The following is a 144,179-nucleotide window of genomic DNA, read 5'->3' as shown; positions in this document are numbered from 1 at the left end:
TTTAAAAAAATCAAAATTAAGGCAAAAAAAATCCATGGTGAACAAAATTTCAGAATTTTCCACGGAGACAAGCTCTGAGAGTGTGGTGCCGAGCCATCCCGGAGCCAAGGCAACAGGAAAATGTGCATTCTGATGTGTGTGTTTTTATGTGTTCTTGTAAAGGGTTCATTTAAATATTGAAAAATAGAGAAGTAGGTGTATTAACACTGACAACATTGTTTTAAGTTTAAACATTTTATTTTTACTCAATCCAGAATTTATTATAGTTCCACTCTTCCGGCTTTAACAGAAGCAAATGCATCAGTAACATTTTCAAAATCTAGTTTTGTGGAAGAGAGTAGATTCTGCATCAGGCTCCGTTATGGTGCCACATGGCACTGGTGTGAGGATGTCCTCTTGGTCTGGTTGAGCCCAGTAAAAGAAGGCAGCAAAGAGGAAGCAGGGTCCTTGCAGTGGGCGCCGTGTAAAAGTAGGGCTGGAGAAGCCAAGAAAACACACCTAACAAGCTTGGGAACAGTTAACCCTTCCTTCAGGGGACCCGGCGCAGAAGTCTACCCACAGGCTTTATTTTATAACAAATAAAAAAATAGTTTGGTATTATTTTTTAAAGTCTGGTTAGGGACAAAGCCTGGAAATTGGACTGCCTCCATTCTAGGTTCTGGAACCACTACACACAGCCATGTGATTTGGGGCAAGTTATTTAGCTTCTCTGCATTTCAGTTTCTTAACCTCCAAAAAGATAATATAACAGTGGAAGCTCCCTAATCTTAGGGCTGTTGTAAGAATTAAATGAGATCGTCCCCTTTCATATGGGCATGAGTTCCAGTCGCAAAGCTTTCACCCAATCACTTCCTGAAGGGCCCACTTCCTAACACTATAACATTGGAGGGGGATAGGGTATCAACAAATGAATCATTTTTTAAAAATTTTATTTGCTTATTTATTTATGGCTGTGCTGGGTGTTTGTTGATCTAGCTGTGGAGGCTGGGCGCTGGCCGTGAGAGGGCTTCTCGTTGCTTCTCTTGTTGCAGAGCACCGGCTCTAGGTCATGTGGGCTCAGTAGTTGTGGCGCATGGGCTTAGTCGCTCTGTGGCATGTGGGATCTTCCCGGATCAGGGATCGAACCCCTGTCTCCTGCATGGGCAGGCAGATTCTTTACCACTGAACCACTCAGGGGAGTCCAACAAATGAATCTTGACGGGATACAACCTTCAGTGCACCGCAATGCAAGCTCCCAGATGAAGGCTCAGAGATCAGCCAACACAACCAGCGGACTGCGTGATACACCTCAACACAGATGTCCTGCTGGCTGGCACTTTAATGATGCCTTAAAACTGCATCCCTGGCCTGTTTGTCCAGGAGACCATGTTTTCCTTACAGGTCACAGAGCAAACATGGTGAGGACCAAACCAGTTACAAGAAGTGAAAGAAGGCAGCAAAGATGGAGCAGGGTCCTTGCAGTGGGTGCCAGGTAAAAGCAGGGCTGGAGAAGCCAAGAAAAGATCCTTAACAAGCTTGGGAACATTTAACCCTTCCTTCAGGGGACCCAGCACAGAAGTCTGCCCACAGGCTTTATTTTATAACAAATAAAAAATAATTTGTTATTATTTTTTAAAGTCTATATTGCATTTGTTACAATATTATTTCTGTTTTGTGTTCTGGTTTTTTGGTCACCAGGCATGTGGGATCTTAGCTCCCGACCAGTGACCAGCATCCGCTGGATTGGAAGGAGAAATATTAAACAGTGGACTGCCAGGGCAGTCCCCAGCATTCATTATTTTTTAAAAGACTTTTGACAAATGTAGGGAGCAGTGCCGACACTCCTTATAAAGAATAAATTGGGGCCAAATAGAGGCAGTAAGATAGTTGAGCACCAGAGAATTGATGCTTTTGAATTTTGGTGTTGGAGAAGACTCCTGAGTGTCCCTTGGACTGCAAGGAGATCCAACCGGTCAATCCTAAAGGAAATCAGCCCTGAATCTTCTTTGGAAGGACTGAGACTGAAGCTGAAGCTCCAATACTTTGGCCACCTGATGTGAAGAACTGACTCATTGGAAAAGACCCTGATGCTGGGAGGGATTGAAGGCAGGAGGAGAAGGGGATGACAGAGGATGAGATGGCTGGATGGCATCACCGACTTGACCCGGGAGTTGGTGATGGACAGGGAGGCCTGGCATGCTGCAGTCCATGGGGTCGTAAAGAGTCAGACACGACTGAGCGACTGAACTGAACTGAACTGAACTGAGAGACAGTAAAGAAGCTGTAATGGTCCTTTTAAAAAACTGGTTTTGTTTATTAAACTGAACTTTGTTCTTCCAGCATCCTCCTTCGGTGTTGTTGTTCAGTCAGTACGTTGTGTCTGTTTCTTTGCAACCTCATGGACTGCAGCATGCCGTGCTCCTGTGTTCCCCACTACCTCCTGGGGTTTGCTCAAATTCATATCCATTGAGTTGGTGACGCTATTGAACCATCTCATCTTTTGCCACCCCCTTCTTCTGCCTTCAATCTTTCCCAGTATCAGGGTCTTTTCCAATGAGTCAGCTCTTAGCATCAGGTGGCCAAAGTATTGCAGCTTTAGCTTCAGCGTCAGTCCTTCCAATCAATATTCAGGATTGATTTCCTTTAGAACTGAATGGTTTGAATTGTGTCCATCTTTTCCTTATCTCCAAATTGGTCTACACATCATATCCGGGTTTGCTTCCAAAACACAGCTCAGACCTGATGTCTCTTGGCTGGATGCAAATACTCTATGTCTCCCTATTGGCTGCAAGAACTACTGGTTGATTTCTTTCCTTCCTTGAAGCCATTTAGGGCTTCCCTGGTGTCTCGACAGTAAAGAATCTTCCTGCAATGTGGAGGGCCCAGATTTGATCCTTGGGTCAGGAAGATTCCCTGGAGAAGGAAATGGCAACGCACTGCAGTATTCTTGCCTGGGATATCCCAGGGACAGAAGAGCCTTTCGGGCTATAGTCCATAGCATTGCAGAGTTGGACATGACTGAGTGACTAACACTTTGATTTGAAGCCCTTTCCTGCCTGGGTTTCAGGATGCATGCTTTCTTAGGTTTCACCTCATTCACCAGCTGCCCTTTTAAACTTTCCTTAACTGGCTCCTCTCCATCTCCCAGACTTTGATATGTGGGAGTACCCCAGGGCTCAATCTTGGTATCTCTTCCCTTTCCTAGCTATTCTTGTGCCCTTGGTGATCTCATCCTTTCTTATGTCCTAAAACATCATTGTCTTGCTGAGGACTTCCAAATTTTATACTTCTAGCTCAGACCTCTTCTCTAATCATAAACTTAGAGATCCAACTTTTTTGGAGTGAGAAAAATGAGCCAGGTAAATCTAGTCTGTTGTAGTGATCTTTTCAAAAAGACAAATGTAGCAGATTATATTATTTAAAAGATTTACTTATTTATGTATCTATTTGGCCATGTCAGGTCTTAGTTGCGTACATGGGATCCTCCTTGCATTATGTGGGATCTTCTGTTGAGGCGCACAGACTCTCTATTTGTGGTTCCTGGGCTGAATTGCAGCATGTGGAATCTTAGCTCCCTGACCAGGGATCGAACCCAATTGCCCTGCATTGGAAATCAGATTCTTAACCACTGGGCCACCAGGGAAATGCCCCTGCCTCCTTTCTGATCATATCACCGCTCTCATTTCCTTCTGTAGGCTGCACTCCTCTGAAGCAAATTTCTACACTCTGAAAGCTCCCCTCCCTTCCCCTCCATACCCTCTCTCCACTCCTGTCTGGCATCTTGGAGCCTGAGATTGTCAAAAGCCCTTCAGGTTTCAATGCAAATCTACTCAGAGAGGGGGGCCTCTCCAAGCCTGTTGTCTTAGCGGAAGCGGGACACTTAGAACTGTTCACTGCATTACCGCGGTGCTGATGTACAGCCTGGATCCCCGAGTTAGACGGCACAACATGGAGAAAATTAGCACGTCAGAAGAACTTCTCTGCAGCATTATAGATGCTCCATAATCACCAATGTTTCAATATTCTCTCCAGAGCAGCTAATGATGCTGACAAAACACATTGAGCTGCTGTTCCCTTCCGCACATCCAGATAAAAGTCACTGCGTCTTGATGCAGGGCACATCATGAGTTGATGGCAAAACATTATCTTTTCTTTATGAATAATAGAAGACATTTGGCTTGCTCAGAATCTTTTAAAAACTGTAGCCATAGTAACATGTGTTTTGCCCGTTAATATGAGATTTTCCCCCCCTCTTAAAGACAATAGCCTGCTTTACAATGTGTTCTTATCCCCCCAGTAGTGCAATATCCATTAGATTTGTGACTCGACCAAAGTCAGAGATAGAAAAGAAGATTGTCTTTGCTACTGGTGAGATTCTTGGCTACTACCCCTGTGGGGTGGCATAAAAGCCAGGTTCTTTTTGGCCAACATTTTTAGTTTACAACAAAAGAGAAAAGTGTCTGGTGGAAAACTCCATATGTATCTAAGCTCAAGGGCGATTTGGCCTCTAGCATCAAGATGGCCCTGCTGTGTGGTTGTCGTGGGCGGGAAAGGGTGCTCCGTAGACATGGGGCAGAGTTTCTCTTTTTTGTAGTTTACACGCTTCCATGAGGGTATGGGGAATTTGTAAGAGCAGGCAGGAAGACGTGGGTGCTCAGTGTCAGAACGGTTGAAGGAAGAGGGGTCAGTGAGCCTGGAGAGGATAACTGGAGTGTTTCAGAAAATGATGGCCAATTTCTTTCATTTTATCAGTTTTACTGAGATGCAGCTGACAAATAAAATCATAAGATATTTAAAATGTACACTGTGATGATTTGATATATGTGCACATTGTGAAAGGATTGCTTCCATTGGTTCCAGCTAAGTGGTAATGATGTCCAGTTGCAAATACCTGAGAGGCTGGGTTGGGAAGAGAGTGATTTGACTTGTTTTGAGTGGCCCTGGGAGAAGGAACTAGTACCTAGGGGTGGGAAGACACCAAAGGGGACTATATTATAATTAATCTGAGGACGAATCAGTCTCTTTGCTGTTGCCCAGAGATCGCTTGGGATGTGTGAGCAGTTATGGTGCCTTGGGTTGGATTCCCCGGGACACGACTCTGAGATGTATTTACGAATGTTGAAAATTTATAAGGGAGTGTCTTTGTCATCTATGTCTTGGGGGATGGCAAAGGAATGGTAACAGAAGAGAAAGGAGTTGAGCTGTGATAAGCTCTGATGAGCCTTTTGGCTGACCCCATAGGGAGCCTTGGAGCAAGGGTGATCCTTAGCACTGTGTTGGATTGAGGCAAAGGCACTGGCCCTTGGGAACTTGACACTGACCAGTCATTGGATGCAGGGGAGGTGGGGCTTCCCTAGTGGCTCAGTGGTAAAGAATCCGCCTCCCCATGCAGGAGATGCGGGTTCGATCCCTGGACTGGGAAGATGTCCTGGAGAAGGAAATGGCAACCCACTCCAGTAGTTTTGTCTGGGAAATCCCATGGACAGAGGAGCCTGGCAGGCTACAGTCTGTGGGGTCGCAAAGAGTCAGACATGACTTGTTGACTAAATGACAACAGCGACAACGATCCCCTGGGGAGGAAGGGGTGACCTTGTATAAAACCGCTCTCTTCTGCTGAGGGAAATTCCAGAATAATTCATCTGAGAGTCATCAACCACCAACATTCCCAGAAGCTGAGGAAATGAGTGTTTGCCTTGGCCTGCTGGGGGGATCTGGGGAGTGTACCATGGTGTCCACTATGAGGATGTAGTGAGTTAACCACATCATGCACTAGAAACGGCCGCTTGATGGAGATGTTGTGATGTCTCCATCATGTTACTTCTCGTATCCTTCTGGGGTTCATATCCTAAAAAAAATATTATCAGATCTATAGACAATCCCTTTTAGCCCCCATGTGGCCTCCAACATGTGTCTTGGACGAAATCAAGAGAACTGTTTGCTTAGTTTCTCACTTAGAGCTCTTAACTCCTAGGCACCATCTGATCCATAGTCTTTGGTTCCAGGAAGAACAGTTCATTTATAATTTTCGTTAAAACAATACTGGGAGTTCCCTGGTGGCCTAGTGGTTACTATTTGGTGCTTTCACTGCAGAGCCTCGGGTTCAATCCCTGGGTGGAAAACTGAGATCCCACAAGCCACTTGTCATGGCCAGAAAAAAACAAAAAACAAAAAAACCCCACACACAACAGTATTAATTGGGTGCCTTCCTCTAGGAGCTAGAAACTCAAGTATGAATAGAGTCCCTCTCCTGATGTGGTTATATTCCAACGGGAAAGACAGAAAACAATAAACAAATAAGATTATCCTGGTGAGTGGGTACAGAATGATTGTGTGCAGATACTCAAAGAGTGAAGTAGTGATGCTGGAACTTTGAGAATCAAAAACTGCATGGCTTTCATGAGAAAAGATCCTAGTTCTATTAGAGTATTGACATGAGGGCGTCCTTGAATGCAGAATCCACTAGTTGGAGTGGTTTGTTTCCTCATCTGAAAAGTTAGGACAATTTCAATACTCACTGTGTAGTGTTGTTGTGAAGATCAAAGCCTGTCATGCCTGGAAGTGCTGACCTTAGTTTGTGCGCTTAACCTGGAACATAGGTTAAGTGCTCAATATACGCTAGCTCTTAATTGTGATGTTTTATCAAGAACTGGGACTTAAACCTAAGATTTAAAATTCTCTCCAAGTCCTTACTCAGTGTGACCTCCTTCTCACATCTCTATCCCCATCTCTAGCCCTCCACTCCCATCCCCACATGCACCCCCACCCCACTCACATCCCCACCTCCATCTCCATCTTCTCTGTCTCTTTTTCTCCCAGTCTTAATCTCTGTCTCTCTCAGTCTCTACCTCGGTCTCTCTTTCTCTGTGCATATCTCTTAGTCTATCCTTATGACTTGTACTCTATCTCTGCTTGTTTGTCTTCTCTGCCCCTCACTATCTTTTGTTTCTTCTTTAGCCCTCTCTCTGTTTCTTTGTCTTTCGCTCTGTTCTGGTTTTTTTCTTTCTATAACCCTTTCTCTCTGTCTCTTTCCTTCCTTCTGCCAGACTGAGAGCCCAGCTGCCCTTTATTGTTGCTATTCAGTCACTAAGTTGTGTTCTGTTCTTTGTGACTCATGGACTACAGCATGCCAGGTTCCCCTGTCCTTCACTCTCTCCAGGAGTTTGCTCAGATTCACATCCCTTGAATCTGTGGTGCTATCTAACCCTTCTATAGGCCCATGAGTAGGCAGCTCTCCATAGTACTGATGAGAACAGGAGGTCCAGGCCTCCGTTCCTCTTTGGGGAACAGAGATGGATAACAGCCACTTTTCCTTGAGCAGTCACTCAGCAGGCACTCTCCAGCTTCTGGTGCAGGGAGAAGAACTTCCCTTAGTGGCACTGGCTTCCCTAGAGCACACACAAGACCCCCATTTGATTGTGAGAGCAGCTGCCTTTCTGTCTCCTTCCCACAAACACACTTAATCCTGCCTAATACATGCTCATACAGCCTCCACGGCGGGGCTGGAGCAGCAGGTGCTTCCTGGTCTCTGGACTGGAGCAAAGCAGACTGGAAGCAGATTTATTTCTCTTGCTCTAGTGGTGCATGGCCGCTCCCCAGTGAGGGACCTGGGGGCTGGCCTTCCAGAAACATGGGAGCTTTCTCCGTGAAAACCCTTCTCAAGGAAAATGGTGGCAAAAAGCTGTGCCACTTTATCTCTCAATGGTGCTTTCTTTAATGTCACCTAAAGTGAATTCAATGATGAGAGCCTTGGGATTTCGTCTCTCTTGATCCCTTTTAGAAGGTGATGGTTGGAGGGAAGGCTCAGGGCTTGGGGGGAGGAGGAAGTGAAAATGTGATGACATAACTTAAAGCAGCCATGGGTAGATTTCAGTCTTGGCCCTGTCACTAACTCTATGTGATCTCAGGCACAGGATTGATCAGTTTTCCCATCTGAAACTGGGAACAAAAATGCATACTTCAGGAGGGCTTCCCTGGTAGCTCAGTGGTAAAGAATCCACCTGCCAATGCAGGAGACACGGGTTCGGTCCCTGGTCCAGGAAGATCCCACATGCTGCAGAGCAACGAAGCCCGTGGGCCACAACTATTGAGCCTGTGTTCTGGAGCCTGGGAGTCGCATCTACTGAGCCCATGTGTTGCAACTACTGAAACCCGAGTGCTCTAGGGCAACAAGAGAAGCCACTGCAATGAGAAGCCCATGCACCACTACTGGAGAGCAGCCCCTGCTCGCCGCAACTAGAGAAAGCCCGTGCAGCAGTGTTAACCCAGCACAGCCAAAAAGAAATAAAATAAAATTAATATATACTTCATCTTCCTCATAGGATCACTGTGAGGATCAAGCAGAAAATGGGGTGAGAGAATTTGAAAATGAAGTGTTGAGCACATTCCAATAGCTCACAGTTTTTGAGTGCCTTCTAAGGCCAGACTCTACAAGCTCATGCATTTTCATATGCAATCGTTAAGATGCTAATGAGGTAGTTACTAGTATTGTCCCATCTAAAGGATGAGGACACTGGGGCCCACTGAGGAGTTACGTGTCCTGCCTGAAGTCACACTGAGCTAGTGTGAAAGAGAGAGGAGGGAGTTAGGAAAGGGATTCAGGTCTGTTTGACTCCAAAGTTTTTGTCTCTTTCCTTGTGTCCTTCCCCTGACCCCATCTTGGAGGATAAGCTGTGGATGATGTCCCGGGAGCCCTGTGGTCCTGATGGATTAACTGAGACCCAGGCAGATGGCAGGGCTTGAGTTGGCAGATCCATCCTGGGATGTCCGAGAGGCTGACCTTGGACACACCAGAGGGCACTTGGAGGAAGAGGGTTTGGAGTTCCTTGCCTCAGGGAGCCCACCATCTGCTCTAAACTCTTTCAGACCAATTACCTTCAGAATCTGTGACTTTGGCCGACACTTCTGGGCAGGAATGGTTAAGGAGCTGCCTTGTTCATCCAGAGAGAGCAGGGTTGTGCCTGAAAAAGATGCTTCTGGAAGTCCAGGAGGCATCTCTCCATGGCAACAAGGACCCAGCCTGAGGATTCTGCCAACAGCTGGAGCCCTTCTTCTACCTTCTTCGATCTGCAGCCTCATCTTCCACCTCCAAGCCACAGGCATCAACTGATGGTGCTTATTTCTATTTTGAAGACACCAAGTATGCTTTCAAAGTCTTGGGTTCAAAACTGTAAGCCAGCCCTTCTGGGATAGATGAAGCAGTGGAGATTGATCAAGGAAGGATTCTGAAGAGAGTTGAGATGAGTTTCTACAACTGAGATGCTCAGCTTCCTAAGTGTGGGTGTGAATTTGGTCACATTTCATACTTTTAACTAAAAATGGGTTTTAGCCCACTGCTTGCCATATTCAAAAAAATCTTAGCAAATCTCTCAGGGTTTTGGGATTATAAAAGAAAACTCAGAGTACACTCTGTCCAAAATGGTCAGTCTGGCTTCTGGATGCTTGTGCTGATAGAACTAGGAACCACAACCAATCTGCCAACAGACAGGCTGGTATCAGCTGCCATTGTTGCTGTTGCAACACAAAATAGTCGTTGGAAACTGGTCCGGCACGAGGCAATGCTCTCTGGTCCTTGCTCGTACTGTTCCGCTTGCTGGTTCAGATCCCTCCACTGATCAAGTCATTCTCAGGAAAGATCCTCTTTCCTTTGTGCTACTCTGGATTCAAGGCACTCCACAGTGGGGCTCCTGAGCCAACAGGTCTCTGGTTCACCCTCGTGTTCTTAACCACATCCTTGTCACATGGTGGGCTGGCAGTGAGGGTTCTGTTAGCCTCAGCCAAACACAGTGACTAGACCAACACTCTCTTGCACTAGCTCGGGTCACCCCTCTAGGCTGCCCCATCCCCTCAGGGTGGCTCTCAGCCTCGCAATGTCATTTCTTTCTGATTGATCTTAGTCAGGATCATTAAAGATTCCAATAGGTTTGAATCTCACAGTGGAAGAGGGCAACATTGGCATATTTGCTGAGAAGCTACCCCAGGAGCCAATCTCCAAGACACCTTCTGCTTGCCAAGGAGTGTTGGCAGGAACAGTCAACATGTTAGCCAGAAATCTGTCCAGTTGCAGCCCTCCCTTGAAAGGCAATGGGTTTTATATTTTATACAGGGGCCAGGGGAGTTTTCCCAGAACAATTCACCTATGTGGAGAAGTAACTGCAATGTTTAAATTTCACCCCCCTAGAAATGTTTCAATTCTGCCTGATCAGGTATCCTGTTGCACTTACAAGAAACCAAGAAGAGGCCCTGACCCTTCAAGTCTCCATTTTCCTGCTCTGATTAGTTCCTGAGCCCAGAGCCTGAGTCTTTGTTCAAGTTTTGGGCTTGGTCTCTTCTTCAAGCTCTAGTGGATAACTCAGTCGTCCGCCCCCTTCCTGGAAGTGAAGCCTCGTCTTGCTCTGGCCTGTTTTCCATCTGATTGTTCCTGGCCTTGGTGGGTGGATAAAGGGGGAGTGTCTTTTTTTCCACATTTTAAAATAAAACCTATTTTGGAGTAATTCTGGGTTTACACAAAAATTGTAAAGATAGTACAGGCAGTCCCTGTACTTCACCCACTTCCTCTGATGCCAGCATGTTATGTAACTCAGTACGTCTGTCAAAACGAAGACAGTGACATTGATACAGTGCTATTAACTGAACTCGTGACTGTGCTCAGTCGCTCAGTCATATCTGACTCTTTGCAACCCCATGGACTGTATCCCGCCAGGCTCCTCTGTCCGTGGACTTTCCCAGGCAAGAATATTGGGATGGGTTGCCGTGCACTCCTCCAGGGGATCTTCCCAACCCACAGATCAAATCCACGTGTCCTGCGCTGGCAGACTAATTCAATACCACTGAGCCACCTGGGAAGCCCCATTAATTGAACTAGGGACTTTATATGGATTTTACCAGTTTTGCTACTAATGCTGTTTTTCTGTTCCAGAGTCCATTCCAGGGTACCATGATGTATTTGAGAAAAGCATATATTGAATAGATAGCCAGTGGGAATTTGCTGTTTGATGCAGGGAACTCAAAGCCAGAGCTCTGTGACAACCTACGGGGGTGGGGGCGGGGTGGGGGTAGAGGGGTGGGTGGGGGTGTTGGGGAGGGAGGTGGGAGGGAGATTTAAGAGGAAGGGGACATATATATACCTATGGCAGATTCGTGTTGACGCATGGCAGAAACCATCACTATACTTTTAAAGTAATTATCTTCCAATTAAAAATAAAATAAAATTTAAAAAGAAAAGCATCTATTTTTTGTTTTTATTTTATTTTTTAAATTAATTAATTTATTTATTTTACTTTACAATATTGTATTGGTTTTGCCATACATTGACTTGAATCCACCATGAGTGTACATGTGTTCCCCATCCTGAACCCCCCTTCCCACCTCCCTCCCTATATCATCCCTCTGGGTCATCCCAGTGTACCAGCCCTGAGCACCCTGTATCATACATCGAACCTGGACTGGTGATTCATTTCATGTATGATATTTTACATGTTTCAATGCCATTCTCCCAAACCATCCCACCCTCGCCCTCTCCCACAGAGTCCAAAAGGCTGTTCAATACATCTGTGTCTCTTTTAATCATCTATTTTTTGTCACTGTGCCCTCAGAGTCCAGTCTAAGGCTTGCTTGGCACCAAAAGGGATATGTGTGAATGAATGAATGAGTGACTGAATAAGTGCTATCCAAGGACAACCATTCCACCCTGATTAGTTGCTATAAGGCCTCTTGGCTGTGTTTCCCATACATCTTGGCATCTTGGGACACCCCAGAGGTTCACTGAGGCCCAACCACCTGAGGCCTAGTCAGTTTTGCTGCTGAGACAGCCTCTCAGGGCTTGTCTTAGATCACCCTGTCCCTATTGCCCTGGCTGTTCTGCCAGGCCGGGAATAATGGTCCAAGCCCTGATTCTGCATCTTTCCATCCCAGGCCTGTAGGGAGAGTGTGTGCTTTCTTGGGGATGTGTGGGGATGTCTGACATAGGAGCAGCTTCAAAGATGGGTGCACCCTCGAAATATTGAGAAATGGTCACAGATCCCTGGAGCTTCCTTCAGGGGTGGCCAGTATTTTCTGTGGCTTCACGAATTCCCCTTATTTCTATGTCAGTCAGGATTCAATCATAGAAGCTGACAAATGTTGAGTTTTCTAGAAATAGAGATATATTATAGGAAGTTGTTTTTATGCAATTGTGGGAACCAGTTAAGACCTCCGTGTAAGGTTGTTGCTTCTGTGTCTGCATTGGGTCTGAAGTCACTTGCAGCCGGCATAGCAGACTGGTGGAAAGGAGAATTGGAGGTGAACTTGGGGAAAGCAAAGACAAGTTGGAAACCATGAAGACAACTGGAACCAGTGACGTGCCAGAGCTTGTAAGACTGTCTTGTGAGAGCTGATTATTAAATTTTTAGGAATTCTATGATGCAGTTGTTAAACACAGTCATTATAAAAATTAAATTAGATGAACTTACAATTAAATAAATTGCATTAAAAATAAAGCTCATTGCTTCCTAATTATTCTGCTATGACCTATTACCTATGCCCCTGGAATAATTTATATCAACTTTATCTGTGTGGTGGAAATACTGTATACAGGTATGCTACTGGATCCGTCTTCCCAACTTCATGTTCAGTGGTGTCATGGTGGCAGCTTGCAATTAGCCCTGTGGGGATATTTATATTATTGAAATTGGCAAATACTCAAGTCAGGCCTTGATGAATTATTTTATAAGTTGCCTAGACCTAAGAAGTTGATGGACAGAACATGAATAAAACAAATTAAACTTAAAAATGTCTAATATTTGTAGCAGTTACACTGTGGGTAAAGGAAATACTCCTTTGGTATTCAAAACTACTTTCAACCTAGCAAAGACGTAGCTTACAACACAGAAGAGCAGCTTCGTTGTTTCACTTTTGTCTTGCTTGTTATCGTAAACAATGTCAACCAAGATTCACTCTGGAACTGCACCCGGAGAGCAGGTTGTCTGACACATACCAGCACACTGTTGATTGTGTCTGTTTCTTGTGGCCTCCAGTCTCGATGACACAGGTGATGTGGGGGAGAAGCTGGCAGCCTTTATTGCCAAGCTGAACACACACCTGGCCCAAGACAAAGAAAAATGGAAGGAAGAGAGCCAGGAGGAGCTAGAGGAGGTAAGCCAGGTGCTCCCCCACATCAGCCAATGAGAGATGGTTGTGTGTGAACGGCAGGACTGCCTAGAGTTCTTCTGCCTCCCAAATTTCATGCATCTCATGCCACCCTCAACTTGGAAGCCAGCTTCCCCTGGTGGCTCAGTGGTAAAGAATCTGCCTACAATGTAGGAGCCTCAGAAGACACAGGTTAGATCCCTGTGTTGGGAAGATCCCCTGGAGGAGGGCACAGCAACCCCCTCCAGTATTCTTGCCTGCAGAATCCCATGGACAGAGGAACTTTGTGGACTATAGTTCATAGGGTTGCAAAGAGTTGGACAGGACTGAAGTGACTTAGCACTGCACTGCACTGAACTTGGAAGCACTCAGGAAAGGGAAATCTGAGAACTGTGGTTCCAGCTGAGCCAAGCTGACTTGGCCCCACACATTTCCTGACTCCAAGATGTGATGTGAGGCTGGGTTGAAGACCTCACTGGGTGACACAGCTGGCCCAGGGCCTGAAGGGTTCCAGCTCTGGCTGTCGGCAGTGTGCTGGTGGGTACCTGACACACCCAGCACCAGGATCAGGGGTGTGTGGAGTGGGGCTGCTGTGCCAATGCTCTGCTTGTATCATCAATTCAGAAGGCAGGGCTGGGACATCCTGGGAGCCAGGATTCTAAAATAATACATTCTCTGCACCAGAATACTGGAGTGGGTAGCCATTCCTTTCTTCAGGGGATCATCCCAATGCAAGGATCGAAACCAGGTCTCCCACATTGCAGGAAGATTCTTTACCAGCTGAGTCACCAAGGAAGCCCCAAGGAATAAATGGGAGGACTCGTATTAAGAGGTGTCTAAATAAGTCTTTCAGGGAGCACTCTGGGTTAATGACCGTGGTAGGTATGACAAAGCATTGAGGGGCTGGGAAGGAGAATCCATGAAGAACTTCCTTCAGTGGAGAGCTCTGGGATGAGCGAGTGTTCCCCCCACCACCCGTGGGCCAGCTGAGTCCCACTCATCAGAGGAGAGGCGGGGCTCATGGAGGTACATCTACCGAGTGATCTTGTGATCAGGCAACCTGGATCCTCTCCATGGGCTGGCTTCTGGGCTGCCTGTCAGCACCTGCTAAGGCTTCGATTGACCCCGCCTGCTTTGACAACAGGAAGGCGTCCGATTCAGGGCTGCAAGGGCCAGGCTTTCATTTCCTTGGCTGTGAGCGTAGTCAGATGGGCCAATGTTGGCTCCAGTGTCTAAGTCAGGGACTGAGCTGGGAGGCTTCAGTGAAGCATGACCTTGGCCAGCTGGTCCCCTGGCAGGTGCCAAGTCACAGGTGGGTAAGATACTTCCTGGGGGAGGGGCCCTGGAAAGGGCTGAAAAGGGGACAGGAAGAGTTGGTTCAGCCAACTAACATGATTGTGTCACTTTCTTCTTCATTGAGTGTAAACTAGAATCCCATCCCTGAGACCCCCCACCCTTTGTCACACCTAGGGATGATGTGGGTAACATGGGCCCTTGCCGCCTACCCATGGTAGGTGCTTCTTCACAGGCATGGCCACATGAGCCACTCAAAGTGGGGCAGCTGGAGGGGTGGCAGGCAGAGGCATTGCCTGCAGCTTGCCAAGCCGACTCCTCTAGGACCCAGTGTTCCTGTGCCTGCCACTTGGCCATGACACATGTCTTTAGCTGGTTCAGCTTCCAACCTGTAGTAATCCTCTTGTCCTGATCATGTCCTGGGGCTCCAACAATCCTCTTCTTTCTCTAATGGACTCTGGGCTTAGTGAGTGATGCTTGCTCTGTGCACAGAACTCCAGCTGAACACTCTGGACCAGGCTGCCAGCACTCTTAGGCCCACTTGGCTTTGCCGCTGGAGGATGGTCATTGGAACACAAAGACCTTCCTGACAACCCCAGTACTGCTGTCTGACCAGGCTGACCTTGTCATTAGGGTAGGCAGAGACTCATTTGTCACACAAGAATGGGGTGAATACCCTTGAGGAAGGCAAAGAGCAGTCTCTTTTATCCACACTGCTTTGGGCTGCAATACTGCCTGCTCCCTCCCTCCTTCTCTTCCTTCCTTCTTTCCTTCCTCCTGTCACCTCTCCTCTTCCCCATGATGGAATGCCACGAGATGGTAATATGACGATCTGAGGACCCAGGGACTTGATCCTGTGTGAAGACTAAGATTCCCAAGGTCTTCCAAAGACTCATTCACTTACATGTCAGGTGGTGGCTGCTGACTGTTGGCTGGGGGCCTCAGTTTCTCTCCACATGGTCTCTCCCTGTGGGCTGGTTTGAGCTTTCTGACAGCATGATGGCTGACTTCTCCAGAGCGAACTTTCTCAAAACAGCACCAATGGGGTGGAAGCGCTATCCTTCCCATGACCCAGGCTCACACAGCATTACTTGCACTGAACTCTGGTTGGTGGTTGGAGCTGTCCCTAAACCCGATTAGTTTCAGGGGGTGGGAAGCATAGATCCTGCCTGTCAGAAGGATGCCTATTGAAGTCACCTTGCATGAGTAACATGGGAGTGAGAGATATTGCAGTGTTATTTAAGAAATACCTCTGCCACACAGGCAAACTAACTGTCCCCCCTTTTTAATATTTATTTAGAAGACTCGGGTTTGATCCCTGGGTCAGGAAGATCCCTGGAGAAGGAAATGACAACCCACTCCAGTATTCTTGACAGGAGAATTCTGTGGACAGAAGAGCCTGGTGGGCTACAGTCCATGGAGTTGCAAAGAGTCGGACATAGCTGAGCAACTAAACACTTTCACTTTCATTTATTCATTTGGCTGAGTTGGGTCTTCGTTGTGGTGCATAAGCCTCAGTAGTTGTAGCTCTTGGGCTTAGTAGCTCTGTGGCATGTGGGATCTTAGTTCCCTGACCAGGGATCGAACCCTTGTCCCCTGGATGGCAAGGCAGATTCTTAACCATTGGACCATGAGGGAAACCCCCAAGTAGTCGAGGTTTTGATACCCAAACCTTGATGTAGGTTTCAAATAAACTGGTTGCACCCTGTGGGTGGTTTTCTTTCTTCTAATCTTCTGAGGTCTGAACAGTCTCATATCTACAAGGGTCACACTGTTCGTTTCACCCCGTAGTTTTCAAACCCATGTTTTAAAATCTTACTGCTACAATGCAAGGAAAACCCAACACCAGGGAGGGTAGGTCTGGAGAGTAGGAGAAAGAGATGTCCTCTAAGTCCAAGGGCGTAAGTGTCCCAGGCTGTCATCCTGTGCCCTTCTAGCCTTGGGCAGTGGCCTTTGGCCTGACTGTTTATATTCATTAGGGTTCTCTAGTGACACTGAACCAGTAGCATGTATGCACACATACATACAATGTACACGCATGCTAAGTTGTGTGTCCAACTCTTTGTGACCCCATGGACTATAGCCCGCTAGGCTCCTCTGTCCATGGAATTCTCCAGGCAGGAATACTGGAGTGGGTTGCCGTGCCCTCCTCCAGGGGATCTTCCCCACCCAGGGATCGAACGCAAGTCTCCTGCATTGCAGGTAGATTCTTCACCATCTGAGCCACCAGGGAAACCCATATTCAGTATGTATATTTTACACACACACACACTCTCAGTGGTACATGTATACAGTATACACACGCACTTGCACACACTTCCAATATTCTTATAAGGGATTGGCTCATGTGATTGAGGGTGGAGGTTGACAAGTCCCACAGTCTGCAAAGTGAGTCAGCAAGCTGGGAACTCCAGAGAGCCTCCTAGTTTCAGTCTGGATCTGAGAGTTCGAGATCTGGAAAGAGCCAGTGTTTCAGTTGGAGTCTGAAGGCAGGAAAAATCCTGTCTGCAGTCAGTCAGCCAGGAGGAATTCTCTCTTTTTCGGGGGAGGGTCAGCCTTCTGCTTTATTCAGGCCCAACCGACTGGATGAGACCCACCCACCATGGGGAGGACAACATGCTTGACTCAGTCTGCTGACTAAAATGTTCATCTCATCCCAAGACACCCCCACGGAGACATGCAGAAGAATGTTTGACCAAATATCTAGGCACCCCTGGTCCAGCCAAGTTGCTCCATTACATTTACCATCACACTGTTGTGTGGGAGAGAGTCCTTAGAGAGCAGAAACACGTTGGCCAACAGGAAAGAGAAGCTTCTCCATCTGCTGAAAATCCTGCCTCAAGAAATGTCAGGCCAATTAGTGTTCTGAAATCCAGTGAACCAGACCAGGCCTCCTCCCTCTGAGTGAGTAAGCTTACCTCCTTCTTGCATTTCATTTGGATCCAGCCCTGCAGGGGATTTCCCTGGTAGCTCAGACAGTCAAGAATCTGCCTGCAATGTGGGAGATCTGGGTTCGACCCCTGAGTGGGGAAGATCTCCTGGAGAAGGGCATGGCACCCCACTCCAGTATTCTTGCCTGGAGAATTCCATGGACAGAGGAGTCTGGTGGGCTACCATCCATTGGTTCATAAAGAGTCGGACACGACTGAGTGCCTAACACACTATTCTGACATCATTCTTGCAGTGAGTGAGGGATCACGGAGCAGTACTTCAGGCCTTCTGAAAGCCCACCTCCATTCATTCACTGGGCACTGAATTGAGGCACATGCTGGCCAGTGGGGAACCATGAGAAGGATCTGACCAGTCCCTGCCTTGCAGGAGCCCACCATCTAAGGAGGAAGAGAGGTGTGGCTGGCAAGCAAGAGAGGCTCCCATCCAGACAGTCCTCCAAATGGCCACCAAGGCATCTCATGGCACTATACTCCTCCAGAACAGCATTGGCTGCCTACTGTTCATGCCATTCCTTGGCATGGCATCATAAGCCCCTCACTTGACCCTCAGCCTCTTGTCTAACCACCCACAGTGCCCCTCCACCTTCCTGTGCTCCCCCCACTCCACTCTGCCTCTTAGGTCCTAGGGGCTCACATGTTCCTTCAGCCAGAATGTTCTTTCTGCTCTCCTGCCTGCCAGGTCCTCTCATTTCCCTGAACCCACGTCCGGCACTGCCTCCTCCACAAAACCCTCCTGTCATAGCAACACGATGGCCCCTTTTCCTTCCCTCTCACATCATATGGCTTGTATCTTTATTCAGCACTGTTGATGACATGTTTGTTGATGGCAACAGCCACTGTTCACAGAGAACGGCATGTGGATGGCGCTGTGCCAAGCGCTTTATGGGTGTTATCTCCACGTAATCCTTTCATGAACCCTGGATGCAGGTGTTCGAATCTCTTTTACCCAGAGGAGGAAATAGAAGCTCAGAAACAATTCAGTAGTCCCAAGATCACATAGCTGGTCAGTGGCAAAGTTGGAATTTGAATGGAGGTTGCTCTTCGCCTAAGATCTACTGCCTGCCTCCTTAGCATCAGTGAGAAGTGCGTGAATGTCGGTTTTCAGGGCTAAGGTTGGAGAGGATGGAGGAGAGTTGGGGACTCTGGGGGTCTGTGTGAGTGTAGCTGTTTTTCGGAAGGTGGTGGAATGGTAGCCCTGTGGGCTGTGTCCCCTGGAGAGGGCTGGTGCTTCTGAGAAGGCTGCTCAGCTGAGCAGTCAAAAGCACCTGCCCCAGCTAGTGAAAGAAACCAGCCCCCCTTGCATTTGGTGTGAAATTGGCTCACGGGCACAACTCCGCCTCCCACCCCAGACTCAGACAGGAAGGCTGTCAGCCTTGTCTTGTCATGTCTGACTGACTGAACGACTGCAGTGACACATGTGTGGGAGGTGCTCAAGCAGGGGATCCCTTAATAGATCCGGCGCCTCTCAGCCCTGAGGCTTGATATCCACTGGTTGGGGGTTGGGAGGGCAGCGTCAGTGTACAAGGACCCGTCAGCCTCTGCGGGGACCAGGGTGAGGAGAGTGAGACACTCCCAGAATTTAAGAGGACATCAAACAACAACAAAAAAACACCTCAGAAACCAAGATAATGATATTTCCATACAATATTTGGAAACCAAAATTAATGCAAAATATCTGTGATTGAAAGTCTTTTTCCTGACTTTTGAGGGGCAGAGTTGTATGATCTGGGCTTCCCTGGTGGCTCAGCAGTAAAGAATCTGCCTGCAAAGCAGGAGACCTGGGTTCGGACCCTCGGTTGGGAAGATCTCCTGGAGGAAGGCATGGCAACCCACTTTAGGATTCGTGCCTGGAGAATCCCATGGACAGAGGAATCTGGTGGGCTACAGTCCATTGTGTCTCAAAGAGTCGAACACAACTGAAGTGACTTAGCACACATGCACGCACACTCGTTGTGTGATCTAATGAAAAGGGGAGCTGGCTTCCCACGGCTCTGAGTTTCCAGGGATCTAAAAGTCCTCTGTTTCTCTCTGATGCAGAGGAACTGAGTTGTGTTCACTCATTCCTGTACTCACCCCATGAGCATCTATGTAGTATTTTGCTATGCAGATAAGCATATCATTTGCAAATAATGATAAATTTGTTTATAGCTTCCTTTCTAGTTCTCTCTACACCTCTCTAGAGTTAGCTAGACTTCCAGTACAATTTTGAATAGTGCTGCCCATGAAAGTGAAAGTCTCACTTGTGTCTGACTCTTTGCGACCCCATGGACTGCAGCCCACCAGGCTCCTCTGTCCATGGGATTCTCCAGGTAAGAATATTGGAGTGAATTGCCATTCCCTTCTACAGGGGATCTTCCCAACCCAGGGATGGAACCTGGGTCTCCCATACTGCAAGCAGATTCTTTACCATCTGAACCATGAATCACTCTGATCTTTTTCCTGATTTCGTTGGGAAGGAGTGTAAAATTTCATCATGAATTATGTTTGCTGAAAGCTTTTGATATGTTTTTTATTAGGTTGTGGAAATTATATTCTATTTGAATTTTGCTAAGAGTTTTTAAAATCACAAATGGACGCTAAATGTTATTGAATGCTTTTGTGATTCTTTTGGTATGATTGTACAATATTTTCTTCTACATCTGCTAATATGTTGAATAATACCAACAGATTTCCTAATATTGAGTTTCTTTTTCTTTCTGGGATAGCAGGAAGTTATATTTTATATTCTGCTGGAATGGATTTGTCTCTGTTTTATTTAGGATTTCTAAAAATTCATATTAATAACTAAGTTTGAAGTGTGATTTTTTTGGGTCTATCTTTGGTAGTAAGATCACACCAGCCTTATGAACTGAGAAGATAGTCCCCCATCTCCCAGTTCTCTGAAATGTTTTGTGTAAAATAGGAATTACCTATATCTTGAAGGTTTTCCAAAACTTGCTCTGTAACTGGGCTTGGTATCTTTGGGAAGATGGAGAAGTTTTTGACTAATCTATTACATATATGTATATAATATTTTAGAGACTTTTTGGTTTATTCAATTTTTAAAGTTTTTCTTGTCAATTTTCTTAATTTCTGCTTTTTATAGAAAATTGTCCATGTCGTCATTGTCATGAAGTTGGTCATGTTTTTTTTTTATGATTTCAAATCTTTATTGTATCTTTTTTCCCCTTGTTTGAAATCTATCTATTTTGTTAATATTTTAGTTTTAAGTTTTGATTTAATCATCTCTAATACTTTCTCTGGGCCTTCCCAGGTGGCTCAGTGATAAAGAATCTGCCTGCCTAACCCAGTGTACGAGACAGCAAAAGAGACACTGATGTATAGAACAGTCTAATGGACTCTGTGGGAGAGGGAGAGGGTGGGAAGATTTGGGAGAATGACACTGAAACATGTAAAATATCATGTAAGAAATGAGTTGCCAGTCCAGGTTCGATACACGATACTGGATGCTTGGGGCTAGTGCACTGGGACGACCCAGAGGGATGGTATGGGGAGGGAGGAGGGAGGAGGGTTCAGGATGGGGAACACATGTATACCTGTGGCGGATTCATTTTGATATTTGGCAAAACTAATACAATTATGTAAAGTTTAAAAATAAAATAAAATTAAACAGAGTTATCTGGAAAAAAAAAAAAAAAAAAAGAATCCGCCTGCCAAGCAGGAGATGTGGGTTTGATCCCTGAGTTGGGAAGATCCCCTGGAAAGGAAATGACAATCCACTCCAGTATTCTTGCCGGGAAATCCCATGGGCAGAGAAGTCTGGCAGGCTACAGTCCATTGGGTCACAAAGAATTGGACACGATTTAGTGACTAAACAACACCAATAATACTTTATTTCACTAATTTTTCCCATCATCTTTACTACTTCCTTTATTCTACTTTCTGGCTTCCTGAGTTAGACAAGGAACTTATTTACTTAGTAAAATTTTAATTTTTAAATTTGAATAAAAACTTTTTTTTTTTGGCTACTCCATGTGGCTTGTGGGATCTTAGGTCACTGACCAAGGATGGAACCTGGGCCCCCTGCAGTGGAAGTGCAGAGTCCTAACCACTGGGCTGCTAGGGAATTAATTTACTTTTAATCTTTCTTGGTTTTTAATAAATACACTGAAAGCTAAATTTTTCCTCTAGATATGATTTTAATCATGTCCCACAAATTTAACATGAAGTATAGTCACTGTCATTTGCTTTTAAATATTTCATAAATTTCTATTGTCAATTTCTTTTTAATCCATTTTGTTCAGGAGTGTGTTTTTTCTCTTCTAAATGCATTTTAAAACTGCTTTCACTGTTGAATTCAAATATAATTGCACTGATTGAAGAACAGTCTGTGTGACATGGGTTCTTTCCAATTTGTCAATACTGTCTTTGTGACCTAGTGCATAGTCAATTTTTATAATGTGCTTGGTGTGCTTGAAAAGAATGAATATTCCATGCTTACTGGGAGCAGGTTTCTAGATTTATTTATCAGATCAATATTTTAATTATGTGGTTCAAATAATCAATATCCTTACTGTGTGACCTATTTTTTTCTGGGGAGGTACACTCAACTCTTCTGTGATTGAATATTTGTCATCGATACTGTCTAGTAACTCTTCCAGGTTTTACTTTATGTATTTTGAGACAAGATACTTAGATGCATAGAAGTTCATGATTATTCTATTTCTTTGGTGGAATGTGTTCTTTTTAAAATCATTATGCATTATGTATTGTCTGTCTTCATTTTTCTATTTTGCCTCAAATTTTGTCTCATTTTAGTATTGATGTATTAGCTTTCTTTTACTTTTTCCTTGGTATTTTTGTTGTTGTTGTTGTTGCTTTATTTTAGATTTTCCCTGTCACTTGTAAAAAGTGTGTAATTGGATTAAAAAATTCTTAATCTGATAGTCATTTTTTTAACAGATGAGTTGGAGCTACTAACTTTATTTTATGGTGATTACTAGTATACTATGTATATCATCTTATTTCATATTTTTTTTTACTTATATGTTTCTACTTTTCTATTTATTCCTTTGACTGTGCCAGGTCACTCATTTATTTATTTACTTGTCTGTCTGTTTATTTATTTGGCCATGCCAGGTCTTAGCTGTGGCATGTGGGATCTTTAGTTGTGGTATGTAGGATCTAGTGCCCTGCCCAGGGATCAAACCCAGGTTCTCTGCATTGAGAGCACAGAGTCTTAGCCACTGGACCATCAGGGAAGTTCCTATTTTTCTACTTTTTGGCTGTCATTAGACTGCTCAGAGGTTAAAGTATCTGCCTGCAATGCGCGAGACCTGGGTTCGATCCCTGGGTCGGGAAGATCCCCTGGAGAAGGAAATGTCAGCCCACTCTAGTATTCTTGTCTGGAGAATCCCATGGACGGAGGAGCCTGGTGGGCTACAGTCCACGGGGTTGCAAAGAGTAGGACACCACTGAGCGACTTCACTTAACTTGATAGTTTTCTTTTTCCATTTCTCCCTACTCCTGCTAGCCTGGAAACTGTAAATTGTATTACTATTCTTTTAGCAATGACCTTTATATTTCTAGAGTTTTTCTTGCTATTAATTTTTCTGATACAGTCAAAGTTATTCATTATTTCTACTTTTCTTCAGATAAGACCTTAGCATGCTTTACCCACAGAACCTCTAAAGCTGTTGATGATCCAGGGGATCTTCCTGACCCAGAGATTGAACCTGGGTCTTCTGAACTGCAAGAGGATTCTTTACTATCTGAGCCACCAGGGAAGCCCATAGATGTTAATATATAGTAATTATATTATACTTGAATAGCATTATTTAGCAATTAATTAAACGTCTGAGCATATTGTACCAATTTCACCTTTGTTTCTTGCATGACACTTTTCCCCTTTGATTTCTGTTTTCTTCTTGCTAAAGTACTGTTTTTATCACTTCTTTGAGTTAGTTTCCTTGTGCGGTAAACATTTAGTCTTTTATGTTTGAAAATGTCTTGATTTAACTTTTACTCTTTTATTAAAACCATTTTTTTTTTTTTACAGTATTGACTTATTTATTCATTCACTACTCTCCTTTCTCTTTTCCCTTGGCCATGGGCATGTGGGATGTTGGTTCTCTGACTAGGGATTGAGCCCAAGCCCACTGCATTGAAAATGCTGAGTCTTATCCACTGGACAACCAGGGAAGTCCCCCACTTTCAGTCTTGAATGATAGTTTAGCTTGGGATATAATTCTAGACTGCCTCTTATTTTTGCTCAGACCTTTGAAAATTTAGCTCCATCTCCTTCTGTCCTCTAGTGTGGTGATGAGAAACCTAAAGTCTTTCTTTTATTTTTACATCTGATAATTTTTTTAGGACAACTTTTTCTTTATCCGCAATGTTCTTTAGTTTCACTAGGTATATAATTAAATGTAGCCTAAACAACTTTATTCTATTTAGCCCTCAGTATACATGTTCCATTTGAGGACCCACATTTGTCTTCAATTCTGGAAAATCCTTACCCCTTGTCACTTTGAAAATTGCTTCCTTACAATGCCTTCTATTCTTTTATTTTGGAACTCTCATTAGACACATGTTTGAGCCAGTTTTTAATAGTTCTTTAATATTTTTATTTCTTTAATTCTCTGAGTTGTGGTCTGAGTTATTATAATAGCACCATCATTCAATGTATTCATTCTCTCTTTAACTTTATCCCCTAACATTGATCACTTCTACTGAAAAAAAGTTAAATGCCTATTTTGTGTACAGCATTTCTAACAGGTTCTTCTTTTAAATACCTCTGACATTGCTTCATTTCTGCTTGTTTTTGTTTCACAATTTCTTAATGTTGTGATTCATGTTATTTCTTCTTTTATCTGTCACAGGTCCAAATAATCAGAATAATGATTTTCTTATGGCTCTATTATTCTACTTTGCTCTGGGGTGAATTAGCCTCCTGCATATTGGCTTTACTGGCTTTCTTTCTTAGTGTTAGACTTCTCCACGTCTTTTGGAACTTAGCTTTTAAGAAATATCTTGAATGGGGTTCCCCTCCACCCGCCTCAGTGCCATATCCCTCTTTTGTAGTCATGTCCAACCCCTTCACTGAGGCCTCCATCCAAGGGTCTGCTCTCATTTGGGTGGTTGAGGCTCCTACTCTTTGTGGAGATAGAAGGGTTTGCAGATCCATGAGCCTGGATGGCTTGACCGGGTCCTGGCTGGAAGGTTGCTCCTTCCTACTCCCATCTTTCTAATCACAGACTTCATGCAAATCCTAACATAAACTAGAGTACATTGCAGTTTGTTTTCCAATTCTGTTCTGTGGTAGGAAAACCCCAGGCCAGTGATCTTGGATCAGAATCCATACCTCCTGCATTTTTAATCCCTTGTACCCAACAAGATAGAGTTCCCAGCCACCTCTGTCTACCTCTTGGCCCCAACCCCATCAGATCTGCAACTTTTCCAGCCTTTTCTCTTTGTTCTTGTCTACTGTATCTAGTCCAGAGGGATATCTATCTTGCTTTTGAAAGTGGCTATGACTTTTCAGTTCTCACTATTCATAGTTTATCTATGAGTGCCATGTGTTGGGATCAGAGGAAGAGCTCACAGTATGAACTTCGAGTGCCATCCTGACCGGCAGACTCTTTTAGTCTCGGAACCACTTTTTAGCTTCTTTTTTCCCAAACAAAATATTATTACTTGCAACCTAAAACATTCTAACTGATAGAAGCACCCTTCTCATAAGATTGTTTTGAAGATTACATGACATTTTTCCAATACAAACTCTCTGAGCAATGTCCAACATAGAGAAAAGCTTGATAAAAAGCAGCTATTACATTAAAAAAAATATTAATTTATTTACTTGGCTATGCCGGGTCTTAGTTGCCATGATCTTCATTACAGCATGTGGGTTCTTTAGCTGCTGCACATGAACTCTTAGTGGTGGCAGGTGGGATCTAGTTCTCTAACTAGGGATTGAACCTGGGCTCTCTGCATTGGGAGCCCAGAGTCTTAGTCCCTGGACCACCAGGGAAGTTTCCAAAGAAGCTATTACTTTTATGGTTTAATTGTCTGCCTTTCCCCACATGCTTCTGCTCACTCAGGGTTCGGCCCAATGAAACCTGTGTAAGGAGTATTTTATTGGGTTGTGTCTGCCCTCGATCATATGGATAGTCTTCTGTCAAACACACCGGTTTTCTTTCTCTCTCTTCTACTCTCTTTAATAAGATCTTTCATGTTTCCTCTTTTAGAAATAAAATTTCCTCCAACTTTTAAACGATAGCTTGGAAAAATCACTTGACTGAGTCCCAAGTCATTAAGTCCCACTCATGACAGGACAGGACCTTGGGGAAATCTCTCATCTCTAAGCCCCGGTTCCCTTACAGCCAAATGGGGTGATGACTGTTCAGTGCAAGATTTCCCTGAGATAATGGAGGTGAAGCTCTTGGCAAACTTTGAAATCTGTGCAAATTTGAGGAAAAATAATTGTGTTCACCTTTATTAAATATTACATCATATTGTTTAACTTTCACAACAATGTTCTCTAGAAGAACTCTTTTTATTCTTATTTTCACAAGAGGCTTAGAAAAGAATAGTGACTTGATAAGGAAACTATATAGTAATGTATATACAAATACATTATAAATTATATATATACATACATTATAAATCTTGGGCTTCCTGGTAAAGAATCCACTTGCAATGCTGGAGACCTGGGTTTGATCCCTGGGTTGGGAAGACTCCCTGGAGAAGGACATGGCAAGCCACTCCAGTGTTCTTGCCTGGAGAATCCCCATGGAGAGAGGAGCCTGGTGGGCTGCAGTCCATGGTGTCTCAAAGAGTTGGACACGAAAGAGTGACTAAGCATAACACACACAGATAGGTTGCAAATTATATAGTAATAGATGTATATATATGGGCTTCCCTGGTGGCTCAGTGGTAAAGAATCTGCCTGCCAATGCAGGAGACCTGGGTTCTATCCCTGGGTTGGGAAGATCCCCTGGAGAAGGAAATGGCTACACACTCCAGTATTCTTACCTGGGAAATCCCATGGACAGAGGAGCCTGATGGGCTGCAGTCCCCTGGGTTGCAAAAAGGGTTGGACATGGCTTAGCAACTAAACAACAACAAACTGTAAAATGTAGTGTCTGAAAAAGATTTTAGGGTAGTTCTTCTCCCAAATCATCACAGACCCTGGAGAGAGCGTGTGAGGGATTTTGAGTGGGATGTCTGTCTGCTTGGATCCAGGGTCTGAGGACTGGTGGCTTTGGAGAGGGAGCTGGCTCCCCAAGTGCTGGGGGCTGACAGCCCATGGGGGATTGAGGTGGTTGCCGTCTGCCATCTCTGAATTCTGCCCGCAAACACTCCTCCTGCTTCTCCCGGGATTGCTATGGAAACCTGGACAAAGCCTTTCTCTCCGTGCTCAGCTTTACTGGGTGTTTTCCCTCCTGGCCTCAAAGCTTACAAATCATTCCTTCCTGCGTGCAGATCAGGTGATTCTCCTGGGCCCTGTCTGAGCAGGGTGACTGACAAGTCAATTTGGTCAGACAGTTGCTTGTGCTGTTTTCCTATTGAAACAAGCTCCTTATTTGGGTTCCTGGTGAACTGGGTTTGAGCTGGGACTGGGACCAGGAAGGCTGGGGAGGGGAACCCCAGGGGGCCTTCTTTTTTCCGGAAGACACTGAGAGAAAGGTGGGAATTAAACCCACAGGTCTGAAACAGGGAGCTGGAGGTATGCTGAGATGGGGCCGGTGACATCATTCCCATTTTACAGATGAGTCCTGGGCATCAGGGAGCTGAGCTGCTTTACCCAAAACCACAAGACGAGTGGCAGAACCAGGACTCCACTTGAAGGCTTGCTGTTGAGCATGCCACTCTTTCTGCTGCTTAAGTCAAGGGAGAAATGAAACTGGCCTTTGTCCGATTTGGGTATTTCCCTCCTTGTGACGGGGAAGGAAAAGGCTAATGTTGCACATCTGAGGCTGATGTTACCTATAGAACCAAGTGGGAATCTCTTCTCACGAGAACTCATGACAAATCTGCAAATGACTTGACCCAGGACTCTGGGCTGTCCCCAGATGCAACCTGGGCTTCCCAGGTGGCTTAGTTGTAAAGAATCTGCCAACCAATGCAGGAAACAGAGGGGACGCAGGTTCGAACCCTGGGTCGGGAACATCCCCTGGAGTAGGAAATGGCAACTCACTCCAGTATTCTTGTTTGGAGCATCCCATAAACAGAGCCGGACCACAGTCCATCGGGTCACATAGAGTTGGATACCACTGAGCACAAATGCTCGAATGCACAAATGAACAAATGCAGCCTCCCTAGAAGCCCCTTCCACAACTTCAACTTGCCCATCCAGCTGATGGTGAGCTCAGTTCTCAAAAGGTGCAGCTGAGGCAGAGAGAAGAGAGCATGTGATTTCTATCTCACTTCTGGCACTTCCTGGCTGTGTGACCTTGTGCAAGTCACCAAGCCTCTCTGAGCTTCAGCTGCCCTGCTTGTGCAATGCAGAGGACCATTAATGCTCTGCCTGCTTATCTGGGTAGTTACGAGGACAAAAAAGGATCAGAAAAGAGAACGCATTTTGTAAGCCCATAGGGCTATCCAGGAGCGATGAAACTCTGAAGTTCCCAGAGTCCCAGACCCAGAGACAAGGCTGCTGTTTCAAGGCCAGGTTCTTGGGGTTGGAGAGCACAGCCTCAGGGTTTGCAGCCATTCAATGGCTGTATTGGTGCTTCTTCCTTTAAGGAGGTCCATGGGGCCAGTCAGGAATTAGGGATTTGTGTTTGGTGGTATCTCAGCCATCAGACCTGCCATCTGCTGATCAGCAGGAGAGACTGGTTGCTGTGACACAGAGGAGCCAGCAGAGTGTGGTCACCAAAGGAGGGGGTGGTGATGTACACTGGGGCTGGAACTAAAAGACAGCTTGACTTCTTTGGCTGCGGCCAAGCTCATGTGCTTTTAGTTAAGTAGGGCCACAGGTCAGTTTAGTTCAGTCACTCAGTCGTGTCTGACTCTTTGCGACCCCATGAATCGCAGCATGCCAGGCCTCCCTGTCCATCACCAACTCCCGGAGTTCACTCAAACTCACGTCCATCGAGTCAGTGATGCCATCCAGCCATCTCATCCTCTGTTGTCCCCTTCTCCTCCTGCCCCTGATCCCTCCCAGCATCAGAGTCTTTTCCAATGAGTCAACTCTTCGCATGAGGTGGCCAAAGTACTGGGTTTCAGCTTTAGCATCATTCCTTCCAAAGAAATCCCAGGGCTGATCTCCTTCAGAATGGACTGGTTGGATCTCCTTGAAGTCCAGGGGACTCTCAAGAGTCTTCTCCAACACCACAGTTCAAAAGCATCAATTCTTCGGCGCTCAGCTTTCTTCACAGTCCATCTCTCGCATCCACACATGACCACAGGAAAAACCATAGCCTTGACTAGACGGACCTTTGTTCATCTAGTCAAGGGCCACAGGTAATAGCTACTTAATGAGCAGGACTAGGTGGTAAAGAAGGTGGCCAAGTTTGCAAAGTCAGGTCCCCATCTACTATGGACAGAAATGGGAACAGGGATGTGGGACAAAGAGCTTACCTCCTTCCCCTCCCTGCAAAGCCCTCCTCTTACTTCATACAGGCCCTCAGATCCTGCAGCAAGCTTGGCTAGAGGCCAGGTGCCAGGATCAAGCCTTACTTGAGGCTGGAGATGTCCTGTAGTTCCAGACTCCTGCTGTGAGCTCAGCATTGATCTTGCTATCAGCTTATCAGACCCTGAAGCTCGGGCCAAGTTATGCAAACACACCTCAGCCTCCACCCAGAGATTTAGACCTTCCCCTTTTTCCACCTCCCACCCAAGATGTCCTTGTTCCTCTTTCCAACACCTGGGGCCATTCCCAGCTCCTTAGGCCCTAAGGAGGCTGGGCGTCCTCTGGGTTGAAACCAGATGGTTTCCCTCTGCAGACTGAAACCATCCTTGTCCTTGCTGGCTGCTCCCATCCTTGGACTCCAGTCCCATGTTGGTGCCTGCGGGCTCAGGAGCAGGAAACAAAGTCACATACACTGAGGGCCTGCTTAGCTCCTGGCCCTTTAAACTTCACAACAGACGGATGAAATTGAGTTCTAATGATTCCCATTTTACAGAGGAGGAAACTGAGGCTCAGAAAGTCTGCTGCTGCTGCTAAGTTGCTTTGGTCGTGTCCGACTCTGTGTGACCCCATAAACAGCAGCCCACCAGGCTTTGCCATCCATGGGATTTTCCAGGCAAGAGTACTGGAGTGGGTTGCCATTGCCTTCTCCGTCAGAAAGTCTAAGTATCATGAATGGTGGAGATAAGATCCCAACCTACATCCATGGGGTTCCAAAGGCTGTGATGGGTTCTGGTGGATTCATCAAACTGCCCTTATTCCCAGGGGGTGATCTGGTCCCTTCGTGGTGCATTTCCTGTCCTGGACATCTCCCCTTAGAGCCTTCTCCTTGAGATGTGACGTTGAGTGTGTGGCAGCATCAGCCACGGGGATCCACTTCAGGCCAGTTCTGTGACCAAGTTTTAGATGTTCTTTATGGAAGCTTAACCTTGAATCTGTTTTTCTACCCCTCTTAGTCATTCTGTGAAGTTTTAATATGAAAGAAGACTCAGAGACAAAACATTTAGGAAAGAAAAAGCTGCCTTGTAAAGAAGTTCAGCAGAGTCAGAATTCATAAGGAAAAAAACACAACAGGAATTTAAATAAAAAACCCAGGGCAAAGCTACCAAGGTTGCTGAGTTAGAGTGAGTCCTTTCCTAGTGGACTGAAGGAGGGCACGGCTACCCACTCCAGTATTCTTGCCCGGAGAATCCCCATGGACAGAAGTGCCTGGTGGGCTAAAGTCCATGGGGTCATAAAGAGTCAGACACAGTTGAGCAACAAAGCGCACATTCATGGTGGAAGCAGCCATTTGCACCTCAAAGCTCATGATACATTTTTAGATATCAGCGCTGCAAAAATCGGGGATAAAGTTTTGTTGTTGTTGTTTGTTTTTGGTTATGTGCTTAGCCTGTTATGGGAAAGGCTTGAGATTTTGTTTGTTTGGGGGCCGGAACTAGATAGGCTTTGCTCTTATTTTTGGTTCATTCCAGGCCAGGTCCTCCGAGCCCCCAGACACAGGCAGGAAGGGTTGAGGCCATTCTGGTGTCACCCTGAAGAATTCATGGCAAATCTTCCAGGTTGCTTGTGTGCTTCTGCCCTCATGTGCTAAATGTTACAAATATTAATAATAGTAATCATTAGAGGCCAAGCATGGTGCTAATTGCTGTGTATGCAATGTCCATTAATTTCCTAACAGCTCTAAGAGGTGAGTTTCTTCTTAAGGATGAGTAAACCGAGAAACAGAGAGGCTATATGACTTGCCTAATGAGTGTTCATGGAGCCAAGAGTTAAGGTTCTTTTTCTTCTTAAATTATTTATTTACTTATTTTTGGCTGTGCTGGGTCTTTGTGGCTATGCGGGCCTTTCTCTAGTTGCAGTAAGTGGGGGCTACTCTCTACTTGGCGGCGCATGGGCTTCTCCTGTTGCTGAGTATGGGCTCTAGGCACAAGGGCCTCAGTTGTAGCTCGTGGGCTCAGTAGCTGCAATTCACGGGCTCTGGAGCATAGTCTCAATAGTTGTGGTACATGGGCTTGTTTGCTCCTCGGGATGTGGGATCTTTCCAGACCACGATAGAACCTGAGTCTCCTATGGCTCCAGCATTGGGAGGTGGATTCCTTACCACTGAGCCACCAGGGAAGTCCTTGAGGTTCATTTTGTCTGAAATCAGAATTTGTTCTCTGAACCAGACATGTGCTGCCTTATTCACTGAGCTCAGTTCACTTACTTGGCTGCTGCAGCCCTGTGGCAGTTCCTTGGCCAAAAAGGGGCCCGCTGGTGGCATGGGGGTTGGGATGGAGCAGCACCTAAGAGCCCGTCAGCTGTCGATGTCAACTCTCCTGCTCCTGACGATCTCATCTTCCAAGCATCCTCTGACTCTTGGTTCCCTGGAGTTAGGATCCAGGCTTTCGGTGCCCATGTGTCTCTGGAGAGATGGTGCTGCCTGTTTGAATCCTTGGTCCTCTCTGGGCTGCCTTCACTCCTGGCCCCTTCTCAGCACTGAGGCTCTGATTTTGAGATTCTGAGCAGCAGAATCCCCTGGCTCAACTAGGTGGGTTACATGGAAAGATGCAGGTGGAGAGTCTCTGCACGTTAGCACGTTAAGAATGATACCTTCCCAGAAAGGAAAACATCTTCTGTTTTCTTCCAGTAAATCAAGGCTGGGAGGTGCATTTGTTTAATGGGCTCTCTCCACAGCTAATCCAATTTGGTAAGTGACTTGGGGGTGGGGAAAGATGCTGACCCGACACTTTAGAGAGTGAACTCAGAGTAAGGGGCTTGAGCAACAATCCTGTAGGGCTGGAAGCAGGAGAAGGGGCAGAGAATCTACCTGTGGGGCCAGGGGCTCCTGCACCTCCTGCTGTGACACACACACACACACACACACACACACACACACACACACACATACGCACAGGCACCCACACATTTAATATGTTGGTGCTGCGTTGTCTTTCCCTTCTGACTCTTTGCTGCATGTCTTTCTGCCTGTCCATCCTTTCCAGCTGGAACTGGATCTGGAGAGGATCTGGAGCCCAGACCCGCATATCATGGTGGACAAGTAATGAGCATGTTGGAATGGGTGGGTGTTCAGACCAAAGGAAGAAGAATATGGTAGAGAGAATAATGGCTCCTCCCACAAATGTCTACACCCAATCCCTGAAACCTGTGTACACAGTAAGACAGACTTTTATTTTATTTTATTTTATTTTTTTTAAGACAGACTTTTAAAATGTGATTAAGTTAAGAATCTTGAAATGAGATTACCCTGGATTATCTGGATGGGCCCTATATAATCACATGAGTCATTGTAAGAGGAAGGCAGGAGGGTGAGACTCTGAAAGATGCAAAGAGGGAGCATGTGGCTGAGTGATATGCTTTGAAGACAGAGGAAGGAGGCTGTGAGACACACTCAGAAATAACATTTAATCTGGGTGCCCGTGGGCAGTCAAGGTACCATGTGACATCAACCATCCAGAGGTCTTGGTTAGATAACAGAGTGGGGCTGCAGGGTTGAACCAGACCATAGACACCTTTGACTTGTACTGAGTTTATAAGAACATTTGGACCAACATTTAAAAATCATTAGATTTCACATGTAAATCTCTTAAAAAGCTTAAACCTGATTAAAAAAGAACTTTTGATTTTATATTGGAGTATAGCTGATTAACAATGTGGTGATAGCTTCAAGTGAACAGTGAAGGGACTCAGCCATGCAAATACATTTACCCATTCCCCCCCATACCCCCACCTATCCCGGCTGCCACATAACACTGAGCAGAGTTCCCTTTGCTCTACGGTAGGTCCTTGTTGGCTTTCCATTTTATATACAGCAGCACATACATCACTTGCAAAGCTCAAGTTCTGAGTTCTCTGGACATCTGAGATGACCTAGCAACACTGGACCTGTACTCTTGTCACTGCAGAGTGTCTGGGCCAATTCTGGCTGGAGGTGGAACATTCCCAGGGGAGGTGGAACATTCCCAGGGGAGGTGGGGCCTAGAGCCATCGCCCCAAATGGGCAGCGTAGGCTTTTCAGACCCAGGTTGAGGAGTGTCTGAGTCAGCTCCTCGCAGCGCCTGGGCTCCAGATACAGTCTGACAAGTGCCGACTGCAGTGGGACTCTTAGCCACATCGATCCGGACACTAAACTCCTATTAATGTAGTCAGAGGAGGCAATTGCTTTCTTGGCAGCCACACGGCTGATGGCTGCACAGACCTTACAGTCAGTCGGAAGCCCTTGGGTCGCCTGCAGGAGAGGCTGAGGGCCTGAGACTTCTGTGTCTGGGTGTTAAACCTTCCAGCAGGCTCTGCACTGTGACCCTGTCAGCGAGGGCTGAAATGTCAGCTGCCCTTCAGTGCTGTCGCCTCTGCCCTGGACCTAACCCCCACACCAAAGGGCGCAGGACCCCAGGTGGTGGGCTGAGAGTCTACCACCTGCCCTCACCTTGGTCCAGACTCCACCCCCCACTGCCACCGTGAGACTCACTTCCTTGGTTTCCTTACTTTTCCAGGGGTCAGCACATTCTGGGCCCCCAGAGTGATCTGGTTTGGATTACTTCCCGATTCACTCTGCTCAGGCTCGCTCAAATGGACATGATTTTAGGTCTGCTCTCAGGATCTATGCATCTTGATTGGGGCTAAAATCCACCCCTAAAGGAAAACATCCCTGAATATTCATTGGAAGGACTGGTGCTGAAGCTGAAGCTCCATTTCTTTGGCCACCTGATGCGAAGAGCTGACTTCCTGGAAAAGACCCTGATGGATGGCATCACTGATTAAATGGACATTAGTCTGAGCAAACTCTGGGAGATAGTGAAGGACAGGGAAGCCTGGTGTGCTGTAGTCCATGGGGTAACAAAGAGTCAGACATGACTGAGCGACTGAACAAAAGTCACCCTTTTGCCCTGGCTATATGGGCTCTGATACTGGCCGGGACCCCTCTCCAGCCCAGCCGTACCCTCTCCCATCACCGAGGTCTGTCTATTCCACCTTCCTGGTATCTCTTGAGTTTGTTCATTTCTCTCATTCTGGTACCACTCCTCCAGTCCAAACTATCACCTTCTCTCACCTGGATGATTACCTGGGCCCCTACCTGGGCTCTCTGCCTATAGGTTTTCTCTTTCAACCTGTTCTCTAGCAGCAACCAGAGAATTACAGGTGTAAAGAGAACCTGACCATGGCAACTCTGTTTAGAATTCTTTAGTGGATCACCCTAGTTTCTGGAGAAAACTGGGCTGCTGGGCATGATTTGGCCTCTGTTCCGTCCTCCAATCTCATGGCTCAGTAGCACCACCCCCATGGTTAAAAATTTGACTTGGGGCAAATTTCTTACCCTCTCTGGGCTTTTGTTTCATGGTACCTAATCTTCAGGGCTGTTGTAAGGATTCCTCTCTCATTCCTTTGAGGCCTGTGAGGGACAGGGGCCCAGCTTCTCCATGGTGGGTTGCTAGCTGCTCAGCACTGACCTAGTTTGTCCACAGAAGCCCTGAAAGTGGGATCTTTGAATGGAAAAGACCTCCAAGATTCCAGACTTTCTAAAATCCATCATGAGTCAGGCGCTTGAGCAGGGCAGTGAAACCCATTCTATCCTCACTAACTGGACAATTGCGTCGTGTCACTGATGTGTATTATTATTTCCTCTGCTATAATGCATGTCTTTTTAAAGGAAAATTAGGATCTGTCAAGCATCATTACAGCATGAACCTGGCAAAGGGGCAGCCGTTGGTTGTGCATCAAGCATCCATCCTCAAGGAGGCAGTCCCCCAAGGGGAGCAATTGTCTAGGGCCAGGTCATCACAGATGCTCTGGAGGACAACTCCAAGCTGAGGTGTCCCCTCTGGGGTGTCTCCCCTCCCCCTTGGTCCCTGGCAGCTGTCCCACTTGTGGAGTGGGAAGGATTCGATACAGTTCTCTGGCTTGAGGAGCGAAATCCACTTCTGAAAGTGCTTGGAGTCCCCTGCCTGCCCCACAGCTGTGGTACATGCATACTACGTCACTTCAGTCTTGCCCGACTCTTTGCGACCCCACGGAGAGTAGCCTGCCAGGCTCCTCTATCTGTGGGATTTCCCAGGAAAGAATACTGGAAAGTGTAGCCATGCCCTCCTTAAGGGGATCTTCCTGACCCAGGGATCGAACCCAAATCTCTTACGTCTCCTGCATTGGCAAGTGGGCTTTTTAACCACTGAGCCACTTGGGAAGCCCCCATAGCTGCAGGAACTTGTGCAAATGAGAAAGATGGAAAAACAGGTGAGGCACCACGATGGGAATGGTTCCTTCTAGTGGTCCCATCTTTTTGTGCCTCGTGACACTATGCAGTCAATCTTTAAGAGGGAAGCCCCTTTCAGAGATGAGTCTTGGAAAGAGTCTAGCCTGGAACTGGTGAGTCTGACCCCAAAGCTCCATAGGTGGTGGTGACTGCTTGCTTTCTGTGGGTTTGTGAGATATGGATGAAGGAAGGCCAGTAATGCAGGGGGATTTGGCTTTTATCTACCTCAGATGGAGCCAGCCTAGGACTCCTGTGGGACTAGCCAGTCACTCAGACACAGTTTTGATTTCTCATGGTGCTGGCTGGTTGCTGGTAGGATCCACTCTTTCCTTGGTCTGAATAGATGTGACATAGGACAGTTCTCTAGTGGTGGGTGAAAGATGGCAGATCAGGGCTTCCCTGGTGGCTCAGTGGTTAAGACTCCACCTTCCAATGCAGCGGGGTGTGGGTTCGATCCCTGGTTGGGGAACTAAGGTCATACATGTTGTGAAGTGCAGCCAAAAAAAGAAAAACGGTGGTAGTTTAGATGTTGTGTCCCCATTGGGTCTCCTAACTGGCCATGGGATCCCATAAAACCTGACACTGTGGTCCAGCGTGGGCCCTGCCCTGCCCCGCGCTCTTCTTCCTTGCCTCCTCCTTCATCTTCCGTCCCTACAGCTTCTCACTAGCCAGCACATGGAACTGGGAGAAAAAGAGAGCCAGCCTCACATATAAGGAAATAAATGCTGAGCTGTGACAATCCTGCCTGCTTTAGAAAGAGAGGTTTTATGTAGTTTTTGGCATTTACAAATCCTTTGTGAAAAGGTCACCCTGTTCTTGGAATCTTTTATTAATGCTGAAGACTGGCCCCGGAAATGTCATGTCTTTTTACCAAGATATTTACTCAAAAAGTATGACTAAGCATCTGAAATTCTATCAGGAGCTCAACCTGGACCAGGCTGGGGAATCTGCAGGGGATAAGTGGGTCCTGGTCACTCTGGAGCAGTGGGGCGGAGGGGGTCCCCCTCCCCACCCCGAGCCCAAGTGAAGGGAAGGAGGGATAGACAGAGGCCACACACCCTGGGCATCTGCTGTCCCTTCTCCCTGTCGTCCAAGATCCTTAGTATCTCCCGAGGGTCAGAGCTGGAAAGGATCTTGGTCTGCATGTACAGTTCAGCACCCTCATCTTACAGGTGTGGAGACTGAGGCCCAGAGAGGAGAAGGCAACTGTAGGGACCCCCATGAAGTTAGGGGCAAAGTAGAGACTTAAGACCAGGTGTCCTGACTCCTGGGTCAGTCTTTCTCCCTGACACCGAGCTGTTGTCCAGACTCATCCTTATGCTGAGCCTGGAAAGAGGGAAGAAAGTGAGCTTCTCTCTTTGGGTCCGAGGTGCCAGTTCCTGCATCCAGGGGCCAGGGGAATGCAGTGTGGGGGGAGATATGGGCAAGGGTGGCCTTACTGTGTGCCCCACTTCCCCTCCTTGTGACACAAGGAGAAGTGCACAGACCAGCCGTCCTCACACATCAGCAGGCATCTCAATCACTGAGGGGGGCTTATAAAGCTGTGGAGGCCTGGGCCCACGCTCCGAGGTTGACTCAGTAGGTCTGGGACGGGACCCGACAACCAGTGCTTCTAAGATATTCCTGCTGCTTCTCAGAAGGACATAGCTTGAATCTGTCAACACTTGCTGCTGTTGCCCACCTGGTATGTGCTCACGCTATGTCTTTCACCGCAGCTGTGCCCACCTGCGTTTGGTGTGGGTTTGGTCTGAGATGATGGATGGAAAGTATCAGTAGGAGTTGAGTGGTTGGGTGGAGTGGTATCTCCCAGATAATGGACCAGGCATGCCCAGGTGGCCAGTTCTCCCAGTCACCTAGATGACAAGGGATACCTCTTCTAGAATGGGGAGAAGGAGCTTTGCTATGTGGTGGTTACCCAAGCATGCTTGCACCAAAGTGCTGAAGTTGGAGGCGAGGTACCGGAGTTGAGAGCCTTCTTGATCTGGAGCTTGGTATCAAAGCTCAAGGTCACGTTCTGCCCCACCTTCTTCTGCTGTGTGACCTTGTGGAATACTTTACCTATGAAGTCCTGGTCTCATCTGTAAAATGGGATTGAGGAAGATGTCGTCTCTACTACCACTGGGATTGTTTTGGTAAGAGGAGGCAAGGGATGTGAAATCCACAGGTAAACAGTAGGCTATGTACATATACGTACTAGTTATTATTATTATTTTAACTTTGAAAGGAAATCAGGTTTTAGGTTTCTTTTATTTTCATCCTTGTGTTTAGAGAACTCAGATTAAAAAAAAAGTTGGATTTCATGAGGCAAAGTCCAAACTTCAGCCGTTACATCAACCTTGTTTATTTGGAATTACTTTATTTTGGAATACACGACAAATGAAAATTGTCTATGTTTATGGTGTACAGCATGATTTTAAACATTTTTTCATGTTTTGGCTGTGCTGTATGGCATGTGAGATCTTAGTTCCCCTCCCAGGGATGGACGCTGCACACCCTGTGTTGGAAGCGTGGAGCCCTAACCCCTGGACCACCAGGGAAGTTCCTACCACGTGATGTTTTGATATACACATGTATTGTGAAATGTTTCAGTTCAGTTCAGTTCAGTCACTCAGTCGTGTCCAACTCTTTGCGACCCCATGAATTGCAGCACGCCAGGCCTCCTTGTCCATCACCAACTCCCGGAGTTCACTCAGACTCACGTCCATCGAGTCAGTGATACCATCCAGCCATCTCATCCTCTCTCATCCCCTTCTCCTCCTGCCCCCAGTCACTCCCAACATCAGAGTCTTTTCCAATGAGTCAACTCTTCGCATGAGGTGGCCAAAGTACTGCAGTTTCAGCTTTAGCATCATTCCTTCCAAAGAAATCCCAGGGCTGATCTCCTTCAGAATGGACTGGTTGGATCTCTTTGCAGTCCAAGGGACTCTCAAGAGTCTTCTCCAACACCACAGTTCAAAGCATCAATTCTTCGGCACTCAGCTTTCTTCACAGTCCAACTCTCACATCCATACATGACCACAGGAAAAACCATAGCCTTGACTAGACGAAACTTTGTTGGCAAAGTAATGTCTCTGCTTTTGAATATGCTATCTAGGTTGGTCATAACTTTCCTTCCAAGGAGTAAGCGTCTTTTAATTTCATGGCTGCAGTCACCATCTACAGTGATTTTGGAGCCCAGAAAAATAAAGTCTGACACTGTTTCCACTGTTTCCCCATCTATTTCCCATGAAGTGATGGGACCGGATGCCATGATCTTCGTTTTCTGAATGTTGAGCTTTAAGCCAACTTTTTCACTCTCTACTTTCACTTTCATCAAGAGGCTTTTGAGTTCCTCTTCACTTTCTGCCATAAGGGTGGTGTCATTTGCATATCTGAGGTTATTGATATTTCTCCCAGCAATCTTGATTCCAGCTTGTGTTTCTTCCAGTCCAGTGTTTCTCATGATGTACTCTGCATAGAAGTTAAATAAGCAGGGTGACAATATACAGCCTTGACGTACTCCTTTTCCTATTTGGAACCAGTCTGTTGTTCCATGTCCAGTTCTAACGGTTGCTTCCTGACCTGCATACACATTTCTCAAGAGGCAGATCAGGTGGTCTGGTATTCCCATCTCTTGAAGAATTTTCCACAGTTGATTGTGATCCACACAGTCAAAGGCTTTGGCGTAGTCAATAAAGCAGAAATAGATGTTTTTCTGGAACTCTCTTGCTTTTTCCATGATCCAGCGGATGTTGGCAATTTGGTCTCTGGTTCCTCTGCCTTTTCTAAAACCAGCTTGAACATCAGGAAATTCACGGCTCACATATTGCTGAAGCCTGGCTTGGAGAATTTTGAGCATTACTTTACTAGCATGTGAGATGAGTGCAATTGTGCAGTAGTTTGAGCATTCTTTGGCATTGCATTTCTTTGGGATTGGAATGAAAACTGACCTTTTCCAGTCCTGTGGCCACTGCTGAGTTTTCCAAATTTGCTGGCATATTGAGTGCAGCACTTTCACGACAAGCAAATTAACATATCCATCACCTCACATAGTTACTGTGTTGGGGGGAGGATAAAAACCATCAAGATTTACTCTCCTAGCGAATGTCAAGGATACAGTACAGTGCTGTGAATTACTGTACACTAGATCTCCATAACTTACCCATCTTGCATACCTGAAACTTTGTACCCTTTAACCTACATCTTCCCTATTTTCCTGGTCCCTTAGCCCTTGAAACCAGCATTCTACGCTCTACTTCTAAGAGCTGAACATTTTTACATTTCATATATAAGTGAGATCAGGCAGCGTTTGTCTTGCTGTGTCTGGCGTTTTCACTTAGCGTGGTAGATTTAGCCATGTTGTCACAAATGACAAGACTTCCTTCTTTTTTAAGGCTGGACAGATTTTCTGTTGTATATGTACACCACATTTTCTTTATTCATTTGCCAATGGACACTTAGATTGTTCTGAGTCTTGGCTATTATGCTAAACACTATTATTCAGTGAACACGGGAGTTCAGCTATCTTTCTGAGATAGTGGTTTGACTTCCTTTGGATATATACCCAGAAGTGGAATGGCTGGATTATATGGAAGTTCTAGTTTTAGCTTTTAGAAGAACCGTCATACTGTTTTCCATAAAGACTGTACTAATTTATATTCCCACCAATAGGACACATTCTCCCCATCCTGGCCAACCCTTGATTTTTTTGTCTTTTTGATAAAAGCCAGTCTAGCAGGTGTCACACCAACTTTAGCCAGGACTCCAGTCAACATGAAAGATGGGGGCTAATTCATTCTTTCAGGTTTTAGAAATGTTGACATTTGCTGGTTTGGGACAACACAACCCACATTTCCTCTTCGAGGCTGAATGTTTATAATTTCTCATGAATGTTTCATACCCCTCAGAGTTGGACTTTGTAAACCTTGCCGAAATACACAAGACAACTCACTGGTACAGAGTTAACTGCATTTTATGGTGTGCCAGCTGTGTCATGGAGCTTCAAGAACAAGATTTCATCTTTGAAGGTACACAACCGCATTCCCACTTCAGAGGTGAGGAAACTGAGGCCCACAGATGTTGTCTCTTGACAAAGGCAGTGATTTAGTAAGTGGCAGAGTCCTTACCTTTTGATTGTACCCTCGGCTTCTCATAAGGGCCATGAAAATACGTTGTAAACCGTGCTGCATTGAACAACAGTAAGGGACTGTTATTACATTATCCCACCATCGATTTTTAGTGCTCAGAGTAATTTTCTTGAGCTTTTTATTTTCCTAGTTGAACAAATATCCAGCCACTTGTGTATATCGACAGCAGCAGCACTGCCTACGTGGCCCCTGCAGCGTCCTGCAGTGCTGATAACACATCCTCAGCCCCCAGTGACCACAGGCAAGACGGGGACAAAGAAAAGAGGGCTTTATGAGTCTTCTCCATCCTTTGTCCATCAGCCTATTGCCTGGGAAAATTCCAAGCTTGTTTCCCACCCCCCGACTCCAAACCACTTTGTTGCACCAGCATAATTTCTTACGATAACATTAACATATCATTGGAGCTCATTACCTTTGGTATAATAGTTCCCTATTGAACTGTGTCAGACTAATTATGTCAGTTCCTTTTCATTCCAGTTTAGTGCTTCTCCAGAGAGTCGCAGTGCAGCACCGGTAATAATGATTAAACTGCTGTCTAATGCTCCACTGGACGTCCAAACCAAACGGGAAAATTTCTTGCCGAAGATGGGACTTGCAGTGGCCCTTGTACTTGATGCAATTTGGTGTTTTAAAAGCCATTACCTGGTGGACATTTCCCTAGGACGGTGGAGGGCTGAGAGTGTTTCTTGGGGGTTGGGGGAAAAAAAGCAAATCAGGGAGAGAAACAGCTCAGCCAGCCACAGCAGTGGCTGAGAGGCAACCCAGGAGCATTCTGGTCGCCTCTGAGCCCTTAAGTTCTGATCCGGTCCACCTGGATCGAAGATTTGCCACTCAGCTGGCAGAGGTGGGTGCGCAGGAAGAGGCCAGGGTAATGAATCAGGACAAGCCAATATCAAATGCTTAAAGCTCTGTTGCTAGTGTCAGATGAAAGAACCCAGGGAAGATGAATGAAAATGAAGTCACTTTCACCTTCCCTGTCGTCTCAGACAGAGCTCTTTGCTCCAGTCTAGATCGAACGTGCTTTTGTCTTTTTGCATAAAGGGCAGGGAGGCTGTCTCCTGCTCCCAAAAGCATAGAGACAGAGGTTGATGTTTCTTATAGCTTAATGGGATGCCAACCTGTTCTGAGCACCGTTCTTTTCTTTTTTAAAAAAATTTTATTGAAGTATAGCTGATTTACAATATTGTGTTAATTCCTGCTGTGCAGCAAAGTGATTCAGATACACCACACATATATATTCTTTTTCATTATGGTATTGCTGCTGCTGCTGCTAAGTTGCTTCAGTCGTGTTCAACTCTGTGCGACCCCATAGACGGCAGCCCACCAGGCTCCCCCGTCCTTGGGATTCTCCAGGCAAGAACACTGGAGTGGGTTGCCATTTCCTTCTCCAGTGCATGAAAGTGAAAAGTGAAAGTGAAGTCACTCAGTTGTGCCCGACTCTTCATGACCCCATGAACTGCAGCCCACCAGGCTCCTCCGTCCTCCATGGGATTTTCCAGGCAAGAGTACTGGAGTGGTGTGCCATTGCCTTCTCAGTTACACAATATCAAATGTAGTTTACCTGAACTCCTGTTCTTGGTAATTCTTAATGATCCTAATAATAACGACTAGCCGTCAGCTAAGCGATTACTTTGAGTCAGGAATTGGGTTAAGGGCTTCAGGTCTCCTGGCTCGTTTAATCCACAGAATAACCTGATGAGGGACCATGGTGCAAGAAGAATAAGTGACTTGCTTAAGGTCACTTGCCAGAACCCCCATAACTGATCCCCAAGCTGGTTCATTCAGTCAACCCCTATGGTTGGGGTTGACTCCAGCCTTGAGCTGTGTCCCTCAGATGTGTTTGGAGCATCACCCACAGTCTTGGCTTTCTTGGGGCTGAGGGCTCAAGCTCAATTTCAGTTAGGGTGATCCGTTCTTGGGCAAAGGCCAACGGCTGTGAGAACACCTTCATTCCCAAGTATTTATTTGAGTGCCTCTATGTGCCAGGCTCTGCTGGGTCCTAGGACACCAGGGTCCACAAAGCTGCTACAGACCTTGCTTTCATGGAGGCTTCAGTCCAGATGGGAAAATGTAATCTTTACTTAGCACTTATTAAGCTCTTCCTATGGGCCAACCTCTGTGCTAAGTGCTTTTAAATAAGTCAATGTATTTAATCCTCATAGCAGCCCTCTGTCACTCCTACAGATGAGAAAATGAAGCCTTGAAGAGTTCTGCCATTGGCTCAAGGTCACTGCTTCTAACCACCACGTTCAACCACAGACAGACCTGATCTATTCTTGGAGGTTACTATAATGGGGTATATAGAATTTCCCCCTTGAGGTCACCTTATTCTAAGAGGAACAGGTCTTTGAGACTTTCAAGCCTCCTATTGGACCTGGGGGCCTGATACCAGCTGGGCACATTATATCCATATGGACTCTGCTGCCAAATTGGCTAAAATGGGAGGGAAGACACAGAAGCTCTGGTTCAACACCATGAGAGATAGCAGAGAAACCTGTGATGTCTGCCCAGCAAGGCTTTGGCTCGAGGAGGGGCATACATGCCACGCCCTGTCCCAGTGGGCCATGCGCCATGCCACCGCTGCTCAAGAAACACCAGCTGATGCTCATGGACCTTTGGGGATGTGGGTGTGATAGAAAGCTGTCTCTTTTGATCTTGCCATTAGCCAGTGAGGTAAACATCACTATCAATATCTGTGGATGAGGAAACTGAGGCTGGCAAAGTTGGCAGCTTGGCCAAAATCAAAGAACCGGTAAGCGGCAGAGGAAGGATATGGACTTGGGTCTGACTCCAGAGTTCAAACTCTGCCCCGCCCCCACCACGCTGTCTCACAAAGCAAGGCCTCTACACTTTGTGCTGTGTCCCTTCTCCAGCCATCTTGACCTTTCCATCCTTCAAATCCAAATGCTGCCATGATTACTCATTCATATCTACTCAAGAGAAATGAAAACAGACATTCACAAAAAGACTTGTTTGCACATGTTCACAGCAGTATCATTTATAACATCCAAACGTATGGAAACAACCTCAATGTCCATCAAAGGCTAAGCAAAATGTGGTATATCCATATGACAGCACACCATGATGTTTAAAAGAAATAAAGCACTGATACATGCTACAACATGCATGAATCTCAAACGTATTTTGCTAAGTGAAAGAAACCACATAGAAAACCCTACACATTGTATGATACCGTGTACATGAAATGTTCAGAACAGGCACATCTATAGAGTTATAAGTACATTATGGTTGTCTAGATGGGGAAACAGTGGCTGACTTTACTTTTTTGGGCTCCAAAATCACTGCAGATGGTGATTGCAGCCATGAAATTAAAAGATGCTTACTCCTTGGAAGGAAAGTTATGACCAACCTAGACAGCATATTAAAAAGCAGAGACATTACTTTGTCAACAAAGGTCCGTCTAGTCAAGGCTATGGACTAAGGCTTCCAGTAGTCATGTATGGATGTGAGAGTTGGACTATAAAGAAAGCTGAGAGCCGAAGAATTGATGCTTTTGAACTGTAGTGTTGGAGAAGACTCTTGAGAGTGCCTTGGAATGCAAGAAGATCCAACCAGTCCATCCTAAAGGAGATCAGTCCTGGGTGTTCATTGGAAAGACTGATGTTGAAGCTGAAACTCCAATATTTTGGCCACCTGATGCGAAGAGCTCACTCATTTTAAAAGATGCTGGGAAAGATTGAGGAGGAGAAGGGGATGACAGAGGATGAGATGGCTGGATGGCATCACCGACTCAATGGAAATGAGTTTGGGTAAACTCCAGGAGTTGGTGATGAACAGGGAGGCCTGGCATGCTATGGTTCATGGGGTCACAAAGAGTCGGACATGACTGAGCGACTGAACTGAACTGAACTGAGGGTGTAAGCGGGGGTGGGGGACATGAGAGTTTCTGATAATTCACACATTGTGTATGTTTGCAGTGATGGCTATGGTCTAAAATGAGGTTTTCGTGATGGCTGCAGAACTTTGTAAATAGAGAATGCACCTTCAGAAAGGCAAATTTTTATGGTATGGAAGTTGTATCTTCATAAAGTTTAAAAAATTGAAGGAGAAAAATACCTTGAAACTTCTGGATGAGATGAGCCGAAGGGCCCTTCCAGAGCTCGCTGACTGAGCTTCCTGGGGCAAACCCCCTCCCTCCTGACTCCCCAGTCAATGCTCTTCCCACAAAGACAGGTTCCAGACCCTGAGCTGACCTGTTTTCTTTTTCTCCCAGGATCGAAGTGAGCCTTTTGCAGAGTTTCAATCTCTGGAGGGGTAAAGTCCAACTTCTTATTCTCCATCAAAGGCACAGAATCTGGGTCAGCATAAAATGCACATTTTTTTCCGCAAGGAGTGAGGTCAAGGAGCAGGTGTCAGGCTGGCAAATTAAAAAGGAGGTCAGGAGGGGCTGAGACACACCATCTGCCTCCTGGCTTGGGGCTGAGAAGGCGCTTCTGTTCAGAACCTGTGCAGGTCAAGCAGGTGAGTACTTACAGAGAACAGGTGAGAGGGCTGAGCTGGGAAAGGAGTATTTGCAAACCTGGGGCAGTGGAGGTTACTCCATAGTGGGGGCTGAGGGTAGCCAATCCCAGATCTGGGCTGGGCCACTAAGAGTGGGGTGAGGCTGAATGGAAGCTGGGGCAGGGCTGTCAGAAGGCAGAAGAGGGGAGAGCTGCTGATTTTGCCTCGGTTGGTTGAGAAAGACTTTTCTCCCCCTAGAAGGAATTACTCCCCTACCATCCACTCCCTGAAAACTTTTAATGGCAGCATAACTTCCAGAAAGTTACACAAAACCATTAGTGTAGAGCTCCATGGAATGTACACAATGCCTGAGCTCGGGCTGCCATAACAAAGAACCACAGACTGGGCGATTTAAACACCAGACATTGATTTCTCTATGTCTGGAGGCTGGAAATCTGAGCTCAGTGTGCTAGCCTGGCTGGATGCTGGTGATATCCTCTTCCTGGCTTGCAGATGGCCCCGCCTTCCCACTGCAGGTGTGTTTTTGGCTGTGCTGAGTATTGATTGTGGTACATGGGCTCTTTGATCTTTGTTGCAGCATGCGGGATCTTTAGTTGCAGTACTCAAGCTCTTGGTTGTGGTATTTCTGTTGCTTCATCCACTCAGGCCATGGACTTTATTATGGTAGCTAGAGCAAACTGATTCAAATCGCATTCTTATGCTCAGTACTCACCTTATCTCGCTTAATCCCCATACCAACCATGTGCTAAGTCACTTCAGTTGTGTCCGACTCTGTGCAACCCCATAAATGGCAGCCCACCAGGCTTCCCCGTCCCTGGGATTCTCCAGGCAAGAACACTGGAGTGGGTTGCCATTTCCTTCTCCAATGCATGAAAGTGAAAGTGAAGTGGCTCAGTCCTGTCTGACTCTAGCGACCGCATGGACTGCAGCCCACCAGGCTCCTCTGTCCATGGGACTTTCCAGGCAAAAGTACTGGAGTGGGGTGCCATTGCCAACCCTGTGGAGTAGGTGTAATTATGGCGTCCATGTCACAGACATGGGACTGGGGCTTGGAGGTTAATGACCTCCCAGGGGTTAACACAGGGGTGTGCCTGAACTTCTTTCATTTTTCTGAAGATGTTCAGAGAAACAGGCTTTGCTGTTATACCCACCTTACAGATGGGGAGACTCAAGCTCAGAGACTTGCCCTAAGTTGCTTAACCAGCAAGTTGTAGGACCCAGGACTGAAGCAGGAGGCCTCTGGCTTAGGCGCTGTTGATTGCAATGCATCAGTTTGGATAGGCCAGGTTGAGCTGCAGTAATAACAACAAAACCCAGATCTTAGTGGCTTATGGCAACCAAAGTTCTCTTCTTGCTCATCCTTTATGTTCATTGTGGGTGCCTAGCCATGCTGCTTCTGCCCCTTCACCCTGAATCCAGGCTGACTGAAGCCCCTCTTTCCAACATTGCTGGAATTCTGTAGGGTCTCACATTGGCAATTAAATGCTCTAACTCCAAAGTGACAAGGACTTCCCTGGAGGCTCAGCTGGTGAAGAATCCGCCTGCAATGTGGGAGACCTGGGTTTGACCACTGGGTTGGGAAGATCCCCTGGAGAAGGGAACGGCTACCCACTCCAGTATTCTGGCCTGGAGAATTCCATGAACTGTATAGTCCATGGGGTCTCAAAGAATTGGACACGACTGAGTGACTTTCACTTTCCAAAGTGACAGTCACTGTTTTGCTCAGACTCACTGGCCAGAATTAGCCACGTAGCCCCAACCAAGCTCAAGGCCAGGGTGTTCATCCTACTCGAACCCAGAAGACAGAGAGGGAGACAAGATTACTGAACAGCATGGAATGAATCAGTGAATGAATGCATACAATTAGAATCCCCATCTGAGTCTGGCAGGTGTTGATGGACCTGAGGGGGCTTCCCAGGGAGCTCAGTGGTAAAGAATCTGCCTGCAAAGCAGGAGACCTGAATTTGATCCCTGGGTTGGGAAGATCATCTGGAGAAGGAAATGGCTACCTGCTCCAATATTCTTGCCTGGGAAATCCCATGGACAAAGGAGTCTAGTGAGCTACAGTCCATGGGGTTGCAAAGAGTTGGACACGGCTCAGCAATTAAATAGCAACAGCGGTAGATGGACCTGAGAAAGAATAGATATATACTTGAAACCAGTCAAGCATTGGGGCACTGGGGGCTCTTTGGGTCCTAAGAATAGGTTTAAAAATTGTGAAAATGTACTGGTGTTCTGTTCCCCTGCATCATTTACAGCCCCCCATGCCTGCATGTTCTTTGTTGCACCAAATCTCTTTGCCATTGACTGAGGCAGTGGACCCATCCTACCCACACAGGCCCCATTCCAGGGGTGATTGATGACTGCTGGACACACACAGAACGGACACAGAAGGAAATTTCTGCTTCTTCCATGAACCTCCGGCAGCTGCGGAGACGGCAATTTTTCATGTGAGCGTTAGCTCGGAGTCTTTCTCAGGCTCCCAAGCATAACTAAGCCCAGACAGGCTCTGTGAGATGAAAAGTAAAGCGTTGTTTTTATGATGCCATGAAAATCCTTCTTTTTCCCCCTAAAAGAGAAACTTATTTATTTCTGTGTGTGTATGGGTTTGCAGTAAGTGTGGAAGGATTAAGCCTTTGAAACTGTCGATTTATATCCATGAGCAATGTGAAGTCTTTGTCTTGGGGAGGAGAGAGACTTCCAAATCGAGAAAGAAAAAGTCACTCCTGTGCCTAGTGGCTCCTTCATTAAAGGGTTGCTGAGTATCCACTGACTGGGGTCTGGCGTCAGGGGACCCAGCTTCAAGGCTGTGCTGGATTGCTTTTTAGCTGTTTATGCCCTGGACTTAATGTTTCTGAGCCTATTTCCTTCCCCACTTCCATATAAAGTGGGGTTTCACATGAGGATATAAAGATGAAATGTATTCATTCACTCATTCAAGCCAATATTGAGTGACCACTATGGGTTAGTGCTGTTCTAACTGCTGAGGATTACTCCAGAGTGAAAGGAAAGTAAAGGACCCCTTGGGGGTGGGGGACCCAGATTTAAGTGCTATGAAGGAAAATCCAGCAGAGTAGGGGGTAAAGCTTGTCAGGGTGCAGTGGAGTAGGGTGTATTGGAGAGTCATGGAAGGCTTCTTGGAGGAGGTAACATTTGAGCAACAAGTGAGGGAATAGAAATGGGATACAGGGGAACTCATCATTGCAGACAATGTTTCTGTACCTGTACTAAGTGTCAGGCAGTGTTCTAAGGGCTTTACCTGGATTCTTCATTAATCCTCTCTGTGCCCTGAGTGATAAGCCTATCATCATTGTACCCTATTTACAGAAGGCAAAACTGAGGCACAGAGGTAAGTGATTTGCTTAGGTCCCAGGGTTTGAACCCAGAGATGTGGCTCCAGCAGCCACCATCCTAATCACCACACCACACCTCAGCCAGGGAGCCAGGCTGGGATGAGCATTAATTTGGGACAAAGTACTTTACAGATACAGAAGCAAATGTGAAAAGTCATTGCTAGTATTTTCTTCAGGACGTGAAGCGAAATCTATCAGTCCTCCTGGAACCCATGGCCTGCTGCCCACTTCTGCCAATTTCCTCAAGAACAAGAGGGCATCGGGGAGACCTATGGCCTCAACTCCCTACATGACTCTCATCAGGCTACAGGAAAACGTAATGTGCTGAGGGGCAGGAAAAACTGAGGAACAAAAGGAACACCTGCATTTGCTCTTTGTAAAATATATCCACATGCTGAAAATATGGAAAATGGAGAAAAGAGGAAAAGTTATCCACGTAGTCACCATTTCAATACAAGCACTGTTAATATTTGGAATATTTCCTTTTATCCCTTTTCAAGAAGGTGAGTGTTCTAGTTGTATGCAGCAGAAAATAAAGAACTCAAACATCTTGGAATATGTTGATGATAATATAATGTTATCATGTAACAGGAAGATATATAATATTGTCCTATTATTTAACTTCTATATTCTTCAAAGTATCAGCTCTCCCAAACAATTCAGGGCGACATTTACAGCCTTGTGGCAGATCACTAGAGACTGGGTTACAGGTTGGTCAGTTTACTCTGGGATTATGTTTGTCAACCTGATGGCCACTTAACTATGCTGTCACCTGTTCCTACAGTCATCAAGCATTTTGATTGTATACCCCTCTTAGGAAAGAACATTTTAGCATCTACTTTCAATATAGGCCTATTTCTTTATAAATTGTATTACTACCAGTCTGCGGATTAAATATTAGTATGAATGTCACAGTTGATCCTTGAGGGGCACCAACCCTTCTCAAAGTCAAAAATTTAAGTATAACCTTATAGTCAGCCCTCTACATCTGTGGTTCTGCATTTTTGGTTCAATAGTACTTACTAATGAAAAACAAATCTACATATAAGTGGACCCAGGCAGTTCAAACTCATGTTGTTCAAGGGTCAACTGTACTTGAACATTAGTATAATATTTTAACATAGTTTAATTTCTTATTTTTATATAAAAGTACAGATGTTCTAATATTGTCTTCCCACATTATTTCTTGGGATGCTCACATCCCTTGATTTAATCCCCCCTCTTCAAATCCAGAGAGTTTTGTAGACAGTCATGGGGTATCCTGTTGCAATGCGAAAAGATGCTATTATACTTAAGGCTAAAGCCTGAGCCCTGAGAACTCAGGGATTCTGTGTTGGGGCCAATTTTCTTCAAGTCTGAAATAACAAGGTGTCCCCAGCTGACCAGCCAAATCCCAGTAGTAACTGGGATTTTGCTCCAACCTCCCCAGCCTGAGTCTTCTTTTCAAACATGATGGGGCCACAGACTACCATGTAGAGAGTGGATGAGGGCTTTGCCATGCTGGCTGGGAGGGAGCCAGGGTTCCCCTTGCATGCCTAGCTCCCCAGGGTCCCCTTCATATGTGAGAATATTTGTAAAGTCCTTTACAGACCACAAAGCCCCTGTACAGCCATTATCTGATTCGATTATCACAACACTGACCCTTTTAGAGTGAGAACAAGAGTGGGAAAAGATGAGAGAGAGGAGAAAAATGTAGAAGTGAGTTAAGCTGAAATGCTGAGACTGGTTCTTCTAATTTTTATTTTATCTGTTTTTGTTTTTATTAAGAGCTTGGGTCTTTTGGAAACAGATATCTCTGTGTCCAGCCAGCAGTCAGGTGGGAAAAGCAGGCCTCTTCATGATCAGACTAGAGACAGCCATGGACTCAGTTTCTAGGAGTGACAAGTGGCTCCAGGGAAGCTTGCTGTCCTGACCCTGAACAATGCAGAGGTGCATATCTGAGGTCTGGGTCTTGACCAAGAGTGGGGGGTGAGGGGCCTTGCCTGGCCTCAGCCAGTTTAGCTATGATTAGCTACAGCCGTGGGGAGCTGACCTTGCCTTCTTCTCAGAGGTTATCGAATAATCACTTTCTGAGGCAGGTGTTAATTTTATGCCCATTTTACAGATGAGAAAGCTGAGTCTCGGAGAAGTTCACACCTGTTCGTAAGCATCATAACCTGGTCTGCTCGACCTCAAAGTTTATCGCCTACACTTCACTCTGTGAAAAAGATTCTTAGAGAAGCACAGCTTACAGGAAAGGATTATGTAAAGTGACTCATTTGCCATCACTAAGACCAAAACATCAAGAGAAAGAAATACATTTAAAAGCTCTCCAAAATTTGTCATTTGCTTGGGTTTATCCTGATTTACACAGGAATTGAAACAAAGCTTGAAAGACTGTATCCCCCAAAGGGGAGACCATAGTTTGATTATCCAGGCATCCCCCAGAAGCCAAGGACTGTTGTTCCGGGGGAGAAATTTTCAGACTCTCAAATGTGTGTATGTGGGTGTCATAGCTGAGGAGGTGAAGGGGAGAGAGCGTGGGACCCCCACATGACTCTCCCTGAGGGGCTGACCCCAGACTCTTCCCATCCGTCTCCTCCCAAGCTGCCCCGGGGCCCAGCTAAGTGTTTGAGGTGTCGGCTCTGAAAAAGGCCATTTCCCGCCAAGACTATAAAATGGAAAAATGGAGAGGCCGTATGCACGGCAAAGAATCAAATGTGCAGAGCCTTCCACGGAATTTATAAATCAGTTACCAGGAACATTAAAACGCCTCTCGCCACACTTAATCTCCGGCTTCCTTTCTTCTCTTCTTCCAAATACCAAACACATCGTTCTTTTTTACTGGCTCTGGTGGACTCTTCAATGAAGTCTGTTCCTATTTCAGAATAAATATATGTGTATTCTCTTCTCTGACTCTGCTTGACTGCAAAACAAACAATGATGCATGCACAGGCCGATTCTCCAGATGAATAGGAGAGCAGGCAGTTTTGCTTGTCTTGGTCTGGGCGCTTTCTGGGAGCAGGAAGCATGGCTGGGCTGAGTTACAGTGCCGCCTGCAGCACGCACATAACTTAGAACACGTAGTCTGGATGGAGTCAAGGCTGGCCTAGTAAAAGACAGGCGCACCGAATCGTACCCCAAGGTGTTCCTCAGACAGCTGTATTACTGCAAGGCACACAGAGGCCCTCCCTGGGCCAGGCACTATTCTAAGCCCATTACAGTTATTGACTCAGTTTAATCTTCACAATAACCCCAGGCCTGTTATGATTCCCATTTATGAAAAAGAAATGGAGGCACAGAGAAACTAGTTTTCCCAATATTAAAAAAGTTTTTTGGTTTATTTGTGCTTAAGCTGGTTCTTTGTTGCTGCTCACAGGCTTTTTCCAGCTGGGACAAGCGAGGGCTGCTCTCTGGTTGTGGTGTTCGGTCCTTTCATGGCAATGGCGTCTCTGGTTGTGGGGAACGGGCTCTAGGGCACACGGGTTTCAGTAGTTGCGGCTCTCAGGCTCCAGAGCACGGGCTCAATAGCTGTGGTGCACGGGCCCAGCTGTTCCGTGGCAAGTGAATCTACCCGGACCAGGGATCGAAACTGAGCCTCCTGCATGGGCAGGTGGACTCTCCACCACTGAGCCACCAGGGAAGCCCCAGCTTTCCCAGTTTTTGGCAACCAGTAGTTGGTGGCGCTGGGATGTGAATCCAGGCAGCCTGATCCAGCAGCAGGGCTCATAAATGCCACCCACATTCTCTGCAGGAGAATTTCCCCACTTACCATAGTTCAGGGAAGCTTCCGGGATGCTGTTTGGAATGAGAGGACAGAGCTGTGCAAATTACCAGTCTGCTTATTCCCAGGACATCTGTCTGCTGGGCTGGTGTGCTGTGGGCTGTTCCCATAACAGAGGAGTCTCCACCCTTTAAGACACCTTGATCAAGTCAATACTTTGAAGCTGCGATACTTTGGCCACCTGATGCAAAAACTGACTCATTGAAAAGCCCCCGATGCTGGGAAAGATTGAAGGCAGGAGGAGAAGAGGACGATAGAGGATGAAATGGCTGGATGGTATCACCAACTTGGTGGACATGAGTTTGAGCAAGCTCCGGGAGTTGGTGATGGACAGGGAAGCCTGGCGTGCTGCAGTCCATGGGGTCACAAAGAGTCAGACACGATTGAGTGACTGAACTGAACTGATCAAGTCACAGGTGAGTCTTCTGCTGGGTGGAGGGCAGTTCAAGCACCATCAGCTGGAGCAGGCCCACCCCAAGCCCCATAGTCCCTGGAAGGCTGCCCTGGGGAGAAGCCTGGGTCTGGGGATCCAGAGGAGAGAGTCTTCCCCCTGAGGCTTTGGGAAAGCTTGGCTGGGTAAAGAGGAGGTGAGGTGGTCTGAACAAAGCCTGGGGTGAGGGTACATCTCTAAAATGCCTGTGACACATGTGGCGTGATGAAGAAGGGCTTCAGAACCTGGCTACCTGGCGATACCCCAGCTCATGAATGCTGCATCCCTTCCTGAATGTCAGGTTGTCTTCCTTGGAAGGTCCTCTGCAGCTTCTGGAGAACACCTGTGTGAGGTCCTTGCCAGACATCCAGACACTGCTGGACTTGGCCACTCACCTTACACACAAGGTCTCTCTCTCCTGTACCTTCCTGAAATTGGTCCAAGTGGGGCTCTTGATGGCTCCCTTATGGTCCACACCCATGCCCACACCCTCACCCACACACCCACCCATCCAGAGGATCACCCCAGTGGGGTTGCCTGACTTCTCTGAGCTTGGTTTAAGTCGGTACCTGGGATCCCCTTAACTCCTAAAGGCAGGGCTGTGAGACCCAGGGTAGCTGTCACTAGGGGCTGGCAGGAATGATTCTGTGTGTGGGGTGCTTCTAGGGACCCATCAGGAGCCCCCACGGCCCCACCTGTAGGGCCTCTTCCTGCCCTGAAATCCCCCAGTCCTAAGTGGGAATCTAAGGGGGATGTAGATTAAAGATGGCAGGTTATGGATGGCAGGAACTGGATGATGACCTGTAACTAAATAGCTGAATTATAAGGAAAAAAAGGAAAAGAGTCATGCCTGGAAGCTAGGGTGGTTTCATGGGAAAGAAACACACTGAAGAATTTCCCTGGGAGATTCAGTAGCCCATTCTAGTATGCAAATATGGAAAATGATCTCACAGTGGGACAACACTTCCCAGTTGGGTGGCCCCTCCCTTTACTTTGATTTCTCCCCTGCCCCTCTCATAAGAGTCCTGGGAAGTAAGTCTGGGAGTCTAACACCTTCAGTTTACAGATGAGGACACTAAGAGAGGAGATGGGATCGGCCCAGGCTTGCACAGCCCAGGGACAAGGTGTGGACTGCAACTTAGTGTTTCCATCTCTGCTTCAGGGCCCTTTCCGTGGTGTGCATCAGTGTCTCTTGATTTTAGCAAGATATGCAACAATTTGCACAATCTCCTGGAGGGCCAATTAGAGAAGTGTCACCAGGGTAATGGGAAGCATGGTGACTTGAACATCAAGGTCCATAGCTCTTTAACAGCGGAATGTGGGATTCTCTGGAGCACCCCAACACAGCAGTCCTTCCATGGCAAGTGTACTAGAACCCCAGTCGGCTCCATTGCCCAGCTCCTGCCCCCAGGTGGAGTTCCGAGTCTTGGATCTCACTTCTCAGCCCAGGGCCTGGAGCTGCATTCCAGATTAGGACAATTTTCTTTCTCACCAACACACAAATCCCTCATCGGGGTGCCCAGTTATTTTTGAGTCCTCTGCGCGCAATCTTATCCCTCATTTCCAGGAACTGCATTGGCACCCGAGGCTCTTGCAAGTAGCAATTTACTAGAACAAAACCAAATCCCTAGTCAGATTCAAAAAGCAATGAAGTAAATAGAATTGCATTTTTCATTCGATGTCAGGCCAGTAGAGACACACCCAGGCAGGGGCTCAAAAGTACCTTGTTTGCTGTCCTTTTAAAGAGACACTGCTGATCAATCAATCAGCCGCTTTCATTTAAACCTGGGAGCACAGAGGGAACAAAAGCCGCTTTTCTCCTTCCAGGAGTCTCTGAGACCAGCTGTTCCTATTTCTTAAATCTGCAGACCCCCCACTCCCATCCTCTGAACCTTTCTCCTACTTCTTTTCCTCAGGAAATTTTCAGCAGGAAAGGAGCATCTGGAAACACAGGTTTCCATGGAAAAGATGGCAGGCTGGGCTTTGTTCTCATCTCCAGCTGATGGAGACGAGCCTTTGTGAAGGCGGCAGGGAACGCTGTCGGGGTCACCAAGTGGTGGAAGCCTTCTCTGCCCTCCAGCACATTCTCTTTTTGTTGCACTGTTCCACATGCCGACTTCTCCCAGAGCTGGCTTGATTTTAGCAGGACACAGAGAGCTTGTCCTGGAGCTTCTCTGATTGTTCCCTGTGTCTCCAGCCTCTGCGTCAACCCACGCTGCACTGCCTGACCATGCTTCTACCTGACCAGGAATGAGATTCAGCTCTGTTCATTTACGGCAGAGTGGTGACCGGTCAGCAGGACCGAGCTGGTCATTTCCTTATTTGGGACCTAGAGAAGGGGGAGTGCTGGATGTTGTAGATGGTAGGGTCCAACTCCCTCCTTTAGAGATGAAGACCCACAGGCCCAGAGAGACCCAGAACTGGCTCAGGCACACACAGTGAGTGAGACACTGGGTCCCCTGGCCCCAAGCTTGGTGGTCTGTTCATTGATACATGGAGCCCAAGATTTGAGTCGGCCCTCTCGAGCCATGTCCTTGGTAGGGGAAGTGGAATGAGATATCTGGCAGGGCTAAGCTCTGTGGCAGAATGATGAATGTCCCCCTTGCATTGCTAGGAAGTGGGTTCTGGGAACAAGGGCAGCCAACAGAGCCATTTATCCACCTCCCAGTCAGCCATGGGCCAGCACTGTGGGGAGTAAAGAGAGAGGGGAGGCTAGGGGCACTCCAATTCATTACTGGCAGAGACTGCCATCGGGGGGTGGACTAGAGCCTCAGATGTGAGGTCTGTCTGTCCTAGCGGTCAGGGCTAGGCCAAGAACATCCTTCTAATTTCAACTGCATTTAAAATCAGAGCTTTAAAATTTATGTTAATTGCAACTCTGAGCCTTGAAAGTTCATGTGTGCATATATAAGATACATATAATTTTTTTTAATGGTATAGGATATAGGCTGTGGTGAGACAAGAATTCTCAAACATAGGTGATGAAAGGATAATTTTTTAGAGGCCATTTGGCAAGTGTCTGTGAAAGCCTTAAAATATTTATACTCTTTGTCTTAGGAATTCCATTTCTGGAAATACATCCTAAGAAAATGATTATAGATAGAGAGGAAAATGTTTATAGCAGCACTAAATTAGTTTCAATCTTAATACTTGGCTATTAAAATACAATGGTAAACTATGATATATCCATTTGGAAAATTATTATGAATCATTTAAAAACGAGGTAAAGAATTCTAATGATATAAGAAATGCTTATGATACAGTGTCTAATGAAGAAAGTAGAGCATTGTAGTCTAAGCCCTGACTGATCTGACTGATTTTTTTTTTCTGTTTTGTAATACAAGTGTCTGACTTAAGCTTTGATTTCGAAGGCATCTATTTAAAGAGGTGTCTACTTCAAAGCTTCCCAGGTGGCACTAATGGTAAAGAAACTGTCAATGCAAGAGACATAAGAGATGTGGGTTTTATCCCTGGGTTGGGAAGATTCCCCGGAGGAGGGCATGGCCACCCACTCCCAGTATTCTTGCCTGGAGAATCCCATGGACAGAGGAGCCTGGCAGGTTGCAGTTCATAGGGTCACAAAGAGTCAGACTTGACTGAAGAGATTTGGCATGTATGGCACTACTTCAAAGCTGGCTATGGAGACTAAACACCTTGCCAGCCACAGCAGGCCAACTTCCCTCATGGAAGTGCCTCTGTTTTAGAGGTTGTGGTTGATTTCAATAACTGACCCTTTGGGATGCTCCCTATTTTTCTCTTCTCACTTCAAATTCCCATTCTCCTGTTTTAAATTCACCAATAAAGACTGAGCTGTAGAAACCCTAGGACCCCACCTAGACCCCAATAAAGGCAGAACCCCAGACTCGTGACATGTCCCTCTCCGTCTCCCGCTGCAATCTTGTTCTGTGGCCCCCACAGGCTGTGTGATTTCCAGGTCTTACAAGTAATAAACCTTTATGTTTTTTCAAAGCTTCCTGATGGTTATTGCTGAGGAGCATCTTGCAATCATAATAAGAACCACAAGGGCCCATCCAGCTGCAGCATTGCTTATTGGCAGGATAAGACCACACAACATACGCATACAACAGGCAATACATATAGATATACTCATTTTTAAAAAATTTTGCTTATTTATTTTTGGCTGCACTGGATCTTTATTGCTGCGCATAGTAGTAGTGAAAGTTGCTCAGTCGTGTTCGATTCTTTGCGACCCCATGGAGTATACAGTCCATGGAATTCTCCAGGCCAGAATACTGGAGTGGGTAGCCTTTCCCTTCTCCAGGAGATGTTCCCAACCCAGGGATGGAACCCAGGCCTTCCACATTGCAGGCAGATTCTTCACCAGCTGAGCCACCAGGGAAGCCAAAGAATACCGGAGTGGGTGGACTATCACTTCTCCAGCAGATTTTCCCGACCCAGGAATTGAACTGGAGTCTCCTGAATTGCAGGTGGATTCTTTACCAACTGAGCTATCAGGGAAGCTCATTGCTGTGCTGGGCTTTCTCTAGTTGTGGCGAGTGGGGGCGACTCTTCACTGTGGTGTGCAGGCTTCTCGCAGTGGCTTCTCTTGTTGCGAGGCATAGGCTCTAGGGTGCGTGGGCTTCAGTAGATGTAGTGTCCAAGCTCAGTTGCCCCTAGGCATGTGGCATCTTTCCGGATTAGGGATCAAACCTGTGTTCTCTGCTTTAGAAGGAGGATTCTTAACCACTGGACCACCAGGGAAGTTCAATATATGTATATTTATCTATCATCTATCTTTTCAGTCTTTTTCTTTTTTTGGTCATGCAGTGTGGCTTGCAGGATCTTAGTTGCCTAACCAGGAATGAAATCCATGTCCCCTGCAGTGGAAGCACGGAGTCTCACCCACTGGACTGCCAGGGAATTCCCTCTTTCAGTCTCTTTTTAAAATTTCTACATAATCTTAGAAAGATGGGCAAGAAGGAGGCAGGTCCAGTGTCTGCAGCAGCTTTTCTCTGGAAGGGGGGGATTTGGGATGATTTTAAACACTTTCCTTAATTTTTTTTATGCTGCTCTTATTAGCAGTGCCAAGTTTATACACACAGTGAGGCCAAACGAACTGGAACTTGAGAGTCTGGAGCAGAGATAGGTTTATTGCAGGGCCATGCAGGGAGAGGGGCATGCCTGCCCCTACCCCAAAGTCCCTGAAGAATTTCAGCAAAGCATTTTTAAAATTAGTTTTTATTAGACGATAGTTGCTTCATAATGTTGTGTTAGTTTCTGCTATACAGCACAGTGAATCAGCTGTATGCATATGGATGTATCCATATGTAACAGATATGGATATCTGTGTGTACCTGCAGCATGCTAAGTCGCTTCAGTCATGTCCGTCTCTGCGAGACCCTGTGGACTGTAGCCCACCAGGCTTCTCTGTCAGTGGAATTCTCTAGGCAAGAACACTGGAGTGGGTTGCCATGCCTCTTTTTTTGGATTTCCTTCTCATTTATCCCCTCATTTTTTTGGATTTCCTTCTCATTTAGGCCTCTGGGTCAGGCCCTCTCTTCTGCGGGCACTCCGGAGTGGATCAGGCCAGGGAATTCAAAGTCAGTTTATACTTCAGGGCACTAAACGCAGTGCCGGCCAGGCATGGGGGATGGGAGTGGGGGGTATGTGATCCCAGCTCAGGGATGGTGCTGGCACCAGATCCTGCAGGTCCTTAGGAGAGGACCTGCATTCTAGCAATGCAACTGTGAGGAGTAAGCTGGAAACATTCAACTGTCCTTGGGCTGATGTAAAGCATCCTGACCACCATCTCCCAGGCTGGGAGGATGGCTCCTGGGGAGGGAGCTAACGCAGCAATGGGGTGAGGAGGTGGGAAGCTGAGCCCATGCTTCTCTGGTTTCAAGCCTTTTCCAGCTTGTCTTGGAAAAGCAAATGCATGACTGTTGGCATCCCCTTCCAGTGGGTGGGCATGGAAGAAGCATTAAGCATCTTATTCTCAAAGCCCTGGAATGTCAATGATAGAGGTCCTTGCAGGGCTGCTGGGGTTTGCCTCCTCCATTCCAGCCACCTAGACTTGGTGTTGCCCGAAGGAGGCTCTAAAAGCCAGGCTTTATTCGGTTTTATTCAGCTGCAAAGTCAGGGGGAGCCTGGGAGGCCGGCTGGGCACGTGCAAAGATCTGTCTTTGCAGATCTTGGGCCTGTGAGCCGCCTGGCTCTGAGCTGAGCAAGGGGGGCCAGGCCCTGCCTTTCTAAGCCTTCAGATTTCCTACCATCTGCTTGGTCGGACCGCCTGTTTAAATTCTCCACTTGTCTCGCCTTCCACAAAATAATTAGCATCCATTTGTTCCTAGAGCTCGCGTGGTGGCATTAGTCATTGTAGGAGCTTTCAGCGCAGCTCACAGAAATTTCCATTTGATGTAAAGTTGAAAATGGCTTTCGTGGGACTCTGCAGGGCCCCCCTCACTTCTGCTCTCTCACCAGCATCTGGCGCCTGCGTCAGTTCCCTACCACCTGTTTCTTTGTTGCAGTCTGAGTGATGATAAGGGGGAGTGGAGGGTGATGGGGTGAGAGGGGACGCTGTCCTCTGGGGACACCGTGGGGAAGGAGACTCACTTGGGGAGAACCCATCAGGGTGGGAGGGGGCCTGGGCTTTGGTAAGGGAGTGATTTTTGTGCTGGGCTGTGAAGGAGTTCTGTCCAGCTCAGACACACAATTTGCTGCGGAAAGGCTCTCGGATGTAATATCTGCTGCACAAAACTAAGCGGAGCAACATGCTTCCCGCCTGAGTGGCTCAAGGTCCTTTGGCTTTGCTTGAAAGCAGTCACTTTCCCTTTTTGAGAACTCATCTACTCTAGCGTGGGTTAATTGCACACTTCTGGGCTGGTGTCCTAGCTCTCCTACAAGTAATGAATGCTGGGCATGTAATTCCCTGAAATCATGCCTCACCCTCTCTAGGCTGCAAAACCGCTCATCGACATAGTTTTCTTTGATTCCTCAAATGACTTGCTAGGTGGGCATTAAGATCCCACCTGAGACACAGGGAAGTGGAGGGACCTGCTTTGTGATTCTGGGCCTCTCTTTGCCCATCTGTAAAATGGCTAGGTTGAGCAAGGTTCTCTTCAAGGGGCTGTGCATATTCAGCCTCTTCCATGTGGTGTGCGTTGGGACTGAGGGGTTTCGTCCTGTGCGGGTCCATGGTGGATGGCACTGGATGGCACTGGATGGCACTGGTGGGCCCTGGACCATGGTAAGCTGCAAGGTATTGTAGGATGCCTTGGTCTGAGATATAAGACAGATCTGGCTTCAATTTCAGGCTCAGCTCTTTTTTAGCTGTCTGGCCCTGGGTAAGTGGCATCTCTTAGCTGGCTCTCAGCTTCCTTCTCATGCACAGTGAGTTTGGGTGGGGGAGCTAGCGTCATGATCCCCTTTTTGTCTGCCTCACTCTAGTGTGTGAGCTTCAAATTGATGTGAGAATGCCATGTGGACCAGACAGATGTAAAGATATGTTTGATTATTTTGTGGAAACAATACATACAAATTGTACAAAATTTAAACACTGTGAAAGGACGATGAAAAATAACCTTCATCCTCATCCTGATTCTTAGTTTTGCACTTCTGCTCCCTAGAAACAACTCAGTCTTAATTTCTTGAGTGCTCTTTCTTAGAGATTCTCTGCATGTCCAGTCTATAAACATGTATCTCATGAATAGAGGATGTTTAGGATTTTAAGGAATATTTGTTCCTAAACAGTCCCTCTCCTCCTTCTCCCACGAGCATACATATATCCTTGCTCTATTGATGTTGGACTTGGCCATGACTTGCTCAGGCTAGTGGGATATTAGTAGGTGTAACATGAGTAAAGATTCGAAATATGGTTACTTGCTGGAGCTCTCCTTGTGCTCTACTCTGACCACGAGAGAAACATGCCCCAAGTAGATGGCTGGATGGTCCTAGAAGGAGAAACATGTGGATCACAGCTGTTCCAGGCTTTCTATAGTCCCCCAGTCTGAAGAAGTGCAACTGACTACACATCTTTGAGCCTGATAATGAATGCTTATTGTTGTATGTCAATGATTTGAGGGGTTGTTTGTTATGTTGCAATAGCTGATTGATACAATGTCTGTTATTGTTCTGTTGCTAAGTCATGTCTGACTCTTTGGGACCCCATAGACTGCAGCATGCCAGACTTCCCTGTCCTTCACTATCTCCCAGAGTTTGCTCAAATTCATGTCCATTGAATCATGTCCATCTCATCCTCTGCCACCTTCTTTTTCTTTTGTCTTCAATCTTTCCCAGCAGCAGGGTCTTTTCCAATGAGTCATCTCTTCCCATCAGGTGGCCAGAATATTGGAGCTTCAGCTTTAGCATCAATCTTTCTAATGAATATTCAGGGTTGATTTCCTTTAGGATTGACTGGTTTGATCTCCTTGCAGTCCAAGGGACTCTTAAGCATCTTCTCCAGTGTTTATGTACACTTGAAAAAAAAAAACAAACAAATGGAAGCAATGTTTATATATTCACATGTTATTAAGGACCTTGCTTTCTTCAGTAATAAATGTTGGAATAAATATGTTTTAGAAATTATCTATATTGAGACATGTTCATGTGTTCCATTCTTCGCAATGGCTATATAATATTCCATTGCCCATGGTGGAGCATGTTACTTACTGATGGACATTTCGGTTGTGTCTGGCTTTTCCTTATACAAATACTGTAATGACTCACAATTATTTGTAGGACAAATACCTAGAAGGAGACAATTACTAGATCAAAGAGTATGTTCAAAGAAGTTGAATCAATTTCTGCTCCCACAGCCAGTATATGACAGCTGCTGTTTCCCCATGCCAGGGATAATATTGGGATGATAGCTCTTTACCCCAGCAATAAGCCTTCTGACTTTCCATCTACAGCCCATGGTCTTCAAGGCTCACCACAAGGTTTCTAAAAAGCAGTGTTTTCCCAAAGTGGTATATGATTTCAGGTGGCACCAGGGAATGATTTTTAAAAGGTGCACAGACCAGACACTCACTAACACTGAATCACATAGAAAGAAAATTATTCCCTTTTCAAATCTCTTTCACTCCTCTGATTACATTAAGGAAAAAGTCCCACTTGGATGCTGATGAATTTAATACTAGCCAGTAGTTGCTAATTTCCCTTTTATCAAAAAAGGAAGAGGTCTTGCGCTCCAGGCTTTCAATGGCAGTCATACCTGGCTTTCACTGTATTCATTTTTACCACTTAAAAAAAAAGGTCTATTTATTTAATTGGGCTGGACTGGGTCTTTGTTGCTGTGCAAGGGCCTTTTCTAGTTGCGGTAAGTTGGGGCCACTCTCTAGCTGCTGTGTGCAGTCTTCTCGTTATATCGGCTTATCTTGTTGTGGAACACAGGCTCTAGGGTGTGCAGGCTTCAGTACTTGTGGCACGTGGGCTCAGTAGCTGCGGCTCCTGGGCTCTAGAGCACAGGCTCAATAGTTGGGCACACAGGCTTAGTTGCTCCATGGCATGTGGGATCCTCCTGGATCAGGGATCAAACCTGTGTCTCCTGTTTTGACAAGTGGGTTCTTTACCGCTGAGCCATCAGGGAAGTCCTACCGGTTACTTTTATTGTGACTAATGACTGTCTTTTTTTTTTTTTTCACTTGGGGTGATGATGGCATGTTTCCCTTGAAAAAAATTTGTTTCGTTAGCAAAAAAGCTATTTTGATGTTACAAAATATATCATATATACAAGAGTTTATGTAACTTACACAGTTTAAGAACACTAAAACAGAGTCCGCATTTCTAAAACAGTATCTTGAAGCTACCTGGGACACAGGAACTTTTCCATGAGAAGGACAGCCACCGTTCCCCCCTCCTCCCCCAGCCTCCAACACAGGAACCACCCAGGTACCACTGATGCTTGTGCTGTGACAGCTCTGGCTCCTTTGTCAATTGCACCAGCTTCTAATTTTAAAAAATGACCAAAGCAAACATTACTGATCACTCTTTTTTTTGTGTGTACCAAGCCCTATACTGAGCACTTTACAAAGAGTGCCTCACTTAAGTCTCCCAGCCACCATGAGATGGTAGTAACAAGAGAAAAAAATTCAGTAAAAAATAACAGTCTGTGGTCAGATTCTTTCTCTTTCTGTGAAAATGATTTTAGACTCACAGAAGAGTGGTAGGGATAGTATGGAGCCTTCATGTATACATTTCTCCCAACTACATTTACTGCTAACAGCTCACACAACCGTAGTACAATGATTGAAAACCAGGAATTAACGTTGATTGGATGCTATTGACTAATCTCATTCAGATGTTTCCAGTCTTCCCACTAAGATCCTTTTTCTGGGTCCAGGATCTAATTCAGGATCCTATATCACTTTTTTTTGTAGTCCTATCTGTCTAATTTTATTCAATCTGGGATAGTTCCTCAGGCTTTCTGTACCTTTTGTAATCTTCATGCTTTTGCAAGAACTGGCCAGTTATTTTGTTGACTCTCAGTCTGGGTTCATCTAATGTTTTCTCATGAACACCATGGAAGTGATATATTCTACTGCTCATTGCATTATACCAGGAGTTATCTGTTTGTTTTTGATAGTGTTTTATCTTTCAAAAATATTAAGTAGAAGTATTAGTATGTCTACAGAGTTTGTGAAGTTTTGCTTTTAATTGAAGTGTAGTTGACTTATGGGCTTCCTTGGTGGCTCAGTGGTAAAGAATCCGCCTGCCAATGCAAGAGGCGTGGTTTCAATCCCTGGGTTGGGAAGATCCCCTGGAGAAGGAAATAGCAACCCACTCTAATATTCTTGCCTGGAGAATCCCATGGACAGAGGAGCCTGGTGTGTGCATTGGACACAACTTAGTGACTAAACAACAACAACATATTTGATTTACAATGTTGTATCAGTCTCTGCTGTACAGCAGAGTGACTCAGTTTTACCCATGTATACTTTTAAAAATATTCTTTTCCATTATGGTTTATCCCAGGAGATTGGACATAGTTCCCTTTGCTATACAATAGGATCTTGTTGCTTATCCATTCTAAATGTAATAGTTTGTGTCTATTAATATTAATACCAACCTCAAATTGCATTACACCAGAAGGGGTGTGTGTGTATGTGTGTGTGTGTTAGTTGCTCAGTCATGTCCGACTCTTTGTGACCCCATGGGCTGTAGCCTGTCAGGCTCTTCAGTCCATGGGATTCTTCAGGCAAGAATACTGGAGTGGGTTCTCATTCCCTTCTCCAGGGGATCTTCCCAACCCAGGGAAGTGAACCTGGATCTCCTGCATTGCAGGCAGATTCTCTACTGTCTGAGCTATGAGGGAAGCCCAGGAGGTAGCTGATGTCAATATGTCTTAGGGAGATATGTGTGACTAAGGTTTGGGAAATCCTTCTGTAGGCAGAGTGGCTGTACCCTGGTGGCATTTGTGACGTGGATTCGTGTCTCCATAACAGTTCCCCCCATCCTGGCCTCCTGCGGAAAGCTGACCATCTTTGGCCCATGTCTAACTCACGGCCCAGCTCTGTAGTGGTCCCTATAGAGACCAGCATCTGCATCCCATCCCCCCTCCCCATCCCCCTGCTTCCCCCATTCGGTCTTGAATGGTGACTGGTCTGAGACTCCACTTAGCTTTGATGCCCATGCTTTCTGAGAAACGCTCCTGCTGGCTCAGATGCACAGCAAAAGACAGCTCTTTGGATCTGATGTTCTCTTGGATGTAGCTTTTTAGGTTAGAAAATAAAGACGTCCCAGGCAGGTGGGAACCCTGACACCCTCGACAGAAGCATCTCTGCAGTTTTTCCTTTCAGCCCCCAAAGAGATTTTCCCAACTGATCTTGTTCACCATCTGTTGCCAAATGGTTTGCTTTGTTTGACTTTCCCTTTGTGCTCGGGAAAATGGACTGTGAAATCACAACCTCTCTTCCCTCTGTGATCTGAAGAAACTCTCTCTTTTGGCTTCTTTCCCACTTGGATTCTCCCTGGGGTTTGGGCCCGGGTGGGTACTTTTGGGGTCTTGGATCTGCTGTCAGTTCCTGGGCAGCCTGCATTGGTTCAGGTCTTGGATAATATTGTCCTGAGGAGAAAAGCCAATTACCCAAAGCTACGACTAATTAACTACCACAGAGGGCTGAATCTCAGAAGAAAATACCTGACTCTCCCCAGGGCCTGTTTAATGAGATGACAGCTCCACAGGGTTGCCTTGGACAATTTCAAGGCCTGAAATGGATCCTACTACTCAGCTCACACTGAATCTGGCCCCCAACATCACCTCTGCTTAATTTCTGACTCGTACACTGCCTGGTTTCATATGCTGTCAAAGCCATCCAATGAAGATGAGAAATAAGTTAGTCATGATTTTTTTTTTGTCAATATGAGTTCTTTCTTCATTTCTCTGTCTCTTTTACATGTGAAGTCCTGGTTTAGGCACCAGAAAATGCACAGGAGACTTTGAGGAGTCTCTATCAAGGAGAGGAAGTCAGGCAGGTTAAGTGGGCGCAATAGAATATGACTGCTCCAGTAGAGTCATGGATTAACTCAACAACTATTTACTGAGTACTTACTTATGAGCAAAGTGGGGCTTCCCTGGTGGCTCAGATAGTAAAGAATCTGCCTGCAATGCAGGAGACCTGGGTTCAACCCCTGGGTTGGGAAAAGTCCTTGGGTTGGGAAGATCCCCTGGAGAAGCAAATTGTTACCCACTCCAGTATTCTTGCCCAGAGAATTCCATGGACAGAGGAGCCTGACCTGCTACAGTCCATGGGGTTGCAAAGAGTCAGAAATGCCTGAGTGACTAACACACATTAACCATGTCCGGGGCACTGTGGTTGCTGCTGTGGAAACAGCAGTGAATGGGCCATAAGTATGATCCCTGCCCTCTTAGAGCCTGGAGTTTGGTTGGGAATTCCAGATAACGTTAAGTAAGAATGGTGAGGTTGAAGGTAGATGCTTTGGGAGTGAGGTGGAAGAGTCCTAACCCAGTGTGGGGGTGAAGAGTACATTTCCAGGAGGGACTTGGATAGTAGGTATAAATTATGCAGCTTGAAGAGCCAGAGGTGGACGCGTTGGTGTATTTTGGGCAGAGGCAGTGGGCCATGATGCTCAGAGATAAGAAAGTATGGTGCATTTGGGAAGCTGTTGGAAGGTCAAATTGGAACCCAGAATTCAAGGAGGAGAGTGGAGAGAGGTGAGGCTGGGGAGAGAGGCAAGGAGGGCCTTGTATGTTCAGGGGTGTGACTCTAAGAGCAATGGGGATCTATTTCAGGGTCCTATATGAGAGTGATGTGTTCCGATATTCATCTTAGAACAGTCAACGTGGCTGCATTGTGCGGGCTGGAAAAGAGAAGCAGGAACAATAGGGCAGATACTGCAAAACTGGGAAGAGATGATGGTGACCTGGACTTGAGTGGGACGGAGAGAAGGGAATGGATGGAGAAGAGGTCTTCAGCACCACTCCAAACCCAGGAATAACAGCATGGGAAATATACTGAGTCTGAGTCCTGATTGGCTCTATACTTTTTTTTTTTAACAATCACGTATCTCTGTGAAATTAAAATTTACTCTTCGTGGCAAAACCACCGTTATTGTTTATCACACAATGAGTTATAACCAATGGAATGTGAGCAGAACTGACGTAAGCTATTTCCAGGCCTGGTTTAAATGTATCCCACATAACCCTACAGTGTATGCCCAAAGAGGTGATTTTGTAAGATGGAAAGAGCCTGGATCCCTGAGTCCCCACTAGGAGGAGAGCCCCAAGGGCAACTTCCTAGCTTGCTTTGGCAGTGACACGAACAAGAAACCAAACTGCCTTTTGTTGTCGCTGAGATTTTTAAAAAATTTTATTCAAGTATAGTTTTACAGTGTTGTGTTAGTTTCTGGTGTACAGAGAAGTGATTCAGATACACACACACACACACACACACACATACACACACACACAAGCGTTCTTATGTGGATATATTAATGCATAATGTATGTGTGTGTATATATATATTCTTTTTCAGATTCTTTTCCATGTAGGTTTTTATAAGATATTGTATATAGTTCCCTGTGCTATACAGTAGGACTTTGTTGTTTATCTATTTTATATATAATACTGTGTATCTGCTAATCTCCAACTCCTGATTTATCTCTCCCCACCTCTTCCCCTTTGGTAACCGTAAGTTTGTTTTCTAAGTCTGTGAGTCTGTTTCTGTTTCATAAATAAGTTCATTTGTATCATTTTTTAGTTTCCTCATATAAGTGATATGGTATATTTCTCTTTTTCTGTTTGACTTATTTCACTTAGTATGATTATTTCTAGGTCCATCATATTATTGTAAAGGGCATTATTTCATTCTTTTTTATGACTACTATTTCGTTATATACACATACATATATACATAAACATACATATACATGTGCCATGTCTTCTTTATGTGTTCATCTGTCAGACATTTGGGTTGTTTCCAGATCTTGGCTGTTGTAAACAGTGTTGCTATGAACACTGGGGTGCATGTATGTTTCTGAATTACAGATTTCTGTGGATATGTGCTAAGGAATGGGTTTATGTATCATATGGTAGCTCTGTGTTTAGTGTTTTATGGAACCTCCATATTGTTCTCCATTGTGGCTTCACCAATTTACATTCCCATCAACAGTGTAGGAGGGTTCCCTTTTCTCCACACCCTCTCCTGCATTTGCTGTTTGTAGACTTTTTGATTATGTCCGTTCTGACTGGTGTGAGGTGATACCTCGTTGTAGTTTTGATTTGCATTTCTCTAATAATTAGTGATATTGAGCATCTTTTCATGAAGCCATCCAGATTTTGAAGCTGTTAGTTACAGAAGCTGAAGTTAATCACCGGACCATAAACCAGCTGGCTCATAGTTCTCCTATCCCTTCTATGACACTTCAGTAGTTCCCAACTCTCTTCATCCAGGAAAGAGGGAAGAGTCACATTTCAGACACAGATGGAACAGGAAGTGTTGGGTGTTAGTGAGGTGCGGAAAGAAGTAAAAGCAGTCAGAGAGATACAGCAATGGGAGGCCCTAACAACCAAGCATCCTACAGACCTGGAAAATCACGCAGTAATAGTGATAAAGATAATAAACTGAAATACCTTGGTGTCAAGGACTGTGCTAATGTTTCTTTATTTATTTATTGAATTTTTTTTTTTTTTTTTGGCTGTAATGGGTCTTCATTACTACACGTGGACTTTCTCTAGCTGCAGCGAACAGGGGCTACTCTTTGTTGCAGTGCATGGGCTTCTCACTGCTGCGGATTCTCTTGTAGCGGAGCACAGCCTCTGGAGCATGGGCTTCAGTAGCTGTGGTACGTGGGCTTAGTTGCCCTGCAGCACATGGGATCTTCCTGGACCAGGGATCTAATCAGTGTCCCCTGTACCGGCAGGCTGATTCTCAACCAGGAGGCCACCAGGGAAGCCCCTGTGCTAATATTTCATTAAATCCATTAGATAGATGCTATTATGATTTTTTTTTTCTTTTCAGATGAGACAACTGAGGCCTAGAGAGGTTGAGTAACTTTCCCAAAGCCACACAGGATTCGAGGCCAGCCATCCTGACTCAGGAGTCTGTACTCTTAGTCACAACACAAAGACACAACCACAGAGGGCCGGAGATGAGGTCACGCACGCACGCATGACAGAGACAGAGAGTTTCGACTGACCTTGTCCCCAGCGTGAATACCATTCTGTTTTCGGGAAAGAGATGGCCTGATTGCAGTGGTGACAAGAACAGAGTGTTACTTTTAACAAAGACTCACTTTAATGAAATTCTTGGCTGGCTCAGGACATTTTGTTTCTCTCTAGATAACTTCCCGATGTTATCATTTTTTTGCATACCCTGTTTATTTCACCTGCTCTGTCTCTTCCTGGCCCATAAAGGTTTGTTTGATGTTCCTTAGTTACAAATGCTCTTTTCCTGAATAACAAATAGAATGCACCCTTCAGAGGAATTTATGATTCCCCTCTTGTTCTTCTAGTTTCCAAATGGGATACTTCCCTAGAAGGGGCTTCTTTCCATCAAGGCCTGAAATTTCTTAGCAAATGGGTTGTCTGCTGAGAACGTGGGCTTGGCTTTTCAGTTCCTGGGCTTGGTAGCCTGCATGGTACCCTGTGTTCTAACCTTGGAGGTCACATAATGTTACGTCTATCATGCTCCATCAGCTGAGGCAGTCCCAAATGTCTACCAGGACCAAGAGGAGGGAATATTGATCCTATCACTCAGCGGAGAAGAGGCAAGATTCTAGAAGAGGATGTGGGGCAGCAGACATCATTTGAGCCAACTTTGGGAAATACAGCATACATACCATTTTATATGTGAATCCCTTCTCTGTAGCCTAACACATGTCTACATGGTCTCCACACCTCTGATGGGGAGTTTACTGCCCTGACTGGTTAGGGTTCTTTGATTTTAAGCCACAGAAGCCAATTCTGGATAACTTAAGTTACAGAAGATCTCCTGGCACGATGTCATGGGTATTCTTGGCATAAGAAAAGGACCATTGCATCCCTAGAGGCAGAAGAATGGGAATGTCTTGCTTAGGCTCTGCCTGAGGCATAAATGGATCCCAGCTCCTGTCTGAGTCTTTTACTCACTCTGTTTAGAATTTAAGTGATAGGGAGGAAGATCTGAATGACCTTGCTTGTGCCATGGACTTAACCCCTGACTATTTGCTAAACTCTGAGCAAGTTACTTAGTTGCTTCCAGGCTCAGTTTCCTCATTTGTAAAGTGAGGACACTAATAGTAGCTATTTCCTAGTATATGTGAAATAAAATAAGACGGTGCTTACAAAGTGCTCAGACCAAGGTCTAGGGCATGATAAATCTTCAGTGTGAGCTAACAACCACTACTGTTATTAATGCAACAACTACTATTATTTCCGTTGGCTTGCACAGGGTCAGGCGGAGAGTCAATGCTCAGTAAATAGTATTGAATGAATGAGGAATGAATGAACAAAGAAGTGAATGACTTCTGCTGTAATACATGGCAATAAAATTTTTTGAAGCTATCTTTGAACATGTTTTACAACTAGATCAGAACAAGGAGAATCAACCGACAGCAGTCCCAGTGCACTTAAACGTTGGACCCACCCTCCTTAGTCACTGATTTCTACCTCTCCAGTCCTCATTCTGAAAAGTAATCTCTGGGATTGCTCCTTGCCCAAGTCCTTCACAGATGCTACAAACAGTAAACAAAGAAACTCCATCCCGAGGAGGTGAATAACATGCCAGCGGGATTTCATTCCACATCAATTCTTGTGTCATATTTGATTAATTTTATATCTAGCTTCATTACGTCTCATCCCTCATTTCAAAGGCGTCCTTCAGATGGGGCACTCCAGGAGGCAGAGAGGGGAGACCAAGCAGCGGGCAAACCAATGCAGAGAATTCACAAGTACCCAAAAAGAGGAGTGATGGAGAAATTTAACACTCTCAGAGCCTCCTGGGTGCTCACGGAATGAGCTCATTGCTGGCGCAGCGGTTTCTCCCAGGCTCAAGTCAGGGTGCCCCAGCCACTGCCAGAGAGATGGCCACTTTACACACTATTAATCAGCAGAGTGGCCAGGAAATGCTGACCCACTTAGCCGTGATAGTCAAGCAGGTGACAGCTCCTAGAGCTGACAGAATCTGGCCTAGGGGCGTATGTCTCCGGGTGGGCAGTCTGGGGCTCTGTGATCTCTACTTGGGTGACCGTGCAGCCCGAGGTAACAAATCCAGCTCCTTGGGTAAGAACTTGCTTAAATGGGTCAGGGCAAGATTTAACTCTTTTGGTACATCTGAGTTCTGGGTCCTTCTTTTCAAGAGGGCCAATGACATCCTCCTTCCCATCTCCTCCCCACTGTCTCCTCCCTGTATGTCACCTCTTCTTATAATTCTGAGGACTCAGCATTTATTTAAGTCAATTCAACAATTATGTATTGAGTTCTGTGGCAAACAACTCAGGTATTGGTGTCAGGTCTGTCCCATTGGTTCACCTCTAATTTCAGCTGCAACTGTCTAGATGTGTGACCAGAGCTGTAACTATGGATGGAGGCTGAGCTTGGATCTTGGCCTCAGACCGCCCTGATCATGGGCATAGACTGAGTTCTCATCCTGGTCACAGGCTGAGCTCTGATCACAGGAGAACATGCTGAGAGAATTGAGGATGGCTCAGCTCAGGCCACCCTCACTTCTATAGTCACGGGTGGGATCCTTGCCTTCTCAGTGGGGTAAGAGGAGAGGAAGAATCAAGGTCCAGACCTCCTGCTCACAGCCAAAGATAGTGACAGTTACGGCAGCTTGCATTTTCAAGTTTCCAACTCAGAAAAAGCCACGGCGGTTTCAGGCAGAGCCTAATGAGGTTTTCAGAATTGTGTCTTGTTTCCTTTAGCTTATAGAGGTTATTGTGTTTTGCAGGAAAATTAACTGGCAATTAAATTTCTGAAAAAGTGTTTGAAACTCCTACAAGCTGTGCCTCATTGTTTTGCAAGATTGGGTACACAATGTAATAATTCCATCTGCAAATTAATTTTCTCTCACTCACAGTTTCTGATGTAACTGCAGTGTCATTCATTTAGTTACTCATTCATCCTTTTATTCTCCACACATTTACTATGTACCTCACGTGAACCAGGCAGTCTGGGGGAAGACAGAGGTGGGTCAGACACAGTCTGTGTCCCCCAGGCAGCTCTCTGTCTGGAAGGAAGGCACAAATTTCTCAGAAATAAAGGTCACAGGAAACAGAATGTTAGCATTCCTTTCAAAAGAGATAGTGCTTTGGACTTCCAGATGGGGGAAGGGCAACTTCTGACTTTGTTTCTGGGGACAAAGAATAGAAAGAAAGCTGTTGATGGGAACGAGTATTTTTTTCTCCTTTTTAAGAATTGAAGTATAGTTGATGTACAACATTATATAAGTTACAGTGTAGTGATTCACAATTTTTAAAGGTTATACTCCATTTATGAGGCTTCCCTGGTGGCTCAGATGAAAGAATCTGCCCGCAATGCAGGAGACCTGGATTCGATCTCTGGGTTGGGAAGATCCCCTAGAGAAGGGAATGGCTACCCACTCTAGTATTCTTACCTGGAGAATTCCATGGACAGAGGAGCCTGGGGGGTTACAGTCCATGGGATGGCAAGAAGCCAGACACGACTGAGTGACTAACATTTTCACTCCATTTATAGTTATAAAATATTGATTATATTCCCCGTGTTGTACAATATACACTTGTAGCTTATTTTATATCTAATAGTTTGCACTTCTTAATTCTTTGTCCCTATATTTCCCCTTCCCGCTCCCTCTCCCCACTGGTAACTACTAGTTTTTTCTCTATATCAGCGAGTCTGCTTCTTTTTTGTTCCATTCACTAGTTTGTTGTATTTTTTGGATTCCACATATAAGTGACATCATACAGTATTTATCTTTCTCTGTCTGACTCATTTCACTTAGCTTAATATGTTCCAGGTCTATCCGTGTTACTGCAAACTTCATTCTTTTTTATGTCTGAGTAGTATTCCACTGAGTGTGTGTGTGTGTGTGTGTGTGTGTGTCTGTGTGTGTCTGTGTGTGTGTGTGTGTGTACACACCACATCTTTATCCATTCATCTGTTGATGGACACTTGGATTGCTTCCATATCTTGGCAATTGTGAACAGTACTGCAATGAACATTTGAGTGCACGTATCTTTTTGAATTTGTGTTTGGTTTATTTTTGGGTATTTAGCTGGGGTGGAATTGCTGTTTCATATGGTAGTAGCTAACAGTTACTGAACACATGCTGTATGTAAGAGCCTGTGGTGGGTATTTTGCATCTGGGATCTCACTCAATCCTTCAAACAATCCTGTGAAGTAAGGTTATTACCACCATTTACAGGTGGGGAAACTAAGGCTCAGACTGGTTAGATGATTTCCTTGGGACCATGTAGCTAGCAAACGTCAGAGTCTATACTGGAACTCAGAACTGTCTGATTAAAACGTTTCCCACTAAGCATACTACTTCTCTAAGGATGATTTCTTTGCCATGTGGGTAGCTTTCGTGTTTTCTTTCAGCACAAATGAAGGAGCTGGGAAGGATCTAGTTGCCAGATATTCTAAGCCTGAAAGGACATCAAATGTGCTCTGAAGAAGGAAGCTGCGGAGATTGGAGGAGAGATGGCTAATCTATAATTTTCTGAGTGTCTGCTCAATTTCTACTTGGTGCTTTCCATACGTTTGTTCATTTAGTCCTCACTTCTACTTTATGAGTTGAAGTGTTGAAAGTGAAAATCGATCAGTCATGTCTGACTCTTTGCGACCCCATGGACTATACAGGAGTGGATCAGATCAGATCAGATCAGTTGCTCAGTCGTGTCCGACTCTTTGTGACCCCATGAATCACAGCACGCCAGGCCTCCCTGTCCATCACCAACTCCCGGAGTTCACTCAGACTCACGTCCATTGAGTCAGTGATGCCATACAGCCATCTCATCCTCTGTCGTCCCCTTCTCCTCCTGCCCACAATCCCTCCCAGCATCAGAGTCTTTTCCAATGAGTCAACTCTTCCCATGAGATGCCCAAAGTACTGGAGTTTCAGCTTTAGCATCATTCCTTCCAAAGAAATTCCAGGGCTGATCTCCTTCAGAATGGACTGGTTGGATGTCCTTGCAGTCCAAGGGACTCTCAAGAGTCTTCTCCAACACCACAGTTCAAAAGCATCAGTTCTTCAGTGCTCAGCCTTCTTCACAGTCCAACTCTCACATCCATACATGACCACTGGAAAAACCATAGCCTTGACTAGAGGGACCTTTGTTGGGAAAGTAGTGTCTCTGCTTTTCAATATGCTATCTAGGTTGGTCATAACTTTCCTTCCAAGGAGTAAACGTCTTTTAATTTCATGGCTGCAGTCACCATCTGCCGTGATTTTGGAGCCCTCAAAAATAAAGTCTAACACTGTTTCCACTGTTTCCCCACCTATTTCCCATGAAGTGGTGGGACCAGATACCATGATCTTCGTTTTCTGAATGTTGAGCTTTAAGCCAACTTTTTCACTCTCCACTTTCACTTTCATCAAGAAGCTTTTGAGTTCCTCTTCACTTTCTGCCATAAGGGTGGTGTCATCTGCATATCTGAGGTTATTGATATTTCTCCTGGCAATCTTGAGTGGATAGCCTTTCCCTTCTCCAGGTGATCTTCCCAACCCAGGGATTGAACCCAGGTCTCCCACATTGCAGGCAGATTCTTTACCAGCTGAGCCACAAAGGAGGCCCAAGAATCTGGAGTGGGTAGCCTATCCCTTCTCTAGAGGATCTTCCTGACCCAGAAATCGAACCGGGGTCTCTGGCTTTGCAGGTGGATTCTTTACCAACTGAGCTATTAGGCAAGGACCACTCTATGAGTTAGGCATTGTTATGTGCATTTTAAAAAAAAGGAAATGGAGCCTTAGAGATATAAAATGAGCTATCTAAGGTCACACAATTAATAGATGTTGGAGCCATGATTCAAGGTTGGGTCTGTCTGACTCTGAAATCTGACTACTTTTTCTGTCTGTGCTGTGTCTTTGTTGCGGCACCCAGGTTCTTTTGTTGTGGCCTGTGAGCTCAGTAGTTGTGGGGTGTGGGCTTAGTTATACTATGGCATGAGGGATCTTAGTTCCCTGAACAGGGATTGAAACTGTGTCCCCTGCATTGGAAGGCAGATTCTTTTTGTTTGTTTGTTTTAAGCTTTTTATTTTTATATTGGGGTATAGCTGACTAACAATGTTGAGGTGAACAGTGAAGGGACTCAGCCATACACATAGGTATCCTTTCTCCCCCAAACACCCTTCCCGTCCAGCCTGTCACAGAACATTGAGCAGGGTTCCCTGTGCTCTACAGGAGGTCCTGTTAAATATAGCAGGGTGTACCTGTTCATCTCTAACTATCCCTTCCCCCCATCTGAAGGCAGAGTCTTAACTGCTGAGCCACCTTGGAACCCCCTGAAATCTGACTCTTCATCTCACCATGCTGCCTCTTATGTGATGTGGTGTACAGTCAGCCTTGGAGTGTTATGGGCTGTCACCAGGTACACCATTGAAGTTGTTCTTATGGTTCATTTATTTGGTTAGGAATAAAGAAGAAGAGATGATGTTCCTGGCTCAAACTCTAATCCCAATTCCACAGCCCTGTCCCTAGTAGGCATCTCAGACCAAGCCAGTCATCTTGTCTACCACTTCCTGCAAGGTGACCTATCCCATGCCAGCTACTAATGCCTAGACACAGATGATATTCTGTCTCACCTGGATTCTTCTTCTGAGCTCCAGATCTGTTTATCTTCCAGACACCACCTTCTACATGACATAAGAATGTAAACCCAGCCACAGGAACGCAAACTTGGAATGCCCAAATGAAATCCCCTTCTCCTTTCATCCTTCATGTTCCCTGTATTAGTGAATGGCACCATCTGAGAATCTTCATTGCCAATTCCCTTTCTCACTCATCCTACAAAAAGCAGCTTGTATTGTTAGTTGTTAGTTGGACTGCGTCTTATCGTTCCTTCAGAGATCTCCTTTCCTCCAGTCCCATTCTACTGCCTTGGTTCAGGCATCATCCCTTCTCCCCGATGGTCCTATTTCTGTTCATGATCCAAGCAGTCCATATACTGCAGCCAGAGTGATGGTGTGTTGGGGGGACATGGGTTCTGAACTGGTCATGGGCTACCGCTTATGGCACACTTCTTAAACTCTGTGTCTCATTTTCCTTGTAAATGAAATAAAAATAACAGGAACTACTTGGTAAGGTTGTTATGTGAATTTACAGAATGGTAAGTGGGAAGGATGTAGAAAAGGCTCTGACTCATAATAAACACCCAATGACATTAGCTAACATTATTAGTAGGTAATGCTAATGTTATTATTGGTAGGTAGACTTGATGATGCCTACTGTTGCTCACATCTTTTTGTTTGTTTTGATGGTTTTTCATTTCCTCCAGAATGAAGTTTAAGCTCATTATTAAGCCTTTTTTTTTTTTTTAATATCAGGACTCTGAGTATCTATCTTGCGTCCTGGTATCTGGAACTCTCCCTGTGTGTGTGCTAAGTTGCTTCAGTTGTGTTCAGCTCTTTGTGACCCCACGGGCTGTAGTCCACCAGGCTCCTCTGTCCATGGGATTTTCCAGGTGAAAATACTGGAGTGGGTTGCCATGTCCTCCTCCAGGGCATCTTCCTGACCCAGGGATCGAATCGGCATCTCTTACATCTCCTGCATTGGCAGGCAGGTTCTTTTACCACTAATGCCACCTGGGATGCCCAAGGCCCTCCCATCTTTCCTCACTTTTAATTCCAGGTAGCTCAGATAGTGAAGAATCTGCCTGCAATGTGGGAGACCCAGATTGGATGCCTGGATTGGGAAGATTCCCTGGAGAAGGAAATGGCAACCCACTCCAGTATTCTTGCCTGGAGAATCCCATGGACGGAGGAGCCTGGCGGGCTACAGTCCATGGCCATTACAAAGAGTCAGAACAACTGAGCGACTAAGCACACAACAGCACACACATATTGATTGGGTTTCCAGGCTTCAGCACAGGGAGGGTAGCCGAGATCCCAACAGATTTCCTGAGTTGGGAAACTGGTGCTGAGAGACCTGGAGATGTGGAGAGGACAGAGCTGCACAAACAGAGAACTCTGCAGGTCTCCAGGGTCCCACTCAAGTCCTCAGTTGAGAACTGACCAGAGCCTGTGTGTGAGGAGACTACCTGGCACCCGGGAAAGCACCACCCAAAGGGTTGGGAGTAACACCACCCGGTGCTCACACAGGGCTGAGAAGATGGCCTCTTCCTACCAGCCAGGTTAGAGACCTTGAGATTCACGAGGGGTTGAGTAGAGCCCAAGGACGGCTCCAGCCCCAGCAGGAGGGAAGAGTGAGCTCTGCTCTGGTCCTGCCTGACAAATCTGAGAAGCAAAACCTGAAAGGATTAAACGTTTGTTTGCAAGTAACTTAGAACACAGCTGCCTCCTAGAACACAGCTCAAGGAATATACAAATACCCAGCACTCAACCAGGTAAAATTGACAAAATCGTGTATCCAGTGAAAAGTTATTGGGCATGCGAAGAATTAGGAAAATATGATACATAATATGGGGTGGCACTAGAGGTAAAGAACCTTTCTGCCAATACAGAAGACTTAAGAGACATGAGTTTGATCCCTGAGTCAGGAAGATCCCCTGGAGAAGGAAATTACAACCCACTCCAGTATTCTTGCCTGGAGAATCCCATGGACAGAGGAGCTGGCAGGCTACAGTCCATAGGGTCGCACTGAGTCCGACATGACTAAAGCAACTTCAGTTCAGTTCAGTTCAGTTGCTCAGTAGTGTCCAACTCTTTGCGATACCATGAATCGCAGCACACCAGGTCTCCCTGTCCATCACCAACTCCCGGAGTTCACTCAGACTCACGTCCATCAAGTAGGTGATGCCATCCAGCCAACTCATCCTCTGTCGTCCCCTTCTCCTCCTGCCCACAATCCCTCCCAGCATCAGAGTCTTTTCCAATGAGTCAACTCTTCTCATGAGATGCCCAAAGTACTGCAGTTTCAGCTTTAGCATCATTCTTTCCAAAGAAATCCCAGGGCTGATCTCTTTTAGGATGGACTGGTTGGATCTCCTTGCAGTCCAAGGGACTCTCAAGAGTCTTCTCCAACACCACAGTTCAAAGGCATCAATTCTTTGGTGCTCAGCTTTCTTCACAGTCCAACGCTCACATCCATACATGACCACTGGAAAAACCATAGCCTTGACTAGAGGGACCTTTGTTGGGAAAGTAATGTCTCTGCTTTTCAATATGCTATCTAGTTTGGTCATAACTTTCCTTCCAAGGAGTAAGCGTCTTTTAATTTCATGGCTGCAGTCACCATCTGCTGTGATTTTGGAGCCCCCAAAAATAAAGTCTGACACTGTTTCCACTGTTTCCCCATCTATTTCCCATGAAGTGATGGGACCAGATGCCATGATCTTAGTTTTCTGAATGTTGAGCTTTAAGCCAAATTTTTCACTCTCCTCTTTCACTTTCATCAAGAGGCTTTTGAGTTTCTCTTCACTTTCTGCCATAAGGGTGGTGTCATCTGTATATTTGAGGTTATTGATATTTCTCCCGGCAATCTTGATTCCAGCTTGTGCTTCTATTTTGTGTGTGCTAAGTTGCTTTTTGGCCCACTAAAGCAGCTTGCTGCTGCTGCTAAGTTGCTTCATTCGTGTCCGACTCTGTGCGACCCCATAGACGGCCTCCTACCAGGCTCCTCTGTCCCTGGGATTCTCTAGGCAAGAACACTGGAGTGGGTTGCATGAAAGTGAAAAGTGAAAGTGAAGTCGCTCCATCGGGTCTGACTCTTAGCGACCTCACGGACTGCAGCCTACCAGGCTCCTCTGTCCATGGGATTTTCCAGGCAAGAGAACTGGAGTAGGGTGCCCTTGCCTTCTTCGGTAGAGCAACTTAGCACGCACAAAATATTCATATATTTAGGCCAACCACTATTCACAGACTCTCTGGTATTAAGAGAAACTATTCCTTAGGGAGATTACAAGAAGGAAATTGCAAAGCTTTTGTCAAAATATTTGGCCGCCAAAATGTCCCTGTTTGCTTAACAGAGAAATGTATGAATGCCTCAGTACTATCTGTTCTCTGCTTCATGATCCTCCCCCAGAATAACAGCCTTTGTTGACATGTTCTGGCAATCTGAAAATAAAGAAACTTGAAAAATCAACTAGGTAACAAGTTCAATATGGTGGACAGAGAATATGGGGTAGCCCCACCCCGCAACCTAGCTTCTGACATAGTTAACCCTTTTAGTGTTTGTGTTGAGAATGCCTAAGATTTGAAAACAAAAAATTTACTTGGCTGTGCTGGGTCTTAGTTACAGCATGCAGGAACTTCCCTGTGGCATGTGGGGTTTTAGTTCCCTGACCAGGAATTGAACCTGTGTCCCCTGCATTGGAAGGCAGATTCCTAACCATTGGGTCACCAGGAAAGTCCTGAAAATGCTGAAAGTTTACTCTCAGCAATTTTCAAGTATAGAATACCATATTATTAACTATAGTCACCATGCTGTACATTAGCTACTCTGAACTTACTCTAAAAACTGAAAGTTTGTGCCCTTTGATCAACATCTCATTTCCCCCTCCTCCAGTCCCTGCAACCACTACTCTACTCTCACTTTCCATAAAATTGGCTTAAAAAAAATTCTACATATAAGTAAAACCATACAGTGTTTGCCTTTCCCTGTCTTGCTTATTTCACTTAGAATGCCCTTAAGTTCCATTTATGTTGTTGCAGAAAGCAAGATTTTCTTTTCTCTTTAATGGCTGAGTAATATTCCATTTGTGTGTGTGTGTGTGTGTGTGTGTGTGTGTGTGTGTGTGTGTATACATGTGTGAGTGTGCGTGTATCAGTTCAGTTCAGTTCAGTTGCTCAGTTGTGTCCGACTCTTTGCGATCCCATGGACTGTAGCACGCCGGGCTTCCCTGTCCATCACCAATTCCCGGAACTTATTCAAACTCATGTTCATCGAGTCAGTGATGCCTTTGCAACTATCTCATCCTCTGTCGTCCCCTTCTTCTGCTGCCTTCAATCTTTCCCAGTGTCAGAGTTTTTTCCAAGGAGTCACTTCTTCACATCAGGTGGCCAAAGTATTAGAGTTTCAGCTTCAGCATCAGTCCTTCCAAAGAATATCCAGGACTGATTTCTTTTAGGATTGACTAATTTGATCTCCTTGCAGTCCAAGGAGATCACTTTTCTTTATCCATTCATCTGTCAAAGAACATTTAGATTATTTTCATATCTTGGCTATTTATGAATAATGTTGCATTGAACATGGTGTGTGGATATTGTATCAAGACACTGTTTTCATTTCCTTAGGGTATTTGCTCAGGAATAGGTTTACTAGATCAGATGGTAGTTCTATTTAAAAATTTTTGAGGAACCGACATCCTGTTTCCCATGGTGGCCGCACCAATTTATGTTTCTACCAACTGTGCGCAAAGGTTCCCTTTTCTCTACATCCTCATCAACACCTTCTATCTCTTTTCTTTTTGTTAATAGCCATTCTAACAGGTGTGAGGTGACATCTCATGGTATTGATTTGCATTTCCCTGATGATTAGTGATGCTGAGCACATTTTCATATACTTATTGGCCATTTGCATGTCTTCTTTGGAAAAATATCTACTGCAGTACTCTGCTCATTACAAAACTGGATTTTTTTTCTTTTTTTGCTATTGAATTGTATGAGTTCTATATTTATTTTGGATATTAGCCTCTTATTGGATATATGTGCTATCTTATTGCTCTGCCATGTCCAATTCTTTGCGATCCCATGTACTATAGCCCACCAGGCTCCTCTGTCCATGGGGATTCTCCAGGCTAGAATACTGGAGTAGGTTCCCGTGCCCTCCTCTAGGGGATCTTCCCGACCCAGGGGTGGAACCCAGGTCTCCCACAATGCAGGTAGATTCTTTACTGTCTGAGCCACCACAGAAGCCCATTGAATATATAATTTACAAATGTTTCTCCCATTCTGTAGGTTGTCTTTTCAATTTATTGATTGTTTCCTTTTCTGTGCAGAAGTACTGGAGTTTGTTTATTTTAGCTTTTAGCTTGTTTATTTTAGTTTTTGTTGCCTGTGCTTTTGGTATCTTATGCATGAAATCATTGCCAAGACCAATGTCAAGGATGGCTTTCCTTGTGTTTTCTTCTTTTACATGATGCTAATGACTAGTATCACTTCATGGGAAATAGATGGGGAAACAGTGGGAACAGTAGCAGACTTTATTTTTTGGGGGGCTCCAAAATCACTGCAGATGGTGACTGCAGCCATGAAATTAAAAGACGCTTACTCCTTGGAAGGAAAGTTATGACCAACCTAGATAGCATATTGAAAAGCAGAGACATTACTTTGCCAACAAAGGTCTGTCTAGTCAAGGCTATGGTTTTTCCCGTGGTCATGTATGGATGTGAGAGTTGGACTGTGAAGAAAGCTGAGTGCTGAAGAATTGATGCTTTTGAACTGTGGTGTTGGCGAAGACTCTTGAGAGTCCCTTGGACTGCAAGGAGATCCAACCAGTCCATTCTGAAGGAGATCAGCCCTGGGATTTCTTTGGAAGGAATGATGCTAAAGCTGAAACTCCAGTACTTTGGGCACCTCATGCGAAGAGTTGACTCATTGGAAAAGACTCTGATGCTGGGAGGGATTGTGGGCAGGAGGAGAAGGGGACGACAGAGGATGAGTTGGCTGGATGGCATCACCTACTTGATGGACGTGAGTCTGAGTGAACTCCGGGAGTTGGTGATGGACAGGGAGACCTGGCGTGCTTCGATTCATGGGGTCACAAAGAGTCGGACATGACTGAGTGACTGAACTGAACTGAACTGAATGACTAGTATTAGAAAAATGTAAGTTTTAAAAAAATCCACTTTACTTAGGTATGGTTGATGTGTAAAAGCTGTCATATTTGTACACATTTAATGCACACAACTCAATGAGTCTGTGGACGAGGAATATACCCATGAAATCATCACTAGTATTCAGGCCATAAACATATCAATCACCTCCCCAAGTCTCCTTTCATTTCTTTTATTATTGTTATCATTTTAAAAATGTAAGTTAAATACTTGTGAGGAAAAGCTGAGAATACCAGTGAGAGAATAAGAAAAATATGTAAATTCCAAACCTGGAAGAAAAGTGAAACGGAGCAGATTTTGTCAATTTAGCCAAAGTAAGAAAGGAAAAAATAAGAACAAGAAGAAAGTGTGGAAAACACAAAATTATTTGACATGAGTAAGTCTAAGTAACCACAACAATGTGTTAAGTTGTCTTATTAAGAGACAGAGACTCACAGAATGAGTAAAAGAAATAAAATCCAGATATATATTATTTGCATGAGAAATTCTTAACAAAGTGATGAAGGATTGTTGAAAATAGACAAAAATATTAACAAATAAATCTGGAATAGTGATATTAATATCAGGAAGAATGGAATTTAAGGTAACAAGCATTATAAAGGGCAAATTAAAGCATTATTTTTAGATAAAAGGAATAATCCATCAAAGTATGATCACAAGTATGAACTATTACATGACAACAGCATAGACTTGAAATATTAAAGCAAAACCAGATAGAAACACAAGGAGAAATGTACAAAGCTACAATCTTATATAAAACTAAAATGTGAATGCTAGGAAAAAATGGACAAAGTCGCATACTTTACTGACAAATTGACATAGCAAATGGATTTAAAAAATTAAGAATACAGGAAACTTGAGTAGAAAGTGAAAGTTTTGATTTTGTTAGTTTTGTGCCTAACACCATAGTTTTCTTTTCAATTATATTACTTGTGATTATATTTTAGATTAAAAATCAACCCAAGTAGGGCTACAAAGTAAATTTCAATAAATTCTGAAAGGCATAAGCAGGCCATTTTTCATACAGGCTGATTCAAACAGGCCATTTCCATATGCAAAATGCAGTAGAATTAAAAAGATAATCAAGCAATCATATATATATATAAGCTTTAGAAAACCACATGTGCATTTTGAATTACTCAGGTTGAAGAGGAAATCAGAATGGAAATTAAAATTTCATTATATATTGAGAAAAATAATATTGTGTAACAAAATTTGTGAGTTATAGAAAAAAATAGTGTTCTGAGGAAAATGTGTAACCATAAATATGACTTTTATAAAAATGAAAGAGCTTAAAGTCAAATTAATCTTTTAGTCCAAGAAGCTAGATGAAGCACAAATACAAAATAAGACTCCATTCCTGAGTTTGGGATCTACAAGTACACACTGCTATATTTAAAATGGATAACCAACAAGGACCTACTTACTGTGTAGCACAGAAAACTCTGCTCAATGTTAGGTGGCAGCCTAGAATGGAGGGAAGTTTGGGGGAGAATGGATACATGTATGTGTATGGCTGAGTCTCTTTGTTGTCCACCTGAAACTATCCCAACATTGTTAATCAGCTATTGAATTGAATTGAATTGAATTGAATTGAAAGTCACTCAGTCATGTCCGACTCTTTGAGACCCTATAGACTATACAGTCCATGGAATTCTCCAGGCCAGAATACTGGAGTGAGTAGTCTTTCCCTTCTCCAGGGGATCTTCCCAACCCAGGGATCAAACCCAGGTCTCCTGCATTGCAGGCAGATTCTTTACCAACTGAGCTATCAGGGAAGCCCCACGCTCCAATCCAAAAAAAAGAAAAAAGTAAAAAATGACTTCATTCCCTATTAAAAATAATCCCTTTAAACTAGATATAGTAGAAAACTTGCTTTATTAGAAAAAGAATATTTACAAGAGACCTACAAAGTAAGACAATAAATGTTTCTGAGATTCCTAGTAAGTCAGGTACAAGACAAGGATGCTGCATATTTCTGCCCCTTCTCAGAGCTGCACCTGAGCTCCTCGTTGAGTGGTTCCCACTCCACGTTGTGGATCAGAAACACATGGGAGTAAAAATAGAATGAAACAGAAAAGAAGGATCTGTATAGTTTGATACTATTGACAAAATTATTAATATTTTTATATGCAGTTGATACTTGAAAAGTTAACTGGAAATAAATATGGATTCTATGAGCTTACAGAATCTATCTTGAAAGGACAGTAGGGATCAGAGTCTGTGAGTGGTAGTTGGAAACTGATGCACAGGAGGCATATGAAACCATGAGGAGCATGGAGGAACTTAAAATACACGTAGTCACCGAACATCTGGGTGCATGAGCTAAGTCCTGTGTATGGAGAATTAAGCCTAGTAGGAAGGAACTTCCATGTTGAAAATTTATTAATCATTATTTACTCAACTTTAAAAATTGCTATTGTCTCGCTCTTAGTATTCACAACAGAGCAATACAGTAAATTAAATGCATCTTCAATTATTTGAAGCTGCTCCTCCAGAATTATTATACCTAAATATTGTGTTTTAATGAACTGTACTTAATTTCAAGTGATGGCCTGGGCTGCATCTTCCTCCCAGGGGTCTGAGACAGTCTGTCTGGTGCTGTCGGCAACACGTGGTTTCAAAAATCCTTCTGCAAATACCTTCCTGCTCTCCTACTAAGCCAGGTTCAACAACACTCTTCTTATTTATCTTATATAGTTATAGGAGGTGGGGGGGGGGAGGGGAGGGATGCTGCTGCTGCTGCTGCTAAGTCGCTTCAGTCGTGTCCGACTCTGTGCGACCCCATAGACAGCAGCCCACCAGGCTTCCCTGTTCCTGGGATTCTCCAAGGCAAGAACATTGGAGTGGGTTGCCATTTCCTTCTCCAATGCATAAAAGTAAAAAGTGAAAGCGAAGTCGCTCAGTTGTGTCCGACTCTTCGCGACCCCATGGACTGCAGCCTACCAGGGTCCTCCGTCCATGGATTTTCCAGGCAAGAGTACTGGAGTGGGGTGCCATTGCCTTCTCCAGGGAATGCTGCTAGTAATTACCAAATTGGGAGATCTTTATCCTGGAGAGAGTAAAGTAAAGTTTGGAAATGCCAGTCTATGCTCTTAGGCTGCAGAAAATGGAAGCAACAACAGATTCACACCACTTCCCCATCCCACTTCCTTGGTGGCTCAGGCGGTAAAAGATCTGCCCACAATTCGGGAGACCGAGCTTCGATCCCTGGGTTGGGAAGATCCCCTGGAGAAGAGAATGGCAACCTACTCCAGTATTCTTGCCTGGAAAACCCCATGAACAGAGGAGCCTGGTGGGCTATGGGGTCGCAAAGAGTCTGACATGACTGAGCGACTAACACACTTTTCTCCACTTCCCAGGTATTGAAATCCAGAGACCTTGAGACCCAAGCTCAGGAATGGGAAGAAAGTAAACAGGTAAAATAAGGCACAGCTCAAAGTCAGCACACTTTTATCGCCCACCTTGCTGTCAGGTACGAGGCAAATTCACATCAGACACATTTGGACAGAAAACCTCCCTCTTTCCACTCAGTTAATACTTTATGTGGCCTGGATGGTCCCCTCATTTGTCCATGAAGTGGACCTGTTCTCAAAAGCCAGAGCTGTAGCATTCACTGAAGGCCTTGAAGCCTCCCTCACCCTTTCTCTCAGGGTTTCATTCAGCAAAAAAGGATCTCTAGGCCAGGCTGGGAGAGAGGTCATGACCTTTGCCCAGACTTGGTTCCTGGGGCCCCTTCTGCCCATTTTCTGTTAAGGGCAGTCTAACCATATGACTGTTGTTAGTCATGGTTACAGTTCAGATACCTTATTTTTTTCCCCCCATTCCACGGATCCTCTTCCGATATATGATTTATTTAATTTTGTTTATTGTTTGTCTCTTCCCCCACTAGAATGGAAACTCCTTCCTAAGACCAGTATTTTGATGATTTTGTTCACTAATGAATCCCTAGTTGTTGTTTAGTCACTCAGTCCTGTCCAACTCTTTTGCGACCCCGTGGACTATAGCCTGGCCGGCTCCTCTGTCCATAGAATTCTCCAGACAAGAATGCGAGAGTGGGCTGCCATTTCCTTCTTCAAGGGATCTTCCTGACTCAGGTATCGAACCCGTGTCTCCTGTATTGGCAGGTGGATTGGCAGGCAGATTCTTTACCACAGAGCTACCAGGAAAGCCCAATGAATCCCTAGTAACTTCCTCATAAAAATCTGTTGGCTAGATGGATTGAATGAATGAAGTCTTCCCTGTACTTTTATCACGGCATGTACTCCCCACTCAGGCACCCATCCTCCCCTAACCACTGCATTAGCCAGGACAGGTTAGGTCATGTTGCACGAAAATTAACTCTGAAATTTCAGTCGTTTAAGACAACTACAGTTTACTTCTTATGGATGCGACATATCCAGCTTTGGTAAGCAGGGAGCAGGGCTGAAAACACATGGTCCCTCAGGGACACAAAGTGATGAAGTCCCGCCATCTGGAATGCTGTGGTCACTGCAGCACCTGAAGAGACACCTAGAGGGTCGCAAGTTGGCTATTCCATGCTTTTGCCCAGAAGGGGCACAAGTCGCTTCCACCCATAGTCTATGGAGTAGTCCCGTGGGTCCTGCCTCACTGCAAGAAGTGGCTGGGAGGTGTGAGGGGTGGCTGGACGATTGGGGGAGCATCATTGTCTCTGCCCACTCAAGCCCATTCATATTCATTTGTATACACTCACACTCACCCACACCCATTCACACCCACCCATGTTCGCTCTGACCCAGAGCTGTTCCTGCCCACCTGTCCACCAGGCCCAACCACCATATACCCTTGTGCAATGTCTAAGTTATGCCTCAACTACTCTCCCTGCCCATTATACCCAGCCTACCTCTCATGTCTGTTCATAGCCAAGCATATCTAATCCCGAAGACTATCTAATTCCTCTTGTTTCCTCCAAAATAAATTGCTCTTGGGCACAGGGGGACCTCTTGGGGAGAGCCTTGGATGCCATCTTTTGGGATACAGGGACTCCTTTTTTTTGTTAAAAAATGTTATGGACTCACATGTTAACAGCAATATATATTTGCAAGTAATTTTTTTTCTATTTTTTTGCTGCATTGTGTGGCATGTGAGATCTTAATTTCCCAATCAGGATTGAACCCTGCAGTGGAAGTGTGGTGTCTTAACCACTAGACCACCAGAGAAGTCCTTGTAGTAATTCTTGATTGAACAAACAATGTTAAGAAAAGCTGCCTTGAATTCAGGAACTTGGAACTATCTGTATCTGCTACAGACATGATTGTGCACTGACACATAAGCATACAATTTATCGAGGTTGCAGACAATGCCTGGAATATATACAGATTCAATAGTCCTTTGCAATATGCCACGGTCCTGGAGTTGGAAGCTGCTGAGGCAGAATAGTGCCAGTGGGCTGGCTGGCCAGTGAAGCCAACCTCAGGCCGTGAAGCTAATGCCTCGCTCCAAGAGTGGCTGGTAGTTGTTTGCAATCCTCAGTCAGTGGCTGAACTTTAACCACATTGTCGCTCTCTCCTCAAGCACAAACCCCATTTGCAATATAGACCTCAGCTTGCAGCTAATAGAAACTGATATCTAGAAAGTAATCCATTATCTCCCCCGCTGTGGTCTGCTCACCTCCAGGATTTCATTTCACATTTGAAGGCACCTGAAGATGCTAACGTTATGTCAAGAATGTTCTGAAAACAAGAAGGATTCATTTAGGGAGCTCTGCCAGAGCTGAGAAGAGATTCTGGGACATGTGGGTATGAAGTGTCCGGAGAACCAAGCCTGGCTGTCTGGATCCCCCTCGTCCTGTGCTGATTTCATTACTTCCTCCCACTTCCCCATCCATTCCTCCCTGCATCACCCAGAACACCCATCTCAATAGTCTTAAGGACTTCCAGCCTAGGATCTGCTTCTGCCAAGGGCAGTGAAGAGTGGTTCTAGAAGCCATAGCTGCTTCTCAGAAGTTCCTGAGAATTCTTAGCCCAAGGTTCTTTCATCCTTGGGCTGAATTAAAATCAGTTCAAGAGTGAATTAAAATTGGTTCAAGTCCCTTCGACTCTGCACCTGTCTTCAGAGTTGAGATTTCCTCTTAGACTGTTGTGCAGCTCACAGGAGTTTGAGTAGGAAGTTGCCTCTTTCTCATGAGCACTGAGGATGGTGGGATGGGTCATACCCCTGGACAGGGTACCTCAGTGGCTAGTGCTCTGAAGGTGAGTGATCCCCGTCCTTCCAAGGTATAGCCAGCTTCCCTGAGCACTACTCTCTGCCCCCAGGTCCCCATATTCACTGCACCAACTAGAGACAGTCCATATCTTGTTGCTCTCTTTTTAAATTAATTAAAAAGTTTTTTAAAAATGTATTTGACTGTGCTGGGTCTTAGTTGCAGCATGCAATATATATATATATATATATATATATATATATATATATGTACACACACACACACATATATTTTAGTTGTAGGATGTGGGATCTAGTTGCCTGACTAGGGATAGAACCCAGGCCCCCTGCAATGGGAGCATGGAGTCTTAGCCACTAGACCACAGGGAAGTTCCCCGTCCTGCCCCCGCTGCTGCCAACCGTCTCCCTCTTGTGTTACAGTTTCTCCTCCGTGTTCCTTCCTATATACTAGAAGCTGGCAGTTTCCTCTTCAACTTGGAAATGAAGATCCCTTCTACATCTTTCTTTCTCGTATAAAGTCCTTTCAGTTTCCAGGTCTCTAACAAGTCCCTCCCCAGTTTTCAAGCGTGGATATGCACAGCATAGTGTGGGCAAGTGTGCCAAGTTGCTTCAGTCATGTCTGACTCTTTGCGACCCTATGGACCATAGCCTGCCAGGCTCCTCTGTCCATGGGGATTCTCCAGGCAAGAATATTGGAGTGAGTTGCCATGCCCTCCTTCAGGGAAGCTTCCTGATCCAGGGATTGAATCTTTGTCTCCTGAGGCTCCTGCATTACAGGCTATGAATGCACATGCTTATTTTTATGTTGTATTTATTCTTCTTTTAAACTTCTCAATTGGAATTTATGTTTTAGAGCAGTTTTCGATTCACAAAATTGGGCAGAAAGCACTGAGAGTCCCCATAGACTCCCTACCCCCATACGCACAGCGTGTGTGTGTCTATACCATCTACATGATTTCTGTGGATTTGAGGGTGGGGTGGGCTGCAGCCTAGGCTACCATCTTGAGACCAGAGGTGCATTCCGACATCTCTCTGAACACCTCAAGGATTCCTGGGTGCAGGTGCTAAGCCCCAGCCTCTGCTGAGTTTTTGATCATCCTGAATATTCTGTCCCTTCTCTCAGCTGAATTGCCTCTCTAGGGATCCCATCACCTTGCCGGGCACTTCCCAACTCCTTCACTCCCCGAGAGTGCCACAGCATCAAGGCATGTGTGAAGTATAACCCAGGAAAGTGCTGGGACATTGGGGAAGTTTCTTTCTCAGACTCACACAGTAAAGTACTAACATGGATATTAGGAATCTCTGGGGACAGAAGCCCTGGACTGTTCCTGAATAATAAGGGACTGCTCTGGTATTCTCATCCCATTGGGCTCCAGGCTCTGTTGCCTTCCTTTCTTATCTCTCTGGCTCCATCCCCCCGGCCCCATTTCCCCTGTAGTTCACACAGAGCCAGTCACCTGCGTCTTTATCCAGGTCCTGATCTTCCAGGCTATGCACAGACGGTCTTGTTTTAAAAACCCAGCACCCGTGGAGGTGTGTTTCTGTGCAAAGATGCTTCTCCTTGTGAGAACACCTGACCCACTCTCTGCCCATCTTTCTTTTTGCCTGTGATACTTTCATGGGGCTTCCCTGGTGATGCGGTGGTAAAGAATCTGCTTGCCAATGCAGGAAACACTGGAGATGCGGGTTCAATTCCTGGGTCAGGAACATCCCCTGGAGGAAGAAATGGCAACCCACTCCAGTATTCTTGCCTGGAAAATTCCATGAACAGAAGAGCCTGGAAGGCTACAGTCCACGGGGTCACAAAGAGTCTCACACGACTAAGCACACACACATGGGATACTTAGAACCTTAGATTAACAGAAGCTGGGGCTGAGTGAAACCTCAGAGTCCATCTGGTTAAACACCCCATTTGATGCTTGACTGACAGACCCTACTCACAGCCCTCCCTCCTCCAGGTTAATGGTGGTCCAACTTATTTTGTTACATGTATGATTTATGCATCTTCTTGAGCCTCTATACCTTAATCTGTAAAAGAGAGACAATAGACTAATATTTGTCACCAGGGTTGTCAGAGGAGGGACTGAGGTGTCACTGTCCAGTACAGACTCAGAGATTGTTCCGTATGCATTATTGCTGTCCTGTCTTGGAGCAGATCTGGTGGATCAAAGGAAACAGTCTCACATGCTGAGCTGATCTGTCCTTGAACCTGATTGTTTTTAGCCAGACCCCCAAGGAGGATGTCTGCCATGACATGGCACTCTGGGCTGCCAGAGACAGGAGTGCTCCTTCTTGGAACTTCTGTGAGTGACAGTGCCTGTCATTGGGCAGATTTGATTTTTATAAAACTAGAGAATTTCTGGGAGGTCCGTGGCAAAAGAAGAGGCAGGGGCTTGGAGCTTCCAGCTCTCTGGAAGGTTTGAGGCTGATGATTTGAGCCTGATGGGATGCAGGCTTGGCTACCAGCTTTGATGGGACTTTAGCTGTGTTGGATAATGGGCAGGTGATGAAGGCTGAGCCAGGACAGCAGTCCTGTAGGAATCTTTGTGGCCTCATGACTTGACCTTAGAGAGTGGACTCTGCCTGACAAAGGACCTTGGCCACATATAAAGCTGCTATCGTCACAGGCTGAGCCCAAACCTGGCCCTTCCATCAGGCCAGCCACATACTGACTGTTGCCTCCGGGTGAGAGCTTGTTTTCACTCAGGGCCCCTTCTCACTGCCCACCCCTGCCCAGGGGCCTACACCACTGACTGCTGGCGGCAGCACTGGAGCTGGCAGATGGCACACGTCTGCCTCAGAAGGGTTCCCAGTTCTGTTCACAGCTCCCCTGGGATACCACTGATGTTCTCCAGAGGGGCTGTGAAATTCTCAGATAATTCTCAAAATAAAAGTAATTTTCATACACTTTCATTTAAAAATAATAAGTGCTAGACAGAATCAGAAAGTCAGTTGCAGAAGAAAGTCAGGAAATGAAGCCAGCCACTATGGACCACCTCCCTGGGGAGAGCAAGCGAGGTCCCTGTGCTCACAGACACCCTCTGGAGGTGTCAGATCCCTAAATTCACCTGTGGGGGACCCCCATACCCCATCACCACTCCTGCAATGTGAGGACCTGAGCCCAGGACTCCCTGAAGGAGGAGCCTGTCCTTTGGCGCTGCTGAGATGTGTTTATTGCAGATCAGGGAGGTCCAAGGACCCCAAGACAAACACGCTGACTTTCTCCCTCCTCCCTTTGACTTTTCCCTGCGCCGTGTTTATGGGCTGACATCCCCTCTCTTCTCACATCCTCATTTCTCCCTATAGCACCTCAGTTTCTCAACCTTCCCCTTCAGCTCTCTACCCTTTTATTCAGTCTGTTTTCCCCTCCTTTGAAGTCAGAGAAACAAGAACTCAAAGCCTGGATAGAAAAGTGGATAATCTGGTCCAAACTCACCCTTCTTTCAGAATATTTCCCTCCCCTCCCATCACTGTCTTTTATTCTCATGGTCTTTGACCTACATCTGTGTGGAATTCCCCCTGTTTCTGATCCTGAGTCTTGCCTCGCCCCTTCTCCCCTCTCCATGCGTGCCCTCCCTTCCTCCCCTATATCTCTGCTCCTATCACGACCCTGTCTCTGTCCCCACATCTCAGAGGCTCTTATGCTTTATCTGCCCCTTGCCCTGCTGCCGCCTCCTCTGTCTCTGTCCACGCCACCCTTGTTCTCGCTATTCCTCTCACTCTGTCTCTCTGTTTCTGTCTCTGTGTCTTGTCCCTGCCTCTCTTTCAGGGACTTTCTTACTGGAAGGCCTTTAGGAGGTCATGTCTTCAGTCCTTGTTTCTTAGTCATTTGGGAGATGCTGAGGAGTGGGCGTCTCCGTGACATCTGACGGGACTTCGGCTTGCTTCATTCTCCCCCATCCTCCCTGCTTCTACTCACCCCAGGATGGAACCTGCACCTGCGGAGGAGCCCTTGCACATGAGCCCTGGGTCTGAGCTGCTCAGAAGCTGGCAGAAGACAGGCTTCCTTCACCCCTGGGGCATCAGCTCTGAGGTGGGCATTTGTTGATTTGGGGATTATCTCCCGGCTGCCACTTTTTTGAGTGGGTTACCTGGAGAAAGGCAATGAAATGCTCCTGATCTGATCTGAGGGTGATTCTCAGCTCAGATTTATTTGTATTCCAGTCTCCTGAAGTTTGTCATGGTCTTGGGAGATGGAAGAACACCTGGGTGGGAGAGATAGGGAGAGGTGGGAAAGGAGAGGGACACACACACACACACACAGACCATTTTGCACGTGTGCGTGCTTTCTCTCTCTTGAGCCTGACGTGACTGCCTTACTATTTCCTTCCACAGACCTTTCCGTAGGTCTACCTTCTTGGTTATGCTAATTCATGTAACACTTTTGTAGTGTGCTTACTATATGCCAAGCTATCCAGTGGGTTCTCCCTGGAGGAGGGTATCGTAATCCACTCCAGTATTCTTTCCTGGAGAATCCCCTGGACAGAGGAGCCTGGCAGGCCATAGGGTCACAAAGTGTCAGACATGACTGAAGCGACTGAGCATGCAAGCATACTGGGTTCTAGGGACGGAGATGAAAAACACAGTCCTTGCTCTCATGGAGCTGATGGGTTTATAGAAATAGATACTCTGGGTGTAGGAATCATTCACTCCTAAAAGGTCCTCTGCCTTTTCATAAAGACTCACCACTGCATCCAGACCCTCAGTCTCTCTCTCGGCTGGACCACTCCATAGCCTGGTCTTAGAGGGGTTCTGCCCCTCTCCCATGGAGAGAGTGACGGTTCTGGAGCTGGCTGTGTATCTGAAGGCACCTGCATTTCTTTGTCCTTACTCTGCCTCTCGCTGCCCGCAGCTGTACTGACTGGCCCTGTCAAGCAGGTTTCATATCACAGCCATGTTCTCTAACCTCCCAATCCCCAGTCTGACTCCAAATAGAACCTTGTCTGCTTGGTGCCCTAGACCTGGTGGTTCCCTCCCCCAAATTTCCTCCATCCTTCATGTATGAGTGAAATGGCTACATGCAGTGACCGTGTTGTTGTTAGAGCATCAACCCAACTCTAGTTCCAAGAGTTTATTCTGATTTCCTTTTACTCAGTCGAGTTCCTAATGTCACCCACCTTGCTACAGTGTCTTGTTCAGTTAACCCAGGCTTAGTCAGTCAGTGCAAGGCCTTCCCCTGGCCAAAGAGATTGGCTCAGGGACGGGTATGTGACCCAAATTGGGCCAACAGTCACTAAAGAATCTGCCTGCAATGCAGGAGACCACCTGTAATACAATAGACTTGGGTTTGATCCCTAGGTTGGGAAGATGCCCTGGAGAAGGGAATGGCTACCCACTCCAGTATTCTTGCCTGGGAAATCCCATGGACAAAGGAGCTGGTGGGCTACAGTCCATGGGGTCTCAAGAGTCAGACATGACCACCACCACAAGGATGTAAGAAGTTTCTCAGGTGGTTATGAGAAAGAAGGTTCCTTACTGGCCTGAGAGATCCATTGAAAGCTAACCCTCCTCTCTCCAGGTGATGGAATACAGAAGGGATATCTGGAACTTCTGCAGCCACTTTGCCACCATGAGGGAAGATGACTCAAAAAAAGGCAGACAGGAGAAACAGAGAGTACCAGATTCCTGATGATATTATTTAGCCATTGAATCTAACCAGCTCTGAAGTCTGTCTTTCCTCAAGAGCTTCCAAGTCCTGAATGAATAAATTCTAATATTGTTTAGACCAGTTTGAATTGGGCTTCTGAATTTGGAACAAAAATTCCTGGCAGGATTAGATTTCTGCTGACTGGCACCTCAATTTCTGCTCCCTACATGACTCTGCTTTGTCCTATCAGAGAGGTAAATGAGGTCCTGCTCTGCTGACAAGGCTCTGTGGCTGGTGTAGCTTTGACCTGCATATGTAGGGGCTTTGGATCAACTGCACATGGGCTTCAGATTCCATCCATGCCCCTCACAGGCTGTGTAGCCTTTGACAAGTTACCTAACCTCTCAGTGTTGAAATTTTCTTCTTTGTAAAATGGGACCCTGCCTTCCCCAATCAATCCCATTCTTCTCAGGGCTCTTGTGAATGAGGCCATGCATATAATACCTGGCACACAGTAGGACCACAGCCAGGATTGCCTCCTCTTGGTTCTGTTCCTTCCTTTTCACCATACAGCACACTTTCCTGTTCCTCAGGCCTTAGAGGAGACACTAGTTCCTCCAGATGTAGGCCTCTGACTTAGAATCTCAGTGATCTCCCAAGAGGAAAACAAATCCCCTTTGCAAGAGAAGATGAACAGCTCAGCCATTTGCTAAAACAAATATTAGCTCAGTGTTGTCCAGGGAGAGTAAATGCTCCAAGCACTGTTTGTGTTTTTGTATCCTTCAAGGAGCTGATGAATATGCCGCTGAGGATAAATATCTGGGGGGAGTGGGAGGAGGGACAGCTGCTCTGGGAGCTCCCACCTCACCTCCTGTTCCTCTTGCAGGCGTCATTTATCTGGGACCCAGGGCATTTTCCCCATCGTACCCTCCTTGTGTCTTCTGGCCCCCACAGCCACTCACACGTGGGGCCTGGAGCTGGCTCCATCTGTCAGATTGGCCGTGCATTCAGATAAATCCTGAGAGTTTTGGGAGGGGGGATTGAGTCCGTGCTCTTGGTGTTCATGACCCGCATGCCAACCCAGGACTCATCCATACTGGCACTATTGATACCATGGATCTGGCAATGCTTGGTTTTGAGGACCTGTCTTGTACATTGAAGAATGTTTGACAGCACCCCTGGTCTCTCCCCACTAGACACCTGTAGCTCATCTCTCCCAGTTTTGACAACCCAAAACATTGCTAAATATTCTTAGGGAAAGACCTTGCCTTTGTTTGAGAACCACTGCTCTAGCTGAAAACAGGAGAGAACTCTAGAGTTAGCCATATCTTCAAGTTCTGATCCTATCACTCACCAACTGTGATGTCTGGCTGGTTAACAAATTCTCTGAGCCTTGATTTGCACACCTGTAAAATGGGAAGCATCATAGTACCTGTTTCATAGAATGGTTGTGAGAGGATGACATGAGATCATTTATGGGGAGGTGCCTGGGAGCCGGAGAAGGCAATGGCACCCCACTCCAGTACTCTTGCCTGGAAAATCCCATGGACGGAAGAGCCTGGTGGGCTGCAGTCCATGGGGTCACTAAGAGTCGGACATGACTGAATGACTTCACTTTCACTTTTCACTTTCATGCATTGGAGAAGGAAATGGCAACCCACTCCACTGTTCTTGCCTGGAGAATCCCAGGAAGTAGGGAGCCTGGTGGGCTGCCGTCCATGGGGTTGCTAAGAGTCGGACATGACTGAAGCAACTTAGCAGCAGCAGCAGCCTGGGAGCCAGTCTCCTTGATACAGGTTAGCCTGCCCCTGGTAGATTGTAAACTGCACGAGGGTAGAGATCCTACATATATTGTTCACCACTGTGTCTCCAGCACCCCACACAGGGTCTGGCCATACAAATGCTGCTCGGGCAATAATTGCTATTCTGGGGACTGCTCTGGACCCCACTGAACTTTCACTTTACTGCTGCTCCACTCTCCTGGAAAATCCCTTTAGCTCGTGGCCTCCCTAGGGGAGGAAATCTTTTCTCCCTTTCATCTGGGTTTTATATACTTGTCCTAAGCTCACACTTGCCTCCCTTTCCCTCCCAGGACACCTGAAGGGAGGCTCTAGGAAGGCTGCTTTGGCCCTGGCTCATTTTCACCACCCTCAATCTGCATGGTACCCAGAGTATCTCTCTCCAAATTTGTATTGCTGACTCCCACGACATCCTCCAGATCATGGCTTGTTGGCAGAGCAGAGATGATTGACCAATCTTGTGTCCAATGATCAAGTCCTTTCTGGTTCAAACGACCAGTTCTGCCTGCCTTACCAGGTTCCCTGGATGACATATATGTAAGTACCCTCATTGGTGAACTTTTTTTTTTTTCTATCATTTCCATATCTAAAGGCTGATATGAGAAGCATAACTACATTTCCAGAATTACTTCTATCCAAGGAAGAAGGACATTTCACTGCAGCAGTGTGTGCCTAGACCTGTGCTACATCTTAGGGGACTTTGGAGGACAAGACAGGCTTCTCCCTGAAGGGACTGACGATTAGGTGTGGAAGCCAAGACTAACGAGGTGACAATTAAGGAACATGTAAGCTCTAAACTGATGACAAGAGGTTGTAAGTGGAGAAGCCACTCAGGAGGCTGGTTTTTCTAATCCCTATTCTCCATCTCCATCGCCCCCAGTGCCAACAGTGGAATTTAGGCTTCATCATCTCTGGCCTGGAATACTTCAACCAGTTCCTGTGGTCTTGCTGCTCCCATTTCCCTTGAATGTGCCTCCCTAGAGCTGCCAAGGAGATTTTTCTAAAATGCTAATATGATTATATCACAGCACACCTAGAATCTGTTTAAATTTTACCACGGTGTTATTTGTAATTATGGAACACTGGAAACAATTGGGGAATGGTTAAATAAATGTTGGTAAAGATAAGGAAATATTTCATAGCCATGAAAACTCATGTTTTAGAGACTAATTAGAGGTATGAAAAAGTTAAAAAATCTGGATTCAAAACTATATGGCACAATACAGATTTAGTAACTAGATATGTATATATAATTACATGGAATCACAAGATTGGAATTATTGATATCTAGGGGAAATAACAGTGGCTCTTTCTAGTTTGTAAGATAGAGAAGATATTGATTTTTCTAGACTATAAGTTTTATGAGGTTTAGAAATAGTCTATCTGGCTTGGCATTGATTTCTGATGCCTAGTGGAGTACTAGCATACACAGGTACTCAAAATATTTGTTGAGTGGAATTGAGTACAGTTTTTTCTTTTTCTTTTTCTCTTGGAGTATAGTTGCTTTACACTGCTGTGTCAGTTTCTGCTGTACAGCAAAGTAAATCAGCCACATGTATACATTTATCCTCTCTTTTGGGGGTTTTATAATTTCTAAATTTTGTCCAAAACACAGGCTTAGATTGCATTTCCCCAGAAGAAGATGCTGAGACAAGGATTTGAGGGCAAGTAATTTGTCTGGGAGGGGACTTCAGCTTGGGGGGTGGGGGAGATAAGACAGAAAGGGAGGGGGCGGTCAATGGAATGGGTTACCAAGCAGGGTACCACCATGGGCAATGGTGGTTTGATCCTGTTGGGCAGCTCTGGAGATCATGTAGGACACCCTTTTAAAGTTATGTATCAGAGGGGCCAGGAAGCTGCGGTACTGATCCTCTAGTTGGCATCCGCTATGGTGAGGGCAGCACCAGGGGCACCGAGCCCCCAGGCGCCTGCAGCAGGGCAGTGTCATCACTCACCAGGATGGCAGTGCCGAGGGGATGGGGCAGGACACTGATAGGTCTATTACACGATGATTTAGAGACAATGAGAGAAATGTTTTAAAAAGATTAAGTCATAATTAATTATGGTCTTGGGTAAGTCACTGAACTCTCTGAGCCTCAGTTAACTCGTGTTCAAAGAGGGAACAGTAACACCTGCCTGATCTTACTCTTAAGGCTCAATGGGAGTGGGTTGTGTGTGTCCATGTGATGAACCAAATGTGTCCTTCTTGAATTCATATGTTGAAGCCTTAACTCCCAATGTGATTGTATTTGGAGGGAGAACCTGAAAGAATGTAATGAAGGCTGTGTGTGTGTGTAAAGTCACTTCAGTCATGTCCAATTCTCTGCCACCCTATGGACTGTAGCCCACCAGGCTCCTCTGTCCATAGAATTCTCCAGACAAGGATACTGGAGTGGGTTGCCACGCTCTGCTCCAGGGGATCTTCCCAACCCTGGGATCGAACCTGCATCACTTTACGTCTCCTGCATTGGCAGGCGGTTCTTTACCTCTAGGGCCACTTGGGAAGCCTCGTGATGAAGGCTGAATGAGATCATAAGGGCTAATATAATAGGGTTGGTGTCCTGCAAGAAGAGGAAGAGACACCAGAGTTCTCTCCCCACCATGTGACAACACAGCAAGATGACAACTCTCTTAAGTCAGGAAGAGCAGCTTCTCCCAGGAACTGGATCTTTGGGCACCTTGATCGTGGGCTTTCAGCCTCCACAAAGCTGTGAGAAATAAATGTCTGTTGTTTAAGCCACCCGGTCTCCATGGTATTTTGTCATGGCAGCCTGAGCTGACTAGTACAGGGTGTGTATTTTAAAGCAAGAAAATGATGTAAATGTAGCTCATGTTTTCTGGGTCTGGTTTGGCAGAGGTGAAAATAAGATCTCTGTTAGAGTCAGTTCTCACTTTGGATGGCCTGCAGCAAGTCTGGGCTCAGTTTCTCTTAGAGAATTCTAAGGGTGCCCAGTGGGTGGAGTCTGGGTGCTCTGTAGCGAGTCCTTGCAGGGACCCTGTGGAGCTGGGTTTCTTTCCCTTCTGTGTTGCTCCTGGTGGTGATGTGCTGTGACTCTGTCCACCCCGAGGGGAAGCGGCCATGCAAGAGCCCATGCCATCTGGGTCAGGACAGCCAACGTGTGGTGCTGAAGTTGGTGCTGAGGGTGCGGCCCTTCCTTCCCCTGTGGGAGTTACTGCCAGGATGAGCTCTTGATGTCCCCAGAAATGGCTATAGAGAAGTTCTTCCAGTGTTTTCTTATGCTTCAGTAGCATCTCTCCCCTAAGGTCACAAGGGGACCTTAGGATCCTTGAGCATCCCTGAGTGGCATGACCCATACTCAGAATCCCTCCCCCAAACCTGGGCTCTTGGTATTTGAATTTTGCATGTGGGTCTGACTCTTACTGGAGTGAGCTCTTCCACAGGAAATTTCTGCATCCTTTATGTAAACAGATGCACAAGACCTTCAGACTGGCCCAGATATGACTTAGTTTTAGGCTGACTCTAACTTGGGCTGAGACTGGGCATCTCCTGTTGCCTGCCTCCTGGTTAAGCCTCTGTGCTCTGCAGTTATCTCTATGGGGTTTTGGCAAAGTTACTTAACCTTTCTAAGCCTTCTACTTTCTTCTCTGTAAAATGGGAGTGATAATAACACTTTTCTCATTGGCTTGTGAGGATTAAAGTAATACAGCATGCAAAGTGCTTACTGTGTGTGTGGCAGGTGCTAGGGACTGAATTGTGTTCCCCCAAATTCTTAGGTTGCAATCCAAACCCTCAATGTGTTGGTATTTGAAGATGAGCATTTGGGAGATGGTTAGGTTTAGGTGAAGTCATAAAGAAGAGGGGGCTTCATGAGGGGATTAATGTTCTTACAAGAAAAGACCCTGGAGAGTTTGTTTGGTCTCTGTCTCTCCATGTACATACAGTGAGAAGGTGACCATCTGCAAACCAGGAAGAGAGCTCTTCAGTTCAGTTCAGTTCAGTCGCTCAGTCGTGTTTGACTCTTTGCGACTCCATGAATTGCAGCACACCAGGCCTCACTGTCCATCACCAACTCCTGGAGTTCACTCAGACTCACGTCCATCAAGTAGGTGATGCCATCCAGCCAACTCATCCTCTGTTGTCCCCTTCTCCTCCTGCCCCCAATCCCTCCCAGCATCAGAGTCTTTTCCAATGAGTCAACTCTTCGCATGAGGTGGCCAAAGTACTGGAGTTTCAGCTTCAGCATCATTCCTTCCAAAGAAATCCCAGGGCTGATCTCCTTCAGAATGGACTGGTTGGATCTCCTTGCAGTCCAAGGGACTCTCAAGAGTCTTCTCCAACACCACAGTTCAAAAGCATCAATTCTTCAGCGCTCAGCCTTCTTCACAGTCCAACTCTCACATCCATACATGACCACAGGAAAAACCATAGCCTTGACTAGACGAAACTTTGTTGGCAAAGTAATGTCTCTGCTTTTGAATATGCTATCTAGGTTGGTCATAACTTTTCTTCCAAGGAGTAAGCGTCTTTTAATTTCATGGCTGCAATCACCATCTGCAGTGATTTTGGAGCCCCCAAAAATAAAGTCTGACACCGTTTCCACTGTTTCTCCATCTATTTCCCATGAAGTGATGGGACCAGATGCCATGATCTTAGTTTTCTGAATGTTGAGCTTTAAGCCAACTTTTTCACTCTCCACTTTCACTTTCATTAAGAGGCTTTTGAATTCCTCTTCACTTTCTGCCATAAGGGTGGTGTCATCTGCATATCTGAGGTTATTGATATTTCTTGCAATATTGATATTTCCGGCAATCTTGATTCCAGCTTGTGTTTCTTCCAGTCCAGCGTTTCTTATGATGTACTCTGCATGAGAGCTCTTACAAAAAACCAAATTGGCCGACGCCTTGATCTTGGACTTTCCAGTTTCCAGAGCTATGAGAAATAAGTTCCTGTTCTTTAAATCACCCAACCTATGGTATTTAGTTATGGCAAGCCTGAGCTAAGACAATAGCTAGTAAGCTTTCGATATATTTTCAGTTCAGTTAAGTTCAGTTCAGTCGCTCAATCGTGTCTGACTCTTTGCGACCCCATGAATATTGTTTACTATTTTTATTAGGGAAAGAACACCAGTTCCCTGACAAGAGACCCCCATGATCAGAATTATTGCTGAGTTGGTATTGCAAAGATTAATATTTTTGAATGCAGATCAAGCTGGAAAGAATCCTAGATACCACCTAGGTGCAGATATAAGACCTGGCTCTAAGCCTTCCCTGGTGGCTCAGACAGTAAAGAATTTGCCCACAATGTAGGAGACCCAGGTTCAATCCCTGGATTGGGAAGAGTCCCCTGGAGAAGGAAATGCAACCCACTCCAGTATTCTTGCCTAGAGAATTCCATGGGCAGAGAAGCCTGGTGGGCTACATACAGTCCAAGGGGTCACAAAGAGTTGGACACGACTGAACAATTGATACTTTCATTTTTCCAAACCTACCTGGCAGTTTTATAAACCCTTGATGATCTAAATTCTTATTCTTGCCTTTCTGTCCTGCCCCCTTCCCAAATCCAAACAGTTTGCTTGGCCCGGCTCTCTGTTCCCGTCTGTGAACAGCTACAACTCAGTGCAAAGATCAGGATGGCCCCGGGTCCCAGGGATGAGATGAGCTGATGTTCCTAGGAATGTCCCAAACTCTCACAACCTCTTCAGCTCCTCTGAAGGCTTCAGGATGTTTCCTGGGTCCAACCAGACTGGGTCTTAAAGATTCTGTCCCCTGGAAGAGCAGACAGTGCAGTTCTTGTGTTCACATACTGGCTTGCTGCTTCCCCCTAGCCTCCATCAATGCCCCAATTACCAGCAAATTCAAACACTCGAGGCAACTCTCTCTGCATATTAATTCAGCAAGAGCGTGTGCGTTTGGGAGCCTGGGCCCCTGAGTGCCTGTTGACGTTACTTGCTCTGCAGAACCAGGTAATTTCCTGGCTGGACCTTGGTGGGAAGTTGAAAGGCAGTGTCAGCTTCTCCTGCTCTTAATTAGGGCTGGGCTTCCTCGGGTAAATCACTGATCATTATCAATGAGCTTGTAATTTTATGTCCCAGAATTAGAGGCTGATGATGAAAGAGGAAAACCGAGGTGTTGCTGTGTAGGCCCAGCCTCCTTAGATCTGGGCATTCTTTTAATCTCTATAATTTATTCCACTGTGACCTTTTCCTACAGCTTTGCTGAGACTTCCCAGGGTTGCAACATCTTCTTCGCTTTGGGGAGGGGAGGGCTGTTTCCCCTTGACCTTCGGCTGGCAGCGGCCAGCCCTCCTGGCTGGTGGGAAGTAGGCTAGTGGTGTGTCTGATCTTTGTACAAAGAGGAGGCGCAAGGGGTGGCCCAGGAACTCTTCTCTGCCTCGTTTCCCCTTCGTTCTGAGTGAGCCTAGGACTGCCTCAGTCCACTGCTGGGATGGTTGTACGCAGTGCAGCAGAGCTCACGGGGCTCCATCAGCACGACTTCATGGCAGAGGCTTCATTCTCTCTGGACTCTGATGTTCCACTGGGACCCTCTATGGGGCAGAGCTGGCATTTTACCTGCGTCCATTCTATCTTCCACCATGACATCTCACTTCACCTTTTCTCCTCTCAGTCCAGTGGCTAGGGTGACGTCCCTCCTCTTTCTGTCCTGAAGCCTCACAATCTCTCACCTGGGGCTCACTCCTCACCCCACCTGTGGGCTCAGCTTCTCTGAAGATCCAGGATCCATCCTGGGCCCAGCTGGAAGGGATCTTAAATCTTTCATCCCCAGTTCTGGGATGTAGTTCTAGTTCTGAGCTTGTGGACCACTTCCCATCAGGGTCTTCTGCTGTGATGGTGTGGCCCCATCTGAAATCTGACTCCATTTCCTCTATGACTCCAGGCCTCTTATGTTTCATCTGATCCCAAATTTCATGTGTATTTTAGCTCCTCTGGGAGTTTGGGGGATCCTTGTTCCCTGGACCTAGTCTATTCACATTTTGATCTTCCAGCCAATCTTCTGCTGAATTAAGGCACAGTTATGAGACAGAGCGGGCACTTGCTGCTGCTGCTGCTGTTGCTAAGTCACTCCAGTTGTGTCCGACTTTGTGCGACCCCATAGATGGCAGCCCACCGGGCTCCCCCGTCCCTAGGGTTCTCAAGGCAAGAACACTGGAGTGGGTTGCCATTTCCTTCTCCAATGCATGAAAGTGAAAAGTGAAAGGGAAGTTGCTCAGTCGTGTCTGACTCTTAGCGACCCCATGGACTGCAGCCTATCAGACTCCTCTGTCCATGGGGGTTTCCAGGCAAGAGTACTGGAGTGGGTTGCCATTGCCTTCTCCAGAGTGGGCACTTGGTAAATAGTAATTGGATGGATGGGTGGGAAATGGCATGGTGGAAGAATGGCTGGATGGCTGTGTGGGTGTACAATGTGATGATGGATGGTGGATGAATGGTAAATACATTGGTGGGGCCTAGATGGGGTTCATTTTGGTAACAATGGGCTTGGCTTGAGCTCTGGATCCCTTCACTGTCATACTCCAATGCCTGGTCCTGGCACCTCTGGTCCCAGCCTGCCTATCCACCTGTCTATACTTTTGCCTGGTACCCCTATTCAGCTGCCTGGAGTGTGCTGGCAGGTCTGGCTGGTTTCTGGTCCCTGACATCCTCAGATTTGGCCTGCCATGTGCCAGGAACCTCCAGGAGTGCCACTCATGATCAAAGCCAGAGAAATGCACAGATGAGGGCCAGCCTGGGGGAGCGTGGGGGGAGGTGTGGAGCAATGTCTTAAAACTCTGGAAGGGTCAGCCCAGGGCCCATCCGCCATTCTCCATTCTCCTCTCCAGAGGGGCAGGCTCCTTGCCTCTGACAACTAGCTCTGCTTTTTTCTTTATGAAAAAATAATCAAAGCCCAAATGCGGCTGGCAGAGTTTCTGAAAGTCAATAGAAAAGAAGCAAAGGAAAGGAGCCAGCTGAGATGGAGATAACGTTCAATGCCTCTGACTAAGGAGGGCCTAATTAAAACAAATCTTTAAAGCACAGAACTTGGAAGTTGGCCCCAGAGGGAACGGAAATCTCCGAGATGGACACTCCTCCCGGGGTGAGCGGGTAATGGTGCTAGGATACACACCCGGACTCCAACTCCCTCGGCTCCTCCCAGAGCAGCCTGGCTACGGAGCAATGGGCCCAGGTCTTAGGGTCCTGATCCTCCCGCTCCCCCGCCAGATCACCCACCCCCAGAAACCCAGAGCCAGGGCTTTGGGGAGACACAGTAGACAGTCTGCCAAGACCTCCCTGAAGCAGGCAGCTCAGGATGGGGGCAGGCTTTGCCTTTCCAAGCCTTCTGAAGGGCTTTCGAGGTTCAAGCCCACATTCCTGTAGAACATTTGGTGCTTGTCCTTCAGTCGTGTTTGTTACCCACCCACCTCCCTAGCTCTCCCTTAAAATACTCCCATCTGGCATCAGCGTCCTGATGGGTTTTACTGCCTCTCCTGCACGCCTCCTGGCCCTTTCTGTTTGCAACCCCAGGAAATGTCCAGAAGTACCTGAAATGATGTCACTCCTCTGGCTGAATGTTCTGAGACTGGCTTGAGGTCCTTAAGAGCCCCTCATCACCCCTAAGGCAAAAGGCAGCAGCATTGAAAGCCCTTGGCTATCTGGTCCTGCCCTAACTCCCACCTGAAGGCTAAACCTCAGCTATGGTTTCTCCGCTTTTATTTTTATTTGATTTTATTTCCATAAACATCACATAATTTAAGAGTAACCATAACCATTTAAGCATGTGCAATTCAGTGACCTCTAGTACGTTCACAGTGTTGTGCAACCATCACCAATATCCAGTTCCAAGATACCTTTATCACCCCAAAGGGAACCCCATACCTACTAGTAATCACTCCCCCTCCCTTCCTCCTCAGCCTCTGGCAACCACTAGTCTACTTTCTGCCTCTATGGATTTGTCTGTTTTGGACATTTCATACAAATGTACTCACTCGATGTATGACTGTGTCTAGCTTCTTTCACATAGAGGGAGGTTTTTGAGATTCATCCATGTCAGCACTTCATTCTTTTCTTGGTTGAGTAACATTCCATTGTATGTACGCACCACACTTTGTTTATCTGTGTTTCCCTTGATAGACATTTGCGTTGTTTCCTCTTGGCTCTCAAGAGTAGAGTTATGAATACTATGTCCATTTGGGACTTCCTTGGTGGCTCAGATGGTTAAGAATCTCTCTGCAATGCAGGAAATCAGGGTTCGATCCCTAGGTTGGGAAGATCCCCTGGAGAAGGGAATGGCAACCCACTCCAGTATTCTTCCCTGGAGAATCCTATAGGCAGAGGAGCCTGGCGGGCTACAGTCCATAGGGTCGCAGAGTCGGACATGACTGAAGCGACTTAGACACATGTACACTCTGGGCTTCACGTTGCCAGGTGTTTGTATTATATTATAGTTTTTTGTCTGTTTGCTCTCCCCTATTGGCCAGACTGGATGTTCTTTGCATACAGGATCCTATCTGGGTCAAGTTCACTTCCTTAGTGTCCAGGTAGGTGCTTATGAGAATGTTTTCTGGAGAATAAGTGAATGGGGCTCCACATGTGGGACCTGGAGAGGAGATTTCTGGTGTCTCCATTGCGGAGATTCTTGGAGGCTGGGGCTTGGCTTTTGGGGGCCCAAAGTGTCCCAGAATGACCTCACTTGGCTCCTGGCAGCTCTACCATCTGTTTGCCTTCCTGCTATAGCAGTGGTCAGCAGCCAGCTCTGCGCTGAGCTGGCATGGTCATGCTTCGTTAGGATTGTTCTTGTTGCTACGAGCTGAGGTTTCCACTGTTGCTAGGTTGTCTTTTGTTTCATGTGTGCATCTCAAGATTTTTTTTTTTCTGCTGACAAATAATCAGCACCCAATTAATTCTGAATTTCTCAATGTTTGTTCCAGCTGTCGAGCTCCTTGCACGAGCAAAGAATAATTGTTCAATGTTTTCCCTGCAATGAACTGGGAAAGTTGGTAGGGTCACACTTGGTCTTGAGGAGAAGAGTGAGTGAGGGAGACAGAGAGACAGACACAGAAACACACAGAGAGATTTGAGGGAGACAGAGAGGGGGATAGAGACAGAGACACAGAGGGTGGGAGAGAGAGATATACGGGAAGAGAGAGGCAGAGATACAGACACAGAGAAAAAAGGTTTGGAAAAAGAAGGACAGATACATCAGAGCCATAGTCACAGATGGACAAAGGGACAGATGGACAAAGAGAAACACACTTGCAAAGAGAGGGAGAGAGAAAATGAGAGAGACAGCTGGCTAATAGGAGAAATGCTGAAGGTTTGGTCCTCTTCCTCCAAAACAGAGATAGAACTCTATGAAGTGAAACAGCAAGAATCTGGCCCTCCTTTTTTGACAGAGCGACAGACTTCTGTGAGAAGAGAGGCTGGGTCAACAGCTGTCCTCCTCAGACAGAGAGACAGCACTGTATGCAAAGAAATGCCAACTGTCTGGCCCTTCACCTCAGAGAGAGAAACATCGCTCTACTAGAGAAATGCTGCAGTCTTGGACCTCCTTTTCTGTCATAGTCAGCACCCTGTGAGAGGACATTGAGGATGGCCAGCTGACTTTTTCAGAGGGACAGAGCATTGTGTGGAGAAATGCTGGATGTCAGGCCCTCAGCCTCAGACAGAAGACCAGCAGTCTATGGGCAATACTCATGGAGGGAAAGCAGACCTCCACGGCTTTCCAAGTGTGCATGTGTGCCAAGTCACTTCAGTCATGTCCAACTGCAGACAGAGACAGTGCTCAGTCTATGAAGACAAGTGTGGAATGGTCAGCCTTTTTCAGACAGAGAATGCCCTCTGAGGAGAAATGCAGTTGTTTTGTTGCTTAGTCTTGCTTGGTTTGTTGCTTAGTCTCTCTCAGTGCTGTCTTACTCTTTGTGACCTCATGGACTATAGCCCTCTGTCCATGGGGTTTTCCAGGAAAGAATACTGGAGTGGGTTACCATTTCCTCCTCCAGGGGGTCTTCTGGACCCATGGATGGAACCTGTGTCTCCTGCATTGCAGGCATATATTTTACCTGCTGAGCCAATCCTAACACTCTCCTCTTGCAGCCCGCTCCCAGCCCCACCCCAACATGGAGACAGAGAAAGAGCTGGATTAAGAGAAATAAGGCAGTGTGGTGTGTTGGCCCTTCTTTTCTGGGCAAAGAGGCAGTGCTCTACGAGGAGAAATGCCAGATGGCCAGCTCTCTATTTTAAACTGGCAGATAGATCCCTCTAAATGCCAGAGGGTTGGCCCTCCTTCTTCCACAGAGAGACAGCCCTCTGGGAGGAGGAGAAATGCCTAATAACCAGCCCTTCATGTCAAACAGAGAAACAGAGCTCCAGGAGGAGAAAGGCAGGAGAGTTGGACTGTCCCTTCAGTCAGAGAAAGTGCTTTGGGAGGAGACATGCTGGAGAGCCAGCCCTCTTCTTCAGACAAGGACAGTGAACTCTCCATGAGGAGGAATTCAGGATGGCCAGCTCACTTTTTCAAACGGAGAGACAGAGCTCTGTGACAAGAAGTGCCTGTTGCCCGGTTTTCCACCTCAGATAGACCACACTCTGAGGAGAAACACCAGATTGCCAGCGCTCTATTTCAGAAAGGGAGACAGCACCTTATGAGGGCAAGTCCCTAATGGTCAGCCTTCTTTTCAGAGAGAAAGCACTCTGAGAAGAAAGACTCATGTCCAGCTCTCTTTTTCTTTTTCTATGAGGTGAAATGCCGGAGGCTTGGCCTCCTCTTTCAACAGAGAAATAGCGCTGACAGAGGAAAAATGCTTGATGGTTGGGTACCATTTATCAAAGAAAAAGACAGCTTTCCATGAGGAGAAATGCCCAATGGCCAGCCTAGCACCCTCCACAGAAACACAGTACTCTATGAGGAGAGATTACAAATGGGTGGACCTCACCTCAGAAAGACAGCCCTCTATTTGCAGAAATGTCCCAATGCCAGTTTTCCACCTCAGACAGAGAGTCAGCATTCTTTAAGGAGAAACATCTGTCTGTTTTCTGACCCTCTACTTCAGGCAGACAGACAGCCCTCTGTCTGAAGAGAAACTCTGAGTGATCAGGTCTCCACCTCAGAGGGAGACACAGGAGTCTATGAGGAGAAATGTCTGATGGTCAGTACTCCAACTGAGAGAGAGAGAAAAAGGAGAGAGAAAGAGACAGACAGACAGAGTGCTCTTGAGGAGACTATGCCAGATGCCTAGGTCTCCTTTGCTTACATGGTGTCAGAGCTCTATGAGGAGAAATGCCCTGGGATTAATCCTCCTTTTTTTTTTTTTTTTTGACACAGGAATGGAGCACAATGAGGAGAAATGCCAAATGCTGGCCTTTTATTTCAGAAAGAGAAACAGTGTTCTGTGAGGAGACATGCCTGAGTGTCACCCTCCTCTTAAGACAGAGACATCTCTCTGTGAAGAGAAATGCTGAATGGCCAGCTCCCTCTTTAAGACAAGGAACCAACCCTCTCTGAGGAAAAATGCCAGAGACTTGGACCTCCTCCTCCAACACAGAAGCATCACTCTATGAAGAGAAATCACAGGAATTTGGCCCTCCTTTTTTGACAGAAAGACAGAGCTCTGTGAGGAGAGACGCTGGGTCACTAGTCCTCCTCAGACAGAGAAACAGCACTGTATGCAGAGAAATGTTGATCGTTAAGAGATAGAAACAGAGATCTAGGAGGAGAAATGCCATAGCCTCGGACCTCCTTTTCAGTCAGAGTCAGCACCCTGTGAGGAAACATTTGAGATGGCCAGCTGACTTTCTCAAAGAGAGGAACAGAGCTGTATGAAGGAAATGCTGGATGTCAAGCCCTTGGGCTAAGACAGAGGACCAGCATTCTATGGGGGAAAACTGTGGAGGGAAAGCACTTTTTTTTTTTTTAAAGAGACAGTATTCAATCAATGAAGACAAATGCTGAATGGCCGGACTTTTTGAGACCGGAGAGAATGCCCTTTGAAGAGAAATGCAGGATGTCTATTTCTCTTTTTCACACTGGGAGATAGCTCTTTCTAAGGACAAACGCTGAGGGGTGGACCCTCTCCAGGGTGTGTCTCCCCCCGACCCAACTTCTTTTTCTCCCCCTTCAACACAGAGACAGAGCTCTGAGAAGATGGTGTGGTAGGTCGGCCCTCTTTTCTTGGGCAAAGAGACAGTTCTATCGGGAAAAATGCCAGATGGCCTACTCTCTTTTTTTAAATTGGCAGATAGCTCCTTCTAAGGAGAAATGCTAGAGGGTTTATGTTATATGTCTTTTAACACAGTTAAAAAAAATACCTATAGAAATCCAGTTAAAAAGGGTGGCTGGGGAAAGTGGAAGGATGGATGGATGTAGGCCTGGCTGGTGAGCTGTTGGTAGAGAAGAAGAGGGAAAAGTTTTGTGGATGCCAAGAGGGCAGCTGTCTACAGAGCAATTAAGGATGACAAGTCAAGACAGAAACCGAGATCACAGCTCTAATAGTGAACCCTAAGGTGTAACCTGAAAAAAATGCTTAGATGAAAATGACTTTTCTCAGAAGAAAAAGCAAGAACCATAGACATTTTCTTCCCCAACTGTGGATCTATAGCATGAGACTGTGAACAGTATATAAACATTTTTTTTAAGGGAAAAATAGACATATAAGTATCTTTTTTAGTGAATCACGCAATTAAGTCAACTACTACTTTATCCCCTGTAGGAATTCTCGCCCAAGGGTGGGCCCACCTCTGAGATGCCCCGCTCTGAGATGTTCTTTAATCTCGGGTCTTGTCCCCATTGCCTGGCTTGGGTTCTCATGGGGAGTCAGGTGATCAATATTTAAGATTTATTTGCTTTCATTAGTGTGGCTTATAGCTGTAGGTTTCCTCCAGTGATAGCCAAATTTTGCTGTTTGTCATCCAGAGGTTTTATTTAAAGATTAAAAAAGAAAGAACTTTGATAATGAAGGTTGAAGCACCATGTCCATCACCACCTACCCCCCTGCCCCCTACAAAGGGTTTGGGAGAGGTGACTAGACAGAGGGGAAGAGAACCAGAATCTGCTAAACACCTTCTATGAAACTCTGGCAGGTGCTTTCCTGAGCTTTGTCATTTAATCCCCACAGCAATCTTGTGAGTTAGGAAATATTAGTCTCATCAAACTGTAGAAGTCTAAACTGTTCGTTAGTTGGGGAGTGAGGATTTGGGATTAGTTTGGAGGACTTCACACTCAGTGTCCAACTCACATTGCTTGTGCTTTGGAATTTAACCTTCTTGCCACAGGCAGCTGCTGAGTGTTCTGAGCAGGGTGACATGGTCAGAAATGAGTTTTAAGAAGTTTCTGGCAGTGGGTTGGCTGATGGGTGGGAAGAGAAATGTCTGAAGGCAGAGAGACCAGTTCTGAGATTGTTGCCATTGACTTGGTAAAAAATGATGCCTGCACTAGGGTAGAGGAAGCAGGAAGGGGAGGGGGAGAATGTATGAACCATATTCAGATACTATGTAATTTAGTTCTAAAAAATGACTCAGGAATTTCCCGGTTGTCCAGTGGTTAGGACTCCGTACTTTCACCATCAAGGGTCTGGGTTCAATCCCTGGTCAGGAAATTAAGATCCCGTAAGCCAAGTGGCATGACCAAGAAAAAAAGAAAAGCTTCTTGGTGGTAGACAGTATCATTGCTATTTTATAAATAAGGACACTGAAATGACTTGGCCCAAGTTTACCGCCAGAACTTGGGTTCATATGACTCCAAAATTCCTGCAATTTCCTCTAATCCATACTGCAATATCTTTTGCATGGGTGATATTGGATGGGATTGGATCTGGACTCAGGAGAAAGAGAAGATGGAGGAGCTTCACAAGCTTCGATCTTGGTAGTGGATTTTCAGGCTGGGAGAGGGCAGTCTGGGGGAGCCGGTTTGGACTCAGCAGGGCATCCCAGTGTGGTGACCCTGAGCCAGTATCTGGGTGTTGGGGGTCCTGGAGTCTGGAGATCATGGTGGGGAGGCTGGTTTGAGGGTCGTCAGGGTAGGTGTGCTCTCTGGAATGGTGGGAGTGAAGGGAAGGGAGGAGAGACAAGCAAAGAAAGAGGAAAGGGCACAGAGGTGGTGAAGAGGGATGCTGTGAGGACTCAGGGAGGCCGTCTGCCTGGGGGTGGTGGTCAAAGGGACAAGGAGGGAGACTGCAAAGGAGACTGCAGGTGGAGGCGAGACAAGGAGAACGGCAACAGGGGCGTTGGGCCAGGAAAGGGGAGAAGAAGGGGATCACAGTCAGATACTGTCGAGAGGGGTGGAGGAGGCAGCAAAAAGGACACCTCTTGATTGACCCTCATTGGCTGGGGATCAGTGGCCTTGGAGAGCTGGGGAGGAAGGTGCCTGGGTGGGGGCTCCCCTGGAGCATCCCCTGGGGGTCTCCCATGAGGACTCGAACCAGGACTGTACAGACTACATCTTTCTGTGCAAGTTATTTTTGCTGTTAACCCACGTGGTCGTGCCTGGTAATTATAGGGTAAAAGGAATTAAGAAAGACATAATTTCTCCCCATCAAAGCCTGACTGTTTTACATCTCCACCTCGCACTGGCAGCCAGGCTTTCTGCCTTCACAGGTGCCACTTTGATTTCAGTCACGTAGGAAGGGAATTTGAAACACTTTCAAAGTGATTAAAGAGAGGAAGCTATTGCAAATTTGGGCTAAATGCAATAATCACATTAACTGTTTGCAGCCGTGGGGCTTTCAGGAGGCGAGTCCTGGCATTGGCTGAGGTAGGGGTGGGGTGGGTCTAGGGCTGGGGCAGGTCAGAGCAGTGAAGGCCAAGGCACTGAAGATGCAGGAGGGAGAAGCCCTACTAATCAGAACATTAATTCTTATTATTGCAGCTACTGTTCACCGAGCATTTACATCTCACCCCATGTTCTCCCCTTTAATCTTCACTAAGGCCCCATGAGCTGGGCGCTATGATCTTTACATTAAGGAAACTGAGGTCCAGAGAAGTTCAGTCTCTCGTTCTAGATACACCACTGAAAAGTGGCCGAGTTTGGATATGGAGTCAGCACTGTCTGGTTATTGAAACCACTCAGAGTTCTGCCTCACTGTGTGGGGTTTGTCCTCTGTGGCATCCCAAGGTGTCCCTTTCACAAGTTTAGCAAAATAGACCTGAATTAAGTGGGTGGGACCCTGGCTGATTATTTCTCTGATGCTCCTGGGCTTGAGGGAATTTGTGTGGCTTACTCACTCCATGAGGAGGCAGCTCTGAGGGCTCAGGAAGGGTAATACAGAGGCTGAAAACACCATCCAGGAATGGATGGAGCGAGTTTACAGAATGAAGAGCCACGTGACCAGGCCCATGGGGAGAGTCTAGGAGAGCTGATGTAATGAAGGAGCATCTTCCTCTCCCATGGGATCCTGCAGTAGCCATGGAGATGGCATCCCTGAGTTCCCACTATGGGTCCCAGGAGCCCTTCCACATCCCCCACATCCTCCTCACACTGAGATCAAATCCCCACACCTCTCTTCTTCACTGAATATCCAAGCAGCCATATTTTCCAGAATGAGCAGGACTCTTGAACCCCTTCATAAAGCACCTTCAGTTTTTCCCCTGGAAACCCTCTCTGTGGGCCAGACTGCCCCCTGCTCCTGAAGAGATCACCAGGAACCCCATATTTTTCTTCTTAAACTTGGATCACGAAATATTCTCTGGTCACCTTAGCCTTCAAGACAGTTTCAGCTCGGTCATTCAAATGTCCAGTCTGGAGTAATACCCAGAGCTCCAAACTGCATTTCAAGCTTGCAATTAGAAAAGGGAGTTGCCAGAGATTTTGCTTTTTACATCTCTCTGTACAGGTTTCCTACCACTGTGTCACAAGTGGCCACAAATTCAGTGACTTGGAACAACACAGAGGTCTTATTTGTGGATTTGTGATCTTATGGTTCAGAAGTCTGAAATGGGTCAGCAGGAAGGCATGCCTGGTGGAGGCTCTAGGGGAGAATCCGTTACCTTGCCTTTTTTCACTTTCTAGATGCTGCCCATCTTTGGCTTATGGCTCCCACACCTTTCCAATCTCTGCCTCTGCCACAGCTCCTTGTCTCCAGGGCATGCTTTCCCAACAGCGAATCCCCTAATTTTTTCATCTGCAAAGTGAATAGGCTGAGATTTTCCCCAATCATTCTCCGAACAATTCTTTCCCTCAATTTCTCTCTTTTCTCTTCCATTTCACTAGAAGCACCCAAAAGAAAGTAGGCTGCTCCTTCAGCACTTTGCTGGGAAATCTCAGCTCAGATTCCAAGCTCATAACTTGACCAGTTCTGCCTTCCATGCACTGCAGGACACAATTCAGCCAGGCTGTCTGCCACTAGACAGCGAAGATCCCCTTTCCTGTGGTTTCCAATAACACGTGCCTCATTTCCTTCTGAGCCCTCGCTAGAAGCATCCTTAACGTTCATATTTCTGCCAACAGTCTGTTCGCGATGATTTAAGTGTTCTCTAGGAAGATATAGGTTTTCTTACCATGCTCCTCACTTCCTGCTAGACCCTCACTGGCAGAGTCTTTAACACCCATATTTCTACTAACAATCTGTTCCAGACAATCTTGGCTTTTTCTATCATGCTCTTCAATTCTCTCCCACCCTATGCCCACTGTCCAGTCCCAAGGCCACTTCAACATTTTTGGATGTTTCTTACAGTGGTCCCTCACTTTCAGGCACCAAAATCTGTATCACTCAGAGTTCAACCAGAGAAGGAGAACCAGTGGGAAACTTGTATTAAGATGTTTATTGGGCAGGATTGGCTCATATAATTAGGGGTCTGGTTGGGCAGAGATGAAATCTGTAGAGCAAGCCATCAGGAAGAACAAGGTGAGCTCTCCAGCATGAGCTTTCTTCTTTCTGGAGGTGGATTTTCCTTTCCTTTAGGGAAGTCTCAGGATTGCTCTTGAAGCTTTCAGCTGATGGAATCAGGCCTATTCAGATTTTCTAGGACAGAAGCCCTCAAAGTCAACTGATTATGGACTTTAATCCCATCTATGAAGTACCTCTCCACTTCAATACCTGGGTCAGGAAGATCCCCTGGAGAAGGCAGTGGCAACCCACTCCAGTGTTCTTGCCTGGAGAATTCCACGGACAGAGCCTGCAGGCGCTAGTCCATGGGATTGCAAAGAACTGGACGTGACTGAGAGCACGCATGCATACACACACACACACACATTAAATATCTCTATAGTAACCCGTAGTTTAGTATCTGATTGAATGACTGAGGGTTGCTGCCTAGCCAAGCTGATACATAACCCTGACCGTCACACTCTTCCTCTCCTCATCCTGCTAGGTAATGAGGTAACTGAGGGAGGTGGGGCAAGAGAAGAGGTCAGAGGGCAGAAATTGTCTTCACAACTGGTGGGGCATCTGGCAATTATTTCCTCTAATGTTGGCTGCTCTTTACAGCTGACCATTTCCCTCCTCGATGTTTTGAGAGCTTGAGTATCCCTGGTACATCAACCTTCACTGGCTGCTGCTGCTTAACAAATGGCACCAACCTCAAGGGCTTAAAAATCAGCATTTATTCTCATGGTTGTGGGTCTTCAGGTTGATTGTGAGTCTTTTATTGAGACTGTGCTGAGCTGGTGGGTCAGCTCCATGCTGTGGGTCTGGTTCATGGATCTAGTTCCTCCATATTCATTTTGGGGCCCAGGTTCAGGGCCACTTGGGAAAAGTTTTTCCCTTGATGGGTCACTGGAGAGCAGGAGGGAAGGCCTAACTGAGCAGGCACTTTGTAGCCCTGCTCCAGGAGCACACCTTGGCCACTGCAAGTCACTGGCCCAGCACAAGTCGAGCGCTACGGCAGAGGACTGTGTTCCTATGAGGACACAAGCCAGAGAGTGATTGTGCCACTCTACTATTAAAAAGTGAATCATTGGAACCTATCATTGTTTATCTTACTCATCTCAGTTCTAGCATCTCTCTCATCAACCTGTTGGTTGGGTAGTTATGGTGTTCTCTTGGCCTTGAGTTCTTGCTGATCTTCTTCCTCACAGACTATTTAAAAATTTTTTTTAAATTTATTTTTTGCTGTGCTGGGTCTTTGTTGCTGTGCATGCTTTCTCTAGTTGTATGTGGGGCACTACTCTTCGTTGAGGGGCAGTTCATCGAGGCTGCTCATTGTGGTGGCTTCTCTTGTGGTGGAGCACGGGCTCTAAGGCATGGGCTCAATAATTGTGGAACACGGGCTTAGTTGCCCCACAGCATATGGGATCTTCCTGGGTCAGGGATAGAATCTGTGTCCTCTGCATTGGCAGGGGGATTCTTCACTACTGAGGTGCCAGGGAAACCCACAGATCATCTTCTGAGGTCTCATTTCTCCTTATAACTCAATTGGTGAAGAATCCGCATGCAATGCAGGAGACCCCAGTTTGATTCCTGGGCTGGGAAGATCTGTTGGAGAGGGATAGGCTACCCACTCCAATATTCTTGGGCTTCCCTGGTGGCTCAGATGGTAAAGGATCTGCCTGCAATTCGGGAGACCTGGGTTCAATCCCTGGATTGGGAAGATCCCCTGGAGAAGGGAAGGGTTACCCACTCCAGTAGTCTAGCCTGGAGAATTCCATGGACTGTATAGTCCGTGGAGTTGCAAAGAGTCGGACACGACTAAGTGATTTTCACTTTCACTTGCCCCTCCAGGTGGCTCTCTTGAAATGTCTTTTAAGGCCCCCCTGGCCCCTGAACCATCCATCTTACTACAGCTCTCAGGGCGACTGCTGCTGCTGCTGCTGCTGCTGCTGCTGCTGCTGCTGTTGCTACTAAGTCGCTTCAGTCGTGTCCGACTCTGTGCGACCCCATAGACGGCAGCCCACCAGGCTCCCCGGTCTCTGGGATTCTCCAGGCAAGAACACTGGAGTGGGTTGCCATTTCCTTCTCGAATGCATTAAAGTGAAAAGTGAAAGTGAAGTCACTCAGTTGTGTCCGACTCTTAGCAGCCCCATGGACTGCAGCCTACCAGGCTCCTCCGTCCATGGGATTTTCCAGGCAAGAATACTGGAGTGGGGTGCCACTGCCTGATGCCTCAGGCCAATTCAGCCAAACTTTTGCCCTTTAGATTTCTCAGATGTGAGTCAGATGCCAATCCACTATGTTCTCCAAAGTTCTACAGGGACGTGTAGCTAGTAGTCTTGAGGCCCTTTCCCTAGCACCCCTCCCCACCATCCCTCTCCAGAGACATCTCATGGGTCCCCAGGCCTGGCCTGGGTTTTGTTTGTGCAGGAAGGATCAATTGCCAAGTTCAGGGTAATTGGGCTTTTCCCTCCAGTCACAGGCATTTTTCTCTTTCTTAGTGAAGTGTGTCCCCCATGCTGCTAGCTTTCTGCCGGACACTGCATTTGTGTTTGGAGATGAGACATTTCCTGTCAGGTCCACTCTGCTCCACTGAGCTGGGTGTTGTGTGAGCTGTTCATTAGGATGGCCTATTATTTCTGATTCCCTTCAGTAGCTGAGGACAGTTTATTATGCTGAAGGACCAGCATCTTGGCTCCCCGCAAACCTCAAACCTAGAGGTTAGTAGCTACTTGGGCACCTTAAGATGAGGGCAAAAATGCCTAGCTGGTGGTTGGATGTGTGCTTTATGCCATGTGACACAGAGAATTCATTTGGGCAATGACAGGGGCGAGTGTGAACACTGGTTACATCTGCAGGTACCAGGCAAATGAAATGAAGTGTAACTATATGATGTTAGGCAAATTTAAAAGATTGTTATTTCTGCTGGGTCCAACTGATACTTCCCAGCATCGAAGAGTCACCTCTGAGGTCAAATCCAAATTGCCTGTTTTATGCTTCTGTGAATCTAAGTACGATACAAGAATGCTTGGGGCTAAAGAAGCAGGTCCTGCCAGCCACCATCTGTGCCTCTGTACTGTTACCCACGATTAAGTGCCCTCTGAGTGGGGGCCCGGTGTGGCCCAGCTGGGTACGTTGCATCTTTCATGTGTGACAGGATGAGAGGCTGGCTGTCCCATGGAGGAGTGGGGAGGGCTCAGATGGTTTCCCACCCTGCTTCTGAGGATGGGAAGTTCCAGGGCTCAGCAGTCTCAGGAGTCTGCTAATGGCTTTACCTTGCCCACATCAGCCACTCATCCTTCAAGCCTTAGGGGGATCCAATCCTTGCTGAAGCCTTCATGCTGACGTGAGTGTGTCTTCCTCTGGGCTGCCACAGTGTCTGCTCTCCCGTGTGCTGTGACATGGTCCACACAGCTCTTAGTCACCTGTGGATTTATTCTGTTCCTCCTCTCAGCTGTGGGCCGCTGTTGGCCTGGCTTAGGGGCATCTTTGGGGCTCCTGACATGCAGCGGAAGCTCACTGGTTGCCAGCTGAAGAGGTAGAGAAGAGAGGAGAAGCAAGGGAACATTTTTCCCCCTCAGCATCCAAGGGACCCAACCTGGGCTTCTGGGTGTGACTGAAATGCAGCCATGTTGCAGGGTTTCTGTGAAGATGCCAGGTGGCTGGCTGTTTGACCATGACTTTGAGGTGATATTTGAACATTGCTCTTCTCCTCTTGGGCTTCTCATCAGGGCTTCCCTGGTGAGGTAGTGCTATGTAAATGTCTGTGGTAGGTCTCTTCAGATGGTAAAGAAACTGCCTGCAATGTAGGAGACTGGGGTTTGACCCCTGGTTGGGAAGAACCCCTGGAAAAGGGAATGGCTACCCACTCCAGTATTCTTGCCTGGAGAATCCCATGGATGGAGGAGCCTGACAGGCTTTAGTCCACGGGGTCGCAATGGGTTGGGCATGACTGAGCGACTAACAGTTTCCCTTTCTTTCACTTCTCTGCCTAGGAATGCTGCAGTGTCAGCCCATCCCATCCCAGCTTCACTTGCCTGGTGACAAAGCAGATGTGCCTAGCAGAATCCACTGGTCCTTGACTGCTTGTTAAGCAACATGGACCACCAGATGGAACATTCTGACAGAAAAGAACTATCGAGCCATCCAAATGATGAGCTGACTATTAAAAATGTTTCAGCTCCCTCAGGAAGTTCACTACTTTTTAGCAGTGAGACCTGAGGGAAGTTATTTCTTCTGCAAAATGGGGCAATGATAGACCTACTTGATAGGGTAGCAGTGAGAGTCAAATGAGTTACTATATACAAAGCGCTTAGAAGCAAGCCCGGCACGTGGTGAGTGCCATGGGAATGTCTGTGGTAGGTCTCTTCATCATCGCTGTTGTCATCACCATCATCATTGGACTAGGTCATTAGTCCCTAATGTGGGTCTCTGGACTGTAGCTGGTCTGGGAGGGATGCTTTCACCACTTAGTCAAAGTGAGAGCTAAATGCTCATGTAATTTATGTATAGTGTTGCCAATATTTCTTTTTGTGGAAGATTACCTTTTTTTTTTTTTTTTTCCTGCAACGATGTCCTTTGTACTCTCTTAGTGCTAACATGTTATTCTTCAATTAAATACTAATTTCTGCAGGTTAAAAAAAATCCTGTCTGGCAAAACAAGAGGCTGGTGCCCATGCCGAGGCTCTTAGACATCACTGAGTCCAGTTTACTTGTTCTTTGGGTGAGGAGCCCCTGATCAGAGGGCAAGTGACTTGGCCAAGGTCATGAGACAGAATTTCAACCCACCAAGCATCTGTAGAGTAAACTGGATCCTTGTAGTGTTTAAAGTGGTTCCCTCCAAAGGAAAAGAAGTGGCTCTGAAACCCAGGTGAACTTCTCCTCAATCATTGTAAGGCAGAAAGGATAACTAGGAGAAGTTGTAAATGTTTAGGTCAATTCCACTGACCTTGACTGAGCACTAGGTAAGGCCATGTCGCATCCTAACAGATGCCTGTCTGACCCCTGCTGCCACCTCCCTGCCCCACAAGGCCATTATCAGTTGTGTACCTATGAAACACCAATCTTCACAGGAAGGGAAGCATGGTTATAGGCCCATTTTACAGGGGAGAAACTAAGACCTGGGGAAGGACCATAACTTAGTCACACAGGCAGAGGAAGAGCTGAGAGGAGCCCAGGACTGACTTCAGAGTTGGGCTTGCACCCCCCAGCTTAGGCCACCATTGCAGGCACCGAATGTGCCCTTGGCTGTACCCAAAGTCAGTAACGAGTGGGCATCTGCATGTATGATTATTCGTTTCATGTCTGCCCCCTGATAGCTCCTGGGGGAACAGAGGGTGAGTGCTTTTTGCTCACCTCTTCTCCCCAGCACCCAGCATGGTGCCTGGGGCAGAGTAACAGCTCACTGAATACTTAGTGATTAAATGAATGAATGACTATGTTGAGAATCACCCAGGGAAGTTGCTTAAACATCAGAATCCAGCCCCTACTCCACCCCAATATTCTAATCAAGGAAACTTGGAGGGGGTGTACACATCTGCCTTTTAAACAAGGGGCTGGGCCGTTCTGGTGCCCATGATCCACACACTGTCCTCTAAAAATTTCAGCCATGGGGAAGTAAACTTCTCTGATCATTAGATGGGGGAGTTGGTATTTTATTTGGCAGGTGATGGGGTATCATGAAGGTATTTGAGGAGGGGAAGGAATGCTATCCAGAGCTTCACTTTATAGAAATTCCCTGATAGCTGGGCCTGTCTCCTTTCCTGACACTGATGCCCACTCCCCTGCTTTTTTTTGTTTGTTTGTTTTTGACAACCAGACTCATTCTGAACAAGAGAGATTCGTGACAAACATCATCAGACAGCAGCACAGAGAGGCCTGTTCCCTCCCAGCCTTTTGCTCCCTCTCTGACAGCAGGCAGGCCATTAGGGGCTCCCTGGCCTTCCGAAATGCCTTGTTAGCGCATTTAAGCCCTTTGTACAAGGCTCTCCTCTGCTGTAATTGGGCCTTCGCTCTGCTGCACTTCCCAGCCACAGAGCTTGTTAGCTGTCAGGCAAAGCTGTGAATGTGTGGAATGGCCAGCGAATCTCATCTTCCACAGGCAGCCTCTCTACATGAGCACCCAGGGGACTCCAGCAACCCAGGAGGGTGCCCTGTTGTGGAGGAGGAGAGAGGATTTAGGGTTCAAGTTGGGAACGGGGTTCATGACAGAATGGGGGTCTCTGCCCTGGGGGTTTCTACACTCCCAGTTCAGTTCTGTGCTTGTTTGCTGAATGTCTGTGTCTATGGCCATTGCGTTGGGTTTGCTGCCAACCCAGTTACCACAAGGGAACAATAACAGCATCTTCTGATCCTAGACTGCCTTTCTTTGGATGTTTTGAGAAGGAGGCTCATTTGGGCTGTGTGTAAGCCTGAGGAGAGTAGTCCCTCTGGAAGGGGGCTGGCAGCAGTGCTAACTTAGAACCCAGCTCCTTGGAGAAAACTTCTATGGCCCTGGCTCCATGCAGAGGGGACACTGTGGAGCCCTGTGTCTATCCAGGGCTCCTAGATCTCGAATTTTTGGAGTGGATCTCACATGTTTTCTCTCTTGACATTACCTAAATGTGCCTCTAGGCTCCACAAAGCTGCCTTGGACCAGGGACTTAGGTAAATATGTATGCGAGGCAATGAGAGGAATCTTTGTCAAAAGAGAGCAGAAAGGAATTTGCAAAGAGAAGAAGAGAGGATAGGAAGACTGCATCCTCAAGTTTGCCAGTAGCCTTGCAAACTCAAGCTGGGGCAGATGGACAGGATCATAGAAGCAGGGCAAAGAGTGAGAAGGATCTTCACAGCACAACGTACACTGAATCCATTAGAAGTTGCAGGAAGTACCTTCAAAGTTCTGTCTTTGAGTTAAATCTCATACTTTTTTCTCTAATAATTCATTACGTAATTTAAAATTCTTTATGTATTTATTTTTGGCCATGCTCTTCTGTTGTTGTGCACGGGCTTTCTCGAGTGGAGGGGCATGGGCTTCCCATTGTGGTGGCTTCTCTAGTTGCAGAGCACAGGCTCTAGATCTTGGGCTCAGTAGTCATGGTTCCCGGGCTTCGTTGCTCCATGGCATGTGGGATCTTCCTGAACCAAGGATCAAACTCATGTCCCCTGCATTAGCAGGCAGTTTCTTAACCACTGGGCCACCAGGGAAGTCCTTATTACATATTTTTTGAGTGACTTGTATCATCTTATCCAAGGTGCTGGGGATATAGTAGAGAACAGTAAAGACATCTACACTCAGGGAATTTGTATTTTGGAGGCACAGACCAAACAAAATGAGTAGATATTTAAAATAATGGCAGGTAATCAGTGCAATGGAGAAAAGTGAAGCAAGAGCGAGAGGAGCGATTGCTATTTTAGATGCAGTGGTCAGAGAAGTCTCAAAGGAGGAGGTGACGTTTGAGTAGGGACCATGAAGCAAGCCATAGGAATACCTGAGAGCACATGTTGGGCAAAGGAACAGCAAGAACAAAGGGCCTGAGTGGGTGCCTCCTTGGTGGTGTTTAAGGAAGGCAGGAAGGCAGGATGGTTGGAATGGGGTGCACAAGAAGGGGCGTGGGAAGAAGTAAGTCAGAGAGATAACACCTCTTCCCTCCTCTTTGGCGTTCAACCCTTTAAATCCTGAATGTTAGCATTTTTCTTTTTCTCCTGGAAACTTCTTGATTCCACACGAGCAGCTTCTGAAGATAGGCTCACTTTTGATCCTGTGTGGGGCCTCATAGAGCTGGGCTGCAATGCCATCTTCCACCAGCAGCTGTCACTAGTGCACCCAATGCCTTCCGCTCCCTCCTTCCCCTCACTTCTAAGCACAAGCATTTCTCAAGTGCGTGCCTGGGCCAGGCACAGCAAGGCTCCTGGGCTGTGACAGCAAGTTAGATATAGTCTAGTAGAGTTGAAGTTCAAGGCTCCAGTGAAGTGACCCTTGTGATGACTGACTTCCGACCTTAACGAAACAGAATAGGCTGGTCTCTCTGCTCTCATCCTTCTGTTGAGAACAATGTGAGCTCTCTTGCCTCAGTCTGAGCCTCAGAACACTTCCCAGTCCAGTCAAGGCCTTTCTGCAACCTCAGCTACATGACAATTTGCTTTTTCGGTTGAGGTCACCCTTCAAGAAGGAGAAGCTCCCTTGTGATTTTTCCGGGACGCAGTGGAAAAGAACAGTCCTCCTCTTTGTGTTGTATGCTTCAACCCCCCTCCCAGTCCAACTCGCTGGAGTCTCACCGTGACCCCGAAGATTTGGTATTATTATCCCCATTTTACAGAGGAATGCAAAGGTCAGAGAGGCAAAGTCAGGTTCCCCAAAGTATGATACTGATTACAAAGTGACTGCCTCTCCTCTCCAGACCTGCCCTGCTCTACACTCCTTTGCAAAGCTGGAGCTGAGACGACATTCTCACTTGGCCAATTAGTTTCCTATTGGGTTTTGCCTATAGGGGGCGCTAAGGGGTTCTGGCAGGCAGGGGAAAGAAGAGATACAGTCCTGGTTTTGCCTGAAATCTCTTCCTTTATGGTGTGGTCATCTTTTGGTCCAGCTGCCTCAGATGCTAAACTTTCCCTGGGCTAGTTCTCCAGACCCTGGGATCCTCTCCGAAGAACTGGAGGTGGGTGGGGTGGGGGGTGGGGCAGCTCCTTTCCCTCACCGCTGCCTGGAAAGTGCTGCAAATTCACTCATACTCTTAATTTGTGAAACCTCCTCAACTTGTCTGTGAAGAGCTCCTCAGAAACACCCTTCTCATTACAATGTTAAATTAAAATTTAGTAGACGAGGCACATAGCAGAATAAACTTTCAATTAAAATATACACACTGCAATGGTGAAGGGAGGCTGGAGAGAACTTGCAGGCATCTTTGCCGCGGATGTGCTCGAGATTTAATTTTACTATGACATCTCCTTGGAATTACACTGCTAATTGATCACATTGTGTCTGTCTGTTATTTAAACTTTCAATAAAACGGAGATTAATGGAAGGTGTAATCCTCCCGGGCAGAACAAATATTCCCATTGCTCATGTCAGGTACAGAAATGGAAATGCTTGGCTAACAGCTTTTTGCATTCAATCTGCGAACATGAAGTTAATCATGAAAAATGCAGTGATTCTTTAATTGCTTAAATGAAATTTTTTCTGCCTGCCCCATTTCTCACCCAAAATAGCCGCCCTTGTCGGAGACTGGAGTGAAGTGGTAGAGAGGCAGAGATGGGTTTCAGAGGCTGGGGCTCTGGAGAGGGGGCTGGCTGGGGTGGCTGGTGTTGGTACCTGGTACCTGAGAACAGCATCCATCACCCCTGAGGAGTGGCGTGGCTGTCAGATCGGATTGGAGCTGGGAAGGGGAAAAACCCAGCTACTGCAGGGGGCCAAAGGCACCCCCTGTCCTTTGGTGACTTTGACAAGACTTTATGGTGAGGTGTGGGGAAAGGGCGTGCCTATATCTGAAACCCTTAAGAAAGGAGTAACAGATGCTGGAAGGCCACTAGGAAGAGACTTTGAGTCCTAGTTCAGGTGGCGGCAGGGCACTGTAGCAGTTGAGAGTACTCAAGCTTCACCAGTTACTAACCAGTGACCTTGGACAGAGTACTTAAATTCTCATGCTCTGTATCCCCTCCTGTGGAGGAGAATGAGACATGCTGATTCTTTGGTGTTGCAGGTCATTTCAGAGAGCACTTCCAAATTGTCTAGACAGTGGTTCTGTCCGGGGGTGGTTTTGTCCTCCAGGGAACATCTGACAATATCTGCAGACATTTTTGATTGTCATGACTAAGGAGAGTGCTATTCTAGCCAGAGGGTAGAGACCAGTGTGTGTGCGCTCAGTCCCTTCAGTTGCATCTGACCCTTTGCAATCCTATGGATTATAGCCTGCCAGGCTCCTCTGTCCATGGGATTCTCCAAGCAAGAATAGTGGAGCGGGTTGCCATGCCCTCCTCCAGCAGATTTTTCTGACCCAGGGATTGAACCCGCATCTCCTGGGTTTCCTGCATTGCAGGCAGATTCTTTATTGCTGAGCCATCATGGAAGCTCGGGTAGAGACCAGAGGTGATGCTAAACATCTACAATGCACACAACCCCTGCTCCCCAAAAGAAGAATCACTGAGTCCAAAGTGTTAATAGTGCCAAGGTTGAGAAGCATTGATCTAGGCTAGATGCTAAGGGGAGGAAGGGACAGGAATTGGTCTGTTGGCTCCCACATCCCTTTGGTTAAAAATTGCCCACCCCAAGGGTGTTAATTCCTGAGGTTTCTGGGTTGTCTATATGGGAAATCCAGTTGGGTCTGGTGGTGTCTCTTGTTTCAGCAGCAATGAGGAAGTCCTAGGTTAGGAGACGAGGGGCCTGTGGAGCAGGCATGAGGTAGGGCCATTGCGATGCATCCCTGAGGGATTTGGGCGAGTCCCTTACCCGCCCAGTGGTGCAGACAAGGACTCCTGAAACTACACGCCCTCAAGCCATGGTGACAGCTGTTCCAGCAAAAAATCAAGGCAAATTTGCATATCTCCAGTGGCACATCCACTGAACCCTCTATAAGCTCATCTTTTTGAGCCAGCACCTCCAGGACACAGTTTTCTGGCTGGTTGACTAGATTGGTATCGTATCAAGTACCCAGCCCAGGGCAGTTAGCCATGGCTCTATGTGGGGAAGAGTGGGTCAGGGTCATGGGGACGTGAGCTATAAAACAGGACAGCTTATTCAGCAGAAACCGTGGGTAGAAAAAGTTCCATTAGAAGTAGGCGTAAGTGGGACTGGCACTGATTAACAACCTTGACACACTCAACTTTGGAAAATCCACCTCAAACTCTGGGTAGAAGGAGGTGCATAGAGAGGGGTGGCCCCCATTTGTAACACTGGCTGCTTTTCGTGATGTAAATACTTTCACCACAGCCGATTTCGAGTTATGAATGGATTAATAATCAGCTTGTGGATTTCCTGAAAATGGAACAATTAGCTCCCCGAGCCAGTTCGAACTGCTCTGGCATGCAACTGCATAAGTAAATCAATTAATTAACAAAGGAAGAGATTAGCATGGCAGGAACATCACTGGAAAACATTTTAGACCTTACTTATCCTCCTTCAGTATAACCTTCCCTCCAATTCTAAGCAGTCCCATCATTCTGTGTTCCCTGCTTCAGAGAAGAGGCATGGTATGGTGGAAAGGAAGCAGCTGTGAATTTCTTCCTGGATGTTATGTTCTAAAATAACGCTATTAGACAGAACAGAAAGCTCTTTTGGACATTTAGACAAAAATGTTTAAGTCTAGGAGGTTGAAAGAAGTAGTTGCCATCTGGTTGCTGAAACTGAAAAAATTCCAAATGCTGGAAGAAGAAAAATGATGAGCGGAAAGGCTGAGAGTACAGTTGCATATGAGTCCAAGATAGAGCGCTGCTGTCCCTCCTGGAAGAACCCTGGGGAGACAGCGTGACCCAAGAGGTCTGTGGGATCTGGGAACAGGGAAGATCTGTGCCCCATTCTCCTGGTGGACCCCATGGGAGCCCAGAAAAAGAGGATCCAGCTATGACGGAATTCCTGCTCTGCCGTGGGGTGAAAACAGCTGATGGTTCCTGGGTTCTCAGTGACTCACCCACCCTGGCAGGCCCACTGATATCTGAGAAGGGGAGGGGAGGGGGAACACCTGCAGCCTGTGGGTTTCTGAGCAAGTGGGGCTACCTCTCTAGCCAGGGGGGAAAACCCAGCTGAGGGTCTTGGCAAGTTCATGGTGCCACCAAAGCTATCCCAGAAAGCCAATCCCAGGTCTCATTCTAACACTTCTGGAAAACAGCCAAGTGCCCGGTGGCTGTTGAGGAACAAGTAGTCCAGCATCCTTTTCTATTATGTTTCTGTTACACGGCAAACAGAGCACTTGCTCCTGACTTCAAACAGCTTCATTAGAATCAAGTTGCATCAACCTGTCTTATGGTTTTTATTTTTAATTTTTATTTTTGTATTGAAGTATGGTTGATGTACACTACTATATAAGTTATAGGTGTAGAATATAGTGATTCACTATTTTTAAAAGTTATACTCCATTTATAGTTACTATAAAATATTGGCTATATTCCCTGTATTGTACAATATATTTTTGTAGCTTCTTTTATACTTAGTTCCTATGTACGTCTTAATCTCCTATCCCAAGATCCCCTTCTGCCTGACCACCCCCCCCCCCCCCCCAGAACCACTGGCCTGTCTGTGAGTCTGCTTTTTTGGGGAGTTATACTCACTAGCTTGTTGTATTTTTGAGCTTCCACATATAAGTGATATCATACAATATTTGTCTTTCTGTATCTGACTTATTTCACTTAGCACAATGCCTTCCAAATCCATCAATGTTGCTGCAAATGGAAAAACTTCATTCTTTTTTTTATTTGCCCATTTCTATGTTTAAGGCCAATACTTTTCATCTAGTTTGGAGGACACTGTTCGAGCAAGAGAAAAGTACCTGGTTACAAAGTGGTGAATTCATGGCACTCATAGCCTCCCAAAGAGGATTTGCGCTATCACTTCCTACCCATGTGATCTTAAGCGATTTTGCTTTGGTAAGCTCATTTTCTCTCCTGTAAAGCCAAGTCAGTAATTGTGTCTACTTCAAAGGCTCTTTGAGAAGATCAAGAGCAGATATACATGTAAAGTGTGCAGCACAGCCCTTGGACACATAGTACGCACTCGGTGAATATTTGCTATTACTTTTTTGCACTGTGAGGCTGCAGTCAGTGGTCGTGTGGTGGCTGCAGAAGGCCAGGACCAGGGCAAACAGGTTCCTGGAACTCCTCCAACAGCCTGGTTTGTTGATATCCTGTTAAACTAAGGCCCATTAATTCATTGTGAGAGTAAGCCTTAAGAAGGGCCTAGAATTTGCAGCTCCTTGTCCTGAATTAATGTTGCACAGCACTGTGTAATTACATGTATACCTGTGGTGGATTCATTTTGATATTTGGCAAAACTAATACAATTATGTAAAGTTTAAAAATAAAATAAAATTAAAAAAAAAAAAAAAAAAAAGGATAATGAACGCTAACCCAACGGTGGAGAAAAGCCTGGTTGCTGTGCTCACCTAGTGGCCAAGCTGGTGGCTCCTGGTGTCACCTGCTCACTGGCTGGAAGCAACCGTGTGTTTTCCCAGCAGGGAGTCAGGCCCGAGGCCGTGGCCTGCAGCGCGCATCGCGGATGTGAGTGGGTACAGACGCCTTGCCGATGGTGAACAGGTGGTGGAGATGAGGCTGGTGACTGATTGAGCTTTTTCTGGGCTATTCTAGGGAACATATCAGCACTCTGTGAAGATGCAGACTAAGATGCTGGGGAGGAGGAGGGGTCGCTAAGAGAGTCCTGAGGGAGGGTAGAGCTGCCCTTGAGTGGCAAGGGTCAGGGGTCCACCTGGGGTAGGAGTTGCAGGGGACTCTGTGGAAAGCTGATCTGCCTTCCGGTCTTCATCAGTCCTATGCTTTACCACCTGATCGCGTGTCTCAGGGCAGCTGTGCCAAGATGAACCCAAACCAAGGACACAGAGGAAATGAGAATCTCACCTATTTGCTGATGTAACGGGGTCATTTCACAATTGACAACTGACCCCCGAAGCCCTCCAGTTCAAGAAAGCTGCTTATTGTGATTCCTAAAGAAGATAACCTCTAGTTATAGATGATTATGGCTGAAAGAGACTTCATAAATCCTTCCATTCAAATACCTAATACAAAAAATGTACAGTTTGCTTCTGTTTTTCTTTGATCAAAGCTATATCTAATTTAAAGAGCCTAAAAGGGATCAAGACCATCCCCACGGAAAAGAAATGTAAAAAAGCAAAATGGCTGTCTGAGGAGGGCTTACAAATAGCTGTGAAAAGAAGAGAAGCGAAAAGCAAAGGAGAAAAGGAAAGATATAAGCATCTGAATGCAGAGTTCCAAAGAATAGCAACGAGAGATAAGAAAGCCTTCCTCAGCGATCAATGCAAAGAAATAGAGGAAAACAACAGAATGGGAAAGACTAGAGATCTCTTCAAGAAAATTAGAGATACCAAGGGAACATTTCATGCAAAGATGGGCTTGATAAAGGACAGAAATGGTATGGACCTAACAGAAGCAGAAGATATTAAGAAGAGGTGGCAGGAATACACAGAAGAACTGTACAAAAAAGATCTTCACCACCAAGATAATCACGATGGTGTGATCACTGACCTAGAGCCAGATATCCTGGAATGTGAAGTCAAGTGGGCCTTAGAAAGTATCACTACAAACAAAGCTAGTGGAGGTGATGGAATTCCAGTTGAGCTATTTCAAATCCTAAAAGATGATGCTGTGAAAGTGCTGCACTCAATATGCCAGCAAATTTGGAAACTCAGCAGTGGCCACAGGACTGGAAAAGATCAGTTTTCATTCCAATCCCAAAGAATGCTCAAACTACCACACAATTGCACTCATCTCACACGCTAGTAAAGTAATGCTCAAAATTCTCCAAGCCAGGCTTCAGCAATATGTGAACTGTGAACTTCCAGATGTTCAAACTGGTTTTAGAAAAGGCAGAGGAACCAGAGATCAAATTGCCAACATCCACTGGATCATGGAAAAAGCAAGAGAGTTCCAGAAAACATCTATTTCTGCTTTATTGACTATGCCAAAGCCTTTGACTGTGTTGATCACAATAAACTGTGGAAAATTCTGAAAGAGATGGGAATACCAGAGCACCTGACCTGCCTCTTGAGAAACCTATATGCAGGTCAGGAAGCAACAGTTAGAACTGGACATGGAACAACAGACTGGTTCCAAATAGGAAAAGGAGTACGTCAAGGCTGTATATTGTCACCCTGTTTATTTAACTTATATGCAGAGTACATCATGAGAAATGCTGGGCTGAGAAGCACAAGCTGGAATCAAGATTGCTGGGAGAAATATCAATAACCTCAGATATGCAGATGACACCACCCTTATGGCAGAAAGTGAAGAGGAACTCAAAAACCTCTTGATGAAAGTGAAAGAGGAGAGTGAAAAAGTTGGTTTAAAGCTCAACATTCAGAAAACGAAGATCATGGCATCTGGTCCCATCACTTCCTGGGAAATAGATGGGGAAACAGTGGAAACAGTGTCAGACTTTATTTTTCTGGGCTCCAAAATCACTGCAGATGGTGACTGCAGCCATGAAATTAAAAGATGTTTAATCCTTGGAAGGAAAGTTATGACCAACCTAGATAGCATATTCAAAAGCAGAGACATTACTTTGCCAACAAAGGTCCATCTAGTCAAGGCTATGGTTTTTCCAGTAGTCACGTATGGATGTGAGAGTTGGACTGTGAAGAAGGCTGAGCGCCGAAGAATTGATGCTTTTGAACTGTGGTGTTGGAGAAGACTCTTGAGAGTCCCTTGGACTGCAAGGACATCCAACCAGTCCATTCTGAAGGAGATCAGTCCTAGGTGTTCTTTGGAAGGACTGATGCTGAAGCTGAAACTCCAGTACTTTGGCCACCTGATGTGAAGAGTTGACTCATTGGAAAAGACTCTGATGCTGGGAGGGATTGGGGGCAGGAGGAAAAGGGGACAACAGAAGATGAGATGGCTGGATGGCATCACTGACTCGATGGACGTGAGTCTGAGTGAACTCCAGGGGTTGGTGATGGACAGGGAGGCCTGGAGTGCTGCAATTCATGGGATCACAAAGAGTCGGACACAACTGAGCGACTGAACTGAACTGAATAGATCTGTGAAATTTGTTACTAGAAACAGTCCCTTTCCCTTTGTTCCATCACCAAAAGCAACACTTTTCAACTTTTTGGGCTTCCCATGTGGCTCAGATGGTAAAGAACCCGCCTGCCAATGAAGGAGATACAGGAGACCCAGGTTTGATCCTTGGCTCAGGAAGATCCCCTGGAGGAGGAAATGGCAACCCACCGCAGTATTGATGCCTGGAGAATCCCACGGACAGAGTAGCCTGGTGGGCTACAGTTCACAGGGTTGCAAAGAGTTGGACGTGACTGAGCAGTGAACACTTTCACACTTTCAACTTTTCAGTCTATTATTTTGGTATTTATCTTTAAATACGGAGCTTGTAGCTCCTTCTTGAATTTTCAGTTTTAGGCACTATCTACTGGTTTCCTCCTGTGGATGACAATGATGTTCCTCTGTCACCTTCCCCCAGCACCTCTGCCACCCCACTTCCTCTTCTCCCAGGAGACTGTAATGGTTTTGGTGAGATCACCCCGAAATGAACATGTTCACATCATGTTCGAACCGGGGTCTCCTGCATTGCAGGCAGATTCTTTACCAACTGAGCTATCAGGTAAGCCCCATTCACAACATGAACATTGTTAAGTCCCCTGACAGCATGATCATGAAATACCTTAAACTTACTTATCCTTTCTTGCCCAAGCTTTTTGGCTTCCATGCAGTTCATAACTGTCTTGGCTTTTTTAATTCACTGATTGTCTATGGGCTTATTAACAGCCCAACACCAAACTCTCCAGCAGTTGTCTAAATCTCTTCTCGAGGTGTTCAGACATACCGGGAATCCTGTGCTTGCCATTTCTTTGTCCAGTCCTGGTCTGAGCTCTGTGTCCCCTCCGCCTGCTGCTTGGTTGTCACCTGGGACGTCCTGTCTCAGCACTCTGGAGATTCCCTCTGCCTCTCTCCCCTGCTGGAGCACCTGTCTCCTCTATTCCACATTTTTCTTTCTCTGTTTACTCCTCTTGTTTGCTGAAACACATCTCCCTGTCTTCTTGAGAAGGATGCCTGGCAGGCAGAATTTTTTTTTTACATCTTGCATGTCTGAAAGTACTTTTATTTAATCTGTACACATAATTGATAGCTTGGCTGGGTAAAGATTTACAAGCTAGAAATCATTTCCTTCAGAATATTAAAGGTATCACTTCCTTGTTCTCTAGTTTACGAGGTTGCTATTAAGTTTTTAAGCCATTTGCTTCTTGATCCCTTGTATGAAATCTGGAAGCTTGGGGTCTTTTTGTCTCCTGTGTACTGCAGGCATGTGCTTTCGCATGGGCTTATTTTATTCACATTGCTAGACATCTGGTGGCCCCTTTCAACTTGAGTCTTGCAGTTTTGCAATTTTATCCTTCCACTTAAAAATGCAAAACAAAAACAAAAAACCTTATGGGTTTATCCCTTAAAAGAAAATCATTTTATTGATATTTTAGTGGGGTTTGAAATAGAACATTACTAAATGTGTATGTTTAACCCACCATCTTTCATGGGAAATTTCTTTTCTCAAATCACAAGAAACACATGTTTACTGGAGAAAAACTAGAATGTATCATTAAGAAAAAAAGAAGAATACAATCAGAATAATAATGCCTTTACCTCAGGAAAACCGCTGTGGATAGTGTAGAGGGAGATCCTTTCATTTTTTCACGTATTTGAAATGTTAGGTAGTTAGAATAGGAAAAAGGAGTCCATAATGTCAGTGGCTAAAAGGCAAAGAAGGAAAAGAGCCACAAAAATAGAACAAAGGAAGGTCTGAGGACCGAATTGAGTCCTTTTTCCTATTCTAACTACCTAACAAATTATATATAAATATATTATGCATATATACAATCATTAGAAAGCAATAAACATGTTTTTTTAACTTGTTTCCTCAGTTACCAGTATATCATGAACACCTTTCCAAGTTTATTTTAATGGTTTATAATATTTCACAAAATATTTCATAATGCAGTATACTTTGGTCCAGTTCTATATTATTAGACATTTTGGTTTTGTTTACAATTTTTTCAGGATTGTATTAGTAAAAATTCTAATGAACAAGTCCATTCTCAAAGTTTTCTATAATCCTTAGTGATTTCCTTAGGTTAAATTCTTAGACTTGCTCCACCAAAGCTGTATTCATTGTAATTTTTTAATTCTCATTACCCAGGTATCCCTGCAAAAGTTGGCATACATTTCATCATCACTGTAGTAGAGGCCTATACGCAGGTCAGGAAGCAACAGTTAGAACTGGACATGGAACAACAAACTGGTTCCAAATAGGAAAAGGAGTACGTCAAGGCTGTATATTGTCATCCTGCTTATTTAACTTATATGCAGAGTACATCATGAGAAACGCTGGGCTGGAAGAAGCGCAAGCTGGAATCAAGATTGCTGGGAGAAATATCAATAACCTCAGATATGCAGATGACACCACCCTTATGGCAGAAAGCAAAGAAGAACTAAAGAGCCTCTTGATGAAAGTGAAAGAGGAGAGTGAAATAGTTGGCTTAAAGCTCAACATTCAGAAAACGAAGATCATGGCATCTGGTCCCATCACTTCATGGGAAATAGATGGGGAAACAGTGGAAACAGTGTCAGACTTTATTTTTGGGGGACTCCAAAATCACTGCAGATGGTGACTGCAGCCATGAAATTAAAAGACGCTTACTCCTTGGAAGGAAAGTTATGACCAACCTAGATAGCATATTCAAAAGCAGAGATATTACTTTGCCAACAAAGGTCCGTCTAGTCAAGGCTATGGCTTTTTCAGTGGTCATGTATGGATGTGAGAGTTTGACTGTGAAGAAAGCTGAGCGCCGAAGAATTGATGCTTTTGAACTGTGGTGTTGGAGAAGACTCTTGAGAGTCCCTTGGACTGCAAGGACATCCAACCAGTCCATTCTAAAGGAGATCGGTCCTGGGTGTTCTTTGGAAGAAATGATGCTAAAGCTGAAACTCCAGTACTTTGGCCACCTGATGTGAAGAGTTGACTCATTGGAAAAGACTCTGATGCTGGGAGGGATTGGGGGCAGGAGGAGAAGGGGACGACAGAGGATGAGATGGCTGGATGGCATCACTGACTCGATGGACGTGAGTCTGAGTGAACTCTGGGAGTTGGTGATGGACAGGGAGGCCTGGTGTGCTGTGATTCAGGGGGTTGCAAAGAGTCGGACACGACTGAGTGACTGAACTGAACTGATAGTAGAGGCTGGTCTCTTTGCCTTTGCCAACATGAGTATAAGATATTAGGACACTCCTATCCAGGGGCCCAAATTGTGTTTTGATTTGTGTTTCTTGGATTCCTGCTGAGGCCCAGTATCTCTTCCTATTCATTGGTGGTTTATATTTCTTCTTTCCTGGATGGACCTGGCAGTGGGTTTAAGATTTACAGTTACACTCAGATGTGCAGAAATGTAACTTTCTTCATTTTTTTATAACTAAGTTTCACTTGTTCCTGGGTGTCCCCAATTCCACTCAGCAGAAACAAACCAACTTTTGATTCAAAGTAACTCACTGCTCAGTCACCTCTGTTGCTGCTGCTGCTGCTAAGTCGCTTCAGTCATGTCTGACTCTGTGCGACCCCAGAGACAGCAGCCCACCAGGCTTCCCCATCCCTGGGATTCTCCAGGCAATAACACTGGAGTGGGTTGCCATTTCCTTCTCCAATGCATGAAAGTGAAAAGTGAAAGTGAAGTCACTCAGTCGTTCCCGACTCTTAGCGACCCCATGGACTGCAGCCTACCAGGCTCCTCTGTCCATGGATTTTTCAGGCAAGAGTACTGGAGTGGGGTGCCATTGCCTTCTCTGCAGTCACCTCTAGGTGAAGGCACCTTGCCTTCTGGTCTCCTCTCCCATCCTTTTGTGGGAAGGGTGCTTGGTCTCTTTACTACTCTCAGGCATCTTGGTCTCTGGGTGGCAGCCTCTGTACCTGCTGCTGATGACCCCCAGCACACACTGGCAGCACCCCAGAACTCAGAATATCCTGAAAGAGCATCCCAGCATTGTATACTTTTAAAGCCCCCCAGGTGACTCCTGAGTGTATCAGGACAGACGATTGCTGTTCCAGAATGTGACTGCCCTCCCCATCCCAGGGGCACTGGGTTTGACCTTCTTGTCCTTGAAGGGACAAGGGCCCCAGGCCCCTGTGGGACAGAGCTGGGCTCTGCCACTGAGGACATGAATGACTGTCAACATCTGGGCTCACACCTGCATCTGAGGGGAGGGGTTGGAGGCAGAGGAGACCCTCAGCCGGGCGCAGAGTCCTCATCAGCTGGTTTGACAGGCCTGAGACTGGGGCTTTGCAGATGGATCCCCTCAGGGGCTGGGGGAGGATGACTCTGCCCCCAGGTACCAGGTGGAACAGGTTCTCATTAACTTGGCCTCAGCCAGTGCAAGAGGGAAAGGGTTTCCTTGTTGCTGGAGCCCGTCAAGGACCAATATGTTACAACATATGTTGTACAGCTTCCTGGGGTCTCTAATAAATCTCTCAAGACTTCTTTATTTGCCTTTTCTCCCCCAAGGTTATGAAGCCAACTGTTTCCCTCTGCTGACAGATGCGCCAAGGCAGGGAGTTCTTTTCCATCGGAACTTGTCCTCAGAGGAGGGAAGATGCTGGGGGAGGCTGGTGCTCCACCTCCAGGAAGAGGTTGCAGGCAGGAGTTGGGGTGGGGAAGTGTGTGGGGGGGTGGTGGTGGGAGATCCCACCTTGGTCATAATTTTATACATATATGATAAGAATTCAGGAGAGAACGAACACCACCAAAGCATGATCGAAACTACTTTCTTCTTCCCTTTTTTTTTTTTTTTAATAGCTGTGTACTTTTGCTTTCTATGCATAAGACATGTCAATTGGACACATACCCTGCCCTCAGGGCACTGGCCAGGTAGCCAGGGAGTACTGTGCTGTGCTGTGCTCAGTCACTTCCCTCCTGTCTGACTCTGTGTGACCCGCCAGGCTCCTCTGTCCGTGGGATTCTCCAGGCAAGAATACTGGAGTGGGTTGCCATGCCTTTATTTCCACATTTACTGCATATCAGGCACAGGTGATGGAGACAATAATAGTATTTTAAAAAAGCCCCAACTTACTGAGTTTCTGATGTGGGTTGGCCCTTTGGAACAGTCTGGATTCCTCAACAGGAATTGAATATATCCTGTCTTGCTACCAGAAGGCTGGTCCTGGACCAGTAGCAATCACGTTATCTGAGAAAAACAGAATATTAGCCTCAGCCCACACCTGCTGAATCTGAATCTGCATTCCAACAAGATGCCCAGGGGGTTTCTGGGCAGATTGTTATTCCTACTGAGGAAACACAGGCTCAGTGGGAACTGAATGACTTGTAGAAGGTCACAGCGTACCAGAAGCTTAGTAGGGATATAGACATGCTTCTCAGGACTCAAGTGGTGGAAAAGGCTAGACTGCAGCACAGCTGGGGAGCTGAGTCCTGGAGAAAGAGCATTACCTAGATTTCAGATGGAGGACCAGCCAGAAGGGCTGCCTGGAAGAGGGGGCATTTGGATCAGACCTAGAAACGTGAGCAGGACCTCCAACTCTATCTGAGATGGAGGAAATAGCATGAGCACGGACAGGGAGGAAGAAGAGTGAGTGTCATTCACCAGAACCTTCCTTTAGTGGCTGCTGGTACATTAATTAAACAAGAGTCCATCAGTCTGGAGAGGTCCTAACACCTTGGCAATGTACATACATAAACAAATCCAAACTGAAGCCTGTATGTGCCTCATGGTTAGGAAATCAAAACTAAGGACAACCCATCACAGCCAAGAAGACTTTCCCCAATCAGGCCACCACTTAAACTGTAGCCAAATCATTTCGTTGATTTGCTTCCGTATTTTTTCAAAATAGTCGTGCCTCGAGTTCCTGTTACTGGAACACTCTCAACCACTTGCTGTTTGAAACTGCCAAGTCTGAATTGATTTTTACTCAGATAAACTCTTAAAAATTTAAATATGTCTCAATTTATCTTTTGACACGGCAGTCTTCCACAGCATCAGAAGCATTCTACGAAGCAGCACCACCCTGGAGTCAGGGTGGTGGTGATTCAGGAAAACTTTGGTTTTCTCTTAATCTGCAGAGAGGTGGCCACGTAGCTCCAGCTTGGGCTGTAGGATGCTGATATGGACCTGCCTTGAGATGTTCCTGGCCCTTGGCCCCTGCTTATCTGGAGCTGATGACACCTACTCTCCTCTGATTTCCTGCTGTAGCAACCCCCCTACTGCTCATGCTCAGAAAAGGGCTCACAAGAGCCCCTGGCCCTTGAACACAGAACCCCACTTCAGGGCAATAACCAGTGGTCCAGTTGGAATCCATGCTGTAATCATGTCTCTGTCCTTGTGCTCACCTCCAGGCATCTCTGTTCAGCCCAGAACTTGCCCTTGACTTTCTCCTGACTGTCACATCCTTCTTGTCCTGACTCAAGGTTGCCATCTTGGAAAGCATTTCCTGACCTTTCCAGGCTGGGTTGGGAGCTCCCACTCTGTGATTCCACAGCTCCTATCCTGTCTGCTCTGCTCATACTGCAAGTATCCACTCTAACCCAGGAGACTCTGGTTCCTCCTCAGCAGCAGACACTGGGTCTTCCTCCTGTGCTCCCAGTGATCTCGGGTGACCTCGTCCTGCAGCGGTCTGAAGCAGGGCTTTGGTTCCCGGCCAGAGATTGAGTTCAGGCCGCGGCGGTGAGAACACCAAATCCTAGCCACTAAACCAGTGGTCAGTGACAAGGCCCTGGCTCTTTGGCTTTGTGGAGAAAGAATTACCACAAAGAGAAAGTAGTGAGACAACTAAAGTGTTTATTAGGAGGAAAAAGAGGACAGTATGTGTGGTTAGACACATGGGTAGGCTCAGAGGAACAGTCACGCCCTCGTGGTAGTTTAAATCACTCATATGGGGGCCTTTATTCCTGGTTTTCTTGGGCTGTTCATTTTGATTTGCCTGGTTCAGAGTCCATATTTAGTATATCTCAGGATCCTCCCCTGTGTGTACATGCCTCTCTTAACCAAGATGGATTCTACCAAAGAGGCCTATGGGTAGTTAGCATCACTTAGCATCACTCCCCTTTTGACCTCCAAGGAGATCTTCTGCACAGGTGTAGTTGGGGAGACCTCCTGACTTTGAGATTGAGAACCACATGGTCTCTTATCTTTTATCTGGGAAGGGCTTAGCCTCTTTCTTTGTTTGCCCTGCTGTTTTCATCGCGGAGAGAATGAACTCTAGCACCTGGGGGAGCAGCTGACATAGGAAGTGCTGGGTGAGTAATTGTTAGACCAGGAAGGGTAGGTTTCTCTGCCTCTAGTGTCTGGGCATGGAGAGCTGATGAGAGTCTCAACATGGCAGCTCCATCCTGGTGACTGTTGCTCTCCGGATCCCCTCCTCCCAACTCTTCACGTCCTACCCACCTCCCAGCCTCTTCATTGTCTCCCCTTTGGCTTTAATGCTTGTGAGATCATCCAGGATAATTAAGAGAAAGAAGTTTTATGCTGTTTATGGGGCTTCGATCAAAGATTTTAATTAACCTACCTTGCTTTAAGCCTTTAAAAGTTCATTCCCCAGGGTTGACCATTTGATAATGGAATTAGTGCTTCTAGGCAGAGTTGGGGGGTGGGTGGAGGCTCCAACAAGGAGGGCCTAGGTTTGTTTCATTAACTCTTCCCAAGATGGGTAGATTTCCTCTCAGCATAAAGGACTGATCTCATTTGAGCTGTTCATGGATGAATGAGGTGCATCCAGCATGCGAGATCTTTAGTTGAAGCATGTGGGATCCAGTTCTCCAAACAGGGATCAAACCTGGACCCCTGTATTGGGAGCAGAGAATCCTAGCCACTGGAGCCCCAGGGAAGTCCTGGGCAGTATTTCTTTAGGGAGCCATTTCTGGGAGAGTTGTGTGGTAGATGTAAAATGCCAGGTCCGACAAGGAGACCCTTTCCAGGCTTACACGTGAGGAAAGTGAGGATGGCCTAGGAGGGGTGCCTTGGAGAGGAATGCTAAGGAGAGCAGGGTTCCTGAGGCTGGAGAGGCTGGCAGCCATGGGAGATGCATGGGAAGAGGTGCCCAGGTGTCTTGTTCCACATTCAGAAATTGGGTGCAAGGCCTGAAGTTTTCCTACACCTTCCTAAAACTTAGATGAAGAAAAAGCTCAGGTTCTGTGCTACAAAGATAGGGTACATTTAGAATTTGATTCAGCAGTAAAGGAGAACATGAGCTGGAGTTATTTGGAATGGTTCTTGTTATAATGCACACTTTAATAAGGTGTGGGTTCTGAGAGTTTCCTCTAGAGCCTCCTTAGCTGAGGGGACTTCAGAAGTCCCATGTTTCTAATTAGGGTCCCCCATACCCTGGCTCTGATCTCTGCTAATCTCTGACCAGGAACATAACTGAGTCTTTTCTCTGATCACAGAATGAGCCATAGTCTTGGCCATATGCTCATCCCTTATCCTTGTCACAAACTGACCTCAGCTCATGACCTCAACCTCAATCCTGACAGCAGTCACTGATTCGCTGATTAAGCCCTGACTTCCCAGATTAACCTGTGCTTGAGACCCTTCTCAAGGCACAGTCCCAGAGAGAACTGCGGCTCAGCTGCTCTCGCACAGAGGGGGATGAGCAGGAGAAAATGATGGAGTTGTGCAGGTGTCCTCCTCCCCCACCACTGGAGGCTCAGATGAGAGCCCCCAGCCCTCACAGGGGGCTCCTGGGTAGGGGCAGGTGGAAGGTTTGGGCACCTAAGGGCTGCTGTGTGGGGCTTTTCAGGACCTGCCCTGGTTTCACACGCAAGGCTGATTAACATGTACCATGCTTCCCCCACTTCCCCAAGCGCCTTCTCCAGATCATTGCTTCGCTGATTAATTCCTCAGAACAAAGCACCCGGCACTTATGTGCAGATTGAATGGAAGATCCCAGAGGCCCTTCCCAGTGCTGGCTCCCCAGGCCTTTCCAGAGCGCTTGTTCTGTCTAAGGGTACAGATGGCCGATAACTGGACCAGAAAGAAGGTAGTGTTCTGCCCCGGGATGCTGGGTTTGCTGGTCCTTGGGAGATTCTTTCACCCTAGAGCCGGCTTAAGAGAGTGACATTTGACATTCTGACTGACTGATGTTGCTGTTTAGTCGCTCAGTCACGTCTGACTCTGCAGTCCCACAGACTGCAGCATGCCAGGCTTTCTTGTCCTTCCCTATCTCCGGGAGTTTGCTCAAACCTGTGTACTTTGAGTCGATGATGCCATCCAACCATCTCATCTTTTGTTGTCCCCTTCTCCTCTTGCCCTCAATCTTTCCCAGCATCAGGGTCTTTTCTAATGAGTCAGCTCTTCGAATCCAGTGGCCCAAGTATTGAAGCTTCAGCTTCAGCATCAGTCCTTCCAGTGAATATTCCCTGGACTAACTGATGTACTGGGTTAAAAATCTTTCAGCAAGTAAAAGTAGTCCTCTTTACAAACACAAGATAAATGTAGAGGTTATCTCATCACCAGCATGACTATCATTACCATCACCAGGACCATTATCATCATCATTATCATTATATGATCATCATGGATCTCTATGGGAGATGCTTTACCTGTATCATTTAATCTTTAAACACCAAGAGCAACTTTGTATACATGAATATCACTGCAAGAGAGGCTATGTCACTCCACTAAGTTCAAGATCAGGCAGGCAAGTTCCTCAGTGAATTTGTAGGTTTCCCATGATCAGCCTCAGAAACACGTGAAATCCATGTCGTTTTCCTTGTTTCCTTGACTGCAAGGAAATTCCAGAATTTCTTTTAATTGCTGAAGCTTTTCGCAGCTGGAAGCTTCGCAGTTTACCTTTCCTCTACCCATCTGGCTTTGTTTTCTGTCCACTTCTCCCAGTCCCCAAATCTTGTTTTTATGGCATTTGAGTCTATATGACAAGTGTGTGTATAAACAAATTGATATGTCATATCTTGTTCTAAAGTTGATGTATACATCATGTTTGGATTTCTCTTCCAGTGTGGCAGAGCAAGTGTCTAGTAGACTGAACCTCCTTCAGATAATAAACTATAGATAAAATACAAAAATCCTGAAGGCTCTGAGGAGTGAACAAAAAAGCAGGCAGATTTTGTAGGGTATTTGAAACTTGGAAGAAGGGACCAGCATGAGGTGAATTTCCCATTTTCATGACTTTTAACCTAAGGTAAACTGTAGCCATGATACAGCATAAGGCAGTGAAAATTCTGATTATAAATCATTTTTGGAGCCTGATGAATGGGAGGACAGAGCCAGAGGAGTAACTGCTGGAAAGTGAGGGAGGAATTCTGGAAAGGATAAAAGCAGAGAGAGGGGAGCCCCAATTGTGTAAATAAATTCTGCCCCAAGTCTCTGGCTGATCAGAGTTGCTTACAGCCACAGCCAAGGGAACTGAAATGAAATTTGATCTTCTGTCCACTGCATATCAGGCACATGAGTCTAACCAAGTTAGATGCCTATTAAACAGACATTAATACTTTGCAGAGTGATATGAAGAATCCAGAGTTGTCAGAACATAACCTTAAGAATTCAGATGCAATGCAAAATTATTAGACATATGAAAAACCAGGATAATGGGACAAATTCTCAAAGGAAAAGACAGTCAATAGAGGCCAAACTTGAGGTGCCCTAGATACTGGAATTACCAAATAAGAGCATTAAAGCAACTATTATAATCATAGCAAATGTGCTTATAGTAAATAAAAAGGGAAATCTTAGTAGATATATAGATGCTATAAAAAAGAACCAAATGCAAATTCTAGAAACAAGAAATACATATCTAAAAAATTCACTGGGTGAGCTTCACAGTGGAGTGGAAGTGACGGAAGAATGAGTGATCTTGAAGACAGACAAATAGAAATGACACAATTTGAAGAAGGGAGAGAAAAAATATTGGGGAAAAAAAAAGAACAGATATTCAGGGATGGACGGGAGCAATATTAAAATCTCTAACATACAAATAATTGGCATCCTAGAAGTGGAAAAGAGAGAAAATGGGACAAAAGCTATTTAAAGAAATCATAGCCCAAATTTTCCAAATTTGGTGTAAAGATATTATAGATCCACGAATTTCAGCAAGTCCAAATCAGAATAAATAAGAAGCAGATGATGCCTAGGCATATCAGTTTAACTGCTGAAAACAATGAGTCAATCATATGGGGTTTTACTATAAAGGAGTGTTTTTTTTTAATTCAATATTTAATGAGCATATATTGTGTATCAGGCACTGTTTGGGTACTGTGTGGGCTAATCTTATTTGGAAGAGGAAAGGGAGGTACTGGAATTGAGTTTTGTTCAGTAAAACCAGATTACATGAAGAAGACAAGCAGAGCAAAACCAGAGTCCAGCATCCAGGACATAGAGGCCATTCAGGAACACCAGACTATGTTGAACTGAGCATTTCAGAAAAAGAGCACTACAAGTAAATCAGAAAGAGAAAAACAAATAGCATGTATTAATGCATATCTTTGGAATCTAGAAAAATAGTACAGATGAACCTATTTTGCAAAGCAGAAATAGAGACTCAGACGTAAAGACACAGATGTAGAAAATAGCCATATGGACATAAAAGGGGGAAAAGGGATGTGGAATGCATTGGGAGATTGGGATTGACATACATACAGTGCGTGCGCGCTCAATCATGTTTCACCCTTTGTGACCCCATGGACTGTAGCCCGCCAGGCTCCTCTGTCCATGGGATTCTCCAGGCAAGAATACTGGGGTGGGTTGCCATGCCTTCCTCCAGGGGATCTTCCTGACTCAGGGACTGGACCCATGGCTCTTATGTCTCCTGCACTGGGAGGCAGGTTTTTACCACCACCTGGGAAGCCCCAGATATACACCACTATGTATAAAATAGATAATGAACTACAACCTTCCTTCTCTCGCTGGGTTCCCAGGGGTGTTCACTTCTCCAGCTCCTGGGTGGTGTCTGGTGCACCCAGGGCAGAGGAGCCCTTAGGCTGAGAAGCAGAGAGCCTTGCAGAGGGGCTGCAGGTGACCTGGAGGTGGGGGTAAGAACCCACTGCCCAGCCACCTATACCCAGGACTTTGGATGTTCTTCTAAAGTGCAAGGGGAGACACAGGAGCTTTTAAGCAGAGGAGTGAAATGACCTGAATTAATTAAGGAGAGGTGCAAACTCCTGCAGAAGGTGAGGGAGGGTGGAGTCCAGGGCACAGTGGTCCCTGAAAAGAGCAGAGACATTCTTCACTGAGACAGGAGTGAGGATCTGTGTGTGGGGATCCAGGGGTCAGGTTTGGAGAGAGGAAGAGGAAGGAGTTTCTGTTGATGGTTTCCTTTTGGTTCTCCTTGAAGAGTGAGATGCCCCCCTACTTGAAATGGGGATGGGAGGAGGTTAAAGGGAAGAAAATGCAGAGGACCATTTTTTGCAGGATTCACTTCCCACCTCTCTGCTCTTGTTTGAATTTTGTCGGCAGTGTGAATCTAAATTGTAACTAATCAGTTCATTTAAAGTGATTTTCTCTGGCAGCATTTAGCAGCCCTGGTGCTGGCAGAGAGAAGTGTAATAATTGGGTTCAATCAGGCTGGGGTTTTGCCAGGAGAGCACAGCCCCAGGTGGGAGGAAAGGGTGCTGGGCACCCCCCTGCAAGGAAGACCTGTGATTGCAGGCCCATGGGGTCAGGGTGGTGGCTGATGCCCCGAAACGCATGCCTGTGTGCTCAGGGCACTGGGGAGGGATGTGTATCTCAGGGTGAGTTAGGCTTTGGAGGTGATCCTTCCCTTTTGGGAATTTATGCTCCATAACTGAAAATTTGTTGACGTCCACACCACGTCCTTTCCGCTTCACTCCCTTTCGTCCACTGGAAGAGTAGTGGAAAACATACACGTGAACTAGCCCAATGTACCTTGCCGAATTGCAAAAGCTTATTTTGACATCAAAATGTTTTCTGAACTTCCAGATGAGAGAGTTGTTTAATAGCTGTTGATTAAGAAGGGAATGGCTACCCACTCCAGTATTCTTGCCTGGAGAATTCCATGGACAGAGGAGCCTGACAGGCTACAGTCCGTGGGGTCACAAAGAGGTCACAAAGACATGATTGAGCAACTGACACTTTGACTTTACGCTCTCAAGAAGCTATCTAATAAGGGGCTATACTTTGGGGACATTTATTTATCTAATTACATATTTCATAGGTATTATGTTAATATGCTCTTACTTTTATAAGGTTTAAGTGGTGCAGAGCAAACCATGGTAAATTAAAATTTCCAGACATAAGTCAGGTTTATTGCGTGTTAATGGAAACTGTAGTGTGTATAGTAAAAGTAATGAAGTGAAGTTGTTCAGTCGTGTCCAACTCTTTGCGACCCCATGGATTGTAGCCTACCAGGCTCCTTGGTCCATGGGATTTTCCAGGCAAGAGTACTGGAGTGGGTTGCCATTTAAACCAGTGCAAATATCCTGGGAGAGATTTACCTTTCTGAGTCAGGCACAGACTTCTTCCTCGCCTCAAGCTGGCTACCTGGGCATCACTTGCTGTTTGACTTCACCTGATCCTGAGAAACCATATCCCTGTTAGTGGTGGGTTAGATTGGTGGCATGGATAATTTGAAACCACCATCAGATATAATTCACTAATCACAAATATCAAGTTAAATAGCTGAGAAGTAAAGGATAATGAATTAATCTGGGGCTATTAATTGGATATTCCAAACAACAGGGCTTCATCTCTGACAAGGAGCCCATTCACCCTGGGGTGTCAGCAGTCAGATACCCACAGCCCCACCATCCCTTCAGCCTCTCAGAAAAGGTCTCCAACTCGCCCTCAAAGGTATTAAACGCACAGTCTGCTTCAATCTCAGTTTTGGGCAAAACATTTCTTCCATACATGAAAGTCATCCATTCTTGGCTTATCTCCTTCCCTAAAGATAACCACCGTCAGTACCTTAATGTCTATTCTAATTTCCCTGTTTTTCTTTATGTAGGGGTGTGTGTGTGTATGTAAACACAAGTGGTATCATACTGTACAAATGATTTTCAACTTGGTTTTACTTGATGATATGTCTTGAACATCTTTCTGTATCAGTACATGAAAGTCTACTACAGGATTTTAATGTTTGCAGAGAATTCTGTTGTTCTAGAATTTATTTAGCCACTCTCCTATTGATGTACATTTATGAATTCCCCAACCCCCTGCCGTTTTGCTATTACCAACCAGGCTACAACAACTATTGTTGTATATATATTTTTTGCACACAGGCCAGTATTTCTCTAGGCTGGGTTTCTGGAAGTAAAATTGCTGGGGTAAAGGGAATGCGTATTTAAGCACTGGTCATGATGCCTGATGACTTCCAGATGACTTTACAGTTCACAGTGCTTCCAGTGAGTATCTGAAAGCACTTGTTTCTCCATATTCTGGCTAACATTTGTTACTATCAATCTTTTTAATTTTTGGCAATATAATGAGTGCAAAATCATCTCTCATTATTGTTTTAATTTCCATTTCCCTTGTTCCTAGTGGCAGCCGTGTTATTTTCTCATATGGTTATTGACATTTGTATTTTTCTTCAGTGAATTTCCTATTCATATACCTTGTCCAATTTTTATTGTGTTGTGTGTCTTTTTAAAAAATTGACTTGTATAAGATCTTGATGTATTACAGCTATAAATTCTTTGTGTGTTAAATGTGTTGCACATAATGTCTCATTTGCTGCTTGTAATTTAACTTTGTATGTAAAGTATCATTTTTCAAGAAAGTGTTTTAAATTTTATGAGATTAAATATGCTAATCTTTTATTATGTGACTTCAGGGTTATATGTCTTGTTTTAGGAAAGTCTTTCCAGCACCAGGATTAAAGGAATTACTTTACATTTTTATCCCAACCTTTTTACAGTTTTTTTTTATGTTCAGCTTTTTAATCTGACTGGAATTTATATTTATCGTGTGAATTATGTATCTAACACTTTTTTCAAACAGATATCTAGTTTTCTTTAAACTATTTATTGAATAGTTCTTTTTGTTCCAGGGATTCAAAATGCTGTCCTTATTGCAAATAATACTTGGTCACTAATTATAGATGTATGTAGTAATTTATTATAGTAGAGCACTTCAAATAGCTCCTACTTCTTATATTATTATTTTCATTATAGATAAAATTGACTTATAGACACAAGATATATATATATATACACACATATATATTATTTATGTAAGGAGATCAAACCAGTATATACAGAAACATATACATATGTATGTACATATACACACATATATATCAAACCAGTCAATCCTAAAGGAAATCAACCCTGAATATTCATTGGAATGACTGATACTGAAGCTGAAGCTCCAATCCAGGCCAATACTGGCCACCTGACGAGAAGAGCCAACTCATTTGAGAAGACCCTGATGCTGGGAAAGACTGATGGCAAAAGGAGACCAGGGCAGCAGAGGATGAGATGGTAAGATAGCATCACTGACTCAATGGGCATGAATTTGAGCAAACTTGGTGTGCTGCATGCAGTCCATGGGAGTCATAAAGAATCAGATATGACTTAGTGACTGAATAACAACAAATATACATATATAAGATATATATGCATATATATAGTTATAATAGAGATTCATTACAAAAACAGGTTGTGGGTGGGTTTGGTGCATATGCTAACTTCTGCTCTAGCCCATTACATTTTAAAAAATTGTTTATTTCTGTGTATTTTAAAGCTATTGATTTAAAAATTTTGATCTTGTTTTTTTTTTTTTTTAATTTATTTTAATTGGAGGCTAATGCTGTGGTTTTTCCAGTAGTCATGTATGGATGTGAGAGTTGGACTATAAAGAAAGCTGAGCACAGAAGAATTGATGCTTTTGAACTGTGGTGTTGGAGAAGACTCTCGAAAGTCCCTTGGACTGCAAGGAGATCCAACTGGTCCATCCTAAAGGAAATCAGTACTGAATATTCATTGGAAGGACTGATGCTGAAGCTGAAACTCCAATACTTTGGTCACCTGATGTGAAGAGCTGACTCATTTGAAAAGACCCTGATGCTGGGAAAGATTGAGGGCAGGAGGAGAAGGGGATGACAGAGGATGAGATGGCTGGATGGCATCACTGACTCAATGGACATGGGATTGGGTACACTCCAGGAGTTGGTGATGGACAGGGAGGCCTGGCGTGCTGCGGTTCATAGGGTCGCAAAGAGTCTGACATGACTGAGCGACTGAACTGAACTGAATTACTTTACAATATTGTGGTGGTTTTTGCCATACATTCACATGAATCAGCCATGGGTGTACATGTGTTCCCCATCCTGACCCTCCCTCCCATCTCCTTCCCCATCCCATCCCTCATGGTCATCCCAGTGCACCAGCCCTGAGCACCCTGTCTCATGCATCGAACCTGGACTGGCGATCTATTTCACATATGATAATATACATGTTTCAATGCTATTCTCCCAAATCATCCCACCCTTGCCTTCTCCCACAGAGTCCAAAAGTCTGTTCTTTACATCTGTGTCTCTTTTGCTGTCTTGCATATAGGGTCATTGTTACCATCTTTCTAAATTC

Source organism: Bos indicus x Bos taurus, chromosome 19, assembly GCF_003369695.1.
Source record: "Bos indicus x Bos taurus breed Angus x Brahman F1 hybrid chromosome 19, Bos_hybrid_MaternalHap_v2.0, whole genome shotgun sequence".
Classification (NCBI taxonomy): Eukaryota; Metazoa; Chordata; class Mammalia; order Artiodactyla; family Bovidae; genus Bos; species Bos indicus x Bos taurus.
This window is presented reverse-complemented; position numbering follows the sequence as displayed.